This window comes from Melopsittacus undulatus, chromosome 3 (assembly GCF_012275295.1).
Source record: "Melopsittacus undulatus isolate bMelUnd1 chromosome 3, bMelUnd1.mat.Z, whole genome shotgun sequence".
Classification (NCBI taxonomy): domain Eukaryota; kingdom Metazoa; phylum Chordata; class Aves; order Psittaciformes; family Psittaculidae; genus Melopsittacus; species Melopsittacus undulatus.
The window spans coordinates 12,545,986-12,690,164 of NC_047529.1; the positions used below are offsets into that span (position 1 = coordinate 12,545,986).

Below are 144,179 nucleotides of genomic sequence, written 5' to 3' on the forward strand. Positions count from 1 at the left end.
GGGAGGGAAGTGTTTGCTTGGACTGGCACCTATTCTGCTTGTGGAGGCACTGTGAACCCAAACAGACCTCTAAGATGCTTCATTCCCTCTCAAATCCCTGCTCCTCTGCCCTCTGTCTTCTGAACTTTGAGCATCTCTGCTCAATAAACCCTTTCTGCATCTTTCTGCACTCAGGGTTCAGACCAACTGACCCATCGCAGGGCTCACATGTGGGCAGCTCTAAGCCATGGGATGTTCCCAGTGACCAGCCAGAACCCTCCAGAGTAAGGACAGGAGTCCCTCCGAGGACGCACACCCTATAGCAGCCATGGACTCAAACAAACAAGAAGGTAAAGCATCCTCTTATTTCACTTCCTGATAGTATGAAAGATAACAAGGAGGAAACCTTCTCTCGTATGAGCTGTCTGTTGGCAGCTAGCCCCCTGAGAGCACCTCTTAGCCATGGCAGCTTTGGGCAAATGTTCCCTTCTTTTAAATTCATAGAAATATCTGAGGTTTGAAGTTTTTATCTTGTATTTTATAAACACCTCCCTCTCCCCTCTGGAAAATAATCCTGTGGCATATATAATGTCCAGTGTGGGAAGTCATTCCTCTCTCTTGCCTTGGACCCATCTCTGTCTTGGGATGTACAGAGACTTCTAACTGTCAAATGCTTTGTCTTACATGAGGGCACTGTGAGGAGGATCTGCTTCTCCCCCCCACACGCTTTACTGCAAGAGGTTCTTGTTCTTGTCAGTGCAACAACCCAGACTTCTGCACCAGTTATGTTATTTTGCAAGCACCAAGATGCATCCAGGCCACACTGCCTGCATGCAACCAGTCCGGCTACAGTCAGCAACACTTCTAGAAAGTCTGCAAAGCTCAGGGGTTTCAGGTCCAGGGTTTTAGTGGTTATCAGTTTTAAATATTCTTATTACAGAGTAATGTGGGGCTGATAGTACTTGCTTCCCACCCCAAACCCCTTGCAGCATTGTCCTCTCCCTTGCTACCTCAGAGGTGACTATGCCCATATGCTGAGAAACTCTTCAAACTATGAGGAGCCGGGGGAGCAAATTTAGGAGTGCCCATAACTGTCAGGTCAGGAGAGAGCCAGAACCATCTCTTTACCTCTTGGAAGATGCTTGGTGGTGCTAACATTCATTCATGGCATAGGTAATGGAAGAGTTAATTTCCCTATTATTATTATTCTAATTTGATAAATTAGGTCTGTGTACCTTGGCCCCTGCACTACAGCAGCCTGGAAAGGAAATTAACTCAGAGATCTTTTCCAATTAATTGGTATGCCCCCACGGGCTGCAGATGTTCACTGCAGAAATTGGGAGATAACCACAAATCCCCTTTCTTCCCACAGGGCAACTGTGAGGAGCCTCCTCTGCTCCAGCTTTTAGCAGTGACTTTATAGTAATTATCTGGGTTTTGACAGGGAACATGCAGACAGTGCTTCTACTCATGCTCATGACAAAGGTGGGAGGTAAATCATGGTAGCAGGGATCCTTTCCCCTCTTCTGGTCTTGCTCAGGAGGAGTTCTTTGCTTTGAGTTTCTCCAAGGACACTACGACTGATTCCTATCCAAACCCAAATGAAAGATTCAGACTTCTTCAGTGCTTGGCTTCAGCCCTCCCAAAGAAAATGTGAGGACAGACCACAGCTCTTTCTTGCTGCACTGCTACCTGACTCCTCTAGACCTCCACAAAGCTCAGCACTCAGTATGTCCACCACCATAAAAAAACAGCATCTCACTGTCTTCCAGCACCTGGTTTGTATTGTGCTAATGATTAAGAAACATGTCCTTTTGCTCTTTTGGAGTCAGTCATTACCATCCAACAGCAAGGGTCCAGCAGTAACACTTAAACAGCATCTGCCTTCTCAAAGCCCCAGTGAGGCACCATGAGAAAGGTTCATCATTCATTTAAAGTCAAAAGTCAGTTTCTGGTTTGTGGGGTTGCAGACAAAATTTGGCCTCAGAAGGGCCAAAGCTGAAAATGAAAACAACCTGTCGTTTAAAAGATGAAACTTGGAACTTGGGCTGATGAGATTTCACCCCAAACAGCTGGCTCTTTGAGTTCACAGTTACTTTTCCCAGTCAGCCTCTTGCCCCTTGTTTTCTGCAGGAGGAACCTTAGAGGAGGGAACCTCCCTGGAGGGAATCACTGTCTGACCCTGCTAACCTATCCCTCCCCAGGGCTGCAGGACCAGCCAGCATGAGGAGAAAGCAGTACATAGGCAGAGAGAGGCGTACTGCCTCTCCTCCCTCTGCCTCACACTCCTGAAAGTCACTGGGGAATCACAGAATCATAGAATAGTTAGGATTGGAAAAGACCTTAATTTTGCTCCTTTTCCTCTGAATCAGGACAAATCCTAAGGACCAGAACAGGGCCAATTCATAGGTGCCCTTGGCAGTAACCCATATTCCCCCTCAGGGGGTAAAGAAACCAGAACATATCTGCCTTGGAAAGCTCTGACTTCCAGGCTTCAGCTTTCTACTTCACGCACTGGCTGACTGTGTAAAGTCCTCCCTGCACCCTTTTCAAGCCTCTGCAGGACTGAAATTCTGTGGTGTTAAAGGCCCAGGTGGGCAAGGGGTTTAACATCTGCAGCCAACATGGAAAGAGAGAGCTTGGCACCCCTAGAATTGGGCATGGGGTCACCGGTCATGTCTGCAACTGACAGCAGAGATGGGTGAAGCAAATTCTTTGAGGCAAGTGGTCTCATGAAGTGACATTGCCAATGGGAGGTGATTCAAATGAGGAACTGGGTGGCATGGTGTTTCCTGGGAGCAAAGGCCATCTTAGGGAATAACATGGAAAACAATAGCTATTTGACTGCAATTCCCTCAAAGTGCAATGATAACTTCTATGGGATAACTGGTTTCTGCACTGAAGAGACAATGTTAAAAGAGGAAATAATATATTTAGACTTCTTGGTTTCAGTCCTCATCAATCCTCATTAATGCCTAGAGACAATGTCTCTGAAGTGTCCAAAACATTTCTGCAAAATAGATATAAGCTCCTCCATGAGCAAAGTCTGTTAACCTGGGGCTTAAAATATACAGATCAGACTTTTGTGGAGATAACAGAAAAATGCACAAATACAGTAAAGGATAAAATCCACAGTTTCACAAGAGAAAGGGATCAGTGAGGCTTTAGGGGGAAAAACCTGTTACTTAAGGCTGGTACACAGAGCTGAACTTCACAGGAAGCAATGTAGCCCTGTTTGCACATACAAGGTTTCCCACCTCTTTGCAGGGATCAGCTTTATTCAGACACAGGACAGCAAATGAGGTGAATGTAATGTCTGTTTTATAACTGCCGTTTAATTTACAAATGGTCTGGTGTTCACATCTCCTAAAGTAAGACTTGAGTCCTTTAAAACTGATTTGTACCTCAAGAGGGACTTCAAACCCTCTATTCCAGTTATTTATAGTAACTGTAATAAGTAATTTTAATTGACTGAAGTTCTTTATTCCCACAGGAGAGACTGAAAGTGTGCCTGTGAGTACCCCTGCAACACAGATTTCCCAGGTAAAGATGAGCAAAATGCCCTAAATAACTCCAAGAGTTTAAAGAGTTACTGATAGATAAATATTAGTTAAAAAGCTAAATTAAGTGGAAGAAAAAATATAGACACTTACAAGGAACGTGGCAACTAAAATGTGCTCACTGTATGGATGGATGTTATACATATCACATCTTGGGCCTCATCTTAAAAGACACTCCAGTTGTGTTTAGATGGGTGATTGTGAGCTCGGCTAATTAACTAGCTGGTATCATTAGCACCAATTAGAGAAAGTCAATTCACTGGGCTGGAGGGAGATTTCATGGCTAGACCTGATTAACTGTCCCAGGAGCAAGGATGTGTTGATTGACATGGGGTGGGGGTGTCTTCCCCAGCAGGGGACCAAGTCTCCTGGGGGATCTGGCAGCTCCTTGGACCATGGGATGCTCTTCTTGCCTGATAATCCAGACCAGCTGGGCTGGCCAGAGCCTTGAGTCTTGCTGCATGTCTGTCTGGCTCCCCAGCCAGGAGCTTGGGAACCCCGTCTTTGAGCCCATGTCATTTCCAGGTGAACAGGACTTCCCGAGCTCTGTGGCCACTCTTCATGTTGACATTCTTGCTGCTATCAGCCACTACAGATGCAACAAGATTGTCTCTACCAGAGATGCATCCTTCCTGTAAGATGCAGTTTCAGTGTTTCCACAGTGATGTTTCCTAAGCATTTCCAGTCTGCAGGAAACACAACAGAGTTTTGAGCACTTTAAACTTTGGTCTGCTTCAATATGGAACCATACTCTGAAAGACAAGCATACCTGTGAACTGGAAACCCTGACTATTTGAACCTTCCCTTGTCACCATTGCAACACTAATTGCTTTCAGGTGCACCATGGCAAGTGGAGAAGATACTGCCTTCCATTAACTAGCCAGTACTTCTCTTGTCACATCCCTTTTTCCCATCCAGGCAGCTCCAAGCAAGGAGCTGTGACTGGATTGCTGAAGGGCCCAGCACAGTGGGTCCAACATGTTGGGACAGTGTGCTGGGAACAACATGTACACACGCTGCTTTCCAGAAAAACCCTGCTAAGATGTGGATACCCTAATGAATCTTTCAGCACAAGTTACCAGCTGGCTGCCCCCTTCTACTTCAGCAAAGGCCCTATGGACACTGCAGTTACCAAAACAGACTGCACAGATGTGAAACAAGAGCCAATAGTGCTTGCAGCCCCCTTTAAGTATCTCCATCCTTCTCTTCTATCCTTACCCTGCTGCTCTGCCTTTATTCCTATCATGCTTACCTAAGAGTATAAATACTGGATATACTCCTAGGGCCAGGTTCTCTGCCACTGTAACTGAGCACAGCTCTGCTGCTTTCCTGCTGAGGTATTGCAAGCCTTCCTGATGCTTGGATGTAAAAGTGCTGCCCTTAGACATAGGAGTTAGTAGCTGTGCTAGAAATTAGTTGTTCCCTGGTAGAAGCATACACCATGCAGCTCAGAAAAATCAGTTCCAGGCTTTGTGGCAACTGTTGGACTTTGTCCCACCTTAGCTCCAGGCGGTGTCCTCAGGCAGCTTTCTTTTTGGGTGACAAAATGTTTACTTTCTTCTTCGGACCAGCTACATAAGATGATATGCAAAGTGATGGACAAAGGTGGGCAAAGTTAACAGACAGTTCTTCTTCATGGCTGCAGGTGGTTTTGCTCTTTTCTAGGATATATTTATAGCAGCAGAGTTATTCCTCTGCAGAATTCCTTCATCTTGAGCCTGTTTTCCACTGATTTTGACAGGCTTCAGCTCAAGATCCCTGAGGGCAGGCTCTGTTCTAGTGTAAGGACCTTAGGGCAGCTGCCAAGGGTGGCAGATGCAAATAGCCATTCTTTTGGAGACACAGAGCTCTGGACAGCCTGACTATTGCTGAGGGAGATATCTGGGGACACATATACTCATGAAAGTAAAGGTTCCCTCTCACCCCCTCAGTGGCAGCCAGGGCAGCAAACCCAGCTCCCCAGGACTCTGCCCTCTGCTTTCAACCCCAGCCATTCCTTCCATAAGTCATCCCTGTCTCTTGGCCATGACCACCTTCCCGGTGCAGCCTCAAAGTCTGAATAAAGCTTTAGACTGCATGGACAGTCACTATCTACTGCAAATGGCTCAAATTGCTGGCACCCACTGAGGAAGCATGGGGAGGCTCCGCAGTTTTGCTCCCTCTGGTCCCGGAAGCAACATCAGTCCTGTTCACCCTTTGAAGACAGTACAACAGGTGAGACAAGTAGAGGCTCAGCAAAGGAGATTTCACAGCTGGTTTCTATATGTGTATACATATATGTATATATATATATATATATATATATATACACACACATATATATCTCCACTCTCTGAAAGTAAAGTCAAAACCAGGCTGAGAAATGCTCCCTGTATGTCTTCCAATCTCACCCTTCTCCTCCCCTCTAGCCATCATCACTTCCTCCACACTGTCACAGTTCCCCCATGTTGGGAAATGTTTACTCCCCTCTCCAGGTGGACTTCAATAGAGAGTTCATATTCTCATGGGGCTAGAAAGCAAGTGATAGTCACAAGTGACTGCTTCTCAGTGTCGTGTTAATCAGTCATGTAGGGAGAGAAGGAGAGCCCTTCATTTCCCTGTGGGCAGCTACCTGGAGAGCACAGCAGTTACTTGAACTTGTTAAGAGATTTTGCTTGCATGGCTTTTCCACACAGAGCTGAGAAACATCATGGGAGCAGGTAAAATGGGAGTCATGCTCCCCAGCAAAGACATAATCTGCTAAACAAGCATCTTGCTGGATCCCTCAGTGCATTGCTTTGTCAAATTTGAGAGCCACACTTCAAAGGCAAGTGGGGACTGAAATGTGTATCTTAACCTAAATTATTTAGATGTCCAAATGCTTTATTGAACAGATCTTGAACAGGTTCTAAGGACTCCCTGTGACTATGCAGATTCACTTATCCTCTAGGCATTAGTTCAACTTCAGTTGTTGTGTTCCTTAACTTCCACAACTTAAGTACTACAGTTCATTTATTCCGTGAATAGGTGAGGCAGAACAACACATTACAGTTAAGCTGTTGCCAAGTTTCTGTGCTAGTATAAAATCTATTTATATGGTATGTGTTGCACTTCAGAAGCACTGAATTGGTTTAACTTTCCAGGGGTTCACAAACCTGTGAAATGTCTCTGGTCCTGTAGGCATAACTTGGGCAAGACATAAGCATGAGCTGATGCTTCAGCAGCTTCCATTATCTGTAACAGCTGAGGGGATTTAAAGGGTGGTTTTTTACAGCTTGTCATTAGAAAGGAGCTCAAACCAAAATCCATGGCTCGAGCACTACATTGTGCTTGGCAGGAGTTCGAAGAAAATATGTTGTTGTTCCTGCACCACTTACTTTTGCATCAAACTTACACCCAGTGCCACAAGGCTCTTAGTAGTTCCTTTCTACGCTCTGACTGCTGATGGCAGTGGAGAAGGGAGTTCTCAGAGTTTCAGCACTCTCTGTCCAGCCATACAAGCCCTAACAGATATGGCTGATTTGTGTTGCTTGCTGCTTTTACCCATCAAGCATCAACAAAAAGAAATGCAAGTGCAAGATGCATTTCAGAGTTTGAAATTGCCACTGCAAGCTGCATGGGGCCAAGGAAGGATGTACCGGGTAGGGCAGACCCAGGCTGGGGTCTGGAGCACAAAGGATACACGAAGAAACCAAGCTAGCACTGTGAGTGCATGAGCAGATTGGCCAACAGTGAACCCCAAAATAAGAAGTGACTTTCTGCTCTTAGAGGCAAAGCCTATTTTAATCTAGTCCCAATCTTTGGCTGTCTGAACTCTGCTTTCACAGAGCATTTCAGTGCATGTGGGTACTAAAGTCTCTGCAGTAGTCCCTTTTTACTGACTTTTGCTGATATTTCGCAGTTCTTGAATCTGAAACTTCTAGATGAGTAATGACTCCAATCCCTGTACCCTTTACAAAGGATCTGTCTAGTTTACACCCCTTCTGGAAGCATATGAGGAGGATATGGCAAGGCCTATGGGCAAAAAACATTTCATTTTTGGTTATCCTCCCCGGTCGTTGTTATCTCCAGGGCCAGTTTCCAGACTGCTCCACTTTGAGGCTGTGACATCCCCATCCTCAAGCAGATTTCTAAAACGGTTAGCATAGGATACAACAGAATAGCATATTTCAGTTGGAAGGGATAGATCTGATGAATGACCCCTTTTCACTTGGAGGAAAGTGTGTGATGCTGAACCCTGATGCAAGCTAGCAGGAAGACTCTGCCTTGGCAATGTCAGCTCAGTGTGGAAGTGTGGCAAGCACCTGTGAGCAGGCATGGGAATATGAACATTTTGCACTGCTGCAGCACTTGGTATCCCCCCTACATCTCCAGGCATGCGTGTCAGGATGTCTGATGATGCTAAGACCATCTGGCTCATCCCTCTAGGCTGAGATATCAGCAGCAGTATGGTCACTGCCTCCCCTAGCAGCCATGGACCCAAGCAGCCCCTCTAACTTTTCAAGCTACGCTCACAAGGTGACAATTCCTGTGACACTCTTGTGTCAGGGGAAGGTGTCCACTGTGGCCAGAAAGGATGGGTAAAGGGGTTGAACCCAGGGGTCTGGAGCTCCAGCTGGCTTGGGGAGTCAGGGTTGACTGCCTGAAGAGGGAAGATGCCCTCAGCCTCCTGCTCCTCTCTGCCCTGTCCCAGCCTGTCAGTCCCACTCCTCTTAGCCAGGCAACTCTGGGAATGTGTGTCCAGCCAGACCAGACTGGGGACTGTGGGGTTAGCGTTGGGGTAGGAGTGGGGATGTCAGGCAGACGTCCTCTGTAAAGACACTGTCAGTCTTGATCAGAGGAGGATGGTGCATGCCATTGCCCCAAGGTATCGGAAGCCATCTCTGCTCCATTTACAGGACTCAAGCGCCTGAGTTCCCCGGGGTGGCTGTTCTCTTACCATCAGTGCTCCAGTTTTGGACTCAGTTTATAACCAGATGTTAGGCCGAGTTTCTGTTGTAAAGGTAAAAAACTACAACCTCGCCATGGGCTTTGTGCAGGCAGAACAAGCTCCATGCTCACAGCAGTGGGGCAGAGTTCAGGGCTGCCAGCCCAAGCTGACCCTGAAGAGGGTGTCCCTGCTTAGCCCCCTGCTGCCTGCCCTCACTGCCCACCTCCACACTGCCTTGTCTGCTCGCTACGCCAGCCTGGCTCACCCTGCTCTGTCTCCTGCTTCATGCGGCTGTCAACCGGCTGCCTCCAGCTTAGGTGGTGAGCTCCTCCAGCAGTAGCAGGGCCTCTAGGGACAGCAAACAGGGAGAGTGGGCACAGTGTCACTGTATGCCGGGGGAAAACCTCCCGCTCCCTCCCCATCATGAGTTAAAGAGCTGCCTCCTTGCCTGGAAAGGGCCCACTGACCCAGGACAGAGCTTCTCCATAGCCCTTGGAGAGCAAGGAGGTGTTAGACCTGTCTGGGGAGAGGGCCAGCCCCACAAGCATGTGGGGAAGGAGGACTTGCTCAAAAATGGACATCTTGATTGCTCAGCTGCTTTGGGGATTGATAAATCTGGCTGCTGTTATTGCAAAGCACCTTGGCATGTTTCAGGCTGTCCTCTCCTTCTACAGACTGACAGGCTGCAAACTGCCAGGGAGCCTGGAAAAACTCTAAATCTAGAGTTTTCTAAATCTAGATGTACAAACACATCCTACCCTGTACTGAGGCTGAAGCAGAGGCCAAACCTCCCTCCATGTCTCCCAGCCATGACTGGAGGAGGAGAAAAGGGTCAGCACCTTACAGAATGGGTTACACCCAGCCTTCATGCCACTTGAACCATGGGTGACCCTCGGGAGCACAGCCACCTGCATCTGGGAGGAGGGACTGAACCCACCATGTCTGTGGTTCCTCTAGTTGCAGGCATTAGCCTCTGAGTTGAAGGCGGGTTTCACAGAAGCGATGCAGGAGCTGTCACGGATCCAGCATGGCGAGTATGCCCTGGAGGAGAAGGTCAAGAGCTGCCGCTGTGCCATGGAAGAGAAAGTGGCTGAGATGAAGAATTCCCTCAACACGTTCAAGGTAGGAGTGTGACCACCAAGGGGGCTGTATACCTGCCATGGTAGTTTGGGTGGCACAGGGCAGAATTCCCCTGCTTCCATCAATCCTTACTGCTTGCAAAGAAAATGAGCTGGTAATTGTTTCAGGTATATCTGGTGCTCTTCCTTTGGCTTTGTGCCTCCCTGACTACTCCAGCCCAAACGTAACCTATGCCCTGGCCTGTTGAGCCTTCTTGATGAGCCATGAGGCAGTGCTGTGAGCTACCCTGGGCACAAGTAACCCTTGCTTGGGGCTGCACACATGCAGCCGGCACATGGCCTATTCACAGGGCCACTGTGCAATACCTCTCCCTGGGTCAGGTCTCCTGCATTTCCTGCAGTAACCCAAGCTGCTGAGGAGCAGGGAATTAACACAAAACCCTACAGCCTTTTGAAGTTGCATTCCCACATGACTGGGAGGAAGCGCTGCCTGGTTTGATCCAGCCCAAGAGAATAAAGACAAAGGACTGGGAAGAGAGACTATTAAGAAGGCTTCATGTACACTTTAAACCAGCCAGCATCTCCATGCAGAAACGGGATGACTGCCTGTGAGGAGATGGGCAGAGGAACTATATTATTGTTTTTATGATAGATCTTCCCCATGGGGTTTTGCTGAGTCAATAATACCTTGTGAAGTTAAAAAGGGCTGCTTACTGGAAAAGCCTGTTACTAACCCTCTGACAGGGAGATGTGGATAGCACCAGGCAAAAGCAGCCCTGTCATCTCGGACAAGCAAAGAGAAAACAAGAAGTTTCTCCTCTGCACATGGCAGAAGTCTCAAAGCAACCAGAGGCAGGGTTACCCATGGCATTGTTCAGAGGTAAAAAGGGGTTTAAAAATCCAGATACAATAAATTATGCAAGAAACAGGAGGGGCAAAAGCTGCTTTCTCTGCCTCATGCCCATGTTGACTGTCCAAATGTCAAGCTCCCAGTGAAGCCACTCGCTTGCTTGGGGAAAACCCCACTCCTTCAGTTTACAAAGAACTCTGTAGTCTCTCTCCTCTGTCCTGCTGCTCACAATGATGAACTCTGCAGGAACTTCATGCATGAGAGAGCTCTACGTCCAAGTAAAGCTTTGTGGAAACTGCCTGAGGGAGGATGTGCTGACAGAGAGGTTATGGAGGGCCTCATTTCCTTAGGAAAGCAGGCTAAAAAGCCAGCTCCAAGGCCTGACTGGCAAAAGCTTACGCATGTGAGTGATAAAACTGCGCTCTGAACCAACTGAAACATGTGAATACACATGCTGGAGAACTGTGAGAGGGAAACATGCTTCCTCAGGCCCACCTCCAAATGCCATTAAAGGCAGGAGTCCTCCCAGTGCTTTTAACTGGTGGTGGGTGAAGCCCCATGTCTCCATCTCCCACCAGTGCCCTAACCATGTGACATCATGCTGGCTTGGGTGAGTTACCTGTAGCTGAATTGAGGATTGCCATGCAGTGTATTACACACACTGGACTTGCAAAGGAAGAGAGTCTAACCACAGAGCTGCTCTCCCCAGCATCCCAAAGCTTGTGTACTGCATGCCAGCCAGCATTCAAAGCAGAGCTATGCAAGGCTGATGGGCACCCTGGGAATGCTGTGCTTCTGTCTGTTTCTCAGGAGGAGCTCAGTGATGCAAAATCAATGATTGAAGAAATCAGTGCCAAGCAGGAGGAAATGCAACAGAAAATTGAGCAGCTGCAGCAAGAGAAGCGTCGGGAATCACGGAAAATGAAAGCTAAGTAAGGGCACGAATTCCAGAGCTCTTGAACTGCTCATTAGCAGTGGTGTCTGGTTTGTTAATTTCCTTATAGCTTCAGTGTCTTAATCTTTTCCTGGCTGGACATGCATATCAACCCTGAATACTACTGGAAGCTCTAGCCTGGCGGGCTCCTGACGGTGCAGCCATGCTCTGCTTTCCTGTCACCAGCCTTTTCTTCCCTGAGCAGGGTCTTGCACGTTTGCATGCTGCTGGGCTGCACTGTTGCTGTGATGAAGCAGTCAGCTTGTCCACCTTGGCCCTAATAAACCTCCTTTCGAAAACTGAGTTTTGACGAGCGTGCAGCTGCCTTGATGACAAATCTAGGCTAGCTCCTTAGCTAATTAAGCCATTTAATTAGATGAAATATGCTCTGCAAAAGAGCAGATTTGAATTAACCTATAGTCAGTGGAAGTTACTTCCAGAACATTGTTCATGAACTACATCAAAGCCAAATCCTTCCCTGGTCTCTGCTGGAGTTGTCCTACTTTTAACTCTGTGCTTATGCTTACGTTATTGTCTGCCATAGCTGCAGCATAGGAGCTTCACCTGTAGCATTCATACTTTCCAACTGTCTCATTCTTTGTATTCATACAGAAGAGCACAGAAGGATGATCACGGGTCACAGACGGTACCTACACCTCTCCAGGGCAGCCCATTTCGATCCATTAACCTCCCAGAACCTGTGCTGATCAATGAAGATTTTACAAGTCTTCTACACAATGTGACTTATGAAAAAGGTAGGAAATAGAGCAGGCAAATTCAGTGCCCTCCCCAGGGAAAAACATCCAGAGAACAGTCCCTAGGGGAAGAGGACACTAAGTTTTCCTCAGGTGCCAGCAGCACATAGAGAAAACAGGGGTGCTTCTCTGGGTGTCTGCACACACCTTAGCAGTATCTTATGATAGCAACCTTGGTGCTGGCCCAGATTTAGAAGATGCTGCTCTGTGAACACTGTCCCAAAATATTTCTTGCTTGCCTCCTCCAAGCAAATGGAAGCAGGCTGGACCTTCCCTGTAATGCTAGTGGCATGGACACAGAGCCCCTGATAAAAATTCTACAATCCATGGATTTGTTTCCATGTAAGGGAGCAGAGCACAGAAAGGAGGATCACAGAGACTGGGCTGACATTTAAAAAGTCAGCAAAGGCAGAGATTGGATGAAAATCACGTGCGGTTTTCTGCTGTTCTGCTCAGAATCTGGCCAGTCATGGCCCCCCTCTGCCCTACTCTGAGGTCCTGTGTTAGCCCTCCCTGATATCCCTCTTGCACATTCGCATCTTGCACATCTCTCACCCACTTCTCCCACCGCCTGCTTCTTTCCAGTCATCTCATCCCTCCACTCTTCAGTAAGCTCCTTTCCACTTGTCGTGGTTTAAAACCCAACCACAGTCTCTCTCTCATCCCCCCACAAGTCTTTCTTCCCCCCCTGCCCCCCCCACTCCCAGGGGGATGCAGAGGAGAATCAAAAGCATGTAACTCCCATGGGTTGAGATAAGAACAGTCCAGTAACTAAGGTATAACACAAACCACTACTGCTACCGCCAATAATAAGAAACAAGGGAAGAGAATACGATACCATCCACCTAAACAAGCCCAACCTGGAAGAGAGCGAGCCCTTCTGGGGAACTCCCAGTTACCTCCCCAGGCATCATGTGCTGTGGTATGGAATACCTCTTTGGCTAGTTTGGGTCAAGTGTCCTGCCTGCTTCCTCCCAGCCCTCCCTCCTCCCTAGCAGAGCATGAGACTCACAAAGTCCTTGGTCAGAGTAAACATTACTTAGCAACAACTGAAAATCATTGGTGTTATCAGCTCTGTTCCCAGGCTGAAAGTCAAAACACAGCTGCACCAGCTACTAAGAAGGAGAAAAATTGACTGTTACTGCTAAACCCAGGACACCACCCAAGATGGCAGCCATGCCTCTGTAGACCTCCATCCTCTTGTTCTGCCTGCTAGGTGCCTCTACCCAATACACACCTACTGAGCAAGGACTAATCAAGACTGCTCATGTTCCTCTGCAGTCATACAGCACCAAACACAACAGGAACCCTACCTTAGCCTGCCTGCAGGTGCTACTGAAACAGATCACAACAAGAGCCACAACAGTAAAGATCCTCCTTAGCAGAGCATCTAACAGGGGGTTTGCATAGCGAAAATGTGAAAGACTGGAGGATCTAACCCTAGTGACTAGGCTTGGGAGGAGGAAGCCTGCTCTACAGCTGCCTTCTCTTGTAAAGTTCCTCTTAATTCTTCAACAGTGTCTGACACGAGGATCATGCCAATGGGAGAAGGAAACGTGAAAGTTGTAGGAGGTCCAGGTAGGAAAACATTGAACTGTCAAAACCCAGCAGGGCAATGATTCAGCGAGGGTGATTGCTTCACTGCACAGAAGAAATGCTTTCAGGGAATGCATTTCAGAGGAATGTCTTTCTCTTTGCCATGTGCCTTCATTGCTCCATCCCTGGCAGTGTTCAAGACCAGGTTGGATGAAGCCTTGGGTGATATGGTTTAGTGTGAGGTGTCCCTGTCCATGGCAGGGGGGTTGGAACTTGATGATCTTAAGGTCCTTTCCAACCCTAACTATTCTATGATTCTATTTTCATGCTTGCAGTTGAAAAGGAGAGCAAACCTGAGTCCTGAAGTGCCAAATACTTGACAGAAGACACAAATGATTGCTATGTGACAGGAAAAGCCTTTCTGCTGCTGATTTTGCATGTTCTAATTGCTTTTGCAGAAAGGATGCTTAATAATGTGGCAAAGAATAACAAGTGTGCCATTTTGTCACTTGGGAGGAGATGGTTTTTGCAGTGACTACACACCAGGTAGAACTGGTGAGGTGTTTGTTCACACACCAGCTTCCAGATTCCTTGTAGGCATCTGAATGGTAACAGACAAGTTTTTCTGGCAAAAATAAGGATTGTTCAGAACTAAGAGAAGGGTGTAGTAAGGGGTCACTAAGGATCCTGGCCAGCAAAAGGACGTATGAGAACAGCCATTAGGGGTTTGCACTGTTCACCAGAAGCATTCAGTGTTCTGGATGGCTGTTTTGCTGGAATCCAGTTGAAAATAAAGAGAACAATGGTTTATTGCAACCCAAATTAAAAGCATTTGCATTAAAGCAATTCCAGCTCTAATGCACCTGCACCCTCCCCAACTTTCTCTGTGATTTAACAGCCTCAGACTGAGTCCTGCTGCTGCTGTATAATCACATCACACACAAATTTTAAGAGCCATGACAGTTTACATCCAGTAAGAATGGCATTTAAATCCAAATTATAATAATACTTCCTATTTCTACAATACCTGCCATTTTACCAAGTTCTGAAGTATCCCAAAATCCTAAAGTGCAACCATACTTGGAATATATGCTTTTTCTTTTCTAAACACATCTGATTTTGTACCTTATTTGGCCTGAAAATAAATACTGGAAGAGTGCAAACCTTGTCCTGCCAAAGTGCTTGCCAACTGCACTTCTGTTTGTAAGTAAACAGTACAGTGCTATAGCCCCTGTGAAGCACAGAGGATGCTTCTAACTCTCCTTCCAGTGTTTCACATGGCTGATAATGCAGCTTAGCTGCTTGCTGTAGCATAACCTGTTAACTGAGATGTCAAGATCAATTCAGCTGCTTGTCATTGCAGGAGCACCCATAGAGACAGATGACAGCCTGAAGCCATCTTTGACAACCGAGGGGCAGCCGAAAGTGCATCTGCCATCAACAGTGTGGAAGCAGCCCAAGGACACCAAGGACTGGGGAGATGAATACATTTCAAAAGAGCAACCAGAGAGAGGGAAAGACATGGGCCAAAGCAGATACAGCTCAGCTGACAACATTATATGTGAACCTTCTTTGGCTGGTAAGGACAGAATAGAAAACTGGATAGAGAGGCTCAAATTCACATCTGGTGTGAGCTGGTCAGTAATCAGCTTGTACAGAGTGAGACACACAAGCCAGTTTCTCCTGCTAGGGGGGAATTCCTCAGGGCCTCAGTCTCTAAGACTTCTGGCCTTTGTATTTGTTGGTCTGTGCTGTTGACAGAATTGCTCTGCACTCAGGACATCCATTCTTCTTTCCAGGACCTGGCAGGTTTGGAGTAGTGATGGGATTGTGACAGTGCAGTTCCTTAAGTGGGTGAAAAATACAACTTGTGGTGCAGGAAACTGGATGTGAATCCCCAGTATGAATTGCTTTACCTTTGATTGCTTGTTTTGTTTTTCTTCAAAAAATTGGTATTCACAGGGGAAAACACATTTACTTTGGAGCTTTCTTAGCAATCTGTGCCTCTGAGTCATGTCTGGGGCATACTGTAGCATCAGGCTAGAATTTTATATTTTGGGGAAAATAAACACACAAAGACAAGACATTGGTATCACTTTCTGACAGTTTCTACTTTCATGATTTAATGTCAGATCACAGGTCTAACATGAGGCTATCCCTGAGGTCAGCATTTCCTTATTATTAACCTTTACTGTTATCTTCTGGAAGCCAAAAGGCAGAACATTGCTTTGGAGCTGTTGGAGTCAGAAAGGAAGTATGTCATCAACCTTTCCCTAATTCTGAAGATCAAGGCCACGTTGCAAGGGCCAGATGTGAAAAGGAGCACCAAAGAGAGAAGGTATTTGATTTAGTGTGCTCTCTCTTTTGAGTATTTTTTCAGTCAACATTCTTTCTGCATTATACTCTCTCCCACTTTTCTTTCATCTTTGAACACTTAGAGATTATTTCTAGTTGAAAACTGCAGGTACTGGAAGTTTTTACTGTGATTAAAGACTTTTCTGCCAGTCTTTGCATTCTGTCTACCTCACATCTCAAACCATTTCACTACTACTTCATTTCAGTCTCCTTCTGAGTCCCATCAGCCTCCTATTCTTTCACATGCCTCCCACATTCAAGGAGTCATTTGATAGAAGTCCACTGTGGGACGTGTTGTATATGGGTTGATGTAGGCTTATTTAAGCAGTTAGGTGACACATACACTTCAAACTGAAACATGATAGTCTGAAGTGAGTTTTTATTTTCACTGGAACCTTTCCATCTGGCAAAATATTTTGATATTTGACATCTTCATTCTGATTCTCAATGAAATCAGCAAGAAATGATAGCAAGGCAGTAGGTCTACCTCAAAGGGTTGGCTTTGACAGGCCTGGCAAATGAAACAACATGCAAAGCTGTGGAGCTCTCCTCCTAGCACTCTATGGGATGGCTCAGGACCATGGTCCTGCTTCTTTAGCCACAGCAGCATGGCCTTGGACTTTTTAGTTCTACAAATTCTGGTCAACTACGCAATGCACTGGAGAGTCAGCCTAAGAAACCTTCAAAACACTGTAATAATAGCCTATTGGAGAGGGTACCTGCATGTATGTAACTGCTAAAACTGGGCTTCCTGGTGCAGCTGGGACTCCAACAAAAGCAGTTAAAAAGACCTGTGTTTGAAGCACCCATGAATGCACACTTCAGCAGTACATGCTTAGGGCTGAGCTTCTGCTCTGTGTAACCAGTCTGATATAGTCTCCCTTCAGTTTCTTCCCCAACTCTTTGCGGTACCTGGTCCAGCAGCATGTCGACTTACTTCACGCTCTGCAGGAGCGAGTCCTGAGCTGGCCACGACAAGGAATTCTAGGAGACATCTTCCTGAAACTAACAAATGATGAGGTATGTTACAGATCTCTATGGAGTCTTCTGCTATGAATCATGGTGTGGTGCTGATGGCCCAAGATACCTTGCAACAGAGGGGCTGTGATGTGAAGCCATGGCTAGACTAAGAACTTTCATCCTCCTTTGAGCATAGTCCCAGTGCATGGCAGTCCCTCTGTTGGATCACTTGGTTGGTCTGGGAGTCCCCATTACAGGTTCACCTGTGGGCATGCAGCCACATAGAACAGCCCTATAATAATTGCACAAGACCGAGACCTAGTTGCAAAAGCTACATAGGAGCCTGTACAGCTCAGATGTCTCTATTTACAGTGACACTGTGAAAAAAGCATGTTTCTTATGCTCCCCTTGCTTAATACTTTGCTCAGTCATGACAAGTGGGTGGGCAGGCCCCTTATCCTATATAGTTTCTAGCCCCAAGTAAAACAATACCTGCTTCTCAGGGTGAAGGTCTACCCAAGCCCTGGCAAGCAGTGGGACCTCTCCTGGAAGGGTGTGTAAAAACTTATCTCAGGTTTTATAAATGTTAAGAGTCTTAAGGAAAGCTTCTTGCTCCCCAGTCTCTGTACCTCTCCCATCTGCTATAAATCTTTACAAATTATGCTCAACAGCTGAGTTAGTTTTATTAAACAGCCTTTCTTGAGAAAGTCCCGAGCTCTGAAAGCTTCAAGCAGTTAGCATGATGAGCTCCCAGGAATAATAGTGAAGGACCAACAGTTCCATGTTCTGGCTGGCTCTATGACCAAAAATGTCTCTTAACTTTCCTTGGTTTTTTCTTTTTTCTTTCGGTAAGAATAATTTTCTGGACTACTATGTTGCTTACCTGAGGGACCTGCCAGAATGCATCTCTCTGATCCATGTGGTGATCCTGAAGGAGGTAAACTTCCTGACTGCTTCACAGACACATAATGGCAACATGCAAGCCTGGATCTCTTCATGCTATGCCCGCCCACAAAACAGCTCTTCTGCCAGTTCTTGTTCTGTTACTAAATGATGGTTTCCCCAAGGTTGCCATGGCTGGCATTCACCTACAATAGGAAGTTTTAACGTGCTCATTACTGTGTAACCAAAGATGGTTTTGCTGTCACACGACATGCCACAAATCAAACCTCCCAGAAAGCTTGTCTGTACACACGCTACCCCAGTCACTGTCTCCTGGAAAATGGAGAACTCATCCAAACAGGGAGAGCAAGAGTGAGACTGTAAGTGCCTTAGAGAGAAAACAGCCTCTGCTGTTCAGCTTCAATATCTGGTCTCACATCCTTGATTATTAGTTTAAATTAGGAAAGTTAAATATAAAGGTTGTTTTAAAGTATGGTAACTAAACCACACTAAGTTGCTTCCAAGACATCTTCATTTATAATCAATCGATTAAATTTTGTTCAATTTATCTGACCCTAAACTAAGAAATTAATTCTGAACAAGTGCCTTCCCTGGAGTTCCAGTGGAACTTCACCAGTGGACATTAAACATATGCCCCTACTTAATTATGCTGGGGATTATCTGTGAGGGACACTCAACCTTCCAGAAGCAAGATGTATTATCACACACAACTGCCACTTGATTGGTGTGCTCTTGTGAACTGTTACAATTACTTACAGCACAACTACTCATTAAATCCCAGAACCATTTAGAAGCAGACATGTTTTATGGGTGGGAGAGACTCTAAAGTTGTTTTCTCTATTTCAGGTAGAAGAAGAAATCAAGTCCGATCTCTACATTCTGTTCTTCCATATAGTCCAGCGAATCCCTGAATACCTTATTCATCTACAGGTAGGGCCCCAGGATGGAAACTGTCTTGTTGAACTCTTGCTACTACATGTGACTTTTAACTCAAGAGTTGGTATTCAAGCTGGTACAGGTTCAGGGCTTCTGGCTAACCCAGTAGGTTCTCTGAAAACAAAAAATTTTTGAAAGGGAAAGTCAACTGAAAGTGGCTTAATTTTCATCATTTTCACCTGGAGCTTGCTTCTATTTGCCAGTTTCTCCATTTGGCCTGACAGAACCAATTTTTGTTCCCTGGGAAGTCAAAAGCTCTGCTGCCTGCAGCTCTCAAAGAGCAGGAGGCCAGAGACGGGGCACACCTACTGTGAGCTCTGACCTAACTCCTGTAACAGAGCTGGCTTCTTTGCTGAGTGGTCCGCAGGCCTGTTAGCTGAGCGACTGAGAAGGCTAGAGGCTCCTCAGATCCAACAATCTTTCCTACAAAGAGCTTGCTGTGAGTTCTGGTTCACAGTAGGATTATCTGAATTGTACTAACACATTTCAGACAAAGCAAGCCCTATAAAAACAGAGATCAGTTTATTCATCCATTGCTAAACTCACACATCCCATGATAACATTTACAGTGGTTACGTGTGTATACCAGAAGGCAGGCCCCATCCAAGTCCCTCAGAAACTGGTGCTGCCTAGAAGAGGTCCCACCATGCTCCCACAGAGCAGTGCCATGGGCACTCCAGAGCACTAATCCATGGTCCCAGTAGCACCTTCTCTCCAGAAAGGGTTCAGAGACACCCTCCAAACAGCCTGCTCTCCTCTATGCCCAGAATGTCCTGAAATTCACGGACCAAGAGCATCCTGACTATTACCTGCTGCTGGTGTGTGTGCAGCGCCTCCGGGTTTTCATCTCACACTATAGTCTCCTCTTCCAATGCAATGAAGACCTCCTTATACAGAAGAGGAAAAAGCTGAAGAAGTAAGCACAACATCAGCTCATTCTCTCTATCACCAGGGAAAGGGAGGTGTTGGGGAAGCCTGACACGGAAAGGGGGAAGTGAGCAAGTGGCTGTGTGGTTCTGAGTTACTGGCTGGGCTTAAACCACGACAGATAGAAATGACCCTGAATGCAGACTCTCAAGCTGTGGTTTGGAAGAGTTCCTTGAAATCAAGACTTTGGACTAAAATCAAAATCTGTTTACTTTTACTCCTTGTGATGATTCACTGGGGAGTTAGATCAAGATCAAACTTCAAGAGAAGCTGCTGAATATGGAGGGTGATAAAGGGGTGGAGGAGAATGCTGGGGAGGGACTGCTGTCAGGAGAGGCATTAAGCACAGGACAGAGAGCAGGATGCCCTGAGTGAGACAGACTAGGTGGAACAGGTTCTTCCTTGGGGCGGGAAGAGGTGAACGGGAATATTAAGGTCCCTCCCAGCCCTGTTTTCTGTGATTCTACATGCTCGTGCTCATTCCCTGCCTTATTTCTTAGCACGACGATGGATTTCTCCTCCCTCAGGTCATCCCTGGTGAAGCTGTACAAAGGTCTCACCTCCCAGTGTACAAGCCAAGAGGTTTCTCCAACACCCAGTGCGACATCTATCCGGGACAGTGGGATCCACTCGGAAGAGACAATACAGTCATTCCCACCAGCACCTTCCTCTGGCACCACAACCCCGTAAGCCTATTGTCCTAGTAGAAAGCATTCAAAGTAGGCTGAACTCTCTCTCCTCACCCATACTACACCCATGACACTAAGCAATTACAGACTGTCATTTCCAAGATAACTCCCTGTGGATGCATAGAGAGATGAAGGGCTGTCTCCCTCCTCTATCCACTACCATGTGGCTTATAAGCAGGAAACATTTCAGAAACAACCCAGGGCTGTCAATCTTCTTGCTAGCTGTCTTAACAGTGTAACCAGGGTGGACATGTATTTGTGTAGACCTGGCAGGGATGTGCATAGTAACACTCTGCATTATTCACTGCCAGCATTACAAGAATTAGGAAACATGACCAAAGTCTCAGATAGCAAAAAAAATACTTTTGCACAGAGCACATCACTGAATGACGTGACTCACCATCACAAGATGCAACTACAAATGGGTTCAAAAAGACAGAAGACTAATTCAAGACAGGACTACTGGCAGCACCCAGCAATCTTTCACAGAATCCCAAGGGTTGGAAGGGACCTCAAAAGACCATCTAGTCCAACCCCCCTGCAAGAGCAGGGTAACCTAGAGCACATCACACAGGAACTTGTTCAGCCTGCTGATATGAGATGATGATCAGAGAAGCACACTAGATTTGCCTAGTTTTTTTTTTTAACATCAGCAATTTGTGGCTGTTGCACTTCCTTACATTATCTGACACTAACAAGAAGTTTGGCTTCATGACTCTGAGTCCCCCCAAGTGGCAGTGTTTTAGATCAATCCCTAGTCTCCTTCTCGTTAGACTACCCAGGCCAATCTACAGCAAGAGAATGGAATTAAAAATCCAAAATGCTGATGAACAGGAGAGGGATGGAGCAGTTGGATTCTCATCTCAGTTTCTATTCATTTCATGGTGTGCAGTACACAAGTCAGCTAAAGCTACTGGATAAGCAGTTCTACCCCTGCAAGTTTGCTCCTGCTAACCCAACCAGGCAATTTCTGTTAGTGCCAGCTCTGTTACTGTTCTCTAAGATATGAAAATTCTTCTTAAGCTTAGAAGCAAGAGAATGGGCTGGAGGGAAGGGAGGCTTGTCATGCTGTCTCTCAGTCATCCTTTAGCATTCCACCCCTTCTGTTTTGTTTCTTGTTTTTAAGGCATTTGATGCCCCAGATGAAGAAACCCCAACCAACCGTGATGGAGAACATCCAGGCTGTAAAGTCTCCTGACTGGGAAATGGAAAGTAGAAAACACGAGAGGCCAGAGAACATCCTTGCATCTTCCCAGCTCACAGAGCAGGAACTCAAGGCTTTGACAGCCCCATTACAATCCATCCCTGAAATGGAGTATGAAGCACCACCAGCTGATGCAGTGGGAAACACTGACAGAGCCATCAGGACCTCTGTGGAGCTGTTGCAGGATGCGAGAAACTTTGCACCAAGCTATGAAGAGTTTGACTACCCCGGGGAGGTTTTCACCCTGCCAGGCCCCTATGAAGATGATACCTTCCAAAACATCGCTCTCTTTGAGAATTGCTCCCCGGCCTCTTCCGAGTCCAGCTTAGACATTTGCTTCCTTAGGCCTGTTAACTTCACATCAGAACCAGAGAGGACAGATCATGCCTTACAGCCATTGCCTAAGAGCTGCACTCCTGTAAGCAGCAGTACTTACAAGCGTGAAATGTTCCACAGCAAAGGCAAGCAGCTGAGCAGGTCTCTGAAGGAGCTGCCAAGGAGCGCTGAGGGTGTGAGCACCAGGCTCTACAGCACACGGAGCAGCAGTGGGAGCCGGCTGCAGCAGAAGCAGGAGAGGAATGTCCAGCCTCACATGATCTCAGCCTCATCTCGAAGCTCCCAAAGGAGCTACTTCCCCCCACAGAGAGGAGCGGGTGAAAAACAGAGCTTTTTGGAAGTAAGGAGGCATAAATAGCAGGAGGAAAAAAAAAAAAGGCACGTGGTGATGCAGAAGCAGCAGCAGGAGAAAGATCTGAGATGCAGTTAGGGCGGAACATGCCAAAACAGCTTCCCAGTCCACATATTCAAAGTGCTCATCTGCATGTACATGCCCAAGGGAGGTACAAGAGAGCTCCTTTTCACACACATCTTCCCCAGGGACAAACGTGGGCTTGAGGCACACAACTGGCTGAGTGACAGGTAGAACAACCTTGGGACACACTAGCCTCTCATGTGTCTCTAGCTGTCACTGAGCTTCCCCCACAAGTAAATCCTGTGTCCAATCACGGTCACTACATATGTGCAAAGCTGTTTGAGATTAGGGCTATAGGGTGGCACCCAGTTAAAAGGTGCCCTTCTATTTTCTGTGAGGAGTGCTGGGTTAAGAAAAGCAATGGATTTAGCATCAGATCCTCAGCCAGTGTAAACCAGCATGACTTGGACAAACTCAGCCTTTACACCAGAAAGGATCTGGTCCATGGGTTTCGTTTCACCTGTGTCTGTTGCATGGATCACAGACCCTTGCTAAAACCTGTGTGAAAACAGAAAGACCCCAGCAATAGTGTCTCTTAGATGGGACATAGCAGGTAGCACTCTTGCCCTTCAGGGACACCACATGTTGCAGAAAGTGTTTCTGTAGCCTGCAGTGCCTGTTCAGAGCCAGGTTTGAGCTGTCACAGTTGGGGGGAAGATTCCTTTCACACTTCCTGTGGAAGAGGCTTAGGGTGCTGTGAGATGCTTTGTTGGTTCTCCCAGTGCTGCGTAGAGAAACAGCCTCCCGTTAAAATGAGGCAAGGTGCAGGTGAGGGTGTAGATGCAGGTGATGATGGGAGGATGGTTCCAACAGCCTGATTGAGAAGACAGCAAAGAAACATTGAAAGAAAAGAGAAAAAAACCCTAGTGAATGAAACAGGTGGTGGATGGCTGAGCAAGGGAGATGAGTTAGAGGGATAAATGGCATGGGGATACAGCCCATGTCCCCCCATCCATCCCCGTCCATGTCCATTCTTTCCCTATAAAAGGAGCCTGTGAGCTCTGTGGCATTCACCTGCACAGTGCTATGGCCCACAGCAGGGTGCAGATGTGGAGCTAATCCAGAACTGTAGGACATGTTCTCCCCACAGAGCGAAGGAGATCACCATAGCAGTGGTTGGCAGAACTGGAGAAAAGGGACCTGTCCAGAGCCTTGCTGAGAGGGACTCAGCAAGGGGGAGAGATCTTTTAGTGGCACATTTACCGCAAGGTGTGTGTGCTAATGAAGCCTCCTGCCCCACAGATATATAACCAGGCAGCAGCAGAGCAAACAGAAGAGTCTTCCACACCTTAGCAGCTCAAGAAGCCTGAAGCCTCCCTGCCCTAGGGTAAACAGCAAGGCAAGGGTGGGAAGCCCCTTCAACTGTCCATGCTGTCTTGCTCCCTTGTTGGCAAAAGGGGCTAGTAAGCTCCCCGTAAACAAAACCAGTGCTGCTGAGGCCTGAGTGACCTGTCGTCTCCCAGCCTTGCCAGCACCTCCTTATCTGCACCTCCTTAGCCACCAGGTCCCTCCTAGCACAGAGAGAAAGAGAGAAGGGGACAAAGATGTGAGGTTGCAAATGCTGGTTAAATTGTCTTTTCCCTTTTAGGAGCTCCATGCAGAAGACAACACCAGGTTCTGCCAGAAGGATGACAATGAGCAAACATCCTTCAGCGACCACAACCCACGGCACGAGCCCAAGGGGGGTTTCCGGAGCTCCTTCCGCAAGCTCTTCAAAAAGAAATAAGCAGCCCCAGGAAAGGCAGGCCACAGCCTAAGTGCAACAGTGCTTCCCCAGGTCCCTGAGGGTGGAGACAGACAGCAAGGCCCCAAGTACCCCTGTGCTAACACAGTAGGTGGAGGGGTGGGGGAGAGGAGACTGTCACAATTGCCTTACAAATGCATCCCTGCTCTTAGCACAGGGCAGGGCCAGGCTATGGGTTGAAGTGTAGCTCAGCCAGCAGCTCCAATAAGCACAGGAACTTGCTAGGCTTCACCCCTGCCTGACTGAACTTTCCTCAGAAAGTTTTGGAAAGCTTTGGCCAAACTCCTGTATCTTCTCCTCCCCCTCATCCCCAATGCTGCTTGATTTGCCATACATCTTTGCTCTTCCAAATTCAAGCCAGGTGTAATCTGGGCTCACCCCACAATAGCAGGGTTACCTCTGCAGCCTTGGCACCCTGGCCACAAATCTGAAATTCCTTCTTTTCTCCACTTTCACCAGCCCCCCCCCCAAAAAAAAGAAAAAAACAACAGATCAACTCACCCCAAACAACAACCCCAACCCACCACTAAAGATGTCTTTCAGGACGCCAGCTCACATTACCCTGCTGTTTGAGAAGGTGTAAGCAGAAGCACCTTGGCTTTGTACTCCTTAATCAGCAGCATCCATTCTTTCGGACTTTCACTACTCCCCAAAATCCTCCTTCACCTGTTATGGTGTTAATTAATTGCCTCCTGCTGTATGAACCTCTGCTCCTGCTGTCGGAATTGCCTCTGTCTCCAGGCAGGTGATGCAAGCTGAGCCCAGGGCCTGCCACAAGAGATGAACTCTTCTCCACCCTCTCCCCACTGTGGATTGATGCAGATACTGACAGTCAACCAGTATCCTGGCTCCTGGTCTGTCATACACCTGAAATACTCTTTGCTAACTCTCTTTGGCCTGATACCACCTTACAAGCCCCATCACGTGCAGCACCCTGCTTTGGAGCAATACTTCTAACTAAAACTGAGGCACTAGGGCAGGAAAATCAAAGGTGCCCCGCATTCAAAGTCACAAGCTCTTCTTCCTGTGCAAGTATCATCTTCCTCCCACAAAGGCAAACGCCACCCTCATCGCATCTCGACATGGCAAACCCTCAGTAACACTGTTCTCTGCAGAAGACTATAGCTTTTGTTAAAAATTAAGTATGAAGACAAATACAGCCATCTGCTATGATATCCATGCCACTCCCCAGCAGCAAGAGCACCACTGGCACAGGACTGTGGTGTTAGCTGAAGTTGGGGCACGCTAAGCGCAGTCTCAAGAGGAAATGTGGTTTCATCACCTTATCTTGGCAGGGTTGGGACACTAGTCATAACGAACAGCTTCACCTGAAGAGGTTGTGAACTGTCTCTGTGGGGTCAAGAGCAATGTCTCAGGGGAAATATGTAAGAGGGGCTTGGGACTCCAACAGCAGTGCAAGGGTGACTGAATCTGGTGCCAAGAGCACCCATCATGCTGAATGGCTCTCCTGGCAGTGGGAGCACTATGGGCATGTCCTTGGCTACAGTGGCTAACACCCACTGCAGACGCAGGGCCTACAGCTTTCCCATAGTGTTGACTGATGTGCAACTACCACCTGCTTTTCCCCCTCTGGTGAAGGTGAAGAAGGGTGTGTGAAAAGGGTTATCCCACCTAAACCAGACAAAACCCTTCCTTTCTCCCAACGTTCCAAGGAAGTGACCACGAAAACCTCAGAAATTAAAACGTTTTATGCTGTCACCCACCCCACAGAACTTACTGGACCCAAAATGGTTTACAAAAATCCACTTCTCCTTACAAAGAGGAAAAATGTATCACACAGCCCCTACCCCAACTCAGCTTTCGTAAACTATTCTGGGAAGTTTGTTTTTTGTTGGTTTCTTTTTTAATTTTTTTAATGACAAAAAACAACTTTCATGTCTTTCCCTCTTCCTCACATCCTCACTGAGTAACAAATTCCCTAGGCCTTTCCAGTCAGGACCACTCCATACTGACCAGCCACATCACAAAGACACTTCCTAGGACTTTGCAGCTCTCAGTCACAGTGCAGGGCCAGAACAGAAATATGTAAGAAGAGGCAGATACTTGTAACAAAAGCATCAGCAAAGCCGGTTTGTTCTGCGAAAGAATAGGCCTTAGACAAACCTATTTCTTTGTCCATTGAACCAGAGTTAATATGGAACAGTTTCCACTGTAATGCATTGTCTTTGGTCTCATATATAATGACACTTATTCAATAGAATAAATTTGCTCCTTACACTTGTCAGGCAGATGCCAAAATGGAAAGAGGGCAAAGGGGAAAACCTACCTGCTAACATGTCCTGGGTGAGGAAATCCTTCCAAAGTGGCAGACCCTTGCTTGTAAAATGCTGTGGATTTTAGCTTCTGTTTTAGTGATTTAAGGCATGGTCAGAAATGATGGTTCTTTCTTTCTGATCCTGTATGAGTTCTTCCAGGCCTATACTTACCATTTGAGATGTCCTTGTACCTGCTCAGAATATGCAAATGTAAATAAAATGAATGAATGATGCTTAGCACCACACACAAATACACAACCTCTTGCAGGATCTGATTAAACCCCACTGTTAGTGTATGTGTGTGCTCTGGAATATTTTTCTTCCTGTGCCAAATAAACGTTGCTTTTAAATAACACTATTGTCTCTTTTGCACTGAATCAGCCGTAAGGTTTCCTCCATCCAAAGAAGAAACATGTTTCTCAGATCCCTTTCTGAGGCAACATTACTTACAAAATCCTGTTCCCCTGCACACAAGCATGTCAGAAGACTGTTTCCATACACTTGGTTCCAAGACTCTTACCCAGCCCTCAGCTGATTCACTCCCCAGGCTCCTCACCAAGGTCATGCTGTTGAAGCTCACTGTTGTATTTCTTCGGCTCCTTCCTCCACCTCCTTTACTCCTTCTGCTGCTTCTGTTACAGACACATGAGCTTTCACAAAAAAACCCCATGAGCACATACACCACTGTAACTTCAACTATCCAGCTCTCTAAGGGATCTTAATATCTTCCTGTGTATCACAAGTATCTGTCACATACCAAGTTTTTATTAAAATTTCAGTTCTTACCATCATCACTATCTTACCTTTGCCACATTCTCAGCAGGTTCAAAGCAATGACACCACAAACGGGGACAAGTCAGCTCATAGTGCTCACACCTCCCCATGCCAGGCAGCACCTGCAAGCGTGTTAGCATTCCTCCTACTGCTCCATAGCTCCCTGCAGCCTTGTGTCACTTGAGGACAGCGGTCTCTGTTTTTCCTGTTTGCAGCTGAGTTAACACCATGATCTGTGCACTGTGACTGACCTATTCTGGTGGGCTCCAAAGAACATTTAAGTTATGTTCTTCAATGTGACCATTATCACCAGTTGTATCACACCAGTAAAGCACTTTTATTCTCAACCACAAAGATGTGAAACAGCATTCCCCATTTCACAAAGGGAAATGGAGCCTTGCTGACATGCGTGAAATCTGATTGGCAGGATTCCTGTGAGGCCTCTCCTCCTGGGTGAGCAACCTAACCACTGGATCATTCATTCCTTCTGCCTGGTCTGCCTTGGCTGCAAGCACAGACAAGAGTATACAGAAGACAGTTAAAAAAATCTAAATTTGAGGAGTTTTCCCTGGTAATACACTGATGAGCTAATAACTTGGGTGATGTTGCCAACAGTTTGCCCATCATAGTGTTTATATCCAAAGAACAATAACCTGAGCTATGGCTCCCTGTAGCTTGAGGGTTTTTACAAAGCTCCCATACGACACTCTCCTCTGAAGCCAAAATTTAACGATCTTTGTTCTTTTTGCCAGGACAATGTTTCAAAACTACATTGTTAAAGACATCAAAGAAGGAATACAACTGACATTGTTAAATTTCAACATTCAAAATTGCCATTCTTGTTGAAATCAGAACACCTTCTGAAATTTAATGACCACACTAAAGGATCAAGGGGCACTGCAGAAAGCATTAACAAAGGTGATCTCCATCATTGTTCAACTAACACCATCTCTAGTGATACAGCTTTCCAGGATGCTGAAATGTATTCTTCTCCCAAAGAGGAAATGTGATAGAATTTTACTGTGGCTCATAAGCCATATTAACTGAAGACAAGACACTTTACACTTCACATACATACTGTAGTGGAGATTATAGAGCTTCTTTTCTTCAATAACTGCCATGCATTACTGTCACAGTATTTTCTAGAGTTGAAGAGCAGTACACAGGTTTATGGATAATCCATGTCATGATATTTATACCAGTACATGTTCCATCATGTGTAGTTTGGACACAGAAACCTTCTGTAAAGATTAATATACGTTCAAATTTTTCTAAAAGGTGTCATACAGGAAGTGTGGGAAGCTTTATAATGTATAATAATTGACTCTGGGAGTAACTCAGCTTCTCAAATATTACTGAATTATTACTCTGTAACACATGCCAGAACTCACTTCTCTTTAGTCTGATTACTGAAATACATACACTGAACTAGTAAAAACACGTACCACAACATGTGCTTTTGTCCCTTTCATTGCTTAACTGAAAACCTGATTTGTCCATTTGCCTGTGTAATAATTTAAAGTATGTCAGCCGAACATATCTGTATCTTTATTTCAATTAAATTAAAAACAATCTGCAAGTATATTTATGCAACGTTCACTATATACACATGATTTATGCAACTGCAAGGCAATCCTATGTATGCTGATTAATCTACTGTTAGTAAAACATGACAATAGCTATGGAAGTTGACAACTGAGTGCTCCTTTTCACAAGTGACTGTTTTCATGGCGTGACTGAAAAAGAGCAGCTACTAGCCATGAAATGGATTATCAGTAAACCTTAAAAAGAACGTGACATAACCTAGCAGAGATTAACAGTCTTCTAAATGTAGTAGTATATTTACTTCAGATGATAGTGCTGCTTCTTAAAAGAAAACTTGCTGTCATCTTAATGATGTAAGACTTTCATCTGCTCTATCTAAAGAAAGCAATAATTAGACATTATGCTTCCTGGCAAAAATTTATTTTTGAACTGGCACCATAGTATTTCAGAAAATAATAATAAAGTACCTCTTTGGTGAAGCCTAGGTACCCCCTACTGTTCATTATAACAACTTGTAAACAGGACCGCAATACAGTGCTTTGCCTTAATTCTAGCTCGGTTAGGTACCACAGATCTTCCTCACAGTCCTTCTCATAATTTTAGGAAGGTATTTTAAAGCAGGGAGTAAAGCAAAGGAAGATTAAGAAGGATATAAAGTTCCCTGTTTGAGATTTAAAAAAAGTGCATAATGTTTTAATTCCAAAAACTGTGCCACTGTATGGAACTGATGGATACAAGACTGTTTTCCTTCCTGTACTGGACATTATTGATCATTACACAAACACAGTCTCTGCTCATTGGCCAAAGAAGTCTCTCAAGTCTGTTTTCTGGTACAATCAGTTGTCCAATTACTTTAGAACAATGTCCTGCATACTAAACCAAGAAGTTGTGTACATGTACAAGTTAACCATTTCTTTTTTCCACTAGAATGTCTGGGTTTGCAATTCCATTTCTGTACACTGCATTTCCAATCTATTGGAGAGTTTTTAGTGTTTGGCATACACATCCCAACTCCTTGGCACCACCAGGTTCAGTGCATCCATTGCCAGCAACAGACGTAGCACCAGGAAAACGCAACTCCCAGTGCAAGGGATAGTTCAGGAGGAGTGGGCATTCTCCAGCAATGGTGGTCCGTCTCGATGCATCGATGGGTGTGTGTGCTCCCTTTTGTAAGTTTTTGGAGGAAGCTTTGGGATATGTTGCGAAGTGCTTTGTCGTGGAGGAACAGGTGGTCCAGCAACAGGATGGAGGTCCACATCTTGCGGTATCAAAGGTGGTGATGGAAGATGCCTCCGTGCTACATGTGGAGAAGGTGTCTGAGGGGGAGGGGGAGTAAACGGAGAAGGACTATTTGGGAAAAAGGTGTTACCAAGTTCGCTTTTTCTCCCCAGTGGTGGAGGCTGGAGGTGTAGTGGTGAGCTAGAGAAAACATCTGGAGTTCGCACAGGTTCTCGTGGTGGTAACACAGGAGGGCTTTCAGGGGGGTCAGAGATGCAGGTCCGATCAGGCACTGAGTACCTTGGTGAATACACTTTAGAGGTTGGTTGCCTAGGAGGGATTGCTGGTGGGCTGTCCAGGTGCGCAGAAGTTATCTGAGGTACACAAACAATTCATTCAATACGATTTTAGAATGGTGGTAAAGAACAGGGCCCTGCTGTGAAATGGAAGCAGAGTCTCTGCCCTGTAGATTGCTCTTATCCAGTTAAAGATGTAGCACAGCAAGCAGGTGCAGAATGAAGATGAGTAAGGTTACAAAAGGAATGGCAGTGCCCTAAAAACATATTTCTCAGACTGATGTGGAGAGAAAATACACTGGATGTGCAGGGGGAAAGCTGGGATATATCAACATATGAGTTAGCAGCCAAGGATGGGAGGAATCAAGATGCACAGAGAGGGATAAAGGCAAGGCAAAGAATGGTCAAAGCAACAATTCTGAAGCTAGAAAATGAAGAAAAGGGAGAGGCAGATGATGCTGAACAGGGAGAAAAGCAAAAAACTATGCTCAGAAGATGGAATTTAGTCATAATTACTGAAGGGAACAGCTCCCAGGCTGCAGACCACAGTGAGAGGGTAATTGGTCTCCAACACCCTATCATGTACACGATGTTTTCAGCTGCATTTTGGTAGGAATATGACGTGTTAAACTCTGCTGGGTGACAGCAGTCACCTGTAGTCTGAAAAGAACAACTGACTGGAGCCATATACAAGCCCTCTTCAAAGACATACATGCTCCAAAGTAATTATGAATGGGATTTTCAAATCCACTTAATTGCCACTCAAAGTCACAAACCAGCTCCACCGAAATCAAGAGACATTTAATGCTGTCTGCAACAAAGGCTGGACCAGATCCCAAATGCCAGACAAATGCAAAAGGAAAATGCAGCAATGACTCAAGCAGGCAGGCAGACAAGACAGGTAATCAAGAGGAGAAAGACATGACAGCATCAGGGTTAAATATTCTAATGAGCCTTTTCAGGGACTGTAGTGTGTACATTACTTTCTATCATTACTACTCTTCAGTTCTTTACCCCCAGTCATACACCCCAAAATGATACTCTGGGACAATTATCAGGAAACATCTGCCTGAAGCCTCAAGCTCTCACAGGCAATGTAAGAGCCTGAGCATAGCAACTCAGTAGACAACAAGAGGCATTTCTAACCCTAAATTCAGGTCCTGTCTGTAAGTTTTTATTCATTCTGGGATCAGGACATAGTAAGGCAGAGCTCTGAAGGCTTCAAATCTGAAATACATGACTTCTTACTCTTTCACATACAGATCTTCAAAAATACACGTACTATCTTCAAGAGATACTTTTCTATCATATCATGCCCTCAGCTCCCAGAAAAAAAACCCCTTTTTTCTCCTTACTTACTTTTGATGGGGAGGATTCAGCTGGGGCAGACTCTGGTCGTCTTCGTGGAGGAACTGGAGGAGGGACATGAGCTTCATCTGAATTTTTTGTGAAGTTTATGGATGACACAGAAGCAGATCCTAGTGGGCATAAAATAAATCATTCTGATCATGATGAACTTTTGCTCAACTCAGTATAGTTCTTCTACTGCTGCCAATAAAGGTGTCATAAATAAGGAAGCAATTGCTCATAAAACCCAGCATGAGTCAAGAACATATTAAAGACAGACAACAAAACAACCTTCTAACTTGCAGCTTCCAGACAAACTGTCTGAGTTGCAGTCATCTCTGTGACCACCTATTCCTGCACATTTATAAGTAATCGTTGAGACCAAAAGCACACCACAAAGTTGTTCTTGTATCACAGCAGCACTACAACAAATACCCCAAACCTGCAGTCAATGGGCCAATCCAACAGTGAAGAAATATATTCTTCTGAAGTATTGCAGAAACCTGGCTTGGACACTCAACAGTGTCACTGCTCTAAGCAACTTCTACTTTTAGCAAGTCATTTCACCTCCTTGTGGTAGCCAGCTGAACACAGGACTGACCTTGTAACTCCTTTGAATGCATAGATGAAAGGAGGCTATGCCCACTATTAACAGAAAGCACATCCTAAAATATAAGCTTCCTTGTATATTAGTGAAGAGAGAAGAAACATAGGTTTGGATGGGCACTGATCGATTTAAAGCAGGGAAATACTGATTTTAAGTTCTTCAGGAAAACCATCCGTGTGCACTGAAACCAATTCAGAATGGCAGACAGCAGAATAAGGCACCCACAAAACATTCATGTTTATTCTCATTGTTCACCATCAAACAGATACTCACCACATATATACACAGAAACAAACATCTGTGGGATTTGGTGGAGACATATACAGGCACTAGGGATATATCTGCCTTCTGTTTGACAAGAGTCTCAACAGACATGTAACACTCTCTGTGTAACATGCCCAGTTCTGTTGAGTTTCTCCTCTTACAATAAAAACTTGTTAGAAAAGGAATAAAACACACTAAAAGGTTTTGCTACCACAAGGAGACAAAAGCAACTATTTCTATAGTCACTTTAGAAGACAACATGATTCACCTGTTTAACACCACAAAATCTAATACACACATTCTTGGTAGACCATCTATGAGTACCTACTTGCATGAAAAGGACTTGAAGGATCTGAGTCAAACACACTGCAGGCGTCTGTAGTACTCGAAGTAGCAGAAGCAGGGGGAGGAGTCAAAGGTGTTCGGGGAGAGTTTGGTGCAGATGCTGTTGCTTCAGTCTCGCTCTCTGGGATGCGGCTGTAACTGATTTTCCGTGGCTCCTGTTGCAGGGGTGTAGGATGTCTCATGGTACCAGGCCTTGGATTAGAGGGGCGAACACCTGGGGACTTGAGAGGATAGCTGTATTTTTTGGGCTGAAATGACAAAAAAAGATAGTATTAAACATAATCAAAAGGCCACAAGATCACCTAAGTGTAGCTTCATATTTATGAAGAGATCTAAAAAGACTTCTGCTATCTGTGAAGGACATACATAAGCAGTTTTTGAAATACATAAATTGAATACTAACAAATCGTGGTGGAGGCTTGACATTTCGTGGCTCTATCTCCAGTGACTTGTTGAACAGGTAATCTGTAAATTCCGTCTCTATGCTGTTTCCCATTGGATTCAGGTTTTCAAAAAATCTCTGAAATACAAGGCAGAGAACTTTTCAGCTAAGCTACTTCTTAGTAGGTTATTACTATTTCTTTCGACTGCAGAAATGATACAAACTGTTCCAGAGAAGAGAGAAAATGCTGGAGTCAGAAGCGATGACAGAATTTTAAGTTATTACATCTGTTTATTGCCAGTGCTCTCAGGTAAACCTGGAAATGTAAAGGCAGGGTAGCAAAGGAGGAGTAAGACAACTGGGCTCACTGGACAAATAAACCCAATTGTGTGAAGGACAGTGAGAATCTGCCAGTTTCTGTTCCTGTTTAACATTGATCAGTAAGAAGATTTACCTACATCCCAATAGCTAAGGAAAAGCAAAATAAAACTCCAACAAAACTAACCAAAGTGTAAGCACTGAGCTTTCTGCCCTTTCTTACAGTGAGACCTGAGAGAGATTTTACGACAGGCCTTCACCTTGTCTCTGACTCAGTCTGACATGAATTCAGTCTATGTTTATGGTGTATCAGCTGTCAGAGTCACCAGAGAAGAGGTCAGTGCAAGGACTCTAGGAAATAATGCCACTTACCCTGATATCAAATTCCACTCTTAAACAATACGGCTGGTTCTGGTACTGCTGTATCTCTCCCGTTATTTCAGCTACTTTTCTTCTCTTGCTGAAGTTTATAAGTTCTTTCCCATGTCGCTTTAGAAATTCAGGGTTGCCTTCTTCTGTTTTCAAAATGTTAGTTAAGTAAATCCCTGAAGAGCACAAAGAAGAGTTTCTCAACATACAGTACAAACCAAGGAGGAAAGCACGTGACTGGAACAGAAAGAAATCTTAAAGAATTAATCTTCGGCACACTATTTAGAAAAAAATCTGTTGGATCAATAAGGGCAACAATCTAAATATTTTAAGATGTCTTTTCTACAAAGCTGCCTTTTTTGCATCAAAATCTCAAAGTCTACGTGTTTTTGCATTGCTTAAGGAGCTGACACAACACTACTCGCATTTTGCAAGATAAGAGTACATGTCTTGAGAACTGAACTCAAGTGCTTTCTTTCAATGGTTCCACCTCAACTCAGCTCTACTCCATTAGAGACCCCAGTTAAGCTCCAAAAAGCTATTTTCAGGTTTTATTCTTCTTTTCCAGTCTCCAATCCTGGCTTCATAATTGCATCAAGTAATTTGAAGATTAGAGAGAAAAGAGTGCTCTCAAGTCCACAGACAGAATCATAGGAAAGAACCTTAAAGCTCATCTAGTTCCAACTCCCACTAGACCAGGTTGTTCAAAGCCCTGTCCAACCTGGCCTTGAACGCTACTAGGGATGGAGCATTCACAACTTCCTTGGGCAGCCTGTTCTAGTGCCTCACCACTCTCACAATAAGGAATTTCTTTGTTACATCCAATCTAAATCTCCCCGGTTCAAGTCTGAACCCACTACCCCTTATACTACCTCTACAGTCCCTGATGAAGAGTTCCTCCCTGGCGCCCTTGTAGGCCCCTTAAGGTACTGGAAGGCTGCTATGAGGTCTTCACACAGCCTTCTCTTCTCTGGACTGAAGAGCTCCAATTTTCTTAGCACGTCCTAGCCTAGATAATGTATCTGAAACTGTCATTAAGACTTTTCTAAGCATAACTTGACAGAAATAAATGAAGCTCTTCATGTGTGATCCTGCTAACCTTTACTCATCTCTCAAGCAAGACAGAAGATTTCTTAGTTCACCTTATCTTTCTTTGCAGAGCTCTGAAGTATATCTTTCCCCAATCTGTAAAAGGCGAAAAAGCTATCAAAACTATTTTCTTTCATAGGCCTGAAGCCTAAGCTGGACAAGTGTCATGTTCAGAGCTGGAACTGATCTGCAGTAAACATTCAAGTAGGTTGCTAAAGAATAGAAGTGCCATATACTTCACAGTTTTCCAAATGTCAGATATTCCAAGCAATCTACTTGAAACGACAACTGTTCAGTCTGATGATGAAGAGGAGGCTTCCCAAAGGAGGTTTTTATAGAAATAAGACTTCTTAATAGAAAGACTCTAGTAATAAGAAGCTATGAAAATAAAAACTGAAGCTTTATGTCTTGAAATTCTTGATAGAGAAGGGGGTCCTTTTCTCTCTACTAGTCCATGGAAATAATATTTCTAATGTGACCATCTTCCATTTAAAGCATTTATGGTCACATGACAGTTCAAAGTAAAAATTAGTAAATACGTAAATAAGATATTGCAGATATACAACATATGCAATGTACAGTTGCTTTAATTTTTCTTTCACATAATCAAACCCAACCGCCCTGTTAAAACTGACTTTCTGCTATTGTTCGTGCTCTGATTAGTGCCCTAGCTCAATACTTTCCAAATGTTTATGTATGATACAGCTCATTGAAACCAAATGTACTTACCAAAAAAAGGCACACACGGAGGATTAATGGACCTGAGTTTTGCCAAGTATTTCTTATAATGATCCTCACTCAGCTCATAAGCTTCTTCTAAAATCTTCTTCTGGCGACTTGGAATTTGCTAAGAAGAGAGATGAAACAGGTTGTTTGGAAAGACAGGGTGAAGTGTAGCCCAGTGACAGTACTTAAGAGTAATGCTCTCCCAGTGATATTTAGGTCAGTGACTGTGATGACAGTGCCTGACTATCTCAGGATCTTTCTACCTTTTTCTAAGTGAGGACCGATTTCTTGCTTCTAAAACCAAGGAAAAATACTCTCTATTACACCCCAATTGATTAATCTGTTGGAGGATTTATCTTCCTTGCTCCTTCTCTGAAGGACATGCTTACTGACTAAACAGGCTTTCTGCATTACACTTCCATACCAAAAATGAAAAACATTTTACTGTACCTCAAATGTGTGATCCAACCTATACACTGCTGCAGAGTTCATAGCACTGACAATCTCAAGGACACCATTAAAGTTGTTTAGCTCTTGAAATACTTGCAGGATCTCAATTATGCGGCTCACTACAGTAACTCTTTCCTCCAGGTTTTCTGTTTCTACGATGCATCTAAACACAAAACAACATTTGATCTTGTATTGAAGCAGTGCTAAGTTTTCCAAAATCAAATATTAAGTCATACCGCAAACAAGAACAATTTATCAAATTACTTGACACAATTTGGAAAACGCTTAGAGAATAAACATTTGAAAATATTCTAAGAATAAAAAGCTGAGACTATTTATGGCAAAAGTCTCACAGGGACCAGCTGCAGCATCTGAATATGACTTAAAACTGGGATTACTTCTTAACAGAGTTTTTCACAGTATATACTTCTGAATGGACTTGTAGATGTCCAGAGCAGATTCAGGAAAGTTACTTACTTTTCAAACCACAAAGTGAGGTTAGTTGTATGCCTTATCATTTTGAGAAGATTGGGAGAATTAATTTCTTTATCTTCCTTTGTCCACACACTCCCAACTAGTTCAGATGGCTGCACAGCTCTAGAAAAGTAGATGAATGTATAAAAAGAAATGTAACTAAAAGCCGGAGAGAAGATATTATTTTCCCAAACCTCTTTATTTGCAGTGAATTTTGAATTAATATTTGAAATAAGTTTTTAAGATATGACTTCTCTTGTATAATATTAGGCACCTTACATGACTAATTGACTGGTATTTCTACACTTCCTTTTTAGTGTGTATTTCTTAATTTAGGTGACTATTAACCAGCTCTGTTCATCTAAATAAAGAACAAAGTCTACATTTCATTCACCATCATAAAATGTGAGCTTCCAACACCTGAACAGCCTCTCACAGACAGCTGGTGAGACCTGAACCGATCCATAATCTGCTTCACAAACTAGGATATGAAGAAAACTGATTTAATTAGCGTTTGTAATTCTCAAAGGCTGATCTACTTGGAAAATATAGAGAGAAACCTGCAGCACAATGCAACTGACAATATGCATCAGCCCTATCTACTGCACATTAACTGGGGGGAGGATAAGACAAATACTCGTTTTTAGCAGTTTTTCCTGACAAAATAGCAATCAATATACAGCCCTGGTAAAGTCCCTTGACCTACCGTGGGGATTCACATCAGGGGCCCGAAGAAACAATTTCATTCTGGAGAATATTTTGGTTTGTGTCATGTGTTTTTCAATGGAGGAAAGTTACCTGTAAAAATCTGACTCAAGTAAAGTAAGCTGCCGAGCAATTTCAATTGGATGCAAAGTGAGCAAGTCAAAAGTTTCTGTGTGTCCTGGTTTGCTTATGTGCCATTCAATCGCTGGAGGAGGGCTCTCAAAAGTAATGTTGTGACTTTGCCCAATGGCTTGTGCCTGCTTTTTCCGGTTGATTATCTTTGTGATAGATTCAACCCATTTCTTCATCGCTTTGCCTGGCATACAGAGAGAAATTTGCTATTTAGTTACTCTTAATAACTTTGCACAATTAAAATTACTGTTTAGTTACTCTTAGTAAACTTGCACAGGTCCAGGTCATTTACCCAGACATACGCAAGGCATTTGACACTGTCACACACAACACCCTTGCTTCTACATTGGAGAGGCATGGATTTGACAGATGGGCCACTTGGGGGATAATGAACCGACTGGATGGTCACACTGCAGTCAACAGCTCAATTTCCACATGGAGGTCAGTGATGAGTGGTGCTCCTCAGGGGTACTGGGACCGGTGCTGTTTAACATCTTTGTCAGCAACATGGACAGTGGGATCAAGCACCCTCAGCAAGTTTGCCAACGACATCAAACAGTGTGTTGCAGTAACAAGCTGGAGGGAAGGGATGCCGTACAGAGGGATCTGGACAGGCTGGAGAGATGGGCCAGTGCAAACCTCATGAAGCTCAACAAGGCCAAGTGCAAGGTCCTGAACTTGGGTCAGGGCAATCCCAAGCACAAACACAGGCTGGGGGAGATTGAGAGCAGCCCTGAGGAGGACTTGGGCATGCTGGCTGACAAGAAGCAAAATGTGACTGGGCAGTGGGTGCTCACAGCTCAGAAACCAACCATGTCCTGGACTGCATTACCAGCAGTATGACCAGTAGGTTGAGGGAGGGGATTCTCCCCCTCTGCTCTCCTCTGGTAAGACCCACCCTGCAGTCCTGCATCCAGCTCTGGGGCCCCCCCACAAGGATGTGGAGCTGTTGGAGTGAATCCAGAGGAGGCAATGGAGATGCTCTGAGTGCTGAAGCACATCTGCTATGGAGACAGGCTGAGAGAGCTGGGCTTGTTCAGCCTGAAAAAAGCTCAGGGGAGACTTTATGGGAACTTTGCAGTACCTAAAGGGGGCCTATAAGAAATCTGGAGAGGGACTTTTGACAAGGGCATGTAGAGAAAGGACAAGTGGGAATGGCTTTAAGCTGCCAAATGCCTGTTTAGCTCAACACCATAAGAATTTCCTGCATGAGATGGCGAATTCATTGAAAATTTACCAGCAATCCACATTAAACTAACTGGCTCATTCTCTCCCTCTTTTTTTTTATTTCTAAATAACCATTAAATACTTCTCTAACACAACACTCTCCTACAAAGTGCTCCTGTAGCTCTTTCAGGTTTTTTACAAGGGATCAGGAAAGATCCCGTACAATCCCAAGTGGAAGGTAACCTACAGTTCTAATATGCGCTGTGAAAAACCTGGAAAACCTTTGCTTCAAAGAAACAGTGGTTTCCATCATCAAACTTCTACAAAAATTACGCCTGTATACAGTTTAAGAAGACCATCAAAGCAATTAATCTGTCCTGATCATTACTCAGCTATCAGTATTTTACATGACTTCAGTCCCTTTATAACAAAACCAATATTTATTAGGATGTAAATAACATTCTTTCTTCTGAGCACTATTATTCAAGGATTTTGAATAATAATGTTGTTTGGATTTTTTTTTTAATTAAGGTTTATTTTATGTTCTCTGTGAAGTACTTAATAAGCAGTCAGTTCTATTTATCTGTTCAGTGAAACATAATTCCATTCCATACCTTTGAAAAGGGATGTGTTATGATTCAATGATAAATGCTAGAGCTTAAGAAATGACAAATACCTCTTACTGTTCCAATGAATTCCTCTAAACGCTGCAGAAGATCAGCATCTCTTTCAAAGTCATAGAAGTGGTGTTCTACCCAGTGTCGGCACACATTTAATACTCTGCAAAAGGAAAGGATAAGTAAGCATTCTACAATACAGTGTAGCTTTGTGTCTAGCATTTCAAGGTTTTTAATTGGTAAAGGCTCACAAGAATATCAGAATAAGCAGTTCAAAAGCAGTTATTCTACTTTCTGCATGTCACCAGCAACCAGCTATTAGCATTCTTCTACTTTAAAGTCAGAGTAATGCTATTGTTCATACAAAGAACATTATCTAAAATGTTCTCTATCTGTATATTTATGGCACAAATATATAACCTTGAAGAAATATGGATTTAAAAAAACCCTGGCAAGTACAGGAAACTAATTTGCACATTAATAAGTCTAAAACTCATTACAAGCCTTTTCTAAGGCTTTTCATGCCACGAATTCAAATTCCCACCAGGTTTTCAAGTAGCAAGGTCTAAATTACTTACTGCCCATGCCCACTCTTTACCAAAGTATCTGGCAAGAAAGGTATCCCAAAGAGCCACTGCATTCAAAAGACTTAAAGGAAGTCTGTTTGGCTCACATTGATGCAATACTTACCGTAGCTGCACAGGTTGAATGTACTCTTTCCTAAATCTTTTTAACTCTGCACTAAGAGGTTGGTCTCCATTCTCCATAGCAATACGATCAGCTTCTGTGGGCTCAGGCTCTGGAATTTCAAATCTAGCAGAGAAGATGGGCATAAGACCAAGCTTTTGTTTCACTCATCTTACTCACAGCATGCATGAATAAGATGTCGATTAAAGGTAGCTTGAAATTCAGAACGTTTCAACATGTCAGAATCTTATATTTTGGTAAGCACATAGGAAGATTTGCCAAATTCAATAACAACACAGATTTCAAAGGCAAAACCATGGAATGATGGAAGTTACTGGAGCTACCTGAACAAATCAAAGGGTCCTGGATATAACTTGTGCATTTCATCTGCAGTCCTTGAAATGACAACTTAAAAACCACTTTTTAAAGTGTTTGGACTGAATCAAGAACAAGAAGAAAACAAGAATCTTACAACCTCTACTACTCCAAGTAAAACCATCAACAGTAATACAAAACAGGCAGTTCATACGAACAATACATTTAACAGTGGCATACCGTTCTATCAGCAGACTCAGCAACTCTTGAGGTTTACAGAAGGATCTGTATGTTGTGAGAAAAGTCCGAACAAAGTTGGGATCTAAGACAAAGAATAATTTCATGCTCAGGTCAGCAATTACCTTTTTTTTTATTTCATTTTTATACTTTAAATCAACTTTAACTACCTGTCACATTGGCTTATCAATTTACAGAGAAAATCATAGAATCATAGAATAGTTAGGGTTGGAAAGGACCTTAAGATCATCTAGTTCCAACCCGAACAATTCAGAACCTCTTAAAATAGCAATGAAAATCAGAATTTAAAACCAATTTTTATCCTGTTGAGAACTCAAACCAATTACTTTTTCTTTTCCTTTGATTATTAAAAGACTGGATTCTTTTTCAACAACTTTGAAAATAATAAATGTTTTATTTATGAGCCACCTAGTAAACAACTTTGGTTTTGACAATGATCAGGCCAAGATAACTCAAAAGACACAGCAAGTAACTTTGCACTGGACAAAGTGCAAAGAAATCTCCTTTTCAAGGGGAGAATGTTCTGCCCTAAGCTTGTACAACTGATAATCACGTTTAAAGCAAGCAAGGTACTTTTTTCAGCTGATAGCTCTACTCCGAGGTTATATTTATTTCATTGCAAAAAATCAGCAGATTTCATTTACATTGACTAATTACCTATCAGTTAAAGTATTCAAATGTGTTTGAAACCAAGCAAATATTGATAACAGAAACCCCAAAGTGTCTCCCTTCGTTACAAAAGCAAAACCATTTATTTTCAAGTATGAGGAAATGCAGTGACAGCGTGCTGGCCCTGCAGATGTGACTAGAAACAAAGTTAACCTTGTTATCATTGAATAAAATTAACGACCATGTTACAATGGCTTTGTATATTAAATCCATACACAGATTTTTAAAATAAACTCTAACTGGTAATTTTTCTAACAGAGAGTGGCTGAAGAGGAGCACACAGGACTTGAGGCAGGAGTTCCTACAAGCTGTAATGAAGATGAAAACACCTGCATTATTTGACCTAACACTGTATGAAGCCATTAGACTTGTTGCCTGGAATAGGGGTTCTTAAGAATTTTTTTAAAATCCTCCTTAACTATTTACCAGCATCTTGTCCATTTGCATGAACCTTCTACCTTTCTTAGATCCTACTTAAGCTCTCTTCATGTGGGCAACAGTTTAATGTGTCACACAGATTAACCATGCACTGGGTAACACAACATTTCCTTGCATTTCTGTTGTATGCCAATTCCCATTTCTTAAACAATTGGCTATTCTGTTTTACCATCTCTATGCTCTCCACTAAGCCATTTTTATTTACGATAATGCCTCTCCCACCTCTCCTTGAAACCATACAGTCTAAAATTATTTTCAAAGGTAAAACACAAAAATCCTTTTGCACAAAGAAAATCATCCCTGTCCTCATCATCCTCATCATGAAAAAAACAGGTTTTGCTATCCTAAAAGATAAGTATAGAAGTAAGTGCAGTAACTCATGTTTTCACATCTTGTAATCTGCACACAGCATCCCCCTAAGAAGATTTTGTCTACATGAAAATGAAAGCCTCCACAGCAATTAACATTTTCAGATCACTGCAAGCTCTGAGTCATAGCTATTGTTATTTACAGGTAGGGTCAGTGGTTAAACCCACAATACATATTGAATTTCAAATGAAGCAGATCAGAAAATCAAATCTAAGCCTGTTATCTTACTAACAAAATCTGTAACTCAAAATAGTGTACAATATATGAGCAAGCGTTAAAAAAATACAGACAACACTAGTTAGTCAGGATGTCTGCTCATGTGATAATTCTCTCTTCAATACAGCCAATTTGAAAGCTAAAAAAGAACAATAACTTGTTCTACAAGGATTTATAAATAATCACCCTTGAATTCCTTAAGAAAGGAAACGGACACTATGATGACGCACAAGCACTCTTAACATATCAAAGCTTTAAAAATAGAAGAGCACTGCCCTATACATAAAAAAATTGCCACGACTTTCAAATCTTGGTACCACCTAACCCAGCTGCTCTTAAACAAGGAACAGGCACAGCAGGAAATAAATTATGCAGAAACAATTTAAAACAAGTAAAACACACTAAAATATGCAAGTAGGGTCAGAACCTGAATTTCCAATTGAAGGGCAGTTTCTCTCATGCAAAAATATACAGAAAGCTGCTTTTGCTGAGGAGATTTCTCCCTGCTTTGCTGCTCTCTAGCAGGAGAGTTTGGACAATCTGCCATACCTTGTGGCCAGGTGGCCATCAGGGCTCTCTCCCTGTCCTCACTCTCACTGGATGCCTCCTACCCCCAGCAGCATTGCTTGGTAAAGCAATGCTTTGGTCCCTGTTCCACAGCTAGAGAAATATTTCATCTGGTTTGTGCATTGTCAGGGAGGTGAGGGAACTAAAATAAAAGGTCCAACACTCATATCTACAAATGACATGGACTGTGTAGATCTTCATAGAGTGTCCCTGACCCTGGCAGATGGGCTGGAACTGTATGATCTTTAAGGTCCCTTTGAACCCAAACCATTCTATGACTGACAAAAAAGTTATGACTCTGAACACAGCCCATATGCAACTAACTAAATTGCTCTTCAGCTACTTGCAACAGATTGGTACCACCTCTATGATTATATCTGTAATTATAGTATGTGACTTACAAAGATAAAAACCAAAGAGTCACAGCTACAGTAAATATTGTATTTAGACTGTCAGATTAAGGGCTGCCTAACTAGTCACACATACTTGAGACAAGTCACCCCAGAAAGTAAGGGCTTGCTATTCTGGCATTTGAATATAAAGTCAATAAATTCTTTCAAGATTACAATCACACATACACAATCCTGCATGGAACAAGAAGAGCCTACAGTCTGTAGCTGTTGGCTAAGTATCACCAGAGTACCCATCTTCCCATGTCTCCAAGCAAAACAGAAGTCTTGAACTCAGGTGGTAAGTGTATGAAAGAAGAGCTAAAGGGTTACTATGGAAAGTTGTTGCCCTGCTCACTGCATCTCATAAGGTGCAAAAAAACACTCAGTGATTTCCATAGTAAATGGATCTTTGTTTCCTGCACAACAGAGCACTTTGGCTGAGTCACTATAGTTCTATTTCTTTGTTCTCCTGGAAAAGACACAGAATAGCACAGAAAAGGCACAGAATGGTTAGACCAATTAATTTTTCCTCATAGAAAACCAATAATAAAACAGGAGGTATTGAATGGAAGAAAAAGGTGTTAAGAAATCATATGCTACCTAGCAATTCAGCATCAGGTCCATGCATATTTCACTAAGATATTTAAGGCTACAAAGGCAGGCCAAACGTATCACAAGACAACAATTTTTTCTTCTTGTGAAGATAGCTTATCCCACAGTACCCACATTCTCTGTTTTGTCATACAATAGTTTGGTCCATGTCACATACACCTTCAAGCAACCTTGTACATGTATATTGTTAGGCTTCAAGCAACCTACTTAAAGCTTTATTAAATAAGAACTATTATAAGCAGGCATTTAAATGACTGTGGATGAAGGTGGATCTAATCAATTGATCTGAATGCTTCATTGATGTCCTATGTGCATGTAAAAAAAGCAACAGAGGCGATTATTTCAAGAAGCCACATGCTCCTTAAAAACAGGCCTTTCTATTTTATGAAGCTGGAGAATGTAGTTCGTGGCTCCCAGGACAGAAATGACACATGGAGAGCACTGCTAGCACTGGGAATAATCATAGAATCACAGAATAGTTAGGGTTGGAAAGGACCGTAAGATCATCTACTTCCAACCCCCCTGCCATGGGCAGGGACAACTCACACTAAACCATGCCACCCAAGGCTCTGTCCAACCTGGCCTTGAACACTACCAGCTATGGCACTGAAGTCCCAGCACATATGGAAAGGGTAATTTTCAAGGGTGCGCAAGTTAGTCAAAGCAGAGCAAATATTCACAAGGCCATTAATGAAGTATTTTTGCCAGTTCTCTGCCAAATACAATGCTAGCTCTAAAAACCAAAAAGTATCTGCCCTTCTCTAAGGCTGAATTGTTTTATTTTAGCTTTCCAAAACATAAAACCATGTCACAAATCATGACTGTGGAATACAAAGCCAATAGTTGGAAGTTCATAAAGTTACAAGAAAATGACGACAGGCACAAAACCACTCTGGTAAGAACTGCCAGCACAATATTGCATTTGGGTTTCTAATACATGTCAGGAAAGCTCAACTGAAGGAAATGCGGAGAAGAGCAATAACCATAATAGAGTAAACATGTATTTACAAGCATTTTAAAAATAAACAAAAGTACTATACTACACTAATTATATTCTGCTTATTCGCCACATCTTCCAAACAAATATTCTTGGATTATGCAGCGTATCCAGGACTGAGCTGCAGGAGTACAATTTAGAGTCAAAGGAGTACAGAGTGCAAAGAGTAAAGAAAAAGGGACACAACAGCAAAAGAATCTACAATTGATTATGAGAAACACAAATGCCAAGATGCCTTAAGTTTTAGAATAACTGACATACAGGTAGAAAAAAACCCAAACAAACAGAAAACCCAAACCCCAGCCCAATGCTTTTCATCACAGCTTATGAAAATCCTGGGAAATTATTAAAAAAACTGAGGTTAGACTGGAGGATCACATAAATGCCTTCAAGGTATTTCCAACACAAACAGAAACCCAAAGTCCTTACATCATATCCCCACTGAAATTCTGATTAAGGCAAAGTTCCAAGATCAAATTATGCAAGTGATTTCTTCTAGGAGCCTGGTATTTGGTCTTTTCCATTACATGCCAGCATGGACACAGGTAATATTAGATAAGAGTAGAACCCATAACTGAAAATACTGGGCCCATAATTCTCTCCCACAGTGCTTGTGCTTCATGAGCCACCCAGCTTTGGAAGTCTCAAGGGAATGCAATTCTTGCAGCCTGGCGCATACAGGAAAAAGTATTGTCTAGAGCTCAATTCCGGCAGGCCCCTGATCCCCTATCCCTTTGATGAGAACAACCTTATGCATATCCCACCATATTCAGCCAAACAGGATTCATATTTTAACTGCTATAGTGATGCATACTTAGATCTCAAAACTGTAACTCAAAAAGCATGCTAGACTATGTGCACTGCAAAGCATATTTACTTTCTACAACTTTATATATTTTGCTGCATGTATTAGCAGAGAAAGAGAAATATAGCCTGGTCACCACCTTGAGTTTTGTCTATATAAAAGAAGTGCCTCACCTGCATACATGTGGTAAGTCAGCCTTTCAATAAGCTTGACAACAGTTCCTGCCTTGATGATGGGGATTCCAGATTTGGGTTGCATGTTTTCTTCAAACACAATATTCTCTTCGGAGTCAGGTTCTGCAAATCTGTAAAGCTCAGGATTTGGAAATCTCATCTGCTCCTCTTTTTCTTCCTGCAACATTGTTACATCCAACATCCTTTCCAGCGTGCTTCTATATTGCAAAGATATCAATGCTGCCATCCAGTTGTTTTTCTCCTCAGCTGATTTAGCAGCGAAAATAACACTGTTCTCATCTTTTAAGATTATTTCAAAAGCATGTCTGTACTCGTTAGTGTCGTCCTTATCGTTGATTTGTACCTTTCGCATGAAAAACTTTTCTTTTAGACGATATTCTGCATTGCTAGCACCAGGAAGTCTTGGCTGGCCATGATTTGACTTACAGCAAATCATCAAGCCATCAAACAGAAATATGTGCCTCTCATGCTTTGCTCCTACACGCGTGAGTGTTCCTTCCATGATGAACTCGTTACAGCATTGTCCAATGTCCTTACCCTCCCAGCCATCAATATTTTTCTGGATTTCATTCATTTTCTTAATTGCCAGCTGTTTCCCCTTCATCTGCTGAGTATAGAACCGGCATGCAGATTCACTTCAGTGAAGATGGGAAAAAGGCAGCCCATTAGTATACATGTATTTAAAAACCACAACCACCACTAACAGCAAAAACACAAGATCATCTTCCTGAGTGGTGAGAATTCCACTGAGAATGCAGTTTCAGCAGCCAGTATCAGCACCACTGCAAGTCTTGACTAATGTTTCACTTAAGTATCTCATCTGATAAATTTTCTACTTATCTTCTATGTTATAAATGTTATACATAAACATGGATGATCAGAAGCAGGCAAGCCATTAGTACTTCTTAGCCTAACAAACCACTCATTTCCATAGCCAACAAAACAATTTTAGACTGCATTGAGAGAAGCACATTTAGAGAAAATAAGCTGTTAAAATTATCCATGTCCAAGCCTGAAGATTCCACCTTGCAGCACAGAACATATCTGGTAAAGCAAATATTGAAACAATTTTAAGAGCAAACGCAAAGCTTTAACATGTTTAAGTAACTGCACAAATGTTAGCATTAAATCAAGGAACTGATACTATAATCCAAGAACTTGCTACAACAGAGCATCTAAGCACTAGCTATCTATGCATCTCTTTCTATTATCCAGTGGTAATTTTAACTAGGCATTGCACAAAACACTTCAGATTAAGTCGTTTCAAATTCAAGAACATTCCCTTCGAATCCCACAGACAATGTTTTTAAGTGAATGTTCATTATGTGAGCACAACTACTCCACAAATGCCGTAACTTTCTACTTACCAGGGAATTCTCAGAACGTTTCAACTACCAGTATGCAAACACACATAGAAACTAGAACAATTTTAAAACAATAACAAATTATCTCGGCTTTGATGTCACTTCCTCTGAAAAAGCAGGCTTGTCACAAACTATTTTGTTCATTGTTTACTAAAAGAGGAAACTGGGAGCCCTGGATTTATAGCAAAGCATTAAGAGCAGAAAGCAGGAAAAATGGAAACGTGTTTACCTAAGCCTTCGTTTTGCAAGACTTTTGGAGCATATCCGTTCCATACTGCTTTGAAGATTAAGTAGGGCAGTTATTGCTTGCTTTAAGCACTCTTTATCCTCTTCATCCTCACTTTTTTCTTCCAATTGCTGTGAACATTGAAAGTCAAATACAAAAAGTGTTACAAGCATTTTGGTGTGTTGAAATACAGAAGTTTGACCTAGGAAGAAGAAATCCAACCATCTGATGATTTTGTATGCTCCTGCTTGTCAATGAAAGTTAATGAAATTGCATTACCAACACAGGCAAGAGAGATCTGCTAAGAGCTTAATCTCAATAAACAACAGCAACCACTAGTCCCCCAGATATAGATACACTGAGGTATGTGCTATTTACCTCAAAACTAGCTTGATTTACCTTACATCTCCAAAAGAGAATCCATTTAATATGTTACATCTTAAGAGGAACAGTGAGGAAGGAGATCCCCACACATACCATTCTACACCACAGGACCAAACCTATGGTATGGCTCTATGTTTGTGACACACCTCTAACAGGCAAGCAGGACTGAAAGCTAAGCAAAACTCCTTCAACACATGGATAAACAGAAGATTACAAGGGCTCTCACCTGATTAACAACAGACTAATCAATAATTCAGATTGGAAGGGACCTTGGAGACTACCTTATCCAATCTCCAGCTCCACTGCAGAGCAAATATAGATCAGGTTGCCTAGGGTCATAGTGAATTTTTAACTCTCTCAGGATGGAGAGACCACAACCTTTCTGGACAATCCTTTCCAGTGTCTGAAACCCTCTTGGCAAAAAAAAAAAAAGTTCCTAATACCTTGTCAGGATTTCCTTTATTGACCTTTCACAGTGGAATATGCAGTGGAAGCACTTCACAGCTTTGAGAAGTATTTCTCTGTCTTCCCTACTCCATCATACAGTCAAAGATAACAGGAAGGTTTCCCCTTTTCCTTAGCCTCCTTTTCTCCAGAATGAAGAAGTCCACTCCCCCAGCTTCTTCATCACATGGTCCATTCCTCATATCAACTTGACAGGTCCTTCCAGTGAGTTTGTTTCAGTACACCAATAAGCTGGATGTGGGTCTCCTGATGCAGCCTTGCCCATCCTGAACAGGTAGGCACTGCCACTTCCCTGAGCCTGATGGCTACACGTTTGTTAATACATCAGTACAGGTCTTCACTGCTCTAAGGGTGTTCTGCAGGTTTGTGTTCAGTTTATAATCCAACAGGACTGTGTTGTTGGGTTTTTTTCACACAAAAAAGCAAAGGGGAAAAATAACCAGAGGAACATTGACGAGAGGTAAATGTTCTTCCTCTGTGGAGCAATTGCTTGGCTGTTCATCAGAAAACACAGGGGCATCTAACCATAGCCAGCTTGTAAAACCAGGATATGTATGTCCGTGTCTTAGCAACAGCTACATTATGCCTTCATGTATTAACTTATTTTAAAGGACAAAAAAATATAATAAATTTATAAACTATAATTGGTCAAAAAGAGTTAATACTAATACTTTTGTGCCTAACTAGCTCTGTGACAGAGAAGTTTTATAAAACAAGATCTGCCATGTTTTCACTCTAAGATTTTAGTCTTAAATCTTCATTTAACTGTTAAAATATTTCACATTCTTGTTAGTGAAAAAAATTGTTGACTACATATGTGGCTTAGATGTAAACCAGATAATTATTTACAGGACAATTAAGAGATAAGTGCTGAAGACAACCACACACTAAGAACTGGCTCCAGAGTACTGAAAGATTTGTTTTGACGGAGGCGGTATAAGTGAAGTGACAGGCTAGCATGGACCAGAATAAGGCACCCATGGCAGCACTGCAATCACACAGTTTGCTTCCAGTGTAAAATGAAAGTATTGTCCTCCAAAGTCCACTGAACGCAACATATTCATGTCTGACATTTGAATTGGTCATAGAATAGCACTATTTCTTTTCCCCTGTCCAGAGTTAATAATTCAGTACAACAGCTGTCAGTGCCAAAGACTATTTCATTTGTTTCAGCCATAAGGATCACCACAAGGCTTATTCTAGGCAGCCTTATTTTATGCAGTATAATCTGTTATGCAGTTCATCTAAGCAGCATTAGGCATGAGACAACCATTGAAATAGGGCTAACAATGCACCACAACAGACAATACTTCCCAAAAGGTCTCAGGGAGAACAGAATCATAGAATGATTTGCACTGGAAAGGAGCTTAAAGCTCATCTAGTTCCACCTGCCTGCCACAGGTAGGGACACCTTCCACTAGACCAGGTTGCTCCAAGCCCTGTTCAGCCTGGCCTTGGAATACTGCCAGGAATGGGGCAGCCACAGCTTCTCTGGGCAGGCTGTGTCTCACCACCCTTATAGGGAAGAGTTTTCTAACACCTCATCTAAATCTTCCCTGTCAGTTCAAAGTCATCCCCCCTTGTCCTGCCACTGCAGGCCCATGCCTCTCCAGATTTCTTATAGGCCCCCTTTATGTACTGGAAGACTGTTATAAGATCTCCCCAAAGACTTCTCCAGGCTGAACAAGCCCAGCTCTCTCAGCCTGTCTCCATAGCAGAGGTGCTTCAGCCCTTGGAGCATATTTGTAGCTTTCTCTGGACTTGCTCGAACCGCTTCATGTCCCTCTTGTGTTGGAGCCCCAGAGCTGAATGCAGTACTCCATACAAGGTATCACAAGAGCATAGTACAGGGGGAGAACCACCCACCTTCAACCTGTTCGCCATGCTCTTTTTGATGCAGCCCAAAATGCAGCTGACTTTCTAGGCTGCAAGTGCATGCTGCCTGGTCATGATGAGCTTTTTATCAACTAACACTCCCACATCCTTGTCCTCAGGGCTGCTCTCAATCCAGAGATTGAATACATCACTCCAAGATGGAAGAGACTACCCACAGCATATTCCTCTGCTCTCTAAATTTAACACAGAGGTACCATCTTCCTTTGCTTCAGTTGCGTGTATCGGATGGGTTTAGAAAGGACTTCAGACAAATAAAGCAGGTACAGCAGTGCTGGCAGGAGTCCTGAAAGCTAAGAAAAACATGTAACTAATTCTAAGATTTTGCATCTTTCCTGCACTAGAGTCAATGAAAGCTCTTTGTCTTGCATGCTGCCTATTTGCCAATTTCCATCACAAGAATTTGGCTGGACTGCCTATCATCTCCAGGTAGCTACCTTCAATAATGGAAAAGATTGTTTTAGCCTAGTGTCCTTGAAAACCTTATTAGATCCTACAGTATCCTTTGCATTCTCTTTGGAAACATACTTGTACAGATTAATGTTTGCAAATGCAAAGTATTCTGCTCCTATGCCGAGTTTATAAAATGCTTTTTACAGCAATTCCTCTCCAGTTGCAAAAAAATCTGGTATTAATCACAGAAAAGTCCATATCCAAAAGCAAAATACATGTTTGATACAGTGTTAGAGAGAAAGAAGTTAAGACAAGAATCTCCCCATCAGGATTCAGTGGAAACAACCCATATTTTCAATTGCATATGCAAGCTAAATCAAAGTCCAGTGAGCGTAACTGTGCTCCAGGTTTAACACTCAGAAAGCAGTGTGTAGAAGTATGCACCTTCTTCAGTGTCAGATCAACACAAGTGACAAATCTAGCAGTGCTGTAAACTATGAAGACACTTCTCTGAACACAGAAAAGGAATTTGAAAGAATATATTCCAGTGTTGCACAACTGCCATAAACCGCTATCAGAAATAGTCAGAACTAAGCTTAAATTACAGCAAAGAATTTCACCTTACACTACCTGCAGACAGTTTGGAAGAGCAGGTTAAGGAAAGTGAAATGGCATCACCAGAAACGCATCCAAGTTTCTCTGCAAATCCCCTTGATTCTTCTATTGCTGTGCAGTGCCCCCTAATGAACAAACCGGGTAGATGCTAAATAGAAGTGTGTCGTGGTGGGATATTTTTTTAGATGGTGTCCTGTGAGGAATACTGTATTATTATAGGAAGGAGATTTTTGATTTATCAGTAGTGTTACAGTCATTGCAGTTTTGATAACCTAAGGAGAAAAATACTAGTTTATAACGATTGTAATGATTCGCAACACTATAGTCGCAGTATCCTGGCCATTCAAAGGAAACAAACTTGGAAAACTGACTGCTATGGGAAGTTTCTAATTAAAGAAGTACTCTACATTCTAGGCCACAAGCCCTGCAGATATATCAAGTGGAAGAGCAGGTATTTTGTTCTACCTGTTGCTTAACACAAGGATTAGATGTTTATAAAACTAGGAAGTTCCAAACAGATAAAAAAGAAATCCTCCTCATGCAGTGCAAAAAAAAAACTATGATAGTCCTTCATTTACACTGCCAGGGAAGCATGTGTCTAGAAAGACAATTACAGAAAATACATTTCTACTTATAAAAATATGCAGGTATAACGATACCATGATGGATATAAAATCATGTACTTTAGGGCTTACATAACAACCTAGAGTTTTGACTTCCTAGGAGCTTATTCGAAGTCTAACCACTGAAGTTTGTGAACTGCAGGTTCCCCCAATTTAAATGTGAGGAGACATCACAAATAAGCTTCTATACACAACAGACAACAGCATATGGGAGGCAGGGAAATCATAACTGAATTTGCTTAACTCAAGATCCCCTGATTGCAGGTGCTAACAAAACTCACTGCCCCCCAAAACTTTAATGTGTTTAATGTGTAAGTGGGTGGTCCCACATTACAAGTGGGAGCTGCACACCACAATACTCAACAAGCTCAAACTAGTACTGCCTCAGAGAAACCTCTTCAAAACCCACTATGCAATTTCTTCAGACATTCTGAAGCCCACAGCGAGGGAACAAAACAGTTGCATAGCTGGCAAAGCAAACTTGATACATAGTGTGACCTATCTGCTCTATAGGGAAATGCCACATAAGTAAGCAATGTTCATGAGAACATAAAGTGCACTGATACCAGCTAGTCCAGCATCTGTTCTAATGCCTCACCATTTTCTTCAACATGTTTCTGAAAATGGGGTACATACACAAAGGTAGTCCTGAAACAGTCTATTTTATGATCAAAAATAACAATGAACAGTTTTCTCCTCTCTGGCAAATGCAGGCAGGTTGGTCTGTTTTATGGGGAAGTGCCAGCAATCCTGGAAGCAGGCTCAATAGCACTGAGATACCTGAGAGCTCTGACTGACTTTTTGCAGTCCCTCAAAATAATAAAAAGCTCAGCCCAAGCAAGTGGTATGCTGGGCAAAAAGTGCTCTCATAGACTGTTCAGAAAATCTGATTGTTAAAAAGGCTGGGACAGCAAATGCTGACAACTGCAGGGAACACTATGCACTTCAGGGAAATGCCTGCAGTCTAAAAGGGACTTGAAGAATAAAGAAAACTCCATATGCCGTATTCCTGAACATACATACACAGCTTTAATGCACTGAAACTTTAAAAGTAACTCTGTTTTCATATAAACTCAGTTTTGAGCACAATGCAGTAAAAATAGGCATATATTTATATAACTATTTAGATTCACAATATAACAGGAGTGTTATTTGCGTTAAGAATGAATCCAAACTTAATTATTGAAGTAATCATAAAAACCTTTTCTCCACTCAAAGTTTAACTTCTCAGTTTAATTTTAAATGTTACATTAAATCACGTAATTTACATGAGCATGTCAAATATCAGATCTCATATATCAGATAACTGGTTATAAAAAGGGTCCAGCATTGTCTTGAAAGTACAGTTTAAAGACAGAAGCTAAAAAGCCATTATCTTTTATTTCACACCAAGTTTTAACTCATATGCTTAATACAGTCAGCCCATTGGGAAGTATACTGTACAACTACATCATTAAACCAGAAGAAAACAAGAAGCATTTCACTTTTAGCACAAGATTCTCAGCTCTTCCACAGCTTGACTATGTGACTTAGAACAGATCTCAAAGATATATGGAAAATTTAAGTAAAACTTCACCTGAGCCCAAAAAAGTGAAACCATCTGAACTAAAACCATGTGAGGAAGGAATTGCTACTTTGATAACTCAATGTAGATGCTCTTATTTGGGGAGAGAGCAATAAAATAAAAATAAATCTGTTGCAGAAATAGATTACAGTACTCTGAAGTAAGTGCCATTTTTTCAAATCAGGATGGACACTGAGGAAGAGTCAAGGAAGAGCTATTCAGAAATATATCAGTCTGTCAATTGACATTCAACAATTCAACAGTTTAAGTTTTCCAAAACAGGTTTCTTATGTGGCAAATTTGCCACTAACATTCCCATGAATGGGTATAGCCTGTCAGGAGACCAAATTCCAGATCAGTTCTGCCCAAGTGCTACTGCAGCCTTCAAGGTATTTTAACTGGTTTCTGCTCAGCAGGAAAGAGTATGCTCTCAGTTTCTACAACTGTGAAGAGATGCATGCATGTGAGCAATTCTCACTGAGCTTACACAATCAAAATTTCCTTCATCAAGGAACAGATACAAAAACAAAGCCTTGTTTTCAAGTAAGTTCCTTCATCTTCTCATGAAACCATTTCCTAAGCATTCAGACTTTTCTTTGGCTGCTGGCTGCCATATATGTATTTTATATGCCCAGATTCCATTACTAGGGGAATGGCCACTTAGTTTACAGGAGGCCTTGTCTTCTGGAAAACCCATCTGCTCTGCATTCTTTAAAAATTTGGGTGTTTTTTTGCATATACTGATGTCTCTTCCACAGCAGATTCATTACCTTTCTGCAACAAACGTACAAGTTCACACAGATCCTTCCAGAGCCTTCATGCTCTGAAATTCTCTTCTTTCTTACTGTCACTTTGGTTTGTCTCATCATTATTAGCAGACCTGCAGAATACATTAGAAATTTTATATTCATAATTAAGTTGGTAACATTTAGTTAGATCAGTATTTCAAATATCACAAAATATTTACCTATGTGCTTCCAACACTTGTAATTGAGGTCTTCCATTTTCTTCCCCCACATTTTCCATCATAGTAAAGACAATTCAATTTGAAAACATCTTCCCTTTCTCTTTTGTAATTCCAGAATGGATTAAAATCCACTTTCACTGCTTTGACACAATTTAAGTCTGATCTTTGCCAGCCAAGTTTGCAAGACGTAAGCTCAACTGGATAGCACCTCTATGTTTGGATAGGAATGTATGCATTTTTGAATGCTGCGTAAGATGATTCACAATTTCAGAGATCAATTTTGGAAGCAAGAGTAGAACCCTGTTGATTCTAAGTGGAACCCTGTTGATTAAGGAAAAGTCAGCAGACGAAATTAGGGATTTCAATCAGAATCCCATATGTAGACTTGGTCAACAGAAACCATGAATGCAGCTTGTTATTTTACTTGTGTTTGTCATTTCCTACATCTTCTCATTGGTTTCCACTGAAGATATCACAGTATTAACAGAAAACACAGAGCTGCACAGCTATAAAAGCAAACAGAGAAAGCATGCTGGTAGTGGGTCTAAATCCAATTCTGGACAGCTCCATGTCCAGAAATATTTCCACTGAAGAAAACAAGTATATGGAAGTCTCAACCATAGCAGTCTCTGAGGATCTCCCTTTTGTAGAGAAGATGACAGGAACAGAGGCAGGAGGATACGGAGATACACTACTGCTATTAAGACTACACAGCAATACAAGTATATAATGATGACTGCCAGTCACAAAAACTAACGTCATCCTATAGGAGCTGAAAATCTCAGCTACAGTAAAAGCTTCTTAACATTCAATCGTTGATGGACTGTGTCAAAACTTTTATTTGAGGGAGAAGGGATCAAAATCTAAGCTCCTGTAACACCCATCTATTTTCATGAGAACTTGGCCTTGGACATTCAGCATGAACTGCTGCCATGTAAGCTATAAGAGTTATCTACCATCATCATCAGCCACTGAAAACAAGAAACAGACCATCGACCACCAACCCTAGAGAACAGTCTTCCCCAATAGATCTCTCCTAATTCCCACAGTAGTGAGAATTTGCCCTGCAGTATTCCTAGAAAATGAATCAGAACACAGGACTCTGGAACCCTACAGCTATACAGTGAAGTCAAAAGTCAAGTCAGAGTTAAGTTAGTGCTTTATCTGACTCTCCAAAGAGGGCATCATCTAGTTAAGAACAGTCTGGCCCTCTGCCATGCTACTCACTGCTCCGAAGGATCAAAGTACAACATTTGTTGGTCCAGCAGCAGACTGACAATAACACAGCTCAACTGTTACTGAGGACTATAAGCAAAGTGGAAGGAGGATTTTTCTTTAATTTTATTTTATCCAGCTTTTGCAGAAAAGCAATTTTAGCAGAGTAATGGAGAAAAATATTCTCCAAGGTAATTACTTCTCATAAGAAAAGTGCCTGGAAAGAGATATCTGCTTCTCAAAAGCCCAGATACATCCTGTGTAAAAAGAAACAAAGCTACACAACAAAATATTGTTGTGTACAACAAACAGCCCCATCACAGTACCAGTAACAGATGACATAAATCGTTGACAAATGAAGGGATACATGTGCACATTTGTCTGACACAAACACACAGGAAATCCATCAGTGAGTACCACAGCTAGAAATTAAAAAACAAGTACATTCTGAACACCTTCTTCAAGAGTCATCTCAGAGAGACCAATTAATCAGATTAACCAAGTTTGTTGAAGAACTGCACACACACATGTGCAAGTTTTCTTTTCCCCTATCACCTTCACTTTGGCTGCCAAAGACACAGCTGCCAAAGCATAAATCCATGACCAATTAAAGGAGAAAAGCAAGAGAAATGTTGCCAATGAAACCAGACAAGCACGAAGGAAATACAGAACCCCATTTACCTGGCTGTATCACCTCCAACTTTTACCATAAGGCACAACTTTCGTACATTTACAACACTGCAGTTGTAATGTAAGTCTTCATAGCTTAACTATATGAAGAAGTTAAGTTTTTCACCTATTGTCATATCCTAGGAAACCTCTTCTTGAACTTGAGACCAATATTTACATCACCGCAGCTTTTCTCCCAAGAAACACCCATATACGCTTGGCCAGTCCTTATCACATATGAACAACAGTTTGGTCAAGCTACATTTCCTCAAGTAGATCAGCCTTCCCCTGTCACAGAAGCATAAAATTGCATATTATCTCCAGTGGATGTAAAGGAAAGTCATCCTCATCTGCAGTTACATGTACAAGACATATAAAACAGTAATGTTTCTGTTTTTACTTCAGAAAAGTATGGTACATACAAGTTACTGTGTTTGGAAAGAAGCATGAGCATGCCAGACATTGATTTTGGCAAATAAAATCCTTTGTTGATGCTAAGCAAATACTTCCTTAAAATAATTCATAGCTAGTCTGAATCTGTGATTTTCTGGGTTTAATATTAATAGAAGATGACTAAGGATTGACTAAAGCAAGAGAATCTGTTAATTACAGTGCCTGTATTAAACGCAAGCAACAAAATACAGTGTTTTGAGACAATATATAACATCTCATTAAAACTCTGCAGAGTGCCAAAGTTCCACTAATTAAAACCTGGTGATTCTCCACCTTGGACTGGGATATACCAGTTACAGAGGGTATTACAAACCAGTTTCATTAAATTTGTTACACTCTGGATCACGAGTCTGACTGAACCAGAGGTCAAAGGCCAAAATAGTTTGGGATGTGCTGCCCAGCGCAGCTCACAGCAAGAGACTTACAGGATCAACCTAAAGATACTCTAGTCCTAAACTCCTAACTTTTCACCACCCTATGGCTTCTCCAGCAATACGTAACAAATCTAATACCATCAGGTCAGGAAAAGGGTGGTTTCTTGTCTTGGAAGACCTTGCCAAACCAGATTTTATTTAAGTCACATTAGCATAGGAAAAGACAAAAAAATGTTTAATTTAGGAGTATTTCTACTGGAGCTGAATTGCTAGTCAGTAAAAACTGGCAACTTCTTTATCATCCAAGTACAAATTCTGAAAAAGTCAATAAAATACACTAGATGCTGTTGTGAAATGAAAGGGTCCCGAGAATTACAGATTATAGCAGCTAGAATTCCAACTAAAAAAGTATTTGTAAACAGACAAAAAGTTTCCATTCAGAAGTCACAGGAGCCAAGTCTGTACTTGGGTTTAAAAACAAAACGAACAAACAAGAAACCTATCTAGCTTTCCTGTTTTCTGGAATATTTTATCTAAACAAAGTTTATAGATTATTTGGACCACTTCTACTTTGAAAACGACAATTTTTTAAATAATCTTCTATTTACCTAAAGAAAATAAAGAGTATCACACACGCACACAAATTTGCAGCATCCAAAGCAGTGCTCAGTTCAAATTCTTATAAACATCTTCCTTCAATTACTCAGTCATTAATAACTGCACTGTTTGTACTACCCTACCTTGTATTTAAGAGTCCACACTTCTATTCACAAAATTCTGTGGTTAGAAAAGCCCATTTGCATTATCTGCAAGCTTGCAGAAAAGCATAATCTCACATGAAGCAGCTATATTATCTAGTTAGTTTCTTATATAAAAGTTCAGGGACTTTCAGGTTTGGTTGAGGGAAAACACAGGCCTTTAGCATATGCTAATTTTCCAACAAAGTTACAGCAAGGAACTTCAGCTAAAAATAGAATATGTATTTGTGCATTCCTGATGTCCTGCCAAACTTCAGGATGGCTTTAGTTTCTAAATACGATAACCATCAGTGGATAGAAATTAACTTTTTTTTTGTACTCTGCATAGTTAGAAGGTAACTTTGAGATACAGTTTAAGTAGGTAACTTCAAACTACGTAAGATTACACAACACAGCTCAAAAAAATTGCTGACCTGTTTATCCTTATCTATATCCAAGAGAAATAAAATAGGTTTTTCCATATAGCACCTGGCCAACATTCTGCCTCTTCTTACCAAGAGATCCATTTGCATAGCATTTTAAACTTGATTATTCATAGATATGCCTGCAGTAACTAATCAGGTCTCCTACCACACAAAATTATTCAATACAACTTTGCATAAGTGAAATTCTCAGGATTATATGACTAAATAATTCCACCCATACCCTTCCATCAGGACATTTTCAAGTACATCCAACCTGGAATCTGTTTGTAGATTCCAGATATAGAAAAGAAAATGTTATCGCCAACACAGACTACTTGAGGGAGGGATTCAGATGCTGTGTGCACATGTATGTACTAAGTGACAGATGAAGCTACTGCCATGAGAGTTACTCTCTGCATGCACTATTATCCATTACCATCTATTACACATACCACATCTGACAGAAGTGATGTGTGTCTTGCTGAAATGTAAGATAAGCAACACAGTGGGAAAGAAAACCTTCAAGGTTATCATATAGAGAACAAAATACAACCCAACAATATCAGATTTATTCAGCCCAGGGCGGAGGGTGGGTGGGTGCAGAGCACGAACATGAAAAGACAAAAATTTTACATGAGGCATAGGTCGGGAGATGCAAAAAGATTGACAACCTTCTGGAGACAGGCTTAGCTAAGCCTCCAGTTTGCTCTAAGAAAGGGGAATATCAGCTGCTCCCTATTTCTGTAAGCACACATGCCCTCTTTCCCCCACTAAAATCACCAATGGTAAGAAGCAATGCAGGATGCCTGTGTGTCAGACAACATCAATTCTCCGTGCTTTGCCTATTACGTAGGACAACACCATGTTCACACTGAAGTCTGCAAAGCCACTAGGGTACTGCATTTTGAGACTAGGTGATAAAAGCATGAGCAGAGAAGCCTTATGGCTGTGCAGGTCTTATCATACAAAACACAGACAAGCTGTATCATACCTCCCTTGCAATGGGGCTGTCAAAGGAAATGTTTAGTATGTTAAAGATGTCTGAAAAGTGAGACCAAACCCATGAGCTAGACAAAGAGATCGAGTACATGTTCCAAAATTCAAAAGCAGCATGTTATACAAGATGAGCTACGTGCCAAAGCTGTGCATGCAGATCTAAATCAGCAAAAACAAGTGTTAAAACTATAGACACTTAGACTCAAAGATGATCTAACTACTGGGTTATCCCAAGACAACTGAGCATTCCAGAAAAACACATATAGGTTTCTTCAGAAGAGTGGCGATTTTGTTTTTACTTTTGATCCAAATCTCCCAAAGTAATTAAATCTGAAACACTGTACCCCTTGTGAGTTTCCATTAAATCCAAACAAAAATTCTACTTGAAATTTTTCTTCAAAATGCTCTACACGCCTTAAAGATTCTTAATGGTAATTAATAAATGCCCCAGAAAAACACTCTATAGCTATTTTCTTTACATGTGTATTACAGAGTCTTTACTGCTACCCTACACCAATGTGAGGTCTCATTACAAAAAGCCCAAGAAGTACATATATCAGCCAAGCCTTCTCTTTAAAGGAAGGCTATCACCTTTACAACCACCATGGTGTGTGCACTGCAAGAACACCACAGCTTTTATGAAAATGAGTCTTGAATGCCAATCTTACTGTGATTTTAAATTTACAAAGTAACAGCCTGAGAAAGCTTTGGACACTTTTGTGATACATCCATTGCCATTATCTCTTACGACAATTGAAACAATCAGTCCAAGAATATGAGTACCTAGATCTCTGTTGCTTACTAAATTAATAGTCTTTCCTATTTCTATTCAAAACAAATCATTAGCTGCTCTAAAACTTCCTTAAAATTACAAGCTGATACTCAGTTAGTTATAGCATGCACCAGAGCATACAACCTGCTTTTCCTTCATCATAGCAGTTTTACAGTCTAGTAAAAGGTTTTACACCCAACTGAGCACATAAAACTATGGTATCCAACACCAGGAATTGTGAAAAAAAACCATCAGATGACACAATATTCTTACTTTTAGCAGTTCAAAGTAATGAAGACAGTGGTAAACAGGGGCAAGGAGCAGCCGGGGTAGAACATACTGAACAGCTTCTTTAAAGCCTTCACCTATTGACTGGAAACAAAATAAGTTTTAGTTTTGAAACAATAAACGCATTGAAACAACAATATAATGTAATTAAAACAGTAATACCAATAATATGGCTCACTTAAAAGAAAGTTACCTGTAAATAAAATGCTGCTCCTGGCTTTGATAATTGACTTAGAAAATGATCATGGAAACCAGGTCGCAAAATATCTTGTGCATATGATTCATATGGATCAAATGCTAATTCCTAAGAAGAAATACAGATTAATTTTACCAAGCTGATTTAATAGCTCAACTTCATATTTCTTAAAGAAAATACACTACATAGGAGAGACTTTCCTGCATACTTTTTCCAAAATACCTATATCGAAGGTTCAATACTTTTATGGGCACAGACTCACGGAGTAATTCAGTCTGAAAGAGACCTCTGGATGTCAACAGTTTGCTCAGGGTCAAAGCCAAACCCAGCATCAAAACTAGCTGAGGTTGCTCAGGGTCTCATGCAGTTGAATTCCAGGTACCTCTAAGAACAAAGGCATCAAAACCTCTCTGTGCAGCCTATTCCAATGTTCAGTTGTACTCATGGCAGATCCCCCTCTGCAGTCTAATTAGGGTTACACTTTCTACCATTCACATGCTCTCTCTCATCTCACTTCACAGTTTTCTACTGTGAGCCCCTAGTAAGACTCCGCCTCAGTCTTTTCTATGCATTCCTTTCAGGTAACTGAAGATATAATAAGCTCTCCTTCCTCAGACTTCTAAGACTGAATAAACACAGCACAATTGACCCTCTTTGTACACCAGGGACCTTAACTCTTTAATCATCATGGCAACCCTCATGTATAAGCAAATCTTATAGAATCATAGAATAGTTGGGGTTGGAAAGGACCTTAGAATTCTAACCCCCCTGCCATGGGCAGGGACACCTCACACTAAACCATGTCACCCAAGGCTCTGTCCAGCATGGCCTTGAACACCACCAGGGATGGAGCATTCACAGCTTCCCTGGGCAACCCATTCCAGTACCTCACCAAACTTACAGTAAAGAACTTCTTCCTTATATCCAGTCTAAACTTCCCCTGTTTAAGTTTTAACCCGTTACCCCTTGTCCTATCACTACAGTCCCTAATGAATAGTCCTTGTACTAGGAAGTCTTGTACTACAAAAACCAAAACTGGATGCAGTATGCCAGATGTGGTCACAAGTGCTACACAGAAATGATCACTCCACCTGCCAGCCCCACTTTTCCTAATAAAACACAGAAGGCAGCTAGCCTTCACTGCCCCTTCCTGAGGATTTTCAAGCCCTGCCAAACATTGCTGCTCCTCAACCAGGCAGCTAGATGATTGCATGGGGTTGTCTAGTCTCAGGTGCTGAACTTCATGTTTTCCTTTACTCAGTTCTATGAGGTTCCTATAGATCTGTTTCTCCGGCCTGTCCTCCTGTATGTTCCCCCACAATTTAGCATCACCTACCAACTTGATGAGGCAGACCTTCTACCACAACACTAATACAGACATTAAACAGTATCAGCCCCAGTGTCAAACACTGAGGAGTGCCACTAACTGTTTGCTACCAGATGGACTTCATACTGTTGATAGCTATTCAAGCCTTTCAGTCCAGCCAATTTCCCACCCATTCTAATACAATTAGCTAGTCTGCATCTCTCTAACCTGACTATAAGGATACTGTGAGAGACTGTGCTGAAGGCTTTGCTTAAATTCAGGTAAGGGATATTAACTGCCCCTTGCCTTCGTCCATGAAGCCAGGCATCTCCTCTTAGAAAGCAGTCAAGTTGGTCAGGTACAGCCCGTCCTTCAGAAATCTATGCTGGCTGCTGCAAATCACCTTCTAGTCCTTCACAGGGCTGCATGTGAGCTCCAGAAAGATTTGCTAATCTTCTCAGGGACTGAGGAGATGCTGACCAACTTCTAGTTTCTAGGATCTTCCTCATCAGTCTTTTTGAAATTGAGTATAACTATCTCCACAACTCACCACTATATTTCAGGAACTCAACAGTTGCCTTGCAATGACATTAGGCAGCTGCCTCAGCATCCTGCCCTGGCTTGTAAACTTGCATATAGCCACTTAAGATCAATAGTCCCGAACTTGATCTTTGACTTTCATCTCCCTCCCTCCCTTTGATAGCAGGCCTAACTGGTAAACCTAGAAGCACAACTTGCCACTCAAAGTCAAGCAAAGGAGACTTGAGTACCTCAGCCCATTCAGTGTCCTCCAGCACACAGCCTCTCACCCCACGAGCAAGATACCCATGTTTTCTACCATCATCTTTTTTATGCTATTTTACCTATACAAGCTATGCTTTGCTTCATATCCCTCACAACTAAACCATGTCCCTAAGCATCATGTCTACAATTCTTCAAAGTACCTCCAGGAATAGTGACTCAACCACTTACCCAGACAGCCTGTTCCAACGTTTGAAAACCCTTCTGGTGAAGAATTTTTTTCCTAATGTCCAGTCTAAACCTCCCCTGGTGCATCTTGAGGTCATTTCCTCTTGTCCTATCACTAGCTACTTGGGAGAAGAAACCAATACCCACCACATTACAAACTCCCTTCAGGTAGTTGAAGAGAGTAATAGAGGCCCCTCAACCTCCTTTTCTCCAGAATAAACAAGCAGAGTTCCCTCAGCCACTCCTCACAGGAGTTGTTCTTTAGACCCTTCACCAGCTTTTGAATCTTCTTAGGATGAGCTTCAGCACCTCAAAATATCTTTCTTGTAGTGAGAGGCCCGAGTTTGGTTAAACAGGAAAATCCATACTGCACTTGTCCTTGCCTCCTTCTGCACCTACCCTTTTCCTTATGGACTGGGAATGCATAGTCCCTGTGATTTGAGCACACTGCCTTTGAAAATAAACCAGTTCTCCTGAGCCCTTTGCACCCTCAAGGTAGCCACCAAGGTAGCTAAGTCTGCTCTCCCAAAGACCAGGGTCCTTCGGTCTGCTCATCTCCTACACTTTTCTCAGGACCTTGAACTCTATCATCTCTACCTCTTACTGCTAAACCTGCCATTAGCTATGATGTTCCTGCCAGTTCTTCCTTGTTTATGGGAAAGAGGTCAAGTGTAGCACCCTTCCTAGCTGGCTCATCAGCGTATGCCACAAAGTGCCCCAGTGCCCTCCAGAAATCTTCTGGATTACCCAAACCACAGCAAGTTGTCCACCCCAATGTCAGGAAGGTTAACTCTCCCTGACAAGCAGGGCCTGCAATAAATAGATTACTCCTACTTGCTTAGAGAAGGCTTTGGCCACTTGTTGACTGGGCAGTCTTTGCAGGAGAAGCTCACCTACAACATGCCCTTTGGTGGCCTCCTTTGATTCTGATCCTTGAGTATTCAACCAGCTCATCACGCATTCTGTAACTGAGCTCCATGTATTTGAGATGACCTTCTGTTAAGCCTCCTGACTTCATCTTTCCCACCTGTCCTTCCAGAGTACCTGTATTTGTTCACACAGCCCTCCATCATGCAACCCTTCATCATGCAACCCTTCCTGCCATATCACTAATTCCAGCCACATGACAGCTCTGTAACCCTGCACAGACTCACAGATCCTAGTATCTGTACATAAGCACATGTACCCTGGGGAAACAGAGGCTTCAGATTAGCCTTTGGCCATCCCACCTTCTCAGGAAAAAGGTGGAAGAGCCTTGGCTGTCATGTTTTCCATTATGCACATCCTCTTCCCCTCTCAGTTCTTCAACTTGCAAGCTTTCCATTCACTAGTGAGCCCAGTTTATAAACCTTCCTCACCAGTTCAGCAAGTCTGTTGGCAAAGAAGTCCTTGTCCCATTTTCTTTCCACAGCAATCCTAATCTACAACTGATTTACAGGACACCTCTGTTTCTGTCAAAGTCCAGTTACAGGTGTTTGGGGTATTTTCCCCCCCAGTGCTCTCTAAATTTTAAACAGCTCTATTAAAAACTGAAGTTTAGAGATTAAAAAGCTAAAAGCACTCTCAAAACCAGGCAGTCTTATTCATCGTGGTGAAGCTGGAAGAAGAAATCTGAACCTAAACTAAAGCAGCTACAAAGAGATGCACTTAGCACCTAAGTGCAAGTCATTAAAATACATAAATAGCAAAAAATGAAAACCCCAAAACAAAACAAAAAAAAACCCCACAAAAACCAAACAAACCCAAAACCCTACAGAATATATTCTTACCTCGGCCATGTCTTCAAAACAGCTGCCTACTAGTGGATGAGGACTACCTTCATCTGTCATTTCAACAGTGTCTTCTATATGACCCAATAACTTAACACTAAGTTCATGTATGTCCGATATACGACTAAATATATTTTCCACATCCTGCAAAAAGCAACAGAACCAGACAAAATTCAACAGGGAATTTGATACAATTTCTAAGAGAAAGAATGTTATGTGCAAAGCTACTCTGATGATACGAAACTCAAGCACTTCCTTAAATTACAGAACAAAATTTTATAATATATCTTATTATGTAATTTCTGTAGAATGTATATAAAATCACAGAATTTATTTCTTAAGTAACAACTACATATATGCCTAAGTATCTAAAAAGTTACAATGAATCAAATATGGCAAAGAACAGCAATAATACAAATTACAAGCCTGCAAGTGAATTGGGTGGTTTCTTCCACAGTTCTACAAAACTCATGGCTCCCCACAAGTGCTTCCTTACTATTTCCATTTCACAATTTGAGACAGGTGCTTCCTCTACTACTGATATGTTAAACTGGACAATAGTTAAGTTCTAGAAATGTTCATCTAGATTTACAGTTATTATAACAGGGAGTTTCTTGTTTGTGGTTACAATACTTACATGAGATGAAAACAATTTGGAATTGGAGGCATATGGCTCTCTAAAAACTCTGATAATGAGATTTAGTTCCCTTATGTATTGTCGAACCTCTGCCATGAATGACTTTACTAGGTCATAATAGGTTTGCTCCCCTGAGGTGGAGGGTTCCTCATCAGATAAAGTTAGTGCACTTAAATCTTCTACATCTTGATGGAACATATCCATTAATACCTAAGTAGCAAAGACAGGGAAATCCACGAAGTGAGAACAACTTCTTTTCAAGATCTACCAGTAAGTTACCAATTAATGAAATCTATTCTTCACATGAAATCAGATTCATCAGCAGTAAGATTTACATATTATCATTCTGTACTTGCTTGAGCATTTGCAAAAGCAATATTCATTGCTGTGAATTTGCATTATTTGCAGTTAGACCAATCCAGGCATCTCTCCAAGAATGTGGTCCTAAAACCAATTACAATTTTAAGAAGACTATGAAGTACACAAACACATGTAGCTGTATTCTATTACTCTGAATTAGCCCTGCATAACCTCAAGATACTACAGTATCTGAAGCCAGAAAGTACGTGAATTTTGGCTTTTCAGCTTTAGCTTTAACAGGGAGTCACACATGATCATACCCAAAACGCTGTAATCTATCTGTGAACAACACTGGCCTACCCACACGTAGTGTGGCCTGGTTTCTGTCCTTAATAACTCCTTTGAGGTCTCTTGTTAAAACAGACTCTCAAGGAAGGGCACCAGTCTCAGAAAAGGTGGCAGTCACATTGCAGAACTGCATAGATAAAAGGACCTTGACTACCAGAGGTCCCCGTTCATACCCAAGCCAAGGCTTACCAAACACATGCAATTAATAATCTGAACTTCAAGAAAAGTGGATCACTGAACGCTTCTTCCAATCACGGTATGTGAGCCAGAAGTCATTACATAACTTAGGCAAGTGGCAAACAGAAATCACACTTCAGGGTTGTTTCCATGATATTCAAAGAATATCTCAAAGCTAAACTAAATAAGTTGACTGCAAATTAGTAAAATGCATCCTGATTTCAAGTATGTTTAGCAGAAAGAAAACCTAAGGAGGGCCCACAAACAATCTACGATGCCACAGCAAATCTTAACAAGCCAGAATAAGATGTAGTTCAACATACAAGATGACTTTATCCTGGGATAGATGGGAACAGTATTTATAAGCAAATCTGCTGCCCAGAGCAACATCCCATCCACAAAGTCATGAATTGCAACAAACAATACATGTGAACTTCAAAACACAAGAGAACTGGGGAACTGCTTGACAGCCTCCTTCCCAAACAAATGGAAGTAAAGCCATGGAAACCTATGCCTGTTACTGCAGAGACTGACCTGACAGCTGTCAATCATTGACAAGACTGAGGAAAAGACTGTAGGATCAAAGCTGTAAAAACCTCTTCTGAGAGCTGCAGAAAGGAAGGCTAACACATTAAACATGAACTAGAGGTTTTAAAATGACAGAAACAGAGTAAGAAGTGTTTTTTCAAAGTAATTATAGAACTGCAGATCAAGAATTAAACTTCTGAACAAGCACAACAAACATGGCATTTAACCTGGTATTTACAGTTAGCCTTCATTCTTCATAGCATGTTACAGGCACTTCTGCAGAAGACATGTCAGTTAACCAAGCTGTGACTACTGATATTAGATTAGTGAGCTATTCTGCGAGAGAATACTTGGCAACCTGTAAGTTCAAGAGATCACCTGCTAGGTTCATCAGACTTGAATACTAGAACACACCTACCTAGAGCAGTCATTCTTCACACAGGTCTTGCCCTAATGCTCCTGATAAATATACAGGTCTAGAGAGGAGGGAAAATGGGAAACAGCAGGTTCTTTCTCCTAGTGAGTCAAAGATTCCTGCTACACACCCTGGTCTTAACCTTCTCTGAAAGCACAACAATGGACATTTTGCATTAAGACTGTCTTCTTCCAAAGCTCTAAAGAACAGAAGGTGATTCACCTTTCAAAGCCAGTACATAGAACTCAGGTTATAAAGAGAATCATAAAATCATAGAATCATAGAGTAGTTAGGATTAGAAAGGACCTCCTAACTGATTCTGGGGAATGAGACATTATTGGGTCACTACTGTAGGAAATGACATGAAATATTGCATGTATTCAAGGAAGCTCCAATATTTGTAACTACTTTGAAGAAGCAATTCTAGCATGTACTTGAGCTAGAAGATTCCAGGCTGTATTCACAAGGTGTATATCCCACTAGTATGAAATCCATAGAAAGCACAAGCCAACAGAGAAGAAAAACAGCTTGCATTTTATTGCAGTTTGTTTTTTGTAGACAAGGCACAATTTTCCAGATGGATGAATAGCACAAAAGCAAGTGTGAAAGTGCTTGAGAAAAAAAGAAAGGCACACAGGACAAAGAAACTCTTCTAGTTGTTCTGTTTCAAAAAATAAGACCAAACAGAACACATGTTATGAGAATGAAAATAGTATACTATGAACTTTCTCAATGCAACTGGAGAGAAAACACCTCGGAAACGCCTTTCAATGCCTTATTCTGTAGAGGCAGTAAACCAACAGGTTTAGAGCTTTTCAAAAGTTTCTTCTCTGTACACAGAGCTCCTCCAATGTAATGTAACAGAAGTTCTTAAATCAACTAAATTGCACCTTTTCTAGGATAGAAAGAAGCGCAAAGCAACAGCACTTATTCCTGTTACTATTCTGTGACAAATATTCAAGCATACACCTTCAAACCCTGCCCTAATGACCCAGGGCGATATGCTCAAAATCAAGAGTGACCAAGACTCCTGACCTGACTGAGAAGTATTTCACTTTTCAAGACCTCATCAGATATCTGTGAACAGAGTTAGGAAAAAAATGTGAAGAAAGTATTATGAAAAAAAAAAGCAAGAAGGAAGAGACAAAGGCATTAACTGAAACAAAGACAACCCAACCAAAGATACTGATTAACATGGAGGAGGACAAAATATTGGAAAGAGGTGATAAACCTGAAAATCCCTAGACTTCAAGATCAGAGATTCTTAAATCCCATCCTTTAAAGGATTAACTTCAAGCTTTGTTTTGTAAACAATGGAAAACTTGAGATGTTAATGAAGTGGACACAGAAAGGAGAGTGCAAAGGCACCTGAAAGACAGATAGGGGACTTTGATTGGATTCAGACAGGAATCCCTGCTCTTTCCAGCAGCTAACAGATCAATCTTCTGAAGCTACAAGACTACCTGCAGATAAAATATGGATAGGATTAGGCTGATATGCTAACACAGGTGTGGAGTTCTTTTTAAATCCTGGACCATCAAAAGTTGGCTTTTCACATGCAATAGTCTTTTATTTTGGGAGAATACCCAAATTTAATCTCAGACTTCTTTTTTTGAAGCTACAAAAAAAGGCTCCACTATTACAGCTTCAGAATGTTACATTTTTAAGTTAGTGCTGTTTAACAGTAATTTTTAAAGCATTCACACCTCACTGAGATTAGGCAAGTGACAGAAAAAGGAAGAGAAACTTTATTGATAAATAAGCACAAACAATAGCTCTGTAAGCTCAATTAGCTTTTTGATAGCTTTGCTCTATTATTGGAACAATATTTTATGGCAGTAATTTCTTATTTCAAAGGTACAACACTCGATGCACTCAATAAGGAATAGACATTGTCCATTCAAAGCTTAACTGAAGTTTCCCGTTAACATGAGAAACAAGAAGTAGGCTTACCTTATCAGCACACATTGCCACTTTAATATCTTGTTTTGTAATCTCATAATGTCTTATATTCCGCACATAGTTCCCAACCAGTTTTAAGATGTCTGCAGAAATGTATTCTAATACTGCCACTATGTAAACAGACACTTGGTGGTCAATTTTGTAGCCTAGAACTTCCTGAAAGGAAAAAAAAAAACCAAAACAAACCCAAAACATGTTCCATTGTTATTCAGAAAACAAAACAGACACCACAGGTTACAACTAAACCCAGGTAAGTTTAAGACCCTACTCAATAAACATTCACCACATATCCACAGTCCGTTTTAGAAATACAACAAGTGATCTGTAGGCCTGGAGAAGAAAGTGTAGGTGCTGCTTTGCTGAAGTGACAATAGCCAATGACTGTGCCAAAAAAAGTACTTAAACATTTAAGGCTATTTCCAGAAGTTTCTTGAGCATTTTCTTAGTTGTGCAAAATGAAACAAGAATAATCAAATTTGGAACAAATGAGTTCTAGGCTTTGTTTTATCATAGGGAATTAACTAATTTTAAAGGAAACAGGAATACAATTAAATGTATTCAAATATAATAAAAATGCTATTAAATAAACAGGAACACTTAAAACTAGGTAACAAGTACAGATATTCTTAATCCTTTTTGTTTACATTTCAGGCAGCATACAGCCACCACATGAAACAAAGGAATCAAACTGTAACTGCATTCTAAAAGTAGGACTGCAGCACTGCTTACCTTCAATAAGGGATGGATTTTTTCTACTGGGAGAGATAACGGATTTCTTCGCTTCCTCTTCTCAATAGCAGACTGGGCATCAGCTATTGCCCATTTGTCAATAGGATGGGGAAAACTTTTTTGAACACGATCCTTAAAAAAAAAACACAACTAAAGGGTAAATCCATAATCTGCATGAGTTTAGCAATACTACTACATTATCAAATCACTTTCCATTACTTGACAAGGGAGTATTTGCTAATGTTAGTATTTCAACTATAAAAACTCATACAACTTGTGTAAGTTTTATCATTTTGGTACATGCTATTCACTACATTCATAAGTTTGTATCAGAATATCATTATTATAGAATAATCTAGTGCTCAAAATATGAGAAATACCAGATTTAAGTTGCCACTGCCGGCACAATTCGCTCACCTCATCACTTGCCTAGTAACTCAGCATTTAAATACATGACTACGCTTTCTCCTAGTACTTTATTCCCTGAACAGAATGGTCACTGAATGAGATGATACAAGTTTTCTGTTTCACCTTTACTGATCAGGATGTGGTCCAGATTGTATATGTGCAAACTACTCTGATGATGGCAATGAACACAACAGGTAAAAATATGTCCAACAGCACCCACATATTTTAAAAGTTTCATAGTCTACAGTTGGACCACAGTCACATATGTCCCAGTTTATTTACTCCTTCCAGCAGCCACGGTGACTGAGGGCACCTACCCTCTCCTGCTGGAAATCACACACAGGTCTCTGGAGGTTCAAAGCTTCAGTTTTTGGTAGCCCTGGCATTCACAGACACCAGAAATTTAGTTTCTCTGATAACTTCATATTTTATTTTTCAGACCACAGTTCCCACTGAGTGTTTCGGTTAAAAGTGCTCACTTACATAAATATGACCCTCATTTGAGCAACCATGAAATGAGGAAGATTAAGTTAGCGACCTCTTACAATGATCTGGTACAGGACAAAGTACACAAAAACTTTCTAACAAAATAACTGGGACAGAATACAATTCTGCAAAGGTGGCGCCGATCTTTGCAAAGTGCAGGCTTTTCTTATTCTCCCCTCGTGGAAACGATTCTTCAAGAGGAAAGCAGAGGTCCAGTAAAAAAAGTCTGATTCACTATCTAAAACCAATTCACTCCCCCAAAATAGTCTAGCCTGCTGATTGAACAATGAAGGTGTCCTGGGGCAATAATAAATGTGTATGACCATATAATTAAAGACAGCATCGTTATGCATAAACACAGAGGAGGTAAACTGAGGTTGCTTGGTCATCTCCAATTCTTGCGCTTCTCATCCTGATGTCACAGACTTGTCCTGCAATGCTATGTGTCAATTATTTTTTTGTTTAAAAAAAATATTGAAAATAACAGCATTAAACAATCTTCCACAAACCTTGTCTCTTGCACTGCCAGACCAGACTAATGTTGCAAAATAGGCCAGCCATTAATGGGGACATGGGAACACCATCAGAGGTGTCAGTGTTCAGAAGAGAAGAGGAAGCATGAAATTAATGAATCTTGAGCTCAGACAATTACTTTTACTTTTTAATTGAGTTTTTATTTTTTGTTGCTGGGTGGGTGGTTTTGGTTTTTTCCTTTAGTCCACTTTCTTCAGGATGTGAGGAAGCTGCATCTTGCTTTGTTACCTACCCCAGCACAGGCACAGCCCCCAACTACTGAAAACCAACAGGCATACCACACATGGAGTCTGTAGCTTGGCACCAAAATCTTCAAACCACGGTTAAGGCACAAAGGGCTACCAAGATATTAATGGGTTTAGAAACTTAAGTCATTTAGCTTAACTAATTTGCTTCTCAGATGGAAAATCTCTTCTCAGATCAAGCCCTCTTCTCAATCATCAAGCTGCTTTTCCAAGCAACAGACAAAGGTCTTTGAAAAGGCAATTGTAAGAGAACAGGTTCCTATACAGAGGAAAGAAGTGTTCCTCAGCTCATTCTGAGAAAGTGACTGAGCTATTTTTGTTCAACTTTCCGGGACAGCAGGGTGTATATCACTCTAAATCACTGCTGAGACAGCAGCACAGAGCCTCAGAGTAATCAGCTATAGTTTGCATGCACTACCAGTGGGGAAAAAAAGGCCTTTTGAAAGGAACCAGTCAGATTTACATAAACAAGCTACACTCACCATCTATTATACTGTAATACAGTTCAGAGATAGTTTTACTGTGCAACGAACAACAAATTCAACTGATAAGGAAATCAGATATTGGGTAAGTCAGAAGGCTTTATGCGGAAGGTTCTACTACAGAAAGACAATTACTGTTTTCCTGTTTACACTGTGAACGATTAATATATTAACTTTTCATATAACAGTTCAAATTATTACAGGTTTAACAGTTATTCTCTATACCTCTACGTCCAGGAAACTTCTTGGTTGAGCTTGACACAACATATTTAACAACTGGAGAATTAACTCCTCCACATACTGCAATGCATCTTCAGTAGAGGAAAGTTTAGGATGGACTTGCACCTGAACCTATAGGGAATAGAAGAATTCCAGTTTTGAGTTTTGCTCTTCCCCAGATCACATACCTCACTTGCAAAAAAAAAAAAAAAGGAAAAGACAAATGAGGCAAACAGCTCAGGAAAATTCAACTCAAAATGTAGCTCTATTAAGGTACCCCAGACAAACATGAGTGAAACACTCACCTATACCCGATAGAAATACAATTGTTAAATGTATTCAAATTGCTGTGACATTTAATGCCAAAAAAGCAGCTAATGAATAACAGTGCACTTAGGAAAACTGTTTTAAACCCCCACACATATTCATCTTTGTCCCCTAGGTCTTAAACCACTTTGTACAAAGACATTTTAGACATGGCAGTTTTCTGCCTTTTACAACACATTGTTTATCACTCAATCTATAATAATGAAATAGAGAACTTTTTCACAGGACTACAGAAACAGCAATGGTTTCAGCAGTATTTAGCCTTCCAATTATTTAATCCATCCTTAGGAAGCTCCCACTAACGTTAGCCTAGAAGTTTTTTTCCACACCAACTTTTAATATTTCAGCCTCTAGAGTGAAAAAAACTTCTAAAAAGGCCACAGTGTTGTCCTGACACTAAGTGGCAGCTCAGAGATTTTACAGTTTGGCCTCCATAAATTTACTTATAAGTGCTTGTAAATTTTCACTAGTGTAAATCCACTGAGGCAGATCCTCCTTGCTCCCCTTATTTTTCCAGACAGTGATTTAAGTTCTAAAACAAGCCTCTAGTATAGCTTTCTTTTGCACTTCTGTAGTTCACAAAACAGCAGAGTTTTAACCAGTTTCAATTTCAGGTACACAAAGCTCAGCACCTCAGATCTTAGGCAGGCAGTTTTAATCTCAATCCTACACTGATGGCAAATATTATGCCAGAGCAAGTTTACTGCTAACTTTCGCAATGCGTCTTTCAAGCCCCAATTTCGTCATTTTAGCATTCCACTGTACACAACCCAAAATGCCTCCAGTTCTCCCAATCACTATCACAAGACTGTAACTACCTTAAGCCAAAACCCAACAGTCCAAATATCAAATCCAGGTCTATGTTCAAAAAATGGTACCATAATTAATTTCACACCCAAGATTTCATTCCTGTTTGCACTTATAGCAAGAATTAAACGTTATGAAGTTCAAACACAACAGCATCAAATAGAAATCTACTTGCCTGCTAAGGCACTCATTAGTTTGAAAACTTCATGTCTGGGCATAGTCCTGGTGCTCATATAACCACTGCTGAGATTTAAATACACAAGATCATGCGCTTAGTTTCCTGCAGACTATATACCCTTATGCAGCAGGTCTTTAAAAAAAAGAACACCTCCAGAAGTTACTGCTTTTTAAACTTAAAAGCACTCTGACAAAAATAGAACAGAACTTCTCTCCATTTGACTAGCCAACGCAACTATTTTGATTATGCCAACAGTTTCATTTTCCTAAGAAGTTCACCATACACAGCTACAGAATGTGTTTGTGGAGGTGCCTGAGTAACAGCATGCCCAGCAGTCCCAAGCACTATTTACAATTCAAACACTGACATCTGAAATACTGTACCAGCTTGGAACATCTTAACATCAGAAATTACAGACTTGCAGAAGTATTCTCTTAAAGATCAGAGCTGATCTGAGCTGCCGGGAAAATGCTGCCTTTTATGTTTTGTTGGTTTTCTTTTTCCTAAAGCAGAACTGAACAAATTTCTATCACATTCTCCCTACAGTATACTCTGGCACTTTGTATTTTGAGAAGCATTAAATTACCAAGTCAAGCCAACAGTAAAAATACACAGTATAATAAACCAGAGTGATGAAGAGCAGCTCTAGTTTCTCCTTTACTTAGAGAACAGATTGTAGACTTAAATAGCCTCATTGCAACTCTTTCAGTCTAACACAGAATCTATAGGAATAAATAAAAATACCACATCAGGCTGTGACCTGAAACATTATCTGTAGTCAGCCGAAGCAGAGTCAACAATAATAACTTACTCCTAGGTCAGGAGATAAAGTTCCAAATATTTTTCCTAAGCATTTATGTTTGGGGGGCAATTACAACATTTTCAAAGGCCACTGTCTTCTGGCATTTCAAGCTCTACTTTGACTATCCACCTCAGCAAAAGAAAACATCACGAGGTGTCACAGGTATGCCAGTGTAGTTTATCTATATTAGGTAGTAAATAAGCTTCATCGCTACTTAGGTGAGATTTAGTATCATTTAGAGTTCAAAGTCATACAAGCGAAAGCAAGAAAACAAGGAGACTAACAAGGAAAATTACAGGATAGCTGGTGTACAATTATCACAGGAACATGTAATTTCAGCATCTGCACTAATGTAGTACCTAAAGGCTCAGACCGAGAGTTTAACAGTGTTATTTGAGGGTACTCAATGCCAGTCCCAAGAAGTCCATTATCTAAGACATGATGCAAGACTGGGTAAGATGAAAGATTTAGTAAGAGAAGACAAGAAATGAGAACATGGGTTAGCATACAGCATCACGTGGCCAGTTTCAAAAAGAAGATCCACCTACCAGGGGGTTTCCATCTTTCTTAAAGTCAGCTCAGATTTTTAAATTAAAAAAGCTGGGCCACCCTGCCTTATCATCCTTGAAAAGGAGGAGCATGGCTTGAATCCCACCAGACCCTTCACAGCACTATGTTAGGAATACACATGATAAAAATAGACTAACAGCTTCTGAAGTGTAGTGATGTTTAGATAACATTCTTATCTTAAATAATGACAGAATCCATGCCTTCCCTCCTACATACAACCCCCGTCCCTCCTCCCAAAGTATATATCTTATAAGGGAAATTATTAAAGGAGCAGCTTAAGATCTTTTCACAAAAGCTTTCAATCCTTTGGAATACCCCAACAGATTCTAATGGGCAAATACAGTTTGCATCAGCTACAAATCCCAACCTCCACAGCTCTGTTTTCACTCATATGACCACCTTTTTAAATGTCCAATCTTCTCAATCTTTCTTAATTCTCAAAAGGGAAAGATCAGGATTCTCTTTATTTAAAGATACGCTGAGCCATCATTTCTTGAACAGCTTTTCATGCTGTTTAAGAACAGGAGACAAGGAGTGCCTGCTCAGAAAAATCCTTGGTTGTCTTTATTTGTCTTCCCTTAAAAATCAACAAAAGTAAGGAATTTCTATCAGGAATGGCAACAGCTTTAAAATTACAGCAACCATAAATCTAACCTGCCAGAAAAAGTCAATGAAATCAACTAAAAAAAAATGCACCTAATGAATAATGCAAAGATAAATGTATCTGATCTTACTTTATAACCCTTAGCAACTTATTTTATATAGCTTTCTCAAACCATCCCTTTCAAATTCTACATCAGAAATTAGAACATAAACACACCCACAAGCCTTGTGGTAAGCACCTAAACCAAACCCTGAAACAAGTTTCAGTTAAAGCACTGCAGATCGATCAGTTTCAGCTTATATATAGCCTTGGTCTCTGAGTGGTCCAGCACAACTCCTAGGCTGGTCTCAAGATGACCCAAACCTGGGGCTGGACTGAGACTCAGCAGCTCATTCTGCACTAGAAAGAGGTGTTTTGTAACAACATAAGACTCACACAATGAATTTAACAAACTGATTGATACTAAACCATGCTTCCTCGACAACAGTTTTTGGGTATGTCTTCCTCAAGCAGCCATGAGGAAAAGCTGACTTTATGTCAATCATGAAGCTGAAAAATTTCAACTTACAGTGAAAACACCTCTGCAAAGACTTCTTAAACTTCAAGTGTTTCACAAAAACACCAGCCTAATGCTCCCAAATCATCATTAACAAGCAATGCAATCAGGCAGTTGTTCTGCTAAATCCAGAACATACCAGAAAAATCACAGATGTGAAAGGCTCCAGAGAGAATAATACAGAACTGAGTCCCTAAGGAGCAGAAGCAGCTCCAGTAGCTTCAGAAAAGTGCATAACAAGAAAATCGCTCTAAAGCTACCTAACAACTTCAATGAAAGCAAAGCATCTGCTATCACTGGTTAGGGATAGTTGGGTTTTTTTTGTATCTGGTCAAGAAGACACATCTATGGGGATTCTGGCAAGAAGTCACAGTCTGAATCAAAATCCAATGCTGCTAAAGAACAACTGCTTCACTGCTGAGTACAGGTACTGCCACGCTGCCAGTCTTCCTTGGTGGTGGCTGAAGTGCTTATAAGAAAGTGTCTGAAAGAAAAAACCCAATTATATTTACCGCATCATTTTGATAATAAAACAGAAGCTGTAACCAGACAACAGGCCAAGCTGCTTTCCAAAGCACTACCAGAGAGGGTGAAACTTTACTGACTATAGGCACTTCTCTACACCTTTCCTAAACCTAAAATTTTCCAAACCTTCACAAACACAGTTTATTCAACTGATTATTAGTAGAAAAGACTTGACCACAGAGTACAAATTTCTGTGGGAGAAGAGAATTTTCTTCACCTCTGTAACTTTGTAAGTTGTCACTAATGTTAAAATCCTTATTTTCCCTTAATGACTACAAAACTGCTGACAAGCAATTAATCACTATAGCCATCAAGGATTAAGTATTTTTTGTACAGCTTGCATAGATGAGTGTTCTCACAGTACAGGCACTCCATAAAAAGGGGTTTTATTTTCTATTCTTGTACATCTTTGCTGACATTTGGCAACCCTGCCCATGTTTTGTTATTCTGATCAATCAAAAATCCAGTAAGTTAAACCAAATACAAATGTCTTGGATCTACACTTCAGTAAGAACTCAGCAGCCACAAGACTTAGATTTTTGCCAACATTTCTCTTGATGTACCAAGGCAGCAGTACTAGACTGTACCACTGAGCACACGAAAAATGTACAATAAAGACCTCAACCATAGGAGAATCTTGACTTTATCCTCCATGGCCACCAGATTCCAGAACCCAAAGAAATCAGAAATTAAGTATGTTCTACAACTGCAGTGAAGCAGTGCCAAGAATAAGAAATGCACTTCTGAGTAGGAAGTGGTAACTGGATTGTCATTGATTTAAAGAACTAGGTAATTATAAGTCAGGTAGAACTATCTTTGACAGCCACAGCTCCCTGAGCACTCTGTAGTCACTGAAGCAGCTTTTCTTATCTCTTTTGCTTCATGAAAGGTACAGAAGACTGTACAATACATGGAGTATGTGAAAGCACACTGTCTGAAGCAGCTCCTTTAATTGAGGAAGCAAATCCCCCTCAAGCCACATCAGTCCAATCATTTTGACTACAACAAATTTGGACAGCACCCCTTGTTAATTGCTTAACTGATTCCAAACAACTCAAGGTACACAAACAGTGTAATATCTGTGTGGTAAAAGTTCTTCTGCTTTTTCCTCAGTCATTGAATTGCTCAAGGTATCAGTAAGGATGTTATGCTCTCTACTACAAAACCCAACATATCAGGGAAGAAGCAGGTCATAGATATGCAGAAAAATTCTGACTGCATAAACAAGAGTTATACAAGCAAGATGAAGGCACAAGGAAAGATGTTTAGGAAGAACTATCAAAAAAATTATACATTTTATTCTGGTCATAATCCATTAGTGAAGGAACACCAGTGTTGGGAGAGGCATCACTTTGCAGGTGTCCCTTCTGAGTCCATTTTGCAAGGTGTATTAAAAGTTTCCACCTCCAGGCACCCAAGAGCTCCGGTGTTTCGTATGTCTTGAATCCTTTGTCTTCAGTCCCAGCATCTCACCTTCTTTCCATCTCTGTAACTACAATTTCAGACACCAGCTGTTATTCTTACTTCCTTTTCTTGTACCTCATCACCACAATTACTGTCTTTCATCACAACCTGGGATTTCTGCAACACTCTTTTGCTGCTTCAAAATAACAGTGATGAGGCAGAGAAGCATCTCAGTACACACAATTTTCTTCTTAACTGAGTACAGCGGAGTCTATCTTGACAGCATCTGAAGGAGAATTGGGAGAAAAGGGATGACATTATGATCTGAATGGTACAAGAGCTGGTTTTTGTAAATGCAGCTGTTTAATGCAAATACAGTTCTACTGTTAAGGTTCACATCTAATGAAATACAAGACATGCTCTCCTAAGAATCTGTTAGCATAGGAAGAGATTATTCTTACCTCACATTCTTGGGTTTGTTGTTTGATAAAAAAAAAGAATCAAAATAACTCATTGGGAGAGACAGGGAGAGAAAAAGCTATTTGCAACGATTTGACAAGACCTATTTTTTAAGCACATGATTCTGAGGCTGTAGTTTGAGCTCCCCATTACAAGTCAGCTCACAGTAATAAAAAGGCAATGGCATTTTAATGATTCAGTACATATGTGACAGCTTCCCCCAATAGCTGCAAACACTCCATCCTGGTATATGTACTTTAACGAAGTTAAATTAAATGCCACTCTCCTCATCAGAGATATTAATTCTATATTGGTCTTCACAAACTATTAGTACTAGGTCTCATTTCCAGCTATGCAGGAAATCATCACAACCCTGATTGTGCCTCTACCTGCTTTCATGGTGAAGTTCAGAAAGCAGCTTGCTGTCACTACCCAAGACTGAGTGTCAGCAACTGGTCAGCTAATGGGGGAAAAGAAGGAAAGGTTCTCCTTTGGTAACAATAGGATGTACATGAGCTTCAGATAATCTGAGTCCTACTGAGAAAGCATGCTCTGGCAATTCAGCAGACAAAGCCACCATGTACTAGTTTTCCTCCAGAACAGTTCTGCCCTTTGACCTCACTGTCATATGCTGCCACATTCCCTACTTTTCTAGTGGCACATGCTGGCCTCCAGGTACAGCTCAGGTCTTTGGCTAGCAGAACAAGGGGTCAGTGTCTCTAACTCGCTGACTGCAAAGCTGCAGTTTTGCACCTGTCTCGTGAACAATGACAGACGATTGTCAGATCAAGTGTGCTGCAATGTTAATGGTTTTGCCTGCCACCTATGACAGGTTTGCCATTTTATAGGGCCTTTATTAGAGCTAAACACCCTAGCCAACACTACTTGCATCTACATACATTAGTAAAATATTCAGATTTCTCCATTAATGAAGCAGCCATTTATATAACAATTTAACATTTTCATCTGTTATTTTATTGTTTTTCTGTAACTCAAGTAGTCGGCTGCTCAATAAAACAGGTGACAATATGGGCAGATTTTCCATTTCTGCCTTTAGAGGGACAGCACTAGTAAGCAGCAGAAGGCTCTACTTTTGGAGCACAGGCAGCAATAGCCTCAGAGAAGATCAGAAACAGGTGATGTGAAAAACTGAGGCCAAAAGAGATAACACCCGCCAGATGGTTGCAGATTTGAGTGTGAAGCCTTCAGAACTAACTGCACCTCATTCTTGCAACCCCTCTACCCACAGTTAACAGAGCACAGCACAACATAACCAAGACAACTATACCTTGCAGGGCCAGTTTGTCATCCGTGGTAGCCTGTCATCATTAGCCTTCACTGTTGACTTCAGACTTCACAATTCTTCTCCCCGCAAGGAATTTATCCAGCAGCAAGCATCTTTAACACAGGGTAACTCCACAAATGGCTTGTCTTCTTGGGAAGGAATCTTGCATTTCAGATGCAGCATGTAATTCCAAAGTCTTAGCTCATACTTGACTCAAATTCTCAGTCTGTGTCCTCCAGTAATAAGCAGTGAGGGTCATCGCAAATTTAATAAGCCTCTGCTACACCATGGAATAAACTATCCTCCAAAGGAATGAACTCTTGCTGGTTGAGAACTTGGGTAGCTCCAATTTCCAAGCAGACTGGGTGGCTGTCCAAGTGCTTACAAGCACCACAAGCAGCAGCAAGTTGTACAGTTGGCTCAGAAGTATAGTTTCAAAGAAGTGACTACTGATCAGGGATAAGACATTAACAGTACATGCCATGGATGAGACAAGCAAAAAGACTTCCAAGAACTGGCTGCAACCACAGTGCTGGAGACCTCAAAGCGCATACCCAGAAAAGCAAGGTAATATATTGTAAGAAAAAAATAGGAAGAAATACTGCATCAGTACAACTGCAATATTCTAGACTTCCAATCCATATAGGTTCAACTAGGTCTAGCAGCAAAAGTCGCAGTTAATCCCTGTAACTAGACAGGCTCATAAAGTATTGCTGTGTACAACTAAAAAGCATCAAGTTCTGCAATCCGAAGTCAGTTCAAGCAGTCGTGTCAGACGCCTCTTGTTTCTTAAACCTTCTACTTGCTGGGCTCTGGCTGCAGAAGTGGAAGAGGAGCCCTCACCATGATTTCTTTCTTCCAAATACTTTCCACACCAAAGGCGCTAGCTTCACCATCCCGAGGGAGCAAGACATGCTAGCTTGTCCTAATGACGCCTTCTCAGCAAAAAGGTATTTAAACTAAGAGAAGCTTAACTGAAATTCATTAATACCGAACACCAATTAACTAAAATTCTCTTAGCAGTTCCTCATAACGAACCCTCCCCGAACCGTGTCACTTCTGGGCTCAGGGAGCCCAGCAGAAACCCGCAGCAACATTACTTGCTTCCTTTTCGGCGAAGGGGGGCCGAGACCCGCCTGTCCTTTAGCCATGTTTTATCTACACGGCTCCATCTGTCACAGCATCGGCCCAGCGCCGGAACCCGCGCAGGGCCGCCAGGACCCCTCCGCGGCGCCCGCTAATGCCGGCAGGGTGGCACCGCCTGAGCCCCACCGAGCCCTACAGCCGCGTCCAGGGCGCCAGCCGGCCCCGCTAACCTCAGCTCGGCCGAGGCGCGGCCCACCCTGCGCCGAAACCGCGGCTCGAGGCCCCGCTCCCCCCCTCACCTTCTTGAGGGCGGGCACCAGCAGCCCCCGCCACTTGGGCGCGTTCTCCTCGCTGAAGAACTCGTAGAGCAGCGGCTGAGCCTGCATGATGATGCCGCCGGGCCCGGCCCGCTCGGGGAGGCGGGCGGGGCGGGCCGGGCAGGCCGGGCCGGGCGCAGGGAGGAGGCCGCCGCGGGAGGGCTCGGCGCCCCTCAGCAGGAGGGCCGGCGGCCCCCCACCGCCGCCGCCAGCACCGGCGGCAGGCCCGCAGCGGCGGCGGGAGGAGGCGGCGGCTGCCGCATTCCCCGCCCCCGGCTCTCGGTGGTCGCCCCGGGAGGGGGGAAAGGGGAAGGGCGGCGGGAGGGGACGGCGGGAGCGGGGTCACGCGGCGCGCGGGCCGCTGAGGGGCGGGGTCGGGCGCCCGAAGCGCGAGCGCCACCGCCGCCTCCTCCGTGCTCGCCAGGCTCCCGTCCTCGCCCGCACGGTGGAGCGGCCGCGGCGCATGCGCGGAGCAGCGGTGCCCCAGCGAAGGGCCGCGCCTGCGCACCCGCGATGCGTGGTTGGGGCCTTCCTCCCCTCACCGGCGGAAGTGACTTGAGGCGGCGGCCGCGCCCCCCTGCGGCTGGGAGGGGCGGTGAGCCCCGTGCTGCCCCCCCGCGGCTGCCCCCCGCCACTGCAGCGCTGGCGGCCAGGGCAGAGTGGGGCCCAGGTGTGGCCCTCGGGTAAGAGCTGGGGGGGTTCTTGGGTCACACAGGACGGGCTACAGGCGGGCTGCACCACGGGAGGGTCTGGCAGTGGAGGAGTGGCCCTTCGGGGGTCTGGGAAAGAGAGAGGGCTTTGGAGCCCTGTCAGAATCCCCAGTGGATGTGTTCGGGCAGGTAAGGCCCCTCTACACCTTTCTCCTCGCTTGTCCCGCTGTGGGCATGCTGATATGTTGGTGTCCTCAACATAAAAAGGACATGAAGCTGTTGGAACAAGTCCAGAGGAGGCCACAAGGATGATCAGGGGACTGGAGCACCTCCCCATATGAAGACAGGCTGAGAAAGTTGGGGCTGTTCAGCCTGGAGAAGGCTGCGTGGAGACCTCTTAGCAGCCTTCCAGTATCTGAAGGGAGCCTATAGGGATGCTGGAGAGGGACTATTCATTAGGGACTGTAGTGATAGGACAAGGGGGAATGGGTTTAAACTTAAACGGGAAGTTCAGGTTAGATGTAAGGAAGGAGTTCTTCACTGGAAGAATTCTGAGGCACTGGCACAAGCTGCCCAGAGAAGCTGTGGCTGCCCCATCCTCAGCAGTGTTCAAGGCCAGGTTGGATGCGGCTTGGAGCAACCTGGTCTAGTGGAAGGTGTCCCTGCCTGTGGCAGGGGTTTGGAACTGGATGAGCTTTCAGGTGCCTTCTATGACATTAAGATAATAAAATCCTATGATTCTTGCCAGCCTCCCTTACCAAGGATGACCTGTAGAATGAAGCAGAAGGAGATGGCATCTGCCTGTGACAACCAAGTCTGCTCAGAGCTGGATGTGTTACTCTTCCCTGGAGAGCTCTGTCACTCCGTGTTGGGAAGACAGCCTCATCTCACCTGGGCACCAGGATCAGAGATAAACACACCCCATTCAGGCAGCACAAGAACAGCCTCAAGGGTGAATACTAAACTTGGTTTGTGGAAAAAAAAAAGGGCAGGAATAGCAAAGCTGGGATGCAAATAAACCCTAGTCCTGTTTAAACAACAGGACAAGTCCATGGCCTGCAGGGCCAAGGGAGGAGAATGATGCTGGAGATGAAAAGCAAGTTATTGTGCTCTGCTTTGTAATGCAAGGGGTCAGGGAAAGCCCAGGGACCAGGAGAGGAAACAAATGAGCTGCTATTGGGGAGCACAGAGAAAGACGGATGCATGAAAATCTTCACTGCTCACTAGAAGGAAGGTTTAGGACCAGCTTTCCAGTTGAGAAGAGGGCAAAATACCTTGAGTCTCTTTTCCTCAATGACTGTGCAGACAGCTGTCAGGAATGGTATGTGTGTTGGGAGTCTCACTTAATTAGTGTTTGTATAGTGCTCTGAGGACAGGGGATGTTCTTGAGCAGTATGTTAACAGGCAATGGATGGAGCCTCTCAGAAAGAGCCATCTTCACCACGCAGCTTTGCCTCAGGTGTTTTTCCTCCAGACAGATACTACTGTCTGAAAGAGCCAGACTGCAGCTTGGAGTTTGCAGAAACAGGATGCCAAAGTGGAAATATTCATGTCTCAGAGCTATTTGCTTGGTCTAGCAGACTGCCTGTGCAGTCAGAGACACCATCGCAGCATCTCACAGACTGCAGAGCTGCTGTACTCGCTGCCTTATGCTGAAAAAGCAGTGTGTCGAAGCTTAAATCTTCAGCTGCTCCCAAGTATGTGCAACACTGTGTAAAACTGCACCAGGGCTCTGATTTCCAGTTCCCACTTCAGAAATGAAGGTACCAGGGCTCCTGAATACCAGTCAGGGGTTTACAGCATTTCTTTCCTTCAAAGGAGCCAGCACCAGGTAATGTGAGATTGCAGGCACCGCATTTGGTTGGTTCAGACTTTCACTGAGACCATAGGAAAAGCCTGAGCTCCTCCTCCATCCACAGGCACCAGCTGATAGTCTTCCTCTCCCAGCTTTCAGTGCTCTTTCAGTGCCCCCTGCCTGACACTAGGGTCTATTGGTTCTGACAGGCAATTTGGGTTCCTCAGTGACCTCCACCTGATCGCACAAACTCATGTGATGCATGAGAAGGTGCAGCTTTGCTTGGAAAACAACTAAGAACAAGACGAAACTATCGCCAGGGCTGCCCGAAGAGCTGTTGCTTCACTGCTCATGGCCAATAAACCAGTCTATACGGCAGAATGGGAAAAGTCTTGTGAGTCCACTGAAGAGCTGCTCAAGGAAGGAAGATCCCTAGCAACAGTAATCCACCTGTACTATATCAAATCTGACCACCCTCTTTCTCAAGTCATCACATCCTGTCTCTGACAGGCGTAGGCACCACTGCATGGAGAGATGTGCAAGATTAGGACGAAAGCAGTGTCCCTTCCCACATCCTCTCATCTTCCAGGAGCACTTTTGCAATAAACCCAACCAACTTCACTTCTTCATTCTCTTTAAGAAAGCTCGGTTTGGATTGAGACCCAAGTTTGCACTGGTCAAACCTTGCTGCTAGGTTGGTAAATGCCCCATCTTGTGGACACATCATGACACATTGCTGCCCAGTAGGAGCCAGGGCAGAAGCTAGTGTGGAAGAGGCTGGGAGGACAGAGGAAAGGGGAAGCTACCCAGGTTGTTGAGAAGCCATGTCAACTAGCTGTAGGCAGAAGTCTTGCTCTAACCTCATCGTGCCTGTGATTTGGCACCCTAACCCTAACCCTAGCTCTTACTGCTCCCATCACACTGATCATGATCTTGCATGAGGACAGGGATAGTAGAAGCTCCTACTGAATTGGCTCAAGGAAGCTTTCAGTTCATGACAATAGCCCATCTAGCAAAGGAGATCAGACATCCAGATTTCAGGGCTTAAGTGGGGGCAGCTGCCAGCCAAGGAGCCAAGCATCTCAAGGTGGAGGAGAGGCAGTTTTGTGACACAGGCTCCAAATCCCGCAACAGGACAATTCCTCAAAAAGCAGGAAAGCAAAGATTTGAGACAAATGTATCCTAGCACAACACTTCCCTTTTCTCACATGACATTACCCTGTCCTCTTTATTTTTACCTCTTCCAGCTGCATCCTCGCACCCAAAATGCCCAACCAGAATAAACCCCACTATCCCTTAGCTCCTGTTGCTTGTAACTCAGCAATGGCCTAACAGCCCCAAACAGCAAGACACTTGGCCCCAGCTGCTGCAGAAACTCCACAGGAGGAAGCATGTTTACAGCACATCAGCTATACTGTACTTGGTTAAAATTTAGCTACTTTGAGCACATCAGAGTGAACAGCAGTCCACGGGAGGCTGGACAGAAATTCCCCCTGGGCAGCAGCACAAGTATGCTGTACAGCACACGCAAGTCCTGGCCTTTTCTGGGAATTCAGCTTCTCGGCAGCAGGGCTTACATTACCACCTCTCCCACAGGGCAGAGCTGAGGTTCAGTTCAAGGGAATAAATGAGATGGGGCCAGCAGAGGCAGAGAGCTGAATCCCACAGGCAAAAATAGCCCTGCTAAAAAAAAGGTAATTAGTTTTACAATTAACAGAGGTGGAAAAGCAGGTGATGGAGGGAAGGAATCAAGCAAACTGGAATTTGGAAAGACTTCTCCCAAATACACACATCCATTGCCTAAAGGCTAAAAGGGTATTAAATGTCTAACCTCAAGTTCTAGCCTAAATTGAGTTCAGCTGCAGTGACCATTCATACATTCAGAAATGCCCAGCTTCTGTGTTTGGCACAAACATTTAATAGCAGAATTCAAAACTCAGTATATTCCATTTTAGCCTTATGTGGAAAATTAGTGCAGGTGATAATCTAATTGTACAACAACATGTTAAAAAAAGTTTATTTTACATTATATACATTAGGGAACATATTTCAATTACTAATCACAACAATAATGCAGGCCATAAATTTAAATTTAGTTTGATTTTAGTGTATATTATCACAATAAAATATAAAGAACATATACAAAAAAAGGAGTCAAATGTGTGCATTTTGCTAAAACTTGGCATTTACATATTCCATTGGAAACCAGCAATCAAAAATACTTCTGATCAAAACTAAGTTCCTGTGATGCGTAGTAACCATTGTATTGTTTCAATGAGGTAGTAACTAAATTATTTTGGCCATGTGTTAACATCCTAAAAATCAAGAAAGGTGTGAAAATGGTTATAAGGCCAAAAAAACCCCCAAAAGTCAAGAATGGCAACATCTTTGAGCCATTTCCACAATGTGGAATGTTGCTCCTTTTCATTATGATATGAATCTATTTAGTAAAAGGAACAGTAATACTAATGTTTATCATTGTATACACTAGTAATTCAAACACCTATTGCAGTGTTACAGCCAGGTACCACTATTCTGGGACTGACACCCATCCAGAAAGTATTGTTTTCAAGCATAGAGCAATAATCATAAGGAGAGTTTTAATTAAATATAAAAATACAGGTGTTTAACTGGTTTGTTTCACAAAGAAAACTACCCAAGTAAACTAAAAAAGGAACTCTGAAGCCCAAGTCATATCCACAAAGTCACAGCTTACCTTTGTGACTAAATACATCACATCTCAATACATTGTGCAAACATGAACACCAGTGTGTTGCATCAAAATTAAAACAAGATTGTAATTTGATTACAGCCTTGGTTACAATTTCTAAAAGTTAAGATTTATTTGTATTAGTAAATTACATATAATAAAATACAATAGTGTTGTTAAATGTACTATATTTGTTGCTAGCATCCCACTTTATAATAAACACATGAGAAGTCCTTAAAATAGTACCCCGATTTCATTTTTGCATCCTCAGTGACTTTTACATCTGTACAGGTAAGACACTTGTACTTAACAGGGGGGCCGCTATCTACAGGAAGTCAGTGTAGGTCTTCACTAGTAAGTTTCACTGAAAAATACTGCATATGTACAAAGATTACATAACAGTAAATTAAGCACTTCTGTGGTATCATAATGCTCATGTGTCCATACCACAAACAATTCTTGTCTTCCTTTCATGCCACAATAAATTATGAAGTAACTGAAGTGGGGTTACTGCAGCTTCTGTGCAATTTCAACCAGCCATGGATGCTGCTGCAGCAGGAGTGTTCTCTTGTCATGGCGAGCTGCCTTGCCATGCCCTCTTTCTCAGTAACTGTTCTCATGCCCTGCCAGGATATATAAATTGCTGTTGGCTGTTGGGTTATCTGTCGGCCTACTCTCCAGCACCACAACCCTACAATGAAAATAAAAGGAGACACAGTCAAATAAACTTTCATTTAAAAACATCCCTGGATGTAACTGCAAATATTCTTTACCAGGATCCATCTGACTGGTCATCATCTCTCTTTCCCTGAAGGCTTCTAGTCCAAAAGCCTCTCAAAGCAAGACCAACATCAAAAGGCAGCTTGGGGTCTTGTTCACGCAAGGTCTCCAAGGACCATCACAGCCTCTCTGTGCTCTTACTGCAGTGTTCAGCTATCCTCAGTGTGATATCTTCCCCTCTTTTATCCAGCTGGAATTTCCCTTGCTGCAAGGTATGCCTGTTGCCTCTCATCCTTTCCATGGGAGCTTCTTAAGAGGGTTTATCACATCCCTACTTACGCTTCCGCAGAGCTTTGCTCTGGTTCTGAAGTCATTAGTCTGCTCTTGGCCACTGAACAGAACAGATGACCAAACCTGATTCTTCTGTGAGCACTTCCAGTCTTTCCCTGAGCCTATGTAACCTAAATCCAACAAAACAGAAGCTTCCTCCAGCTCTGAAAGTTCCAGAGACAAAGACTTGCAGGCTGAGAGTCCTCAAGGAAAAGGACTGCTATGTGCAGAATTTACTCTCTCACTTTTCTTGCCACTCACTTTTGACCAACATCAGAGACAGGAGACTGTTAGTTGGACCTACACTGCAACTGCAAAAACTGTAAGGATGTCCTAGATCAGACCTTTATCATCAAAGCGCAGAAATCAGCAGCACAAATGTTTCACAAACTGAGATTTTTAAATCAGGCAAGGACTGCTAAAATTGCTAAATGGGCCCAGTTCCTATGAACTGCCTAGGAAATTATGTGTTATGGAAAACAGTTTCACAGCTCAAAATATGACAAAGCTGCAAACAAAATAGTATCTGAAGAAACCGGAATTGATGTTGGCCTTCTATGATGAGGCTACGGAACTGATGGACAGGGGTAGAGCAGCTGATGTCATCCACCTGGACTTGTGCAAAGCATTCAACACTGTCCCACATGACATCTTTGTCTCTAAATTGGAGAGACATCAATTTGATAGGTGGACCACTCGGTGGATAAAGAACTGGCTGGATGGCTGCATGCAAAGAGTTGGGGTCAATGGCTCAATGTCCAGCTGCAGACCAATAACAAGTGGTATCCCTGAGGGATCGGTGTTGGGACAGGTCTTGTTTAACATCTTTGTCGGTGACATGGACAGTGGGATTGAGCATGCCCTCAGCAAGTTTGCTGATGACACCAAGCTGTGTGGTTTGGTTGATACGCTGGAGGGAAGGAATGCCATCCAGAGGTACCTTGACACACTTATGAGGTGGGCTGATGCCAACCTCATGAAGTTTAACCATGCCAACTGCAAGGTCCTACACCTGTGTTGGAGCAATCCTAGGCACAGCTACAGGTTGGGCAGAGAACAGATTCAGAGCAGCCCTGCAGAGAAGGACTTGCAGGTGTTGGTCGATAAGAAAATGAACATGAGCTGGCTTCAGTGTGCACTCACAGCCCAGAAAGCAACCGTATCCTGGGCTGCATCAAAAGGAGCGGGACCAGCAGGTCAAAGGACGTGATCCTGCCCCTCTACTCTGCTCTCATGAGACCTCACTTGGAGTATTGTGTGCAGTTCTGGTGTCCTCAACATGAAAAAGGACATGGAACTGTTGGAAGAAGTCCAGAGGAGGGCCACGAGGATGATCAGGGGACTGGAACACCTCCTGTATGAAGACAGGCTGAGAAAGTTGGGGCTGTTCAGCCTGGAGAAGAGAAGGCTGCGTGGAGACCTCATAGCAGCCTTCCAGTATCTGAAGGGGGGCTATAGGGATGCTGGGAAGGGACTCTTCATTAGGGACTGTAGTGACAGGACAAGGGGTAACGGGTTGAAACATAAACAGGGGAAGTTTAGACTGGATATAAGGAAGAAGTTCGTTACTATAGGGGTGGTGAGGCACTGGAATGGGTTGCCCAAGGAAGTTGTGAATGCTCCATCCCTGGCAGTGTTTAAGGCCAGGATGGACGAAGCCGTGCACGGCATGATTTAATGTGAGGTGTCCCTGCCCATGGCAGGGGGGTTGGAACTAGATGATCTTAAGGTCCTTTCCAACCCTAACTATTCTATGATTCTATGTTTATTGCAGTGCAATAAACACTATCTCAGACTTGGGAGACTATTACTGAAAGCCAGAAATAGATGGAACTGTATTTGGGGAAGACGACATTATTTTCCCATGTGGTGTCATGCTCCATTCTGAAGTCAGACTTGTTTTTAAACTGAGCTGTGGTGTCTCTCAACAACTAAGAAAAATGACATAATAAAGCTGAGTTGCATGCACATCTCACTGGAGCAGAGAAAGTAAAACCCTGAGGTCAGAGGTAAGTATTACTTACAACTACCCATTACCAAAAAGTTATCAGGTATTGTATGTGACGCAGAATCCTCAACCCCCAGCCAGCAAAAACTGCTTGTACCTAGCCTGTAAAAGCCACAGCACCATTCACTACTGTTGATGTTATAGATCATTACAGGGCTGCGCATCAAGTTTGGAAAAACAGAATACGGGGAAGGCCTTTGGTTGATATGGAGTTTTTCTGGTAGTTCTAAGATGCCACAAGAAAGTGAGTTTGCTGTGTAAGACACAGGCAATTCTCAAAAGAAACATTAAAGCCTATCTTTGCACTTTGTATGAGCCCGTAACTGGTGAAACCATTATGTCAATATACATATCCCTGAAGACAAAGCTTCTGCTGTTTTTGTGGCTGTTGTAGAAGCACACAGTTTGACAGCAAGGCAGAGAAAGTTGAGGAAGTCGGCAACACTCCTAAAACAGCAGTTACTGACTCACCAAGCTGGTATATGATGGGTCAGACAGTGTTAGTGCCTTGCAAAGCAGGCGCCAAAACAGATACATTGAGAACTACCAAGAGCTCTAACAATACCTGAGCTGTCATGCTGGGAGGACAATTGGTAGAGTTCATATTTGGGGGTGAAAGGGAGGTATTTAAGTTTTTAAGTATTTTTTGCATTTGCCTTAAGATGTAGATGTTGATGACCTCCTGCAGTAGAGCATCTGAAAGTGAAGATTTCACCAAGTTAAACAAAAGAGTTCCAGCAGAAAAAGGAAGACACTCCTGGAGATTGCCACTGCAGCCAAAAAAAGGAACTTCTCAGCATGACTGAGCACTTCTGGAAGCCCACAAACACTTTTAGAAGATTTTTTTTTTAAGGAAGAAGTAGAAAGGTAGACATGTGCACAAAGGAATGAGTAAGGTGGTTATAAAAGGAATCACAAGAAAACAAACTAAAAGAACTTGTACAAGATAGGAGGAACACACATTCTTCATTCTAACATGCCATGTTTGCTTCTCTCCATACCTGTCAGATCCCAGAAGCCTGAATATCCTTGTATTATCCGAAATTTCTTGCGTGATCTAGACAAATATAAGACAAGTGTTTACATGTTAAGTGCACAAGTGTTTTTATTGTTTTTAAAGTCAACCTTAAGAACTTACTACAACTGATGTTACCAATTTACTTCTGATTTAAATCAGCTAGAGTATTTAATGCAATTATCACTTTTAAAATGAATCTGAAAGTTTTCTGTTATTTCTGCCACATTACATAAATTCCTCTTGTAGCAACCGCAAGTACAACAGCAGGGGTCAGCTCAGAATCTGAGCTCTTGGTGCAATTCTCTTTACAGCCATGACTGAAATAGGCAGCTGTAGGGTGCAATTTGTCTCACTCTACAGTAGATCTCCAAAAAGGGTCAGGAAAATCACACACAAAATGCATTTGGTTGAAATTCTGAATCATAGTACCAATGCAATATATTCATATTCTGAAAACCTTAACAGAGAAACAATCTAATTTGTGGTACATATGCTTATTGTAAAAAGAAAATAGTATTCTGACATTTTAGACTAGTACAGTAGAGCCATTTACTGCAGGCGAACTGTACTTGTGATACATCTTTATGATCAAATGAATACCGAAGCACCAAAGAAAACATCATGCTAATCAATAAAGTCAACTGAAGCCCACTGCCTAGTCAAAAGCATAGAGTCACAGCATGAACAAGCAGCAATGTTTACAAAAAAAAAGATTCTTCTTTCCAGACTCTAGTAGCTAAGTCAATTCATTTCTGGTATAGACAACTTGCAAGAGAACAACAATTACATTCCCCACTTTAAGAAAATTACTTCCTCCCTGTTGTGGGTTTAAGTCTGCACAGTCTCGGTCCAAATTTTGAGCATTTTATCTCAGCATTCACACATTTCCCTGTTTCATTCTTCCCATTCAATCAAACCACTGTGGAAGGTAATGGCTGTAGAATGAAGTAACTGCAAGCAGCCAGAATCATCCCAGATTAGACCAATTGATACTTGATTAGGAATCTGAACTAATAACTTTTATCAAAGACAAGCCTGCTGCAAAGTTCGGTTGGCCAGGTTTTTGTCCTGTGTAACCACTTCCTACATAAAACACTGTATAAAATGCCCCCCAAAAGTAACAAATATGGTCAAGATCTGAGGCTGGTAATGCAGGCTTTTCATGCTAGGGATGAAAATTAGTCGGTTGGGTTTTTTTTCTTAATAGCTGTGGCTGGTAGGACAATCAAGAGAAACAAGGAATTTCAAAAGGCCTGAGAGCTTACCCTAGACATGTTTTACAAAGAAAGTTTTGTGTGGCTTGCTGACAACAGCTCAGTCCTACCTTCTGTTCTTCATCTAGGTGCTGGCTTTGGCTTGACAATAACAAAGCAAGAAGACAGAGTTCCTTATGTTTTACACAAACAATATAAAGCATCCACTTGTTCTGCAGTACTCTGGGGCATGTCCTCTAACAACTGGATTGGAGCTACTGAGTGCCAATGGGTGGAGTAATCCACTGAGCTTTGCAGGAAGTCTGGAGCTGGAGAAGTGCCTAGCAGGCTCATCTCCTCATAGTCTGTGCTAATAGCAGGGTGATGCAGTTCACCATTAAGAGTTCTTGAGAAAAAGACAATCATGCATGCACAGATGCCACTAGAACCATTTGCAGACTTGGAAATAAGAAGTAGTCTGACTCTAATCTTTGGTCCAACTTACACAAAAACCAGCTTACTGTCAGGACAGATGAGGTCAACTGTGGCTTTGTGCAAATATGTTATAAATGTTGTATCACAATGTGGAATATCTAAGCTTGGCGTGGTATGACTGTACATGTACCTTAAAATACATTAGTCATAATAAGCTCAGTTTCTCAGCCAATGTGACACTGGTGAAAAACTGGTGAAGTTTGTAAACATTCTTTAATAACTGAATTAAGAGACTCATTACAATCCTACAAAGCATTTCTACTAACACACAACGATACAAGGTTTGAAGCAAGGAGAAAAAAAAAGACTTGAGAAAGTATTTATAATGCTTTAATTATGTCTAAAAATTTCAAACTGGCTGAAAAAAGAAACTACACACATTTTACTAAAAAAAACCCAAAACAAAAAAAACCTTTAGCTCAATCTGACATTTTTCTCCTGAGAATGAAAAATACTTCTTGTGAAAACTGTGCAGCAAAATCTTTCAAGTATTTGTAAACCAAGGGAACATGGAAGAGAGTAAAATGCAACAGGGAACTCATTCAACACGCTAACAAAAAGCTAATGCTCAGTAGTGGAGTGTGCAATCATTAGCAGAGCCCAAATTCTGGTACCCACTTGCAAGAGGCTAAGAGACATTGGTCTTCAAAGCAGTTTAAGGTGAAGATGATGAATGTTACCAGGCATTAGGTTTGGATATTTTCAATGGCATCATGGCCCGGTCTCTTGTTGCTTTCTGGTTTGTATGTCATAAACCTGACTGGCTATGGTATAGCTTCACTAATCAGTTTGTAGCTTATGAAACATGCTTAGAATGAAACTCCAGCTTCCAGGTCTAACCTAGGAAGTTACTGTACCTTCCACCTGGCTTACATTAGAAGCTAGAATTTGAAGCAAAACGTAGTACTCACCTCATTTGATCTAAAACTCCTTCCTTGCATACCATGTTTCCAGAAGGCTAACACACTGTCTTGTAGACAGACTGGTAACAAAGAACACTGGAATCAGTTTTGAGGCGTAATGTCAACTCAGGCTTTTAAGGCCCAAAGTATATGACTGCAGTTCTGAAATCTGTACATGTATGTTTTAGTCTACCACATCCACCCACACAGATTGCAGAACGTCTCTCAGGAATCACTGAACCTGCCTCAAAAGTAGCTGCATTTATATATTTTTTTTGTTTAAGGTGCAGGGTTAAAAAATATTCCCACCCAACCAGAAAGATTTCTACAACCGTCTGTCTGTCTAGGCCTAAATATGGCCTTTCAGCAGGAAACCCCTCTCCGTTCTAATATGTATTTTCAATACATAATTTATATAGTTCATATAAAAAATGTATTTTGAATTTTAGCAAAAAAAGTTACAGGGATACTGCAGTGACATCTTTCATTTCCCAGCAACTATTGGCTAACACAGTCCTTCAGCAACAGCAACAAGAAGCTTTACAGAGCCTTTTACTCCCCAGCCCTTCCCCTTGTCACAAACACAGTGTCAGACACCTGTATTTGTACCCTGTGAAAGAAAACGGGTCTAGGGCTTTCCTCAAAGACAGGGTGTGTAGGTTCCCAGGAAGAATCTGTAAACTGCCCACAGGACTCAAGGTGGGGCTGCACCAGTGCAGCATAGAGTGGAACAGTCAATTCCTGTGACTGTGCTGTGCTTGATGCACTCCAGGACATGGCTGGCTCTTTTGCTTGTCAGAGCACAGTGCTTACTCATACACAGCTTGCCATCAACGCAAACCGCCAGATCTCTCTCTGCAGGGCTGCTCTTCAGCCTCTCATCCCCCAGTTTACACAATCAGGACTACTTTGCCCCAGATACAGAATCTGGCACTCACTCTTGTTAAATTTCATATGGCTTTCTAGTATACCCAGATATTCAGTATTAATAACAAAACTGAACTTACCTATTGATTCAATCTGAAAGTCAAATGTGAGCTCAGACGACAGTTTGCGGCTGGATTTTAACCTGCCTTGCAGATTCACTATTTTTATGCAGCCTAAACAATAAATAGGACATGTCAATCAAGAATCAAGCTTCAATATATGACCTAATTTGAAGACAGACAGTATGCATGTACATGCATATGTATGTATTTAGTTGATACTAGAACTTACAATCCAAACACACCAAAATGGTATCTCTCTCCAGCTGTGTTACATGTACAACACTTGTCTCTGTAGTGTCTATAAAAAAATGACAGTGTTAGTTCATAACACAAATTAGCATGAAATCTGAAATGGAAGTTCTACAGACTGAGAAAATTTAATGGGTTAGTGTGTTTTTATCTACTTAAAATAATCATCTTACATTTATCTTCTCTTAGAGAGGCATGTCCACATATCCAATACGTTAACTGTGACAGGAAAACTGAAGCTATAATATTAAAGTATGAACTTTATCCAGCCTTTTGTGAGCCAAGTCACAAAAGAAAACTCAGGTATACATTGTTCTCCCTGTATTATCTGTTGGTATAATTTAATATTGCTGTGGCAAAAAAGGCAGATATACGAGACTGTCCACACTAAATCTGAACGCTGCTACACTCCATTTTTCTTCTGCTGCTAGGGACTTATTTCTTGCTGCTATTTTCAGGTTTTCCATCACTAATCTTCCAAAAATAGGGGATTATTATTTCCTTCTCCAAACTTTTAAAAGATGGGTCACGCTCCTCTCTTCTGCATTACAGCTGCAGCAGTCTCCATCACAGTAAACAAGGGGATCTGAGCCATCAGGAATTAGCGGACACATCAGCTCAAGAGAAGTATAGTTTGGGTTCATTTGTTTGTTAACACTGACATTACACAAAAAGCAGCTCTTACTAATTCTGCATTACTGCCAACAATTCTGTAGGTGTTCTTTCATACAGAAAAGAGAAACTAATTAAATCTGTTAGAGATGAGAAATTAGAGTATGTTACCTAAAATACAAAAGCAGCTTTCAGTTAAAGAATAAAATCCATGGTCCTGTTGAGAAGCAAAAAGCTTCTCAAGGATGATGGCAGAAAGATGCTCCTTGAGATGGTCCCTCCATCTCCTTTTTTGCTGTTTGTTTTGGAAGGCATACATTTATGAGTTTGACCAATTCCTAATGCACAGTCTTAACCAAAGGTGGATATAGCCATGATGAAAGCATGCAACAGAAGGACTGGAAGACACACATCTGTGCAACCACATTATGTGACATGGAAACATGCACTGTACTTGCTGAAGCTATCGCAAGGATGGTACAGGAGAAACCCCCTGTGGTAGAGTCTTTGCCAGCTAATTTTTAACATCTTTAGAAGACATTTACAGAAAGAAATCAAACGCCAAACAACAAACACTACTGTGGAAACTGTGTGATGGGCGCTGTTTGTGACTATATGGTACACCCTTCCCTCATTTAAAAAACGCTGAATAATCCGTTTCATTGCATTATCCCTCTCCCGCCAGCAGGGGACAGGAAAAAGCCAATACAACATTAGGGTTTAAATCGGAGTCAAACAAATAGCAGATAATAACAACATAGAAACAACACAAGAACAGACAAATTACCCAAGGAAGCTAAGGAAGTGTACCTTTTGGGAAGACACAATGCAATGTTACATTTTCTACATTAAAAAAAAAGGAACTATGAAGGGATTATTATTCATAGAATCATAGAATTGGATGGTTTGGAAAGGACTAAGATCATCTAGTTCCAAACCCCCTGCAATGGACAGGGACACCTCCACACTTGCAGACGATACCGAGAAAAGAATGACAACAAGATATTATAGGTCAAAACTTCTCTTCAGTTTTCTACTTTCATGAACTCTAACCAAGTCACACAGTTACATGAACAGATGTGTAACTTTGAAAATAAAATGCACTAACTTTGAAGTAGTTAACTGTACTCTGAAGTGCATGAATCAGCCATCCACTGATCAGTTTGGTTTTTGTAACTGTGCTTTAAAGTGTGTCAAAATCTGACACTTTTCAGCAGTGAGAAAGTCAGCAGGCATCTTTGTAGTGGAACTATTCTTAGTGAACTGCATGGTACATAATCAAACAGATATGTATATGCCAGCACAGAACTACGTATAAATTCATCATGGATCAACAAGGGCTCTATGCCTGGTAATAACAAAGCTATTTACTGCTTCTAAACCTGGAAGCTATGACTGGGGTCAGCTCACTACTGCTTCCAGGTTTAGGGGGGGACCTTGCAACTCTAAAAATTAATTCTTAGAACATTTCTTTCTTAAGACTATTTATACTTGCTCACATGGTGGCCTCCTCACTCATGGTGCCCAGACCAGTGACAGACATACCTGGCTTCCTGCTACCAGCAGTCCTAATCTGTTTTGCTTTCCACAAACAGAGGGAGAATAGAAATATGCTTTCTCAGCAAGAAGCTGATAACCCCATTTCTAATCACAGTCTTATTGCAGGAGAGGCAAACTACACCTACAAAGATGTTGAAAGAAATTGTTCAGAGTGCAATTCTATTAAAATCTATTAAATAAACTGACATCATGCTGCCAGGGTAGAGAATAGAACAGCACAGTGAGCAATAGTCAAGTACACTCTGATTTATGGGAATGAAAAAAAAAAAAAACACAGCTCCATCCTCTGCTATACTCAAAAGATCTCAAGAAATCAAATCACTTCAACAAGTAGAAACATCCAAAAAAGTGCATATGCAAGCAAGTACAAACAAATGTAAAGAGAACTTACTTACTATGATCACTTAGCTTTAATAATTTAACTATTAGTTTTCTCAGAGGAAACTACCTTTTTAGTGCTTCAGCTGTAACAGAAGAGCAAGGAACATTTCTGAATGCAATTATAACAGTGTACAAACCTGTTTCTGTAAACCACGAAGAGGTAGAATTTGGGTTGACAGTCTCAAACTTCACCACCTGGTTGAAGTCTCTTCCTCTACTGACACCAACACAAACTAAAGGGAATTCCTGCTCAGGGACTACCAGCATTTCAAACAATCTCAGTGGACAAGGTACAGGAAAATCTATGTGCTAGATTAAGAAACAAAAATAGGCATTAGAAATTAAACAAGTTTAGTCTGAGTCACTATTAGGTATTTAAACTGTATGGTAAATTTTAGAACATTAATTCTTCAGATAACAGTAACTGATAAGACACAAAAAGCCTAAGTTAACAAGGTTAGAGTCTTCATGGCAATTCAGTTAAAATAAAATAGGAAGTGTGTCCTGTGTAGCTGCACACAGATGACAAGAGTGCTATACCCATCACTGCTCTCCCTGGCTATGCAGTCTGTAACTTGGCTGCCAGGCTGATCAAGTTATAGTGGCTGCCTCCCTACGTGAGTCCAGTGTCACAAAACAAGCAGCCACCTTCTCTCTGGTATGGAAGCAAGCTGGATGTTAACCCATGTTATCATTCCACTCAGCCATGTCTCAGCCTATCAGCCAGTTTTTTACTGTGCAACTAAAACACAACGTTCATGAAAGGAAGGGTTTTCTTCTTTAACTGAAGTGCATCACAAAACCAAGAAAACTCCTATAAATATTCCGAGTCAGTTAATACATATTCCGTAATTAAATATTTTCAAAGAAGTTTAAAAGAAACCGAGAAAAGGGTATTAACTCAAGAAATGGCTAATACTTAACAAGTCATTCAAGATAAATAAAACTGAACATGAGAATATTTCACTTTATTATAATATTACCTTGATTAACATAAATTTTTGCATTGGTTCAACCCATTCTAACAAAACAATGCTAGACTGTAGTGCTCCACATAGGTACTTGTGGCCCGTGTAGGGATTCCTCACTGTCAAAAAAGGAGAGGTAGAGTACATTACTGTACAATACAAGCAAATAAAATAATAAACAATTTCCAACCAAATTACAATCCATAAATTAATTTTTAAGTCACCACCAACACCAGTCTAATCTTTTATATACAGAAGCTTCTGAAAAATCAACACCCACACTATGAAAATAGTGACAGTGAGCATGCTGGAGCACGGTCTGCCCTTCCACCAGTCATGAGCGGCCAATAGCCTGCATATGTATTTGAGGTATCTTGCTCTACCATGTTGGGTTGCCTAAGCTATCTCCAGATCATCATGAGAAGCTGTTAAAGAACAGCTGTTTTGACAATTATCCAGCAGGTACTAAACTATCACTATCACTTGAGAACCACTCAGCTGCCTTTCAAGCACTGTCACAGTGAGTATGAAATCCAGGAGCTCTGTATTTCTCATAGATCAGCAGGAAATCTGGGGTTTTTAAGTGACATCATCTATTTCCACTCAACTCCTGCTCTTCTACTGTTTGTAAGAGCCCAATTAAAAATGGGAAGAGAACAATAAAGTTGCAAAATTGGGCAATGTGAAATCCGAAGTTTCACAACTTTTAATTCTACAGTATTGACAAAATTCCACTCTTTCAACACTGCCAGCTTATCAAGACAAACAAGTGTTACTACACACTTTCTAAAATTGCATATAAAGACCAGATTTTACCGGACATCAGGCAATGAACAACAAAGTGCACATAATGAGCTTCTACAATCCAGTACTATCTACTTAAGTAAAATATGCTTATGCTACCCTACTGCCAAGAAAATCCACTAGCAATCCCTTGGCACCTTACACATCAAAGTTTAATTTCATTAATCCAAGTCCTCACCAACATCTGTCAGACCAACTGCAAATGGCAACAAATAATGCCTGGTGTGACCCTTGGTATGGCTGAACTCAGCAGCAGAAAACACAAAACATGCAATTACCAACACCTGTAAGGTGGAGAAACGAGACCAGAAGTTCTTGTTTGTTTCTGCCTCTTGTGGCACTGCTGCTTCCCCCAGGCCAAAGGGGTACTTAGGCTGCCAGCAGGAATGCTGCAGCTCTGGCTGCAGCTCAGGCTGTGGGTAATAAGTACAGCAGGAGAGGGGAATCTGTTATTTCTCCCCTTGGACCTGCCATCTGCAGACATCCCTGTTGCCATCACCAGTTACTACTTACTCCTATCATAGGAGGAGGATTCCAGTCTTATTAGGCTAAACTATCTCTGCATGACAAGACAGCAGTCCCCCTCTTGTGATGCAAAGTCCCATGGCAGTCTTATGCAATTCTGTGCCTGTTAGTACAGAAACCATAAGACTGCAGAGGAGCACAGCACCAGGTTTCTCATTTCATAAACAGAGACCCAAAATCATATGGACTTCCAAATAAATTTTCACATCAGAAAGCAGCATTCCTACCTACTCTGATCCTGCTCCACCCCTTCAGGTGTTCCCTTCAGCATCCATTACAATTTGACTAGATGCCTCAATTAGGGCAAGGCCTGAACACACAGTACATATTGTTAATACCGTACCACACCCTAGAGCATCTGCGTATGAAAAAGTCAAGTTTTAACAGGTGAGCTGGACAAAGAAGCGATAACAAACATCAGATGTTTTAGCAATACTGAGGAGATTTCTGTCAGGATAGATGGCAGATGCTCATGACTGAGCCTCTCAATCTCCTGTATAATACAAACCCTCACACCAAACATTTGATTACAGAACACCAGGTGAAACATTCCCAGGGACAAGAGCTTGACCCCAGGAGTTACCTTTCCTGGTTCTTTTTAATATTACTTTATTTATTTTAGTCTATTTGCTCCCACCACCCTTTTAAAGCATGCCTTAACATGGTGCTTTGAACACACTTTAAAGGCTTCAGAGACAACACAGTCCTCAAAGAACTGGAAATACTCCTTGCTTTTTATCATCCAATATTGATAGCTGGAACTTGTGCTAGATGTCAGGCTACCTAAGTCTAGGCCACTTAAGCCTGATGGCAACCTCCTTAAGTCACTCCAGCCATGGAGATCAGGTTCTTCCCAAGAGCTAGTTTAAACTGGGCATGCATTCTTCTTCTCTGCAGTTTGTAAGAATTGTCCTCAAATATAAAAAGCAAATTGGGAAAGCTTTCTACTGCTTAACTAACCTGAATGAGTTCACTGCCTGCAAATGCATCTTTTCATAATAATGACAAAAGTATCTTCTCCTATCACCTCTAAACCTGACCCAGTAACTTTAACACTGCCATCATTTGTACTGCTTCTTGGCATTTATTCTGCAGATCTTTACTTACCAACGCAACATTTCTGACACCATTTAGTATCAGGAATTTTTGTAGACACTGCAAACTTCCTACAAGATACAAAGACAGAATTATTGGTCAACTTAAAACAATTGAATGAATTTGCTTTTTAGCAAGCTGTTGGTGAGAAAAGTTTATTTGCTCCCCAGAAAAACCACGTATGTGTTTATGTATTTCTTCTCAAAATGACATGCCTAGAACAATCATGGTGATCCCTCGGTTAGCACTGGGATGCTGCTCAGTTACACAATATTATAAACGCAGTGGAAAGTCAGGAATGGAGAGGAATAGATACTTCAGTACCTTCAAATGTCATTTACCACTATCTCTTGCTATTTAATGATATGTATTTATACACATGCCTGGGATATCCACAGGTACTCCCAATCATTCTTTGTAATACTGTAACTTACTACATCTTGCAATGGATACTACACTGACAATACAAAGGCCTCTCTTGTCTCAAGGACATTATTATAATTCGAAGACATGTGGACCCAAAGGGTATGGCAAATGATGCTGTATTAGATAGCTTGCTTGGACTGACAGGTAAATATTGAAGTCAAAGCTATTTCAGCACCTTTCAAATGTCCAGAAGTGATCAATAATGTAGCAGGACGGAGCAGCATGAAAGCTGAGTACTGGCCACAGATTTTGTTTGGAAGAAGCCATGGAAGGTTTGAAAGAAACTTTAAGGACATTCAAGGGAAAGAAGATGGAATGTAGACTTACCAGAGACATTTTCTGTTGCTGAATGTTTGCCTACCAAGTATCATTAAGTCAGCTTAAACATACAAACCTAACAAATTACTTTGAATTCTATTTTGTTTTGCATTTTCTCTACAGAAAACTTTGTTTTTAACATTTCTACATTGATAAAATAATGTGCTTCTCCATGCTTCAAATGCACTTCTGTCAGGCTAAATCTTACTACCCTGATGCCTTACAGCAAGGGATAAAACAGAAAAATGGATTATCTAAATGAATCTCTCCTGTGTTTGAAGAACTGCCTTGGCACTCACACATTCAGGTTGTGCTGCATTTTTCTAGGGAAGCGACATGACTGGACAAGAAATTTTCTGAGCCCTCTGCAACTTAGGTGACGTGTCATTCCAGGCTGAATGCAGTCTGAAGGTCTCCCTCACACAATCCTTAATGATAATTACAGTTATTAGTCCACTGCTGATGCAGTCCTCACACCAAAGTTAGTTTGGAATAGAGAGGAGCAGAACAATGGCACAGACACACAGAAGACAACAATTCAAAGCACAAATTACCTCTTAGTTAATTAGCATTTAGCCTCTAGGAATAACACAATTTTCAGAGGAGTGCTGCACCATTATGTTGGCAGATGACTGAACAAGAAGCCTTTCCTGAACCCAAGAATTAAATGTTAATAGGCTGTTAATAGAATCAAAGATGGCAGAAAAATTAGGTCTTCTATAATACAATTTCCTAACAGAAAGCCTATTATACAAGAAGAACCAATGATTCCATACATATTTTAAGAATCAAAGGCATCTCTGCAAACTAGATTAGTGTTACTATCTATTCCTCTTGGATTTGAATGAGCTCTTTAAGGCTTGGTTTGGCAGCCAGCGCTGTGGCTCTGAGATTTTGTATGTGCTTGTTAGTAAATAGGGTTGGAGGGACAGCATGCACAATGTGCTGTAGGCATCTGGGATGAAAAGTATCTTCTACACTGGTCTGTGAAAAATGATTAGGCAATGAAGAATGTCAAATCTGCACTCCAGTTCTAGTTTTTCCAGCCTAAAAATAACTGACGAGACTATTCCCTCTGCAATGATTATCCATCCTCAATTTTTTTGATTTAAGTAGAATGGAAAGATAGGGCCCAGAGTAACTAATGTAAGGTCACCATTTCTACTTGCCTGAAATATAAGAGGTACAATACTGACCCTGGATCTCGTTTAGCATCAAGAACAACCAGGTTTTACCATACTAGACTACACCTAAAAAGAGCTATGCCCTCAAACAAGCTATGCCCATGACAAAAAGCTAAGATGTACCAAATCACATTTATCTAACAGGAGAATATTCATATCCTGATTCATGTAAGTTTAGAGGTCTAGCCACTGATTAATGCCTGTAGGAGTCATCAATGACAAACTGCAAATAGAGCTCCATGTTATTTGGTATTCCTGGAGTTTCACAAGCATATTCTGAACTCCCAAATTAAGATATTCTGATGTATCTGATGACATGTATTTACCTTGGAAGTATTCTGTCAGGAAGTTTGTGTGCTGGGATAGCAACAGGTAACTTCTGCATTTGCCTTGCATAATCGAACAGTCCTGGTAGATTATGGGAATAGAGCTGAGAAGCTTTACCTGTTAATTAGAAAACAAAACTACACTTCAAATACAAAACCAAATGTTTACTACCACTAACAGTTGGAGATAGCACAGTAACTTACCAGATATTGATAACAAGCAATTGTTCATGACATATAACCACGTACACCTTCGAGGAAATAGCTGATAAAGGAAAGGAAAAACAAAGAAAGAAAAGCATTCAATCTGATATACACCAAATGCGGACACATTAAGTTGATCGATTAATATCTGCATAGACGACAGGACAAATCTAATATTGAATAGCTTTTTGTAGCAGAAATTAGCTTAAGCCAAGTAATGTTTACCTGGATTCCAGAGTTAATTCAGAGTAAATCTTAGGCACACACACTATATTTAACATACACATTAACATTTAGATGATTAGCACATTTTATATTCATGTATTCAAGAATCCTATAATTAGCCCATGAGACATCATTATAAAAATCAATCCTTTAAAAAATTTAAAAACTACCAAACTTTCTCCTTCAAAGGAGAAGACCTTAACAATAGTAAACTTCAATAAACAAAGCATAGCCCTTCTAAAGCCTGCAATAGTCATAATCTCTTGAAACAAGTAAAACTGGCACTTAAAGGGACTTTCCATCCACATATGATAATATACTTCATTTGAGAGATCAAGGAGTGCAAAAATAGCCAAGGTAGAATTGTTGTCATACCCCACAACTACTAGATAGTGTTGAACTGACAAGGTATTTTTAAAACAAAAAAGAAAAAAAAATGTTAAAAAAATACTACTTTTTTTTTCTCTCATCTCACATAACTTCTGGAGTTTGTTGCCCCAAGAGGCAATGGAGATGGAAAGTATCAACAGTGTAAACAAGGGACTAGACATACTCATGTCCAACAGGTCCATAAATGGACACAAGAAGCAAATAGCCAGAATCCTCCAGCATCCCCAATTCCATGACAGTAGTTGAGTCTGAGGAGAACAGACAGTGGCCAATGGTCATTGTGATGGTCATTTTCTACTCCCACTTTACGAAAACAAACTATTGGGCCAGAGAGACCACTCATCTCCTTTGCTCTTAGAAAAACAAGCAAAATCTCCTACCAAACAAACAAAAAACCCACCCAAAACAATTCACTGGTGGTTTATCGGAAAGATCTGAAGAGATCTTATAAATTAATTGAAAGATTTTTCTGCCAAAGAGCAAGAGATTCATCTTGAAGCTGTGCTAACTCCTGGAAACATCAGTTATTTCAGCTTTGTCCATTAGTGAAGTGGAATGTAGTAAAAAATAACCAAGGATACTACGTCTGCTTTTACACTGAATTATATTGAACCTAGAGAGCAAACAATGAAGTGAAACACAGAACTTGAAAATGCTATTAAAGCCCTATTGCCTGTTATCATAAATAAAGATGCAATAAATGGTTAGCACAGAGAGTGCATTTGTATTCCTGAAGTCTTCCCATAACCTAAACACACTGTAAGAAAAACCTACAGTAATAATCTACCATCCTGGCTGTATCCAAATTTAATGTGCAAGTTTGATTGACCTTCTTGAGCTGCATAATCATATTGTGACTCAGCAGGCTTGGATCCAAAGATTAGAGAATTGCAGCAATACTTCAGAGTTGCAGGTTGATTGACCTGTCACCCATTCCTCCTGTTCCATATATGACTGACTGTTTTTACAAGCACCTCTTCTCATTATTCAGTGCTCTAGTGCTCATTAAAACATGTCCCTAAAAGCTCACTAGGCAATGCGCTACAGAACATGGTGCTTGAAGAAAACAAGGATGGATATGAGAGCATGAGTTTTGTTACACTTATTCTCCTTTCCAATTAAAAACAACCCCACCCCCAAAAAAGCCAAACCCAAACCAAACCCCCCCCCCCAAAAAGAAAAAAAAACCCAGAACAACCAGAACTTTCCTTCGTCTGCCTGACCTACAAGAATTATTGTATTAGTGATATTTCTCAGGGTAGGTTTTACAACCATAGTGAAGCAGCAGAGAGGTTCCTGAGCTAAGTTTAAACTAGGTAACTCAAGCACCAGTATGATTATGGGTTACATGGAGCTCAGTGCAAGCTAGCTAGGCCCTCTTCTCAACACAACAGACATCTACAGCGTCTGGACCCTGGAAGATGAACGAACACCAGTGCCTCCAGCTTACAGTGTGAAGGCTGTCCTTGCAAATTCCTCCATCTTGATGGCAGATGCATAGCTCCCTAAGTTAGGGAGAAGGCAGGAAAGAAAACAAGTCTCAGAGATTAACAGAAGAGCTGGAGAAGATACCATATAGAAAAGCCTGCAATTGGCATTTCCCCCTCCCCGGTATCCCCTCAAAAACACCCCCTATTTCTAAGATTCTGCAAAGACAGGATTTTAATTAGGATTCAGTAAGCTGAGTCTCGTCAGCAAAGCTGCTTTTAAGACAAAAAGAATGGAATGTAGTGTATAAAGGATCTTCTTGCTTCCCTGGAGCTGACACACGATGTTTGCTCTGAATAGTCTGTCTTGTATCAAAGCTTTAAAAAAAATAGAAACTTTCATCAAAAATATACCAGGAAAATTCCATACTATCTAATAGATTATTTAGCTGCAGGACAATGCACTCTGATGAAGGTCAACACATTGATATATGCAAATCTCCTATTTAAACACAGTTCAGCCTACACAAAACTTGAATGTGACTTAAAGGTATCCTCAGCATTTAAGATAAATCTCAGTGTGGCTAAAGCTTATGTAATTGTGGTAAGACAATATTTATAAGGATTATACAACATAAATCTGAGTGGCTAAAAAAAGTAAGATGTATTTTTCCCAAAAATATTAAACCAGAAATACACCTGCTCCATTGATGTTTCATGAAGTTCGTTGAGGTTCAGTGTGTAAATGCCTTCTTCTGCACCAAATATCAAGTATTGATCTGCAAATACAAACAAAATAATCTAGGAATTCTGACTTAAGGAAGGTGTGTTTTACAGGAGTATGCAGCTCTTTAGCAAGAAAAGAATTATACACATTGAAACAAACCAACCTATAATAGTTACAGTGTTTGAAAGCTTGGAAAATGAATATTGCTAAGGAACCTTAGCTTTGTGGATGGGGTTGGTTTAAACCATTAGCGAAGATCAGTCTTTTTATGATTTTGTTGTGATTCCAATTGTTATCGGAATAAAAACCAGCAGTGATACAACATAAGCAAGAACTCATGTGAATAGTTTCCTCATATATAGATCATTCTACTTGGACATTTCCATACATTTTGTGACATATTTATGGCCTTCTTTTGGAGTAGTTCAAAAAGCAATATTGGAATGTTTTCTCAGTATTTTGGGGGTGCCTCACTTCTTGAACATAATTAATACCCTGGATTGCATTTAGGCATGTGAACAAGACAGACATCTCATATTGAGATGACAAATGCAAAAGATTTTACTTCCCTAACTTCATTGTCTGATAAAATCTAATTGTTTTCTGGTTTACTGGCTCAGCAGCATGTCTATACAACCTATAATCAACACGTGAAACTTCAGGCAACGCGAGTACAACGTTACCAATTATCCCCTTTCATCACACTGTATAATGAAACACCAAAAAGTATGCGCAGAGAGCTGCAGAAATCTGTAGATCAGGCAGATTTAGGAAAGAAAAAAAGAAGAGGAAAAGAGAGAGAGAGAGATAGAGAAAAAGAAAGAAAGAAAAAAGTGAACAATAAAGAAACCAATCTCCACTACGGCCTCCAGGAGTCAGTTTTTTTCAAAACGGATAAGGACTGGCATCTCTGGGATTAAAATGTTGAAGAATCTTGAATCAAAAGTGTTTGTTTTTTTTTTTAATTTTTGACATGTCATTTATTTTCTTTAATGAAAGCTGAAATCTGTGCCCCACATCTTAATTAAAAAAACAACACTGTACTTCAGAGCAGAGGCATAATCAAAGAACTTCAGCTTCTATGAATAAACCTACTTCACAATATGCCTATTCTAAAAGAAATAGTCTCACTCATCTAAGCACTCTTTAAATCCAAGAAGAGGACAAAATTAATAAATATATGTAATATATTACCTCTTGTATCTGGATTTATCCATGAAGTTGCACAATGTATTTTTAATGGACAGCCATTGAAAACCTTTGAAAAGCAAGCACCCATCTGCAGAAGTAAAAACAATTAAAAATATACTTATGAAAGTATAGTATACTTATGAAAATATAGAGAAGTGATATTCCCAATAGGATTCATTTTACGTAAAGTAGTAACAAGAAGTTAAAATAGTTTCATTTGACATGTGGAAGATAACCTCACACAGACAAGATGACTAAGTCATTTTAAGTGATTTTTTTTTCCAATTAATTTTTTCCCTTTGTGCATAAGACCTTAGTTTCTGAACAAACATACCAGAATTAGCATTTCTGAATTAGCCCTTAAATTAAAAGTCTTAAATTGTATGCACTTAGGTATGCGCTTAATTTAAGCTGGCAAACCTTAAAAAGGTTCCTGAATTTTGTGACTTTAGAAAGTCCCAGAGAAGCTTTATTCTTGCCATATTTCACACATTCAAAATAAAACTACAGGGCATACAACAATTGAAATCTTTGTCTTAGAGTCTCTGTTACTTGTTCCAAGTTAACTTATTTTCAATATTGACTGCTTTCCAAAGGGAAACCTCTGGTAGATGGTATCACTCTTTCTCCAGTCTAACCCTAATAAACTCCATTTGCCTATTAAGTGTCTTGCACAGTGCAATATAATCGGTCTGTCCATCTTTCTCCTAGTGAAGCACAAGGATTTATTTGTGCTACTTATTTAATACTTAATAAATTTGCTTCAAGATGACAGAAAAGGAAAAGCCAGGGCTTCCTTTCTTCCCCTCAAACATCAACAATTATCTATCCTATTTTGGTAGGGAAGAGCTGACCCACAGCACTGCTGATGAAAGAGAAGGATGCAGCAGTGCACAACAATTAGTTCAGTGAAATATTACAATTTATCAAACACTGGCCATATATAAGACACAGTCATAGGTAACAGTTGCCATCCTGAATATAAGCAGGTATCACCTCTATGAAAAGCTACATACTCTACAGCTACAGAATGGCAATGTTTTCACTCTATACTAATACTTTGATAATAAATATTGATCTGTAAGCTGAATTAACCAACAACTTTCATGTTAACATTTGGACAAGTTGGGTTTTTTTAATTAACCTGTTGTCAAATAAGAAAGTCTGCGCACACTCGGTTACTTTTGAACACAGTGTATTTTGAAGAGGAAATTAACCCTTTAAAATGAGAATCAGCAGAAAACAGGATCCTTCCTTGTGTTTCAGGCACGTCTCATTCTTGCTTCACTATAATGAAAGCAATGACTTTGCCTATATATGCTTAAATGAGAGAAGAATCAAATTCATTAAGGTAATCAGCAAAATTGGAAAAATAGAAAGACGCCATTGCACAAAGACAACAGGGAAGACTTCAGCACTGCCAGTATCACTACAAAAGTCTTGAGTACCAAGGCAGGGAGCTGGTACACAGCGAAAAGTCCAATAATCCCAACTGTCTGGGAGAAAAACCCCTTCCTTACCCAAATTTTAATTATTTGGCAACTGATGGAGACAGCAGACAGAGTGGAAAATGTGTCAAATCAATATTTAACAGGATGGTTAGAAAGTTTGTTACACATAAGAGGTGGGGTGTGATGAGGAAAGAGGAAGAGAAGGCAGAGTTTCTAGCCTGAGCACCATCAGAACCAGAAAATGGATGCACTACAAAGATGCATAAATGTGCAGAGAGCAGTCCAATACCCAAAGACAATGAAAAAGCTAATAAAAAAATCTTCCAAAGTTTACTTCAAAAGCACATAGCCAAGGGCGATTTCTGAAATACTGTGCCTGTGGCTTAACACTCCCAAGAGACACTGACTTCTATAACTAAAAGAAGCCCCTAAACACATTCAAAAAAAGCAATCTCTCAGCTTAAGAAAACATGTCCTGCTTCCAGCATGCATCCGTGTGACTCGTTAATACTCACGTGTACTTTAGGTGTGGGAGGAAGGCCATTACTAATTGGTTTCTAAAAAATAGAAGTTAAAAAGTGTGTTTACACTCACACGCACACATATGCATGAAAAATGCACATTCCCATACTACAGCATAACAAAAATACAAGTCTAAAGTTTTTTTTTTAGACTGTTCTTAAAAGCATTTAATAATTATATTCGAAGAAAACAGAAAGCCAATACTTATATTTACATAAAACAGATATAAAAACCCTCCCTGCAGATTTTTAAGACAATAGAGTTGTGTTGTATATTTCTAGACTTTGATAACTGGAAGGCAATAAACACCTACTGGACACTGCTGTGCCACATGTACGAAATATGAAAGCCATGGCTGACCTTTGGCAACACTCCCATTTTTAAGCATAAGATGGGGCTATGGACCTTGCTTCCAACCAACACTTCCATATTTCTGTATGAGTTTCCTAACCACATTCTCTAGTGACTACACACCACCAACTACCGGATCATTTGCTTTCATTAAAACCTCTACTACAATTCCCTAGTATCTCCTCAATTAATGTCTGCATAGCCTATTGTGCAACACTTTCACATTACAATGATGCCTGAAAGAATGCCATATGCAGCAATACAAGATTTAAGCAACATTGCAGCAATTGTTCAATTGTTCACTATTACAAGCAACTATCAGTTAGTACTAGACCCACTTTCCTATATTTGTATCAATTTGTTAACAGAAATATGCTTCCAAAGAAATGTATTTTACAGGTTAACACAGGAAATTTCCAACACACCATTTCAAATGTGATGCTCAAATCAGTTCAGGAAATCATGCTTTCCAAAGTACTTCCTTAAACTGAAACAAAAACACTCACAATGTTTCTGCTCTATTTTCTCTTCTTTCAAAAGGGTGACATTTCCAACCTCATCCTTAGAAGAAACCCCCAAAGACTATAGTTCCATGTTAAGTTTAATCTGATCTAACTCCAAATGCCCCACACTCAGGAGATCCTATCTCACATTCATTCCCACTTTTGCTTTTGTATCATAGTAATAGAGTGCCACTCTGGAACCTATTCGCTGCTTTGATGGGAAAACTCACTTGGAAGAAGAGAAAGGGATGCAGAAATACTCCCTTTCCTCTGTTCGCAGCTGGATCAGGTTACACATGGAGTGAAACTGCTTTCTCTCCATGAGTGTAACTTCACATGACTGTATGTAGCTCAAGATGGACACTAAACCCAAGCTGCTAAATCTTGAAACCCAGAGCTCCAGAGACCAGCAGACAACAGCTTACCTATCTGGAACCTTAATCTACGTTTCTCCATCTTTTTTTTTATTCCCCTGACACCAAAACACCTGCATGCCTACACCTGGGATAAGGAGGACTCATTTTACAACCCCGATTCAGCTCCTTTCCCAGGGCCAGCCAAATCCTCCAGCAAGCCATCAGGTGGCAGCATATTCCTTAATTTACTCATTTGCTTAAACAGTCATTGCTCAGTACAACACATTACATCTCTCTCAGAAGATCTTGCTCTCATTATATCTCAAGTATGTGAATAAAGCAAGTAAATCCTATATACCCATGATGATGACAGTTTCTAATGAAAATTAAATACTGATTCAAACTTCATTTTAAGACTATCACAACTAGATTAGCAACTGTGCTTTGATTCAAAGTAAACAAGATGCCATCCATTCAGCATTTCTATACTAAAGAGTGTGCCCACTACTTTTCATTGCACATGTAAAACAGTTGAGACTTTTAAATAAGACCCAGAAGCTTAAATACCTACCAGTATTTCCTTCTTTTCTCTCCTTGAAAAATTAGTGTCTCTAACTTCATTCTGTTGATGAGGTGATCCCTCTCGTTCACCATTTAATTGTACGTAACTGACTCCATTACCTAGAAAGATTAATGTTTTAAGATGTGTTCTACCTTCAGCTCAGAGTAGTCTAGCCTCAAAACAATTCTGAAGGCCATAAGTTCCACTTATGTCAGAACACATTCCAGTACACTAATTTATGAAGCATATATGTATCTACATGCACATAAAGCCATCTATAGAGAGCATTCAATTTCAGTCCACGGCTTTTGGCAATTAACATAACTAACGTGGACAGAGAAAGGGATGCAGTCACAGTTAAGAGGAAAATTATATTTAACATATCTAAAGTAAAACTTATCTAAAGCTTCAAATTATTGATCCTTTATAAATAGCCTTGAGATATTTCTGAGCACTAGATGTTTAAGCATTACAGTCAAATCTGTAACACATTAACTGCAATACTAAATACATAGCAAGGAAGAGTTAGCAAAGTATCAAATAAGATTCAGACATTAACTTCGCTTAAAACAAGCCAGTTCAGAATAACTCTTAGAGCAGACTTTAACACACATAAAAGGAACAGCCTGGGCAAACAGTAAATACAATTTCCTGCTGTCCTACCCAACCCAGTTTATTATAAACAAATGCAAACTTTGAAAGCAAAACTGTATTATTGACCTGTCAAACGACAACCTCATTGGGCACACAGAGCCAGAATCTGAAACTTATAAACAGGAACACTTTTTTATTCCCTGTGACAACCACGATACTCTACATTATAAGCCTGTTACTCAGAAAAGCAATTGTGCCACCAACGGTGTCAGCAGGAATGATATCAATACCTTTACAAGAAGGTACATTTGACTCTCAAGTCAAATTGAGTTCAAGCATGCTTGCTTTGTATATCTTGGCTTTTGTGCATTTTCTTTTTTACTTGCCCCCCCCCCCCCCCCCCCCCCGAAAAAATACCACATTACTGTAATTTTGCATATGCACACCTATGTATGCATAGGTGAGGATGCAGAAAGAAAATAATGTAAGATTATTTAAGAAATATTTGTACACTTCTTGCTGTCACTCTTATTACCTAAAACATTAGATTTCTGTGGAGGTAACCGAGGAGGTGGTGGCCTGGGTGGAACTTGAGATGCAGATTTTGCTGGACTTTCTGATGTTGGGCATCTCTTGATTGTTCCCTGGTTATCGTTTTCAGAAGACTGAGTTTCTTGGGGGATAAAGATGGATTTAGGCTAAAAAAGACACAGTAATAATAAAAACATAATGAAAAAAATATTCAAAGCACCCAAGCTCCTTCTCACTGACAAAAATGTCACATGCAATATTTGGGTCCTCAAATTTTCACAAGTAAATTGGTAAAGCAAGATGTTCTGCCATGCAAATGTTTCAAAAATAAACCAGAAGGAAACACACAGCAATAAGGAAAACCTTGTTACCAACAAAGGACAAATTAAAAATCATTATATTCAAGTAATGCACTAAATAATTACTGGCCATGTGGAAATGTCACTGTTTATGAATACAGATAACCAAACCAGACATTTAAGTAGGAACTAGGGGAACAGACAATGATACAGCTAGAACTTTGTGTAAAGAATCACAAACAAAGGGTGTACCCACAAAGGGCAACATTGTTTAGAAACCTGCTGCACTAATGCTGCTTGCAAGGCCCTTCTGAGTTATGCAAAGATAGTGCAGGAGGGTAACTAAGCAAACCTGCAATTTTTGGCTGAGGAACTAAGAGCCAGACAAAAAGAAATATGGTTCTTTTAAATTTTGTTCACATTAAGGTAACTTCCGTGTAAAAAAGATTCACTCTTCAAGTGACAGCATGCAAAACCTAATCTGATCCAGGCATGCCCCTCAAGATCACCATTCAGACAGCAAGAGTTAGCAAGCAGATGCTTTACTCAGCAGCTCTTTAGTCATGGCTCAAGTGAAAGAACTATCAATACAGTTATTTAGACACTTCTGCATTTATATATAGTGCCCTATTATCTGGCAACAAAATCCCTCTCACTTACCTTTGGTGGTAAAGGAGGTGGCACTTTAGGTTTCATAGTAGCACTACGAAGAAAAGAAACAAAAAAGGTTGTTATCCAGTGCAGCCCCTTGAACCTTACACTGTGGCGTTCAAGATACACAATTTTATGAAAAACACAGGCTTTTATAAGTGACATACAATTAAACACCATTAACTTGCCATCAGCACTATTATATCCAAGTAACTGCATCACAAATACTCTCAAACATTTTGTTATTGCTGTGCATACCACAGATACTATCTGAAATAAAACTATCACAGATCATCCCTAGAGAGCACAAAGCAACATAAACCAGTCTGCTGAAGATACACATACTTGTGGGGAAAAAAAGTAGGGAGATGCAGAGCAAACCTGATATTTACTCTGCTGAGAGAAGAAAGTACCAGGGCAAAGGGGAGTTACAAGAAAACTGATGAATATCATTCCCAACTTCATCAGAACAGCTTTACACATGGATGCAAAATCCACATACAATGGATACAATGGACAGTTATCCCACAGTCTGGATTCAGGGGGTGTGTGTGTCTGTGTCTTCTTCCATGAGTTTTTTTTAGAGAATTTTTTCAAAAGAATTTTTAAATGCAATAACAATTCTACAGCTTAACTTAACAGTACAAAGTATCAGCAGGAAAACAACAAAACTGAAGCATTAGGATTATCCTTCCTCTACTGGTTCTGTGTTTTAGAACACAGAATATGCCTCATTTAATAAAATGTAAAAAAACCATAAAATTCTAAATGATGGGTTTTCAACAACTCTCACACTGCCCTGTTTCCCGATCTTTTGGAACACAAAATTATTTTAATTGAATACATTAGGCATACAGCTGTGAAAACTTGACATTCTTCTTGACATTCTTGCACAATGTTTCCCTTATTTTTAAATTATGTTCCAAAACTTAGGGAAAACATCCAACTAGTAAGATATCCACTTGTTTACAGATCAACAACTTGTCTCCTTTGCTTAATTCTCTTCAGGAGTTTCTGTCCTGGTACCTTATCAGTGTCATCCACTTCAGCTGCTATAGTGGTAGAAATTATCTTCTCCCCCTAACATTGGGACCAAGCTTAAGACCTCGGTTGTGTGCATCCAAGCTCCAGTTGTATTTTCTTTCATACTCTTCCCTGCATCTCTGACAGCCATCGCAGTGTTACTGGGCAGCCAAATGTGTCAAAAAAGGGAAAAAAGCCAACAATTTGGCATAAATGTAACAGACGCTTGTACAATGGAGTATGCCCTAGTTTCAACAGCAAGGTTTATGTGCAGTTTTGTCACGCTGATCACACAGAGCACTGCCTCAATAATTTCTGCTTTCCCAGCTTCCATAACCAGGAAGTTCAAGCACCATCAGCTTTGCTGCACATGAAAGAAAAAAATATCAAACCAACAAGGATTATTAAAAGAAGAGAGAAAATTTTATATTGTTCCCTGAAGCATGTGGATTCTCTGCTATGAATCACACAGCTTCACGCAGTGAAGAGTCATGCAGTGGCATCAGTTTGGACTGGAGGGCATACAGCAGCTTCACTGTTTTTGTTCTGGATCTGACAGATGTCACATGTGGTCTTCAACTACAGCACCATCTCAGAGAATATAAATAGAACAAAAGCCTTGCATCTTCAGTGGACTCCAGAAAAAGATATCCAAGACCAAGCTGATGAACCAACGTATTGCAACAGATATTTGGGCTCAAGCAGATACCAAGAAGAAAGGCACAGGTGCAGAATCCGTCTGATCCAATGTTGAGGCATTGAAGGGTTGCCCCTGTGCTTACAGGAAAATGCAGTGCCCTCTCTGTAGGACAAGAGTATCTAGGATGAAATACAGAAGCAGTAAAAACCACCAGGACTTTTTGGAAGACTACTGGTGACTGTCCTTAAGGTCAGATGAAGTAAAACCTCTCCAGAAGCTATCAGGTTTTTTCCTGCTTAACCTGAAAAAGAAAACCCACAAAAATACCACAGCGACAGAAGCAGCTAAAGCCAATGCTGTTAAAAATTCTGATGGAGCTCGTGCAAGGAACAAGGATCTCAAAGCACTGGACAAAGAAACCATTGGAACCACCTGAAGACATCAAGGATCAAGAAGTTCCAAGCTCTAGAACATTACTGATATTGATGATACTGCCTGCAAACAGAGTAAGAAGGTGGGACATGGGGAATCAAGCAGAAATGAACGGACACAGAGGTGTACATCCAAAGATTAGTATGGATGGAGGAACCAAGCTGACATGGTTTGGAGCAATACAGATATCCAGAGCATCTTCACAGAAGGCTATCAAAGTGTAGCTGGAAGTATGGTGCTATAGGGGACTGTTACATCCCACAGTGTGGAAGCCCAAGTTATCACCACCAAGGTCTATCCAGCCTGGCAGCAAAGCAGGTTTGCAGCTTGGTCCAAATGCAGGAGAGCAAATCAATGAGTAGCATCAGTGAATTCTTCCTCTCAAAAATAAGACATGGGAGCTTCATATTATCAATGAACTGCACCATCATGCCTGTAAACAACAGCTTCATAATGAAATATTAAGAACTTCTTGAGGAATTAGGAAGGGAATGAAGCCTGCTAGAAACTGAAAATCATTTTTGCTTCTATAAATATACTTCGTCAAACAGCAAACATACTTGTGTTTTGAGATCATTATTAAACAATGCAAGTTTAACATACTTGTAACCTACGTGATATCAGAGAGTATCAGTAGCTTTACCTTTCTTGAAGGGGGCTGTCCCTCATGCTCACTACAGTGATAAAAACTACTGCCTTTGTTATAAAAGAACAGCAGTAAAATAACTCAAGGGAAAAAGAGTTATTTGGTTCTCTGTAGGAGACAGATGCCAGCAACAGATAACGCATGTTTTACAGGTTTCTGTTATGAAGCAACAGCTTTCAAAATTATCCATTAACAGAAAGTAAACAAGAACTCTGTCTCAACAGCATCTTTCTTTCTTTTTTGTCTTTATATCAGATTTATTTAGGAATGTAGATTTCCACATACTGGCTACAAATTTAAAATTGTTTCAGCTCTCATGTGTCAATCAAAATGAGCCCAATACTTATACTTAGTATAAGCACAATTAATTTAACACATGGCTATCGATACTGCCTTTGTAGTCACATGAACCTTGCTCTGTGGTAAGGGAGCCAGCTCTATTACAAAATCAAGCACCCACACAAGCATCCTCCTAGCTGAGACTGTAGACAGAACAAACTCGATCATCTAGAGAAGACAGGTACGTATGTATTTTATGTATTTTTAATGAGCTTTATTTTAAGATACTAGTTATAAAGATGACATCAGCATGGAGATCAGAGGAAGTGGCTCAATGTATACCATTATTTTGTTCAATAATAAGAAAAGGACAGCTGTATGAAGTGAGGAACAAATTGCTTCCCCCTGATTTATCACAAGTTTATCAGCAGAATAAGAAAACATTCAGTGATGTAGTCTAGGAACAACATTAAATGCCTATCTTAAAAAATGTTGTAGAAGATGAAGTATCCCGAACTATTAGGGACAGAGCAACTTACAACAAACAAACATTCATCTATTCAAGAACTGGCTTTTATACATATAATTTTTACAAGAAAAAAAGGACTTACTGTTTAGCATCATCATCTGCATCATCATCATCTTCTAAATGTGCCACATGTCCCCTAAGAAAGTGAACAAGGTACGATGGCTGAGCTGTACTAAAGTTACCCAGCTACTGTGAAAAATTGAGCTCAAAGTCTGCTACCTCTTTTATAGAATTCAACTGTCTTTTAGCTTTTTATCATTACTCTTTAAAGCACAGCTGCAATCCAAACAACTAAGCCTCTCCTATACCCTCTCAGCAAGTACAGGCACAAACAAGAGCTAGTTGTGACAGACATAAGAAATCAATACACAAATGAAACTGAAACACAAGAGGGAAAAAAAAAATGGAATTACCGTTGATGCAGTTCTTCTTCAACTGATTTTAAGAGACTCCTTCAGCATTAAATAAGAACAAGAACATAGTTTAATTGTGGCACACATACTTAATTATCAAAAGTCAGGGCAAACGCCCCCATGATTCTATCAGTAAATAGTCCAAAGCATGATATTTCAGCTGCCTTTCAGAACACACATCAAACATCCATACACAAATGAACATAGCTACTTTTAATTACTATGTTTTTACATAACACATTTTCATATGCATTTATTAATGTATTGCCATTAACAACAGTTCCTTGTACTGTAGAATATGGACAGTCTTCAACTGATCCCATTTAAAACAAATCCACACTATCCAAGAAAATCATAGTATTAAAAAAAAAAAAAAATCAGACTGACAAAAGTATTAAACTATTAGCATTAATTCTTTCCTAGTTATTTTTATAACATTCTGAACTCTTCATTTCTATGTCTTTGACAGAAGGCATAGCACGCAAAACACAGGGATGGAAAACAACACGATTTTGTAACATATCAGTATCCATGTTTTCCCCAACTAAAATACTGCATGCAAGCATCATGTTCTATGCTTAGATTTTCTACATTTTAAAAATATGACTTCATGTAACAAAGCAAAGCTGGGCATCTTAATTCTGACATGCATAAATGTAATTAATACGTTGGATTGAAAAGAAAAATTACATGGAAAATTATTTTATATGATTAATAAAACAAAATTATTAAATGCCTGAACACAAAGTTAAAGGACTTTGCTGAGGGAGGTTTTATTTTTTAAAGCATCTATAACTGAATGTTCCTAGTGCCCTACAACATAAAGAAGAGCACAAAGCAATGTCAAAGAGAAACACTTGCAGCTCACAGATGTGGTAAAACTGTACTCTGTGGGACCTACCATGCAGAACATTATGTTAACAAGTAGACCAAGATAAGAATAGGCTCTTAAAGGGAAGCTTACAGCACCAGAGACGATATGGTCAACACAGCCTCTAAAGATTAAAAAGTATTGTAACTCTATCATCTGAATTACTACTATTTTAGATATAAATCCTGATTTTGGAATTTTATCTGATATAAACAAGCTTGAAATTTTACTACATCCATTTCAGCTAATGTATTTAATACATTTATGATTTTTGTATTAAAATAGTCTTAAATGAATTAAAGAAAGAAAATTATGTTCCTTACTCACTTATTTCCACCCAAGAAGTAGTCACACTGAGGACCATGACCATATTCTAGCTGTAGATCCTACAAATGTAAGAGAATCAATCTTTTAAGATGAACAGCATCAAACATAAACTATGTCATGCTGCTGTTAACCCCTCTACCCCACCTAAACTACCAAAGAAGCTCATTCTTTAGGCCTTCCCATTGCTAACACCACTCTCAGGCCCATCACACCAAAGAATCTCCTCTCTGCCAGTTTGCTGTATCGCTAATTCCTTTTAAAACTGTGACTTTAGTCCCTTCCTTGGACACACAGATCCTCTGCTCAAAGTCACTAGCAAAAAAAGGAAACAAAGCAACTATGTAAATAACACAACACAGCTACAGATTGGGCAGAGAAGAGACTCAGAGCAGTTCTGTGAAGAAGGACTTGGGGTGTTGGTTGATGAGAAAATGAACATGAGCTGGCTTCAGTGTGCATTCACAGCCCAGAAAGCAACCGTATTCTGGGCTACATCAAAAGGAGCGTGAACAGCAGGTCAAAGGAGGTGATCCTGCCCCTCTACTCTGCTCTCAGGAGATCTCATTTGGAGTATTATGTGCAGTTCTGGTGTCCTCAATATGAAAAAGGACATGGAACTGTTGGAACAAGTCCAGAGGAGGGCCATGAGGATGATCAGGGGACTGGAGCACCTTTCATATGAAGACAGGCTGAGAAAGTTGGGGCTGTTCAGCCTGGAGAAGTATGTGTGGAGATCTCATAGCAGCCTTCCAGCATCTGAAGGGGGGCTATAGGGATGCTGGAGAGGGACTCTTCATTAGGGACTGTAGTGACAGGACAAGAGGTAATGGGTTGAAACATAAACAGGGGAAGTTTAGATTGGATATAAGGAAGAAGTTCGTTACTATAGGGGTGGTGAGGCACTGGAATGGGTTGCCCAGGGAATTTGTGAATGCTCCATCCCTGGTGGAGTTCAAGGCCAGGCTGAACAGAGCCTTGGGTGACATGGTTTAGTGTGAGGTGCCCCTGCCCATGGCAGGGGGGTCGAAACCAGATGATCTTAGTGTCCTTTCCAACCCAAACTATTCTATGATTCTAACAAAACCACAGCAAAAAATTCCATTACAAACCCTGAACCAAACAGAAAGGACTCTGTGATCTACCAGACCCTGTAGAGAACTCTGCCATCCCTCATTGGCACATTGTAGTATTTACTTCAGATGTGGAGTAGTTCTCTAAGGGAGCCTGAAATGCCTTTAGCACATGGGGACGTTAACCAAATAAGCAGAGAGGACAGTAAAAGTGGTTTTTATATAGCTCTAGTTATAAGAGTACATAATTTAAGGATAATTATATATGTTCTCATGTATACTTTAGGATCACTTTTTGTATCAAAAACAGAAATGCAGTACTAACAGCAAAGTCAAGCACTCAAGCAATCATGGAGCACGGGCTACTTAAAGTGGCAATTCAACAGACACCATATGGCATACAAATTTAATGCATTAATGGAAATACAGGGACCACACCGAAGCACCATCAAATCTGCATCTGCCAGAAGGATGCTGCTATGATTAAAGTGCATTTTTTTGTTCAGATGGATCACAAAAGGAAAAAATTGGGGCATAAATTTGCTCCCAAAATACTGAGTATATTCACAAGGAGAAATGAACTACTGAGCAACTTAGTGATAATGGAGCAACACTGCTCCTTTCCAGAAAACATTTTAAAGGTCTCCAACATCTTCTTGTTGAAGAGGCCTCTTTCAGCTGCAGCCCATATCAAAAGTATGCTGTACTTCAGAAAGATGCCCAGATATCCAAGCTATAAGACTAATAAACTTGGGTTAGATAACAGCTACTCATGGAGCCTTTTAAAAGGGCACTTATTAAAAACAGAGGAAAAGTCTCACACTAGATTTGCCAGTGCCCCAAGCTGATGAAGCAGAAACCACTGCAGCTTTCAGCTCCAGACTAAAGGGCAACCACTTTAACACAAAGCCATGTGTACTGTTTCCTGCTCAGCAAGGAGTTCCGGGTTGTTTACTGCATCCTCAATTTTGCTCTGTAAAGCTAAGTAGTAGTTTCCACATGGGTGTTTCTACCGCAGCTGTCAGTAGCATTTCATCACTTCAGTGACTTTCCACATTTTTCCAAGACAAGTGAGACTGTGGAAAAAAAACTGATAATCACTTGAGATAAAAGAATACACAGATCAGAAGGTTGAATAAAAATTGCAAAGGCAAACCCCATGCTGGCATTTCCTGAACCATAGAGACTGACTTTTCAATCCTTGTACCAACTTTATTAAACATGTCTTCCAGAACAAAACAACCTCCCTTTCCCATCCACTTCTATGTGTCTGACTCACAAGGACCACCTGACATTCCCTCCAGACATCTGTCAGTGGAGCTAGAAAGTTAGATGACAGAAAAAAACAGCTTGCAAGTGATGTGCTGGTAGGGAAGAGAGCTCACCCCTCTTCAGGAACATGTGCAGGGCTCTGAGAGGTAGCAGGTGGCAGGGGTCAGCCCTCAGTTATGGATATTTTTGATCCTTCCTGTTACCTTTATCTCCCTTCATCACAGTTCATCCTTCTCCTATGCCCCAAACAAGTTCTCTACTCCTGCTCCAAACAAGTCTCCTTCCCTCAAGGTCACCTGCAACTTCAGTCTCTATCACCTCCAGTATCTGTCACCTTAAGCAGTTAATTCTCTTCTGCAGGTCCTCACCACCACAAAGAAACACAAATTTAACTTTCTTTACTGTAAGTACTTGTATTACTTCTATGCAATCTCAAAAACTTTCACATGTAAGCACAGGTATTTTGAGGATTCAGGCTCTAGACCAGAAAGCAAGACTAGAATCATAAGATGTCATCAGACTCACAAACAAGGAGGTTAAACAGGTTTTGTGTAGGAGGACACCCCAGCAAAGACTGGGAGTCTGCTGAGAAAAATTATCCCCCATCAGAATAACTAAATCTGAGATTTTCACCTTGAAGTGACAAGGTCTATATGTTGCAAAATCACATTAATCAAAGTGAGAAGTGAAGATCTTACACTGGGCAGAGCCTAAAATATCTGTAAGTTTTCATCTGCACACTGTGCAATGTATGTCTACATATACTGTACAACTATGACAAAAAAACAATAGGAGAAAATATGAAACCCTTCACAAAATGTAAAGAGCCGTCATCTGTCAGACTTTTTATGCCTTACTGGGATTTCCTTTATGAAAAATGACATCTGTCAGGATTACTTATCTTTAAATGCTTTAAAACGACAAAGACTTTGTTTTGATTCAGTTTGCTACTGTGCTGCCTATTAGCATTTATCTGACTATGATTCTAACTGGATATGAATTTTTTTGCCTTAAGTAGCTTCTTAGTGTTCTTCAAAGTCCTTAAATACTGCTGGTTTTCACTCCAAATGTGGCGAAGTAATCCATTGCTAGGGAAATTCCTTCTACTCCAAATATATTCATATAATTTTATAAATCTTCTAGCTATATATTTGATACAAAACCCATCACTAAATACTGCTTGCATCCTGCAAAGCCTCCAGTGTGCTGTTATACTTTACCAAAATAACCAATAAAAATAGATTTTTTTAAAGCCAAATATAAAGGTATTTTTCAACAAAACAAATCTTACCACTTATGTATTCCCACTGGGAAGAACAGATTAACATTAATTACTAAATGATGCAATAACTGGCTTAATAGAAAGCTGTTACCTGACCTGCATACCTAAAGTAACCCAACAACTTTACGAACCTACATTAATATTTAACATACATACAATGCTGAGTTAACTAGAACACTTCAGATGAGACAACATCAACACTGAACAAATCTGAGTGACTAGACAGATATTTTCCAAGAGAATCTCAAGATTACAGCCAGTCAGAATGAGAAGAGGTCAGTAAAACTTGGTGTTAAATTGAAGACACAGCCCAGATTATTCACTTTCAGCCTAAGGTTATCAATGACCTGTTCCTGAAGCAGCACAAGTATGTACAAGATAGTGCTATCTGCTGGCAATGATCACTTTGGAAAAAAGGTAATACAGAGAATAATCACCATTTCTTCTCAACAACCTGGGTAACATTAAATGAAGAACTTGTGTAGAAAGGCAAATCACACTTTCAGATAAACCATATGTGCAAAGAAATCAATGACTAAGAACAGCATAAAGATTTTCTCAAAGACAAATTTGGTGGCAAGGCCATGCCATGAAACAAATTCCCCAGGAATGATCAAACCTACACCACCTTCTGCAGTGTCAGTTTCAAAACCTGCTTTTCCTGCAGAATTTTATGATGAATTGTGACTGTACTTTTGACAGTCTTATGCCCCTAATTTGCTCTGTAGGGCTGAGCTGTACTCAAAGTCTATTTTTAGGTACTCGGTCCTTAAAAAAAAAAAAAAGGAAAGAAACAAAAAAGAAACCCAAACCTGAATGTATGTGTACAGTGAACCAGCAATTCACAGCTACTTCCTAGATTTGCTATTCCCAACACCTTGTGAGAAACAAAATCATCTGAAGTGACAAAATTAAGACTTAAACCAGAAACTGCTGAGGAAGTCACTCTGAATTTCAAAGAATATAAATCACCTTTGGACTACTAACGTATCAAACAAGAAGGCACATACACATCTCTGTTTCTCCATAAAATGATTAAACCATTCCTAACAGACTGCTTCATAAAAGAGGATGTAATATTAGGCTCTTTTTAAAATTAACCTAATGCATATGCTATACTTTTAATGCCTTTATTTCAATTACAAGTGCATTCTTGAGTTTCTTTGGATAGCCTGACATATCAGAAATAGCAAGTATATGTTTAATTTTTTAAATATAGTATTTGCTAAATATAATTCTTCCCTAATGACTGACAGGTTTTACTGTATGTTACTGCTACACAACCACTGTTCCCCTCTTCCTTTCAGGTTTGGTTTGTTGTTTCTTTTTCCCCCTCAAGTTTTTCATTATATCAATTCCCTATGCATTTTGTCTATTAACGTCTACTAGGCACAAACAGCACTATTTCATACCCATATGTTGGAACACTATATAACTAGATATGGTAAGGCCTCAATGCAATAGGCAATTGTATATAACATTTTTAAACTGCCTCCTAGGAATAAAATTGAACATCTCATTTTCTCAATTACCTTTAAAGGGCAGAAAATACCCAAAACATACAAGAAGGAAAGTATGAGCAAAACCCATATCCCAACCCTTAAGTACTTTTCCCCCATTTCCAATTATTTTCTTCTGATCATAAAAGAACCATGCATCACTTTATTACCTAAATGCGAATAAAGTATTAAGATTCTCTCTGAAATTCAGTGTTGATGGCTAACTTAACTCTAGAAATATACTGCAACTAAGGAGGACAGGAGTCTTCATGGCTTCTAACAAAGGAACAAAATACACATGCATGTGTGGCAAGAAGAAAAAATACTTAAACCAAAGAAAAAGGCTACTGGGCAAAGTACTCTATCATCTATGTCAGTCTCTAATCTTTTCCTACCAATGTTTTAGTTCTTCTGCCACAAGTAATTCATTAACACAGAATAGCTATGCTGAAACATTTTTGCATTCCAAAAACTGTTACCAAAAAACTATTAGACATTATTAAACCCAGAGCATATTTATAACCCAAAACAAAAAACAACCATAACCAAATTATCTAAATAGGACCAAATGTATAAATACATCCAACAAACACAACAGTGTAGACTGCACAATAACTGCAAACCTTGCACTGAATCTTTTACTGAATAATGCTAAATTCATAACTGAACAGAACTGTAGGTCAGAACCTGTGACATCAAATCCAAGTTCTGTTCAACTCCTCTGTCACTTTCCAAAACCGTAAAATTCAACACTTTTCACTGTGTGTTGAACACGCCGAGCTAAACTAAATAAAATCCAACACACAAAGATTTAATTTTTCCCTACTACAAGTTAAAAAGTCACTGGCTATAGTGTTAAAAATCAGTGAGCATAATGCAGACCAGAACCAGGTGTGATGCATCCAAGGTGCTGAAGTAGCTGGCCAACATTATCATGATACCACTCTATCATTCAAAAAGAAAAAAGTAGCCTGCCAGCCGGAGGAACCTCAACAAGCTGAAGGAGTAGGTAACACAACCCCATAAGGTTTTAACACAGCCAAGTGAAAAGTCCTGTAGCTAGGACAGACCAACCACATATACAAGAGAAAGTTTGCTCAGTATTGTCCTGGTCCACAACAGAAGAATGAATAGACTACTAAATGTTTCTTCTAATTTACAGAAGGATTAGATTTTACTGGAAGAATCTCACAGTGAAGCATTAGCACCAAATCAGAATTATCTTCTTTGATTCACAATGAGCACTTGTAGTTGTGAAGAAAGCACTGAAACACATGAAGTGTTTTCCGCTTTAAAAACACGATCATGACTGTGTACCTTACAAGCATTATCAAAGTAACAATTTTTCAAGAGTGCACTTAACAGAAGAAAGCACTAAGGCAGAAGAGTGCACACAAAAGAGTGTACTGGGGCAAAAGAAAGATGGAAAAGGACAATCCAGTTAGGAGACATGCTTGCATTTATCTCTTGGACCCACAGATACCAGGCTAGCAAGATTATGTGACAACATGGAAAGTAACCTGAAAAAGACAGATTATAAGAAGTGCTAAACTCAGAAGAAGAAATCAAAAAGCAAATCAAACTGAATCACCATAACCACACTCCCAAAGCCAGAGCAATTGCACCAGAATGGAGGTGATCCCATCGCATACAAAGAAATCAAAGCTATGGAACTCAAAACAATTTGTGAAACATTTTTATAATTGAGCAATACAGGAAATTCCTTTCAAGAATGGGGAAGACAATGTAAGCTCTCAGTAATTATGGTACTGGCAGATTCAACTTATATCAAGCCAAATGATGCCAAAACAAACAAAAACTCCACAACAAATTACAAACAAAAGACATTCCCCAAACAAACCAGTTTTTCATTTTCCTCTCAGTAACCTTATATTACATCTCAAAAATCAAAGCAAGTTTGCAGAATAATGCCCGTGATCTCGTACAGAATGTTTCTTTTCCCCAACAGCAGATGAAGATATTCAAGATTTAAAAGCATTACTTTTCTAACTACACCATACCTAAAGAGCAGAGAAATAAGAAGACTCACTTTCTAGAATAATTTCTATACTGCAATGATAACAACCAAATGTTTTAGCAGTGCAGTAAGAGAAAATCTGGGAAGGGTATCAGACTACAAATGATGCCAAATGCCACTGAAAACACTTAAGACTCCACTTTATTTATATTAAGTGTATATTGCTTCTGTAATAGAATTACCATCTGGAGAAATTGGACACATTTATATAATTTTATAGTCTTTCATGAGACTATTTAAAGGAATTATCAGACAAAAATATGATGAGAATGTTTCTTCTATTTTTAATCACCCTCCAAAAAATTCAGAAGTTATGCATTGTAAGGCAGTTAAAGAAACCAGAAAGAGTGCATAATACTCAGCCACTTCTATAAGTGGTTCAACTAAACATAAATACGGGTTAAGAACTTTCAATACTACACATACTAAAAATTCCTTCCCACATTACAGAAACACATATATACACTAATCCTTACATTGAATGGCTTTTACACAGATGAGAACACCGATACAACAACACAACAAAACATGAGCTTTGAAAAAGGAAAACAAAGACAAAACTAACACTGACAAAGTAAGTCATAAATTGAAAAAATACCAGGTTAGATCTTGCAGTGTAGTATACTTCTTCTGAATTGTCGAAAAAATCGCTACTGTCAGGCTGTTCGTTAGATAGAGATCGAGAAACTCAAGTTATTTATATTGTGACTGAAAGCCATGTATACATAAGGGGAAATTTTCTTCATAAAAATTATTAGTTGAAACTCAAACCATGTTTAAGATAGTTGTGCAAATGAGGGTAGAACACAGCTACAAGTGTGGGCACACTACCAAACATTAACAAATCACACCAAAACAATGAATTACTGTTCATCACCTGAGCTGTGGTAAGGAGTGAGAAGCTGTCTCAGCAAAAGGCAAGTATGTACCAGTTCAACATTTCAGTGAACCACCAACAATAACTCATCATGATGCAGTGGTCCAGTCCTTTGGTTTTGTGCTCATACCCGTGAGTAAATAAGCATAAAGTTTAAGCATGCTTTAGCGAGACAAAAGGAAAAGGGTCAGACCTGCTTTAATGAAAAGGGACCCACACTGTTATTGCTGGAGGAAGAAACGTGCATCTCTTGTTCCTGCTTCCATTTAAAAGAATTTCTCTTCTAGAGCATGTAGTGTTGTTACAAGCTCTCCCTCAGCCCACTTTGTACTAAGGCTCTTTGCTAGACCATCCATTCAAAATAGATCTCATTTGCATTTGGCATGCCAATTTAAATTGCCCACTGGTTCTGTATTTAATGACAAAATATGGTTTTTTCTTTGCTCTACAGACCCAATATTATAATTTTCAAAATCAAAGTTCAGTTTTATCTGGAAAGGATATATCAGGTCTGCATGCTTCATTCTAATATGAGCAGTGGAGCAGTTAACTTCCCTCTTCAACAAGACTCAAACAAGTTATAGACCTTCCTTATAGGCAGAGATGAGGCAAGTTCTTTGGACAGCTTTCAAGTATGCAAACTCTGACAAGAATGCACAATAGTAAAAGACTTCCTTTTCAGCTGCATTAATCTGGACCATTCAAGAGCTTCTGAGATTCCAAAGTGCAATGGTTCTGATTGCTAATGCACAAGGTAGGAAAAGGTTCCATTCCTCTCTTCTGACAACACTTGCCAGAGAAATGCTCTCAAAAGTTGTGCCAAAATCTCTCTCCCAGGTTCAGCAATTCAGCAAAAGTGCAATGAAAACACCTCTCTATCCCATGAGATTGTCCTCTAAATGTTTTTATAGTCAGTGACTGATAAAACAAGAAATGGAAAAAGTTGTTTTTAAAACTTTAGCTTCTCTGTTATCACCTTTTTGCAATTGTGATTATGTGTAAGTATAAACAAATAAAATTCTTAAGGAGCAAAAGCATTATAATTTGAACTGTACAATGCTACGGTAGTACCTTCTTCATAATCTAAACAATGCAAGAGGAAAGTAATACCAAGTTAACTTGGAATCAGTTCAAAAAGCATTTTGAATTAATGGATGAGTTTATGGTAAAAATACTGACTTCATTACCGTATTTAATAAACACTTGTATAACCAGAGCTCATAAATGTTGGTGTTACGCAGTTTTGTCAAGGTCTAAATAACATATCTGAAATAGCTGCCTAAGTCCTACATGTGATTTGGTACGCTATTATTCTCCAGCCCAAGCAGGCACCAGAAACTGCAGACTTACGTGTCCAGTCAGTTGGTTGCTGAGGCAGAGCAAAATTATATACAACCTCATATACCAGAGCCAGCTGAGCCACTACCAAAGGACTAGGCACCAGGAATGAGATTTTTGTACAACTACAGATCAATACAAGGGAATCTGTGTCAGAAGTCCCATGTAGTTTGTAGACTATAAAAGAGGAAGTACATTCTTAGGTACACACCCTTCCCAAAACCAACTGGGAGCAAAGACAATGCCCTTCCCACCTACGTACTAAGCCAACTTAACACCTGCCATAGGAAAACAAAGATAACACAGAAATCTGAAGGATGCAAGCAAAGGAGTGTCCTTTTTACCAAGGAATGTGAAGAAGCTGCCCATGTGCACAAATGTGAAAAGCAACAGACACCACACAAAAGTGGAAGCTTTCTGTGTGTAAGACAGCACAGACATTTTTCCTCTCTCTGATGCAGTTCTCATACCCCTTGTACTGACGATTACATAGGTTGGAAAGATTGGCAATACACCAAAACAGAATACAGCAACTATCAGGCTCAGCATGGCTCAGGTGTGATGCAGGGCCACAAAAAGGTTGGTTGCGTGGGGAAAATAAGAATTCCACCAAAATCTATTTTTTTTTTAAAAAGCATTATGCGTATCTTTCCCAGGACCTCAATTTTATTATTTCAATTATCACTGTCAATATATGCATAAGGGAGAGAAACATTAAAGTACACACAGCAATTCTACACTTAAAGTAACTCCATAAATAAAGGGAATAAGATACTTGACAATGAGGTATAAAGAATAAAGGAAATCCATAAGACAAGGGGTGTTGCTTATCACATAAATCACACCTGTCAGAACCCACAAATACGGGGTCTTGCTGCATATAGTGTAATGGCACCAAAAAATTTAAGACCCATACGTTATGACATTGCTACCAATTTTAGTATCACTAAGGAAGTATGCTACATAGCTTTGAGTTCTCCTCCACATATATTTGCAGGAAATAATGTACAGAGTATAGCCCATGTTTCTTGTTACTCACAAATTCATGATGTGGCTCTGTCTCTTTCCTCAAGGGTGGATCAAATTTTACTTGACCAACTAAAGAGGAGAAAAGGAAAACAAGAATTTAAGTTGGACTGTAATTAGGCAAAACCTACTCATTAGAAGGATCAGGAAAACCATTCAGCAAACAGAGCAGTGAAGTACCCACTTTAGAGGAGCAGTACAGCTGTAAGTCACTGGAAAAAAAAACAAAACCAAACCCACACCCATCCACTGTGTGAATTCACTCCCGGATGCCTTCTTCTGGGGCATTCACCCAGAAGCCCACATCCAGGAGTGAATTTCTAGTGCTTCTGGGTGAATATCCAAGCACTAAAGAGCCTTGAATGAAGTTTGGAGAGAGCTAATCTCTTCTTGTAGGACAGTTCTTTTAATACTCTTCCCCTGAACTTTAGCTTAAGAAAAGATAACTAAAGCTCCAAATATTAAATAAATCAAGTATTACTTTGATTTAATTCAAGAAAAAGAATGAATACAATTTGGGGAGTGGAGTCTGCCCTTAACGGCCAGTGATAACGTACTCCCTTCTTGATTTCTACATGCCTGTTTCTACCCAAGAAGCAAAAACTACAACAAAATATTAAATGAAGGAAATAAAACCTCCTCTGCCATTCTGTTATCCAGCAGAATCTGGCATCACTCTGAAAATCCTTCCTGGAGAGGCATATGAAGCTACACCAATTGTCAGAACTCAGGCTGCATCCTTTCAATTAAGATGAAGCAACAGTGAGACTTGCTGAAGTGCTGATAAAGGGTGTGTTCAAATATGATACACTAAAATTTCCTCTGCATAGTATTTAGAACCTATATCCGCAAGTGAAACAGCATAAGGTTTTGTTTTCTTATAGATCACTAAAAACGTTCCTGTATGTGTCACATACCTAGAATACAAACTAAGTGAATATTACAGATTATCTTTAAAGTATTTAATGTTGCTAAATACACTTACAGTTTATTTCAGAGCGTGTCTTCTCTTCTCTCACATTTCTACTTGTTGAGTGAATTCTATGAGGCACTACAAGAGGCTAAAAGAGAAAAATAAAACACTTCAATACCAAAACACACTCACTTGAAACTCAGCATTATGTACACAGTTTTCAGGTTTCTTTAGCACAATATCAGAAAAAGCAAGAAAGAAATCAAGCAGAACCAAAACAAAAAACAAAAAAAAAAAAAAACAACAAAAAAAAGATTTCATGTGGGTATTTGTACACTAAAATTATAATTATTTGGAGACATTTTATCTTGGCTTTCATTTCTTTGCCCCTGCTGAGTTTTCTCCTTTCCACGTCCACTACTGCAGGTTCTCTTAGTAACTGTAACTTAAGGTTTCTCAACAAGAGTACAAGACCATCTGACTTCTGTATCTAATCAGGCCCCAAAATTAGCAACATAAATCATAACAGTGTGCTTTTTCAGTAAGTCCTCTACAATGGAATCTTACTCTTCAGAAAAAAGTTCATTCTCCATGATTTTAGACCAAGTGATGCCTGAAAACCACGTTTGCTATGCTTGTGTTGAGTATGTGGCAGCAAAACAACTTTTAATTAAAGCAATCTGACATAATAGTGTCAGAAATTTGCTGTGCTGGTATGTTAGCTTTGCTTCTGTATATACTAACCGTAATCGCCTCATGGCAAATTCTGACTATGAAGTGATGACAGAGTTGGAGAATTTCAACTGCTGTACTATCACAAAGAGTCACAAATAGCTTAGGAACTCTGTTTATCCCTGAAATATTATCTGAAAGCATTATTTCCCTTCTCCCTATTCACCACACACTACTTCCTTGCTTTATATTATGATCCAACACATACTTACAGAGTGTTTCACCTCCCATTTGTTTACTTCGGTCTTACTTAAAACTAGAGAGACAGACTGTGTGTATGTATTTTCTCTCTATGGATTTATGTATATCAAGGGCAGTTTTTAATTTCTTGAAACTTATGGCAATCCTCCCCTCCCTCAGTTCTGGTTTGTCTGGTGTATGTTCTCTTAAGCTTTAAACACTGTTTGCTATAGCTCTCGATGCATGTCAAGGTTTGATCTGCTTTCTACATCAGTATTTCAAATACTCTTAAATGTTAAAAGATATAATCTTCTGTTCAGAGGCACTGCACACTTGCACATGATGCTTCTGCATCTGTAATGCCAGCACCAGGAGCTCAACTGCAGTAGGGGTAGTAGGTATTTTTGCCTTAGCAGCAATATCATGAAGGCTCCTTGCATCCTGCCACAGATGCTCCTACTACACAACAGGCAGAGGCTGCTCTCTCGCCACTTTCTCCTTGTCCACAGAATTACTGGAAGGAGTCATATCTTCTCTCAGTCACGAGAACAGAGTCCTCAGGTCACCCTGAAAGGCCTACAATGACAACAAACTGATACAAACAGCTGACATCTGAACTGTGCAAGAGGACAAAGGAATGTAGGATAACTTCCTGACATTAAAATTGTGCCCAAATGGCTTATTTATCATGATATGTATCTCGGGAGCATCTTATCCCCAAAACATGCTAAGGATAAAACATGCGCATTTTACTCTTTGCAAGCTCTTCTGCTATCACGTCCATCATGAGAGTCACTGTCACAGAAATGTGAACAATCAGTTGTCAGCATCCAAAGGTTTATTATTAAGGGAGTGAAAGCAGAGTCCCAGATAGATATCCTGTCTTTGACTAAATGGAAAACTAAATGAAGTTCTCCATGAGTTGGGCTAGAGAAAAATATTCAAGATGTCAGTTACAGATACTGCTACTGAATGAACAATGACTGTATCTAGAGAGTTTTCTGATGACAGCCAAATAATATGATCACATGTTTTTAGCTTTGTTATTAAACAATCCACATTTTTCCAAGTTTAAATTATTTAAAGATGTAGTGTGACACTCCTCAAAGAGGTGGCAAATTCACATCTTAATTTTTGCCTCACCCACATGACTGCAGACTATCCAAGCAGTAACAGATAGCATCCCCTAAAAACAGCACAGACCAGGTGAAGAACTGTCACCACAGTGGACAGTAGACTTGCCTTCAAAGATCACCAACAGCCAGAAAAGCTGTACAGCCTCAAAAAAAAACCCATTACAACAAAAAAACAAACAACCAACCCACCATCCCAAATAACCAAAACTCCAAACGAACTAGGAAGCATGTGTGCAGCTCAAGATTCTCACCGTATTGTCTGTACTGTGTTATGCTGTACTATAATTTGTTGCTTTCAGTTTTTGATAAAGTGATTGACGCAAGTACAGGAGTGGTCAATCCTCAAATTCAGATTAGTGGCTCCAGATACCTCTCTAATTGAAGCAAGCATGTATGTGTATATATGTATATATATATATATATATACACACATGTATATATACACACACACAAATATATATAAAAATAAATGGAGCATCCACACTTCTTATTCCTTCCCTTCAGTTTATTTTAGGAAACACCACAATGTCAAAAACTGCTCTACCTGAGGCAGGATTCTTCTGAAATTCAGACCTTGCTCAAGACACATCAAATAATTCATTATCACCTGCTTTATTCAGAGGTGGGTTCTAGACTTGCTTATTACAAATAAAATATTTTCCCAAGTGTCATTATCAATCTTGTTTTTCAGGTGGATTATATGCCTTAATGAAAACCTGGCAACATGGTTGCAGGAGAAATGAGAAGAGATGCCTAAGTTGCCTAGACAATGAAAATGACCCATCATCACAGTAACTATGTTCGAAGCTCACTGGTGAGCTGAAAGATGCATGATGAACAATGATGGAGTACCATTATGCCTAGTACAGCAGTTTGTAAACGCAGCAAGAAAACCCTCGGCAACATAAAGAACAAATGAAGTGAAAAACGTATCAAAAGACATGCAAATAGCTTGCTTGTCCTCTGCACTTAGCCAGTCTACCTCACTGATAAATGATGGAAACATGCATTCTCTGATCACTGCTACAGGGTTGTTTTCATTTTCTCCCCAGAAATAACATGTCAATAAAATGGGTACTGAAATGAAGGGTACATACAGGAAGGAAAAGAGATTCTCCACCTCAGTGGCTCAAAATAAAGATCAAGATTATAACTGGAAAGATCTATCAGTGACATGGAGGAACGGCACATGAGGGTTTCAGTACAATTTCCAGCATAGCACAGAAGACTCTGATGCGAGTAGCTCACTCACAGGAAACACACGGAAAGCAGCGACGTTTCTTCTTACAATAGCTCATGAAAGCTTTGGTTTTCTGGTTTCTACAGAAATATCACTTTAACAGGTCCCACAGCTTTCAATCACACTGAAAAGAGAACTGAAGGACACCTAATCCTCGGAGCTGATGATGAGAAAATCCAAGCTCCCCAGTGCTGTCGGGATTCAGACACCTTTCTCTTAGCATTGACATAAAAATCAACCACATTAAGTGTTTGCTTGTGTGTTTAACTTCCCTAAATATTTCAACAGAAAAAAAATATTAAGTGTGTTCCACTATTTGCAATTGCTTTTAAAATCCTTATTCATTCAATCATTATTCATGCATCCAATCATTATGCCTTCCTCTCCCTTCCTCCCATTCAGGAAGTACATAAGCATTGCACTCTACAATACAAAAAAGATCTGTTTCACTTGGGCTTCTTTCTGCATTTACTTAACTTCAGCTTCTAAGGAAAATACATTTGATCACAGAATCATATAATTGCTTGGGCTGGAAGGCACCTTAAAGCTCATCCAGTTCCAATCCCCTGCCATGGGCAGGGACACCTTCCACTAGACCAGGTTGCTACAAACCCCATCCAACCTGGCCTTGAACACTGCCAGGGATGGGGCAGCCACAGCTTCTCTGGGCAACCTGTGCCAGTGCCTCATCCTCATTTCAATGCCTTTCAAAGGCATTGATGCATGTCAACTTCTCACTGCTGTTTGAGAGGATATAAGCTCATTTAACTTGTAAAATCTTAAACTGTCTCACAGTAGCTGCTTCTTTTAAGCTTCTTTTTGCTTGAAGGCATTTTTTGACTAGCTTATCCACACGAAAAGTAAAACACAAGTATGCAATTAATGAATTAATGCCATTTGTGTCAAAAGGATTAATTTTTACCCCCAGAAGACATTATCAGCTAGGGAACTGTAAACATTTGGAAAGACTTCATTAACATATGCTTCAGTATGAAGGCAGGATGCAGTAACAGAGTATCTATCTGTCTTCTCTTATTTATGAAACAGTTCAGTCCTGCACTGTTTATCATCTTACATAAGCATGCTATTTTTTTCTTGGCTGTTAAAGCAGAAAATCAGAAACTCTTCCTTTAACACCACCAAGAGAAATCAAGTTTCAGATTATCCCAAGATGGAAAAGAATCTGTGAGAAGCACACAGCAAACCATTTTACAAGAATAAGTACAGGATCATTCTCCTCCTAAGAAAGTAAATTAGGACTAAAAGAACAAGTTTTACAGATGTAAAAATTATTTTTACAAATGCTTTCTTTGCAGATGAAAAACAATTTGCAGATAGAAACAGTTCCACAAAGAAATAGAAAACAGAATGCATGACAGAACCCAGGACTGGAGTAGTCGTTTGTATTTACTGTTGCAAAATTGTTGAAGGACACCAGTAAACAACATTTAAAGTGTTTACATCTCTTTCTCTTTGAGCTTTTCTCCCCCAAATATAATGAATTTTGGTAAGTGCTTGTACGTGCAACACAGCAGCACAACCAAAAGTAAAAGCAACCCTTGAGACTATTCCAAATCACACAACATTCTGTGCCTCAATGTATCATAATTTACTTTTATCAGCAAATCAAAACCTAATTTTATGATTCTATGAATCCAATTTAATGATTAAACATATTCTTACCTCAGGATCATCGTCATCAAAATCATGGTAAGTGGAATGATCAGGATTATTCATTTTATCCAAAAGTTCAATAGCAAGACTCCGATTTAATGGCTGGGTAACAAAAGGATGCTGAAACACAAAGAAAAACACATTAAAATTACAACCACTGTTATTAAGCTTATTTTAAATTTATAACTTAAAGAAAAAAAAAATCCCACTAATAGATTTATACCTGTAGTAACTTTTCAGCTGTAGGTCTTTTTTTAGGATTTTTTGTAAGTGCCATTTTCACAAAATGATGGAAACTATTGGACCTGTAAAATTAAGTGGCAAGCATTAGAACCAGTTACTCAATGAAATAAATCATCATTATGTACTGAAACAGAGAAGTACTTACCATTTCATTTTGTCCTTTAATTTAGGAGGCTGGAAGTTGCTTTTTGTCATTAGAAAAAGTGCTCTGAAAAAAAACAAACAACAACCCAACCCTATTTCTGTGGTTTACATTTCGATACATATAAGATGAATTATTTAATACATTCCTTAGCTGGCAGGAAGAAGTCCATCACTTTAAAAGATGCTACCAACATTACACATTTATGCACCAGGAAGGCTTATTACCATTTGTACCATGTACATTCAGAACGCTCCATGTCCTTGCGGTATGCCCAAACACCATAAGAACACAGAGTGGCTACTCCAAGTGGATTAGTTACAAAGATGTATTTACATACCAAGCTTTAACCCCTTACCTCATTGGATGTAGGTCAAACATTGGAGGTTGAAGCTCAGCAAGCTCTATAGCAGTTATTCCAACTGCCCACAGGTCACAGAGCTGGTTATAGCCACCTTTTCTTTCTACTGCTGCAACTTCTGGCGCCATCCTAAAGGATAAAAGACATTTTCAGGTAAACTTCTTGCCACAAATAAAACATCCTTCTGTACACAATACAGAAATCATGCAGTACTGTAAGCAGTTTATTACTCTTTCCCCTAAAAGCTCTCAACCCATAAGCTCATAGCATATTCATTTATACATCAGATATACACATGTGTGTGCAAAAAGTTACGTATACATGAAGTTTTCCTCTATCATCTTCTAGTAACTAATAGGCAGTTTTCAAAACAGCTATTTGGCAGTAAGCAGATGAAACCAGTTTCAGACTTCACTGTAGGCACACAACAAACTACCAGTCAAGCACCAAGGAGCATTAGGTATAACTATTCAATTACAATACAATACAAATAATATCCAAATTCACACATTGCCCCAGGAAGTGATCAGCTGACTTTGAAGAATTCTAACAAAGAAACAAAATTAACAAAATGTCAGTTTTTCTGAAAACATGAGACCTGAAGACTCATTGGCACCTCTGCACAGAGCACTTGTTTTTAAGGTCTGCCTCACTAATGTCAGAAGATTTAATTTAAATTAAAGTAGTTTCACAGCCTCAGGTAGCAAAAATTAAGAACATAACTGACACAAACATAAACACCTAAGAAAATTATTCACTGGGCATCGTTACATATTTTGCATGACCAAAGTGAGTTATAGATTTAATTCTCCTACATAGACATATCAGACAGCAAACATGTTAATATTTTTTAGCTTTGAACTTTATTAGTCCAGATCACCTGAAAAGCAGCAGTGGAACTGGGGATGTAATTCAATGCAGGTAAGACAGATGAATGTCACTTAATGAGTGCTCCAGGAAAGCAGTGAATGACATCTCAAATCACAGAATCACTTACGTTGGAGAAGACCTTTAAAATCATAAAGTCCAACAGTAGAACTAACACTGCCAAGTCCACCACTAAACTATGTTGGTATTTGTATATCTTTTAAATACCTCCAGGGATGGTGACTCAACCACTTCCCTGGGCAGCCTGTTCCAGTGCCTGACTACCCTTTCACGGAAGGAATTTCTTCTAACATGATGCATTAGTTAAACACAGACATCCTTATCTGAAAACATCCATCAAGGTTTGGTGGTACAACTTATTTCACATTTGCACAGTTAAAATTACTAAATGTCTTCAAGTGTTCACAAAAAAAGTCTAAATCAAAAAGGGAAGAGTTACCAAGGTAGAGAGGAACAAGGGTTAACTTTAAAAAAACATGGAGAGGAGCACAAGGGTAAATAGCAGGGTTATTACAACTAAAAGACACTGCACAGCGGTTTTGACCTTCATTTCTCTCCCATCTAAGAACCAAAGCCTTACCTGCCTGGACACCTCTAATGATCACTAAAACTTTCACACTGCCTGTTTCCAATTAAATTTTCTCCTCTGCAATTTCAACAATTTTTGCTTCCTTGTTTCTCCTCTCAAATCTCCGAGAAGACATGCAAACTAAAACTGATGCTTTTCATCAGCATTTAACCTATGTAATGTCTTCAAGGTTATTGTTCAGGGTTATAGCACGTCATTTGAGAAGCCTGGCACGATTTGGAAGTTAAACAGTGATACAGGCCAGGACTAAAGTCACCCGGACATCTTAAGAAACAGAGACACAAACCAGTTACACAATCATGACTTATGGGTGTTTGTGTTACTCTGAAAGGGAAGTGAATCCATGCCTTAGCATTACTTACACTGCAGAAGAATGCTAAAAATGCTGTGCTTGACCATTTCAAGACCAAATACTTGAAGGAGGGGGACGTCTTACATGCATTTTTATCTTGTACCTACCATACTGTCAGACAACAGGATTTTGAATATCATTCTGGGAAACATACCACAAAAGCACTATTTTATAGTGAAGAACATTGTGTCATTTACCGCAAGGGAACAACCACTTCTAGTACAAAGAGAAGCAAATAAAATGCTGAACTTTAGAAATTAGACAAACCAGTTTACTGAGGAAAGAATAAAGATGCAATACAGACTAGAAACGTACATTTTAATTCCATCAGTGAAGGTAAGTAAGGAGGAGGGAGAGGGGAGTAAGAAAACTGCTCAGAGGAAACATTTCACAAGTGGCCTAAAGAATATGTGGAGACAAAAAATGAAACTCATTATCAACTGAAGAGTTGTAGAAAAGATGTAGCTATGGTGGAAGGGATGAAACACAAAACACCAAAACGGAAGAAATAGGGGAAAGAAAATAATTTAAGGTCAGAGTTAAAGCCAAGCAAAATCATTTATAGTTTTTAAGTTGGACTAAACAGAGTCAATAATGATGGCAACACAGAGACAGCCAATTTTTCAAAGCATCAGAACATTTTCTCCAATACTCAGCTAATTCAGGATTTAGCATAAGTAATACAGATACAATCACCAGAAAGACAGATGCAGCCTTTAGTGATTAGTCTACCCAGAAAGTGACATAGCATGCTTTTATCACAATATTTCAACATTACTATGCTATGATTATATTAATGGCTAAGTAAAACACAGTTACCAGTATGGGGTGCCAATGAATGATTTCCTTTTGGCAATTGTAGCTGTTATCTGTGCAGATACTCCAAAATCAGCTATTCAGAAAACAGAAACAAAACCAAAATGTCAGTTAATAACTACTGTGTAGCTCACTAATTGTTAATAAGCGTAAGTTTGGTTTCCCCACTGTGAGTTTCTTAAATATACTGGAAATATTTAACAAAAAATAAATAACAAAAGCAAATAAGGGAAACTTGGTCTATCTCAGATACCATCGGTCAGCTCCTCTCAGTTACCTGCCAGGTATGCAGGCTGCACACAAACATGCCCCTCATCAACAGAGGAGCATGTTTCTTCTGTGCAAGCCTGATCTAGAAGGATCAGACTTGCACAGAAGTCTTATGAGCTACATGCAGTGTTTTAATATGATAATTTATTATTTTATTTATTATTATCCAAAAGTTTCTTTCAGATAACCTTTCAAAGTGCATTTCAATAAAAATTTCTAATGGTACATTAAAAACTTCTAAAAACCTGTGATTTGATTTTTACCTGCCTTAGAAAGTGTTTTACCTCAGTGTTCTAAAACTACCCCAATTACTCCTCAGATACCAACTAGATGGCACAGTTAAGATACCAGCAGGTATCTTAATTTACCAGCAGGAGAAAAAGAACTCTTACGTCCACTAATTCTTTAAATGAACCACTAAAAATACAGGAGACTGCTTCTTTGAGCACATAAAAATCTGTTATTAACACTAAATTGTAACTCATTTAACTCATTAACTCACCTAATTTTACATGTCCATTATCCGTTAAAAGGATGTTTGCTCCCTTAAAAGAAAAAAGTAAGCACACTTGAATTAAAACATGCAGATTTCTCTGATACTGTATTAAAAAATAATTATATGAGATCTTGGCCAAAGACAAAGGAACACATGTTCCAGAAATCCACAGCTTTATCAAGGAAACAGTTGTGAAGTTAGCAAGTTGCCATTCTGCCATATACAGAAAATGGGATATACAGGGTTTCTCATTCATTTTTAGCTTGTACTCTTTAGCCTATAGTACTACACAGTATCCGTTGCACACAAAACCTCTTTCAAAAAGCAGAATATGATTATTTGCCTATGCTGATGAATTCTTACTTTCTTCTATTTACACTGACTGAAAGGAAATAGGAACTCTAAAGGTCAAAGAGGAAGTGATTTTCTTTTCATATGTAGGAGCTGGTTTTGTCTTGTTTGAGAGCCATGGTAATTATAACTATAGCCTTAAGGACCTGCCTTGATATTCAAGAGTTTAGAAAAACTATTTCCGTCCTTATGCAGCAGATTGTTAGTGCTAGATTTGAAGAATTAGCTGCTGTGTATGCATCACTCACTTCAGCTCAATAATCAAAACTAACCCAAAGAGGTAATTGGTACTAAAATGTCATGACATAAAAGGACTAAGAACAAACCAGATTTCAAGATTGAAACCAAGTACAGGTTGAGCTTAGTGAAAGCTGGAGCTGGCTCCTAAGGACAGCTCTGCCCCATAAATTAAGTAGAAGGGCAGCATAGACAGGCCTCCAGAAACTCATGTTTTTACAGATTATGGCTTTTCAGGGAGAAGTCAGGCCTGCAGTAAAATGCACCTTATTTTGGCAAACATTGCACAAGTACAGTTAATGAGCCTTATAAACAGAGCTTTGTAAACACTGGGACAGTCCAGTTAGCATGCTCTTGACATTTTTCACCTTTCAAAACTAACAGAACACATACTCTAAATACATAACTTAGCTACAGAGGAAAGCAAACATAATTCAATAGTCGAGGGATCTCCAGATGAAGATTGTAATTTTCCACAAATGAGAAATGCCTTTTTTTAATAGAAAAAAAAATCTCAATTTAACCACAGTAAGCATGTTTTATCAGCACAGCTTTGTTTATAAACCAGTATCTATGCACTGTATCCTTACAAGCACCATGCTATAAAGTAACATTCAATTTTTGTGCCAAAGTAATCCTTCATTCAGAAATGATTTTTTATGATTGCTCAAACCCCCAAATATCCTTCTGCAGTCAATGAAAACAACTTGGAATCAGGCTGCATTAAGGCTTCTGCAGTTGGAGCTACCATGTACACTGCATCCCTAGTCTAAAAACAAACAAAGCAAACAAAACCAACCCCCCCCCCAGAATATGATAATTTACTGTTAGATTTCCAGGAGAAAGCATGTCAAATTTAAGCTGCAGTCTGAGCAAAGAAGAGTTTTGAAATGCAAAAAGTAGGAAGTAACATTTCAGGGAAAAAAAAGTCGACAAGAAGCTCGAGAATGACACTCAAGAGTGTCAGAACCAGAACAAGATAGCTTTGATTCAACTTTAAGATGAAGGTTTAAGTAAGCCAGTATGAAGAGCCTGATTTGCAGTACCTTGTCTAATTTTAGCATGCAAAGGAGGAGACAGAAGTAGCCTCAAAGAGCCATCCAGAACTGCAGCCTGCAGATTGCCCTGCAATCTGCTCACCAAGAAAAGCAGTAAAAAACCAGAGCAACATTTCTGCTCACCAGTTGGCTCAAAGAGAAGCTTTAAAGGAGAAGCTTTGAAAGCTCCATCAAGCTTCTTGGAAAGGTGTGGGAGAGACCAAACCTTTCCTCTTGCATAGAGCACACTCTTACAGCATTGTGAACACACACTGCTCTGGACACTGGCTCATGCCTACATTTTATATCACTGGTCTAAATTAATAGTATGTTTGGCTCCAATTATAAGAACAAACTATTTCAATGTATGCATTTAAAGAAATTTTTTTTCCTTCCCTTGGGCAGAAAATTCTACTTTATTCTAAAAGACAGAAAAAATTACATTTTTTAAAAATATCCCTAAAATTGATACAGAACAGTAAAGACTCATTACATGTGATAAAGCCTATTTTAAAAACATGAGAATTCCCTTCAGTTTTTACTTACCTTTATATCTCTGTGCATTTTTCCTTTACTGTGAAGGTAATATAGTCCCTGCATAAAACATTCAGATAACAATTTAGTCCAGTATTTTTCATCCCATACATTTCTTACTTAATTACGAGACATATTTAGGATCCAATTTAATTATCTTAATGACTCACTGAAGAATATTATTACATTTCAGCATATTCAAACTGTATGTGCAAATTCAATATATGTAGTAGCATAATATCTAACACACAGGATAGATGTGAGGAATACCAGTCACCACACCTGCTGTAAGAAAGGCATTCCCTGACCAAGTTTTCCTCTGGATATGGTATCCCCTCACCTTTCTAGATCAATTTAATTACTTTTAAATTGCCTAATTGTCTGCTATTCAGCAGTCAGATCACTGGATAACTAGTGCTAGTATAAGCAAGTGCAGTTATCGTAACTTATCTCCTATATCATCATATTCCAATTAAGTCTAGAAGCTTGCTAGCAGGCAGAGCTTCATGGATTTCTGCAGAAGCATTAAGCAGTCTCTCTGGGTCTCAATGACAGTATCAAAGCATTTCAGAACTTGGAAATTAGAAACTCTAAGTTTAAATACTGAAAGAATTCTATGAAGCCAAATTTCTGCGCAACAAATCACAGAGCATGTCACCTCTGACACTTCAGGCTTATCTCTAAAACTCTCTTCCAGGGCAAAACAACATGTAAACATCTTCCTCACTCTGATGTCATGAATATAAACACTATATTTTCATGTCAGATATCCATATAAATACAGATTTATTGGGAGTTCGTCAGCTTATGCAAGACATCATGAAATTGTCTGCAAAAATAAAATAAGATTGTTTCCAATTGTCAGCCTTTTTGTGGACAGTCCTAAATATACCAACAGAATAAAGGAGTAAACAATTACTTACATGATTTGGTACTTGAGATTTTCAAGTGAGCAAAATTGTACAAGTAGACAACAGTACCACTGAGGATACATTTTTGGAGTAAATTTTTGTCAGTTCATGAAAAACAGAACACAGTGTAGCCGAACTGCTTAGCAGTTATGAAACTTAACTCCTTAAATAAACTAAAAACCACCTCACTTACTGCTGTTTTAACCTGTTTCTCTGAAGGAAATGACTAACAATAGCCAGCTGGTCCAATGGTTTTTCATAGTTGTCACTGCAGGCACGCATGCAGACCAAAAAAATTGCACTAGATTTGTTTTTGGTACAGAGTGTAATGAATCAAAACATCCACCAGACCATTGCAAGGACTGGCACTAGCTAGAAGAGTCCCATGCACGCTCCTCACATTTAAATCTCTGGATGCTGCTGGCACAGAGAGCCAAAACACTCATTTTTACCACTGCCCTCTAAGAATGAGGTCACCATGAATGCCTGGAGGTAGGTACTTTAAAGGTCATATTTAAAAGGACCTGTATTTTCAGAATCAGTCTCAGTAGCTCTAACCAGAACTGATGGCAAGTGGGTTGGTTTTTTTTTTTTTAAACAGACCATTTAATGGGCTTTTGAATATCAGGATCAAACATCAGTTTTAAGCGTTCAAGTGAAACTCTTGATTAATGGAAACTGATGGCAAAATTAATATTTACCATTACGGATGGACATACGGCTTATACTCTCAGATTTCTAACTAGGAAAAGTGACTGCTGCATTATAAGCACAAGATATCACAAACTGTATACATTATATTTGGTCAGAGTATTATAAACATGTAGTTAGACAACTTTAAAATATGCAAAAATAGGTAACACTTAGAAAACACAAACTAGGTAATTTCCTTCTCACAAGCAATTTACACATATTACCAAAAAAGTCTTCACACACAAATAATGATTTCATAAATTCCATTCCAGACTATGACCAAAGGGCTGGAACACCTCTCGCATGAAGTAAGGTTGAGACATTAGGCTGTGGGAGATCTTATTGCAGCCTTTCAGTACTTAAGAGAGGGCTTATAAGAAAGATGAGGACAAGCTTTTTAGCTTCTAATACCTAAAGGGGGCCTACAAGAAATCTGGAGAGGGACTTTTGTCAAGGACATGTAGTGACGGGACAAAGGGGAATTGCTTTAAACTGAGAGGGGGGATTTAGATATGATTACTAGGAAACTCTTTCCTGTGAGGGTGGTGAGGCCCTGGCACAAGTTGCCCTGAGAAGCTGTGGCTGCCCCATCCCTGGCAGTGTTCAAGGCCAGGTTGGACAGGGCTTGGAGCAACCTGGTCTAGTGGAAGGTGTCCCTGCCTGTGGCAGGGAGGTTGGAACTACATGATCTTAACGTCCCTTCCAACCCAAACCATTCTATGATTATGTAACAGCAAAAGGATTTAAAGGTTCAAAAACCAAAACACTCCCAATATCACAGCTTTACTATAAGGAAAAAACACATGTCCTGTAAATCAGATGTCAGCAGTTCCTGGCATAGCACAGGGTGATGGCAAGTGACATAAAAGGCAGCTGGCTCAGGGACAGCGCTGTCTTGAGAGCGTTTGAGAGAGGCAGCAGCTCTAAACTGATGGCATTCAACAGATCTGCATTCACCACAAGCCAAGAACTGCTCTCAGGTGGAAAAACGACATCCACTCAAAAAGCCGCTTCTGATTAAGTCTTATTGGTGAACTGAGCCTTTAATTTAGGAAAGGAGAAATGATAGCTAGCACATTCAATGAGGAGAGGCTGGTGACTAACCTGAACATCGTAAGTACACCGGCAATTTTACTTTTTTCCCCTATCAGATATGCAAAACAGTCTTTAAATTTTCCTTCAAACTTGCAATAACTAATTGGTACCAAACCATAAAATAATAAATATGCTGCTTTCTCTCTTAAAAAAAAAAAGTAAAACAAAACCAACAACAACAAGAAAAAAGCCAGAGCAGAAAGATGATGAGTTTTCTTTACATGATCCAGGGTAATTTAAGGTTATGCAATTATGCAAACCAGTTCTAGGCTATTATATAGAGCAACCTCAGAAGTCTGAGAAAAATGCTAAGCCACTCAAACACTGTACTTCCACGCCATCTCACACTTCTGTAGCATTTATTTTTAGGTTTTAATGCTTTCAATGTAAAAGTCAGCCACAAGAACCTGCAAAGATACTACCTGTAGTGTTTCTCTGCTAACATAGGCAATCTGCTGTTCTGAAAGTGGTCCAGTCACTGAAATGCAAGGGAAAAAAAATATTCTCTCAAAATCAGGTAAGATACTGCCCATTCCAAAACCATAATGCAATTACTTCCATTCACACTGGTAGGATCTTACACTAGAAGTCTTGAATAAATGTGCTTAGGCTTTCCCCCAGATTGAGCATAACCAAACATTTATTAAGCTCAAAAATGTGTAGTCCCATTGGAATGGAAACCACTAACTCCCTACATACATAAATCTCTAATTAAGAGGAAAAAGAAACAGAAGCAGTGATTTTATCACAACTCTTTCCCCTGCACAAACCGATGTGTCCTGTGCTGGGCTGGACTCCCAACCCAGTGACTCAGAGCTGCAGCAAACTCTGCTCAGTCGCATTTGAGCCTTAGGAAGTTCCTTCTGCTATTTGTGACCTGCTCTTTCCGCAGCCATGCAACCTGCTCTCAAGCTTTTCAACTCTTCCCTGCATGAGCTACCAGCTCCTGCCCCTCGGCCTGCCACACCATACCACCTTCTCAAACTCTCCCCCTGAGCAGGCTCAGCAGCTTCCCACAGAAAGTTTACCTCTACCTCCAGTGTCTCACTTCACTCAAGTCTCTTAAAATAAAACAATTAAATTCTGAATAACTCCATAAACCAAACACTGAATAACAAGCAAGGAATGGCCTGTGACTTGTCCCCATTCACTGGACTTTGATCCTGAAATTAAAGGATTTTAAGACCAGGAAATGCAGTTCTCACTGCAAGCTTCTCTGGTTTTGCAGAGAAAACAAATACAATAGTTGGATGGGGTTTCTCAAAGGAAACTGAAGTAGCAGGGCATTAAAAATGAAACAAGATTTAAGTACCTAACTGCTCAGCTTCTACAAAACCCACAACCATAATATAAATTACTATCATGCAACACACATCTTTGAAACAGGTGTTGATGGTAGATCCATCTTCCTTTTTCTGAAAATAAAACTCCAAATGCACATAAACCAAAATATATTAGCGGCCAGAGTACCTATTTCTAAGTATGTATGTTTGTGGAACTTAATTCTGATTAACTTAAATGACTTAAGATTACAGAGACCTTTAGGTTAATCAGAATAAGATCTTCTGGATTGCAATTAAGAACAGGAAAGAACCTTCCACCCTATTGGCAGTGAAGACAAAAATCAGCTGCAACAGGAAACTGCTCCTGTATGACATCTGTTCAGGCATTTATGAGGCATGAGCTCACTTCCTACTCTACAGGTGTTCCACATAACAAAGCCTATTAAACACGATGCTTC

General features: G+C 40.7%; 3 protein-coding genes across 5 annotated transcripts in view; 1 reads left to right on the plus strand and 2 right to left on the minus strand.

The window, feature by feature from the left end:
- Nucleotides 1–307: 307 nt before the first annotated feature.
- ARHGEF33 (Rho guanine nucleotide exchange factor 33) lies at nucleotides 308–24,061 on the plus strand. Its single transcript, XM_031047572.2, has 15 exons — nucleotides 308–329; nucleotides 3,473–3,522; nucleotides 9,406–9,570; nucleotides 11,188–11,309; nucleotides 11,924–12,066; nucleotides 13,585–13,644; nucleotides 14,966–15,181; nucleotides 15,811–15,940; nucleotides 16,845–16,977; nucleotides 17,771–17,854; nucleotides 18,667–18,750; nucleotides 19,524–19,672; nucleotides 20,184–20,369; nucleotides 21,499–22,252; nucleotides 23,916–24,061. The coding sequence occupies exons 1-15, from the start codon at nucleotides 308–310 to the stop codon at nucleotides 24,051–24,053; spliced, it is 2,436 nt and encodes an 811-aa protein (XP_030903432.1). The 3' UTR covers nucleotides 24,054–24,061.
- A 4,586-nt stretch (nucleotides 24,062–28,647) lies between these two features.
- On the minus strand, nucleotides 28,648–80,863 carry SOS1 (SOS Ras/Rac guanine nucleotide exchange factor 1). 2 transcript variants are annotated; one of them, XM_031047511.2, is made up of 24 exons: nucleotides 80,727–80,772; nucleotides 79,345–80,157; nucleotides 77,487–77,883; nucleotides 71,831–71,956; nucleotides 69,451–69,582; nucleotides 68,713–68,877; nucleotides 64,992–65,201; nucleotides 64,355–64,498; nucleotides 60,308–60,418; nucleotides 60,100–60,198; nucleotides 47,285–47,412; nucleotides 45,671–46,326; nucleotides 40,415–40,496; nucleotides 39,863–39,985; nucleotides 39,232–39,335; nucleotides 37,350–37,572; nucleotides 36,555–36,674; nucleotides 36,078–36,240; nucleotides 35,631–35,748; nucleotides 33,816–33,988; nucleotides 33,147–33,263; nucleotides 32,727–32,991; nucleotides 31,540–31,658; nucleotides 28,648–30,258 (listed from the first exon to the last, which is right to left on the minus strand). In XM_031047511.2, the coding sequence occupies exons 4-24, from the start codon at nucleotides 71,870–71,872 to the stop codon at nucleotides 29,764–29,766; spliced, it is 3,789 nt and encodes a 1,262-aa protein (XP_030903371.1). In that variant the 5' UTR covers nucleotides 71,873–71,956; nucleotides 77,487–77,883; nucleotides 79,345–80,157; nucleotides 80,727–80,772; the 3' UTR covers nucleotides 28,648–29,763. The 2 variants fall into 2 exon arrangements, with proteins under 2 accessions (XP_030903371.1, XP_005147458.1); XM_005147401.4 differs by lacking the exons at nucleotides 77,487–77,883; nucleotides 79,345–80,157 and having other exon boundaries at nucleotides 80,727–80,863.
- Nucleotides 80,864–85,192: 4,329 nt separating this feature from the next.
- The window catches only part of MAP4K3 (mitogen-activated protein kinase kinase kinase kinase 3), an 80,290-nt gene continuing 21,303 nt past the window's right edge, over nucleotides 85,193–144,179 (minus strand). Inside the window, exons 5-33 of one of the 2 annotated variants that reach the window (XM_031047515.2) lie at nucleotides 142,861–142,916; nucleotides 139,752–139,799; nucleotides 137,587–137,629; nucleotides 136,818–136,890; nucleotides 134,167–134,298; nucleotides 133,812–133,874; nucleotides 133,647–133,728; nucleotides 133,433–133,543; nucleotides 128,534–128,609; nucleotides 127,562–127,620; nucleotides 117,147–117,205; nucleotides 115,949–115,987; nucleotides 115,618–115,671; nucleotides 111,996–112,038; nucleotides 111,041–111,203; nucleotides 109,921–110,030; nucleotides 108,133–108,174; nucleotides 106,170–106,254; nucleotides 104,948–105,027; nucleotides 102,207–102,267; nucleotides 102,003–102,114; nucleotides 99,761–99,819; nucleotides 97,340–97,443; nucleotides 96,494–96,665; nucleotides 93,784–93,852; nucleotides 93,573–93,665; nucleotides 92,575–92,645; nucleotides 89,959–90,014; nucleotides 85,193–86,590 (exon numbers count right to left, since the gene is read on the minus strand). In XM_031047515.2, the coding sequence (XP_030903375.1) occupies nucleotides 86,503–86,590; nucleotides 89,959–90,014; nucleotides 92,575–92,645; nucleotides 93,573–93,665; nucleotides 93,784–93,852; nucleotides 96,494–96,665; nucleotides 97,340–97,443; nucleotides 99,761–99,819; nucleotides 102,003–102,114; nucleotides 102,207–102,267; nucleotides 104,948–105,027; nucleotides 106,170–106,254; nucleotides 108,133–108,174; nucleotides 109,921–110,030; nucleotides 111,041–111,203; nucleotides 111,996–112,038; nucleotides 115,618–115,671; nucleotides 115,949–115,987; nucleotides 117,147–117,205; nucleotides 127,562–127,620; nucleotides 128,534–128,609; nucleotides 133,433–133,543; nucleotides 133,647–133,728; nucleotides 133,812–133,874; nucleotides 134,167–134,298; nucleotides 136,818–136,890; nucleotides 137,587–137,629; nucleotides 139,752–139,799; nucleotides 142,861–142,916 (2,303 nt within the window). In that variant the 3' untranslated portion in view covers nucleotides 85,193–86,502. Of the gene's footprint in view, nucleotides 86,591–89,958; nucleotides 90,015–92,574; nucleotides 92,646–93,572; nucleotides 93,666–93,783; nucleotides 93,853–96,493; nucleotides 96,666–97,339; nucleotides 97,444–99,760; nucleotides 99,820–102,002; nucleotides 102,121–102,206; nucleotides 102,268–104,947; nucleotides 105,028–106,169; nucleotides 106,255–108,132; nucleotides 108,175–109,920; nucleotides 110,031–111,040; nucleotides 111,204–111,995; nucleotides 112,039–115,617; nucleotides 115,672–115,948; nucleotides 115,988–117,146; nucleotides 117,206–127,561; nucleotides 127,621–128,533; nucleotides 128,610–133,432; nucleotides 133,544–133,646; nucleotides 133,729–133,811; nucleotides 133,875–134,166; nucleotides 134,299–136,817; nucleotides 136,891–137,586; nucleotides 137,630–139,751; nucleotides 139,800–142,860; nucleotides 142,917–144,179 lie in introns of both variants that reach the window. The other variant, XM_005147399.3, reaches the window with a different exon arrangement.

Bases quoted from the DNA above. Each gene is read 5' to 3' on its own strand.
- SOS1 (XM_005147401.4), bottom strand. From the start codon at position 80,813: ATGCAGGCTCAGCCGCTGCTCTACGAGTTCTTCAGCGAGGAGAACGCG. The intron at 64,499-64,991 runs GTAAGTATTGTA...TGCTTTTTGCAG, and splicing joins CCAAATTGTTTTCATCTCAT to GATGTGGAAAATATATTTAG. The intron at 39,336-39,862 runs GTAAGTATTGCA...TTCCTTTTGCAG, and splicing joins ATTCAACCTGTGCAGCTACG to AGTATTAAATGTGTGCCGAC.
- ARHGEF33 (XM_031047572.2), top strand. From the start codon at position 308: ATGGACTCAAACAAACAAGAAG. The intron at 12,067-13,584 runs GTAGGAAATAGA...ATTCTTCAACAG, and splicing joins CAATGTGACTTATGAAAAAG to TGTCTGACACGAGGATCATG. The intron at 19,673-20,183 runs GTAAGCACAACA...CTTATTTCTTAG, and splicing joins AAGAGGAAAAAGCTGAAGAA to CACGACGATGGATTTCTCCT.